Below are 116106 nucleotides of genomic sequence, written 5' to 3'. Positions count from 1 at the left end.
TTTTTTTTTGAGCTCGTGAACTTTTATTAAAAATAAAAAATAAAAAATCCAGCTGTAATAAGGTCATACCCCAATTTATGCAACTAACGTATTTTTCACCTTCTATTTTACACACTTTGGTTGTCAGTAGTTATTTCATAGGATCATGGTGATCTTCTAGACAATTTTTTTGGACGGTTTGGCTATTTTCTTCAAGTGACTAGTTTATTTGTCCACCTTTTTTATAGATTGTTTTTCACATTTCTATGATGTATAGCCGACATCAATTAGTTATACTGTATCAATTACTTCGTATATATATGATTATATGCGTTCATACATGGATTATAAATCGTAATGTTTGATGTATGTACATAAGGCTCGATATAGGTTTGGATATTTAGTAATGTTTTGTAGTTGCAGCGTAAAAAATAATGAAATTAGCATATGTGGTTATAGAATAGTATTAGAAGTTTTTTGTTTTTTTTTTTTTTTTTTAGTGAGTACATGTGGTTATAGAATATAACGATACGCAGGGATTATAACCTATAAGAGCTAAACAAAGCTACAGTACAACCAATTACATCAAACCACACACATAAACTACAATAAGAAAAACTTATGAAGTGTAGCTGAAACAAGACGCTTCATCCAAAACATTGCATGCATGCATGGATCGATGGTGCAGCTTATTAGAGTTACAAGCTTGTCTTGGACATGTTGACCTAATTTATTGCGAGGTTGATGCTATTTGAATTGTGGTGTACTGTTCTTTAATTAATTCATGCAATTCATGAAAAATGTCATTCAATCTAGCTACTTGAATCTTCATTTGTTTGACATTAACACATCTAAATCAAACTTTATTTGTATTATAAAAGTTAAAGACAAAATTATCTATCCACTCACTACAAGTCTTTATAGATTGAGTAAGATGTTGAGGATTAAAACTCTTTACGGAATGAAAGGGAAGAAAATACTAGCTCAGTATCTCCGTATTGACAAGAGATGATATACTATGTATTACAAAAATAACTAATTTCTCTCATTTTTTAATATTTGTAACACTTTCTTAAAAAGGAAATATCACAATATTTACGGCACATTATAATTGAAAAGTTATTCTAAGAAAAAGTTATACTGTATTACTCCGTACTACTTCTCTTATTTAAAGTACATGACCGTTAATAGCTGTTTAAAAAAGAAATACAGTATATACCTCTGTATAAATAAATAAATACAAGGAGGAGTCATAAACCGTATTATTGTAACGTTATTGCATGCTACTCCTACTACGGAGAGTGTGGACCGTCATGGATTCGGAAGTTACGAAAATGCCCTTCTTAGTCACATTGTCTAAAAATAAGAAATAATGGAAATCTAGTAAATTGAAAGCAAGAACCATATTCTTTTTTCAATGGGGACCAATCCAAACACTGCCTTATACGATTTTCCGCGTGCCATAATTTTGAGGGTACTACACGTCTACACCTTTATCTTGGTTACACTTGCTTGAACACGTGCTTTTTTCTCTACCTCTCTTTCTTCTAAATTGGGCTGGGCCACTACACCCCTTTTAACATGACCCCGTGAACCCCGTTTTTTTAACCGTTATACACACTCGATGACCCGAGTGCATAACATAAACTTCTTTCGTTCTCTTATATAATTCAATGAAACATACTTCTTTTTGAAAGGTTGATCATTAGCTAGTAGCAAAACTAGCAATATTACTTTATTTATCTAATGGTAACCTCAAATTCCCTCCTTATCATATGAACCTCTCTTTGTATATCTCACATTTCGTTAAAATCAAGTATTCACTACACCGCATTTAGAATAGTATGAAGGATGTATGTTGATCTATTCTATATTTACCAATTCGTCTGACTCTTAAAGAAAACACACATTAACAATCTCTAATTGTTCCCTAAGCCTTCGATATGATGTGAATAAAGTGTGCATATAAAAAACGTAAATTTAAGGCATATAATAATTAATCAAACTTTATACTTGAAAATAATACAAGTTTCTAGTATCAACTATTTCCTAATATTATACTTCATCCATTCATTTTAACTACAATATGTATATTTTTGAAAGTTACATTTTTACAAAGTCGTCTAATTGTAGAATGATTCTCTCTATATCTCGTCTCATCATACATTCATTCATACTGATCTCTCATTTCATCTCTCCATAAAAAACCTGACCACTTAGCCATTAGGAAAAATGTTTATTGGGCTGGACTTGGTCATCACAATTTAGGTTAAAGCCCAATTAAAGAAAGACCAAATAAAAAATGATCCCAAACAATGACACGTATACAAACTCAAAACCACCAAATTCACAAACCGCCACGTCATCAACTACGATAAACTAAGATAACCGAAACAACTACTCCTCTCAGTCCATCATCTTCCATTTTCATTTCAGGGAGGAGAGAGAAAATATGGCGGGAGGTTCAATGCTACTACACTTCAAAAGCTCAGCACCGCCATTAATGGCGGTTTTTTCGAGCTCGGTTAAGGAGAGAGAAATTTCCAAGCCGAAGACTGATATCGCAGTTTCCAGCGATAAAATTCGGAATTCTAGGGTTTTGGTTTTGGGCGGTACCGGAAGAGTTGGTGGTTCTACTGCCGTCGCTCTTTCGAAGATTTCTCCTGAACTTCGTATCGTTGTCGGCGGTCGAAATCGGTAAATTTTCTCCAGAATTCTAGGGTTTGTGATTGATTTTTTTTTTATTTATTAATTTTTTTTAAGGTTTGATTTGATTTTGAAGGGAGAAAGGAGCAGCAATGGTGAAAAACCTTGGAGAGAAATCTGAGTTTGTTGAGGTTGATATTGATAATGTGGACAAATTGGAAGCTGCTTTACAAGGTAATATTTCTATATTTTCTGGAATTTGAACAAAATGTGGTGGTAGAAATGGAGTTGCTAGATTATTGAATTTTAACTTTTGCAATTTTAATTAGTACAATTGCAGTTTGAAACTTAGCCAAGTAATTCAGTTTACTTTAGTAAATTGCTGCATGTAACTTTAATTGCTGCAAAGTTAAAGTATTTGATTACTGATCATTTCTGCAACTAATCCAACTTTCAAGGCCAATGGCGATTAGGCCTCTAATATTTTATATCTTTGATATCTACGCACCGTTTGTTTAGTGGTAGTAAATGGTGGCGATGGGAATGAATTTGTACATGAAAGAAATCAATGTCCATTCCCGTGGCAATGATTGTTCATGCCAAATTATTCTTTCACAAATCTCCATTGCCATTCAAATTATTTGGGGTGGTATTGGGAAGTAATGGAAATTTATGAAGAAAAACACAAATTTGGGATGAGATTGCATTGCTATGGACATTAGAATGTTGTTTGCTTGTTAATGTACACGTAAATTCATTCCCATTACCGCTATTTATAACCAGCTACCAACTACCTGACGATTTGTTAAGGGGATCATGTCCTTTATAATCATGTTGTATTGTTGTGTGGTCTATGTGTAGTATGCAGTTACGTACTGATATTATTTTATAATATATTTTTAGTTTGGTCGATTATTAATACGTAGTACATTATATATGTTATGAACATTTGCTGCTTTCTTTTCAGATGTAGATCTTGTAGTTCACACCGCAGGGCCTTTCCAGCAGACAGAAAAATGCCCTGTACTTGAAGCTGCTATTCGTACCAAGGTGAGATGAGGTAATTATCTAAGCATTTTTTTAGATGGTTATGTTATGGATTATTGCTTGTGGTTTTTATTCTCATTGTGTTTAAGAGTCAATACTAGTTTGGCTTTTCGTAATTTTTTTGTTTTCTTGACACATACTTACGCAATCTTCTTGCAGACAGCATATGTTGACGTTTGTGATGATACGAGTTATGCATTTCGTGCCAAATCATTTTGCAAAGATGCAATTTCTGCTAATGTTCCAGCAATCACAACTGCCGGGATTTACCCTGGAGTGAGCAATGGTTCTTATATTTGAACATTTTTACTATTCATTTTTCTCCCTATCCATCCATATTCTTAACATTGCATGAACTTATTCACGGCATTTTAGAGTCTAATTTACCTTGTGTTATGGGGGATTTTCGTTACATATGATTAACTAAATCTTACGAGCTTAAGTGTTGCCAATGAGTTTTCTTTCTATTGTTTATATAATTGATTGGTTGACTCCTAAGTCCTAACTCATTATTTTCCTATATCACTGGAATTATGATGACAGTGATGGCTGCAGAACTTGTTCGTGCAGCAAGAGATGAAGGCAAGGGTGAACCTGAAAGGCTAAGGTGACCATTTTTGTTCTTGAGGGTTTGATATCGTGTTTTGTGATCAATCTTAAATACATTTGATATAAAGTTTCATGTAACTCTTGTCATATCTCTGGCATGGACTGTGTTCTGTTCCATACTCTTTTTACTTGATTATGTTAGTTTGCATGCCTTTATGCAAGACGTCTAATGTGAGTTCACTGGGTATTTTTTTGTTTCATGTTATCTTCAGATTCTCTTACTATACAGCAGGTACTGGAGGTGCTGGTCCAACAATATTGTCTACTAGCTTTTTACTATTAGGAGAAGAGGTTGTTGCCTACAATAAAGGTTTTCTTTCTTCCATTTTGTTACGTCATGTTGTTATACGTGCTCACTAGCAATCATATAATTTTTCATCTCATGATGTCTTGTTGGGAATACAGGTGAAAAGGTCAAACTAAAGCCTTATAGTGGGATGCTAAATGTTGATTTTGGAAAAGGGGTCAATAAGAAGGATGTATTTTTGCTGTAAGTTACTAATTTGATTTTTTTTTTTTGTTTGACTAAGGCTTAGTTGTTGCTAGATCACTTCATTGATTATTGTGAATTTCATTCAACTGTTTTTGGCTACCTGGATATGAGATGTGTGCTGGGTTGTTTTTGAACATTTGATCTCCGTATTTGGCAATAAAGTATTTACATTTTCTAAATATTCTATAGGCCTGGAAATGCTATAGCCCTTCAAATAATCTGTCTCCAGGTCCAAAACTTAGTAGATGCAGGGTCATGCAGCTACGATTCTTGAGTGTATTTGATTGTTCTTCCTTATTAATTAACTGAATTGAACTCCGTGCTTACCCTCATGAGTGCAATACACCGATTTGCATCAAGGTGCTGGCTTAGGGGTGAATCCTCTTCTCCTTTTTTGTTATTAAAACATCTAGTTGAACCATGGAAAGGCTGTATCAAACTTTTGCTTGCTTTCTGCTGCCATTAACGATCCTAGTGTATAACTGGAGAATGTCCCTCAAATTTATAAGAAATAGTATATATTCTCCAGGAATCTGCCAGAAGTAAGAAGTACTCATGAAGTTCTGGGAGTACCAACTGTCAGTGCTAGATTCGGAACTGCACCCTTCTTTTGGAACTGGGGAATGGCCATAATGACAAATCTTTTACCACCGGTATAATTTATTCTCTTCAGTTTTTTTGCTAGTTTTGGCTGCTGTAGACAATGGCTCTATTGTTGGGCTAGTGGACAAACTATAAATTGTCTTACAGAGAGATATCCTTAGAAATTGACCTTATTTGCCAGAAAATACAGTAGAAAGCATAAAGGGTTCATTGCTAGATGGACTTTTTGATTTAATTTAATTTTATTTTATTTTTGGGTAAATTATGAAGGCCATTGATAACCTTTTACTAGTCACACTGAACACATGTAGGTATTGACCATTAAAAGGGATTAAAAAAAAAAAAAAAAAAAAAAAACCTGTGCATGTAGGTTGCTGCAGTTGGTTAACCAGACACCATAATATACAACCATGAGCTCATGTGACTGGATTATGCAGGAATTTCTAAGGGACAGAACAAAGGTTCAACAGTTGGTTGAGTTGTTTGACCCTGTAGTTCGTGCAGTTGATGGTATTGCAGGGGAGCGCGTGTCAATGAGGGTAAGGTGCTATAAACTGATTAGTGTTATACAAATTATTCCTAGTATCACTTCTAAAATTCTTAGTTCTAACTAGTCTCCCGAGTAAAGATAGTACAACTGAAGCAGTGCTTTGCTTAATTTGTTACAATCCCCTTGTAATTGTGGTCATCTATACTGCTTTCCCCCAGGTTAGGTAAGTGGCTATTTACGATTTAATATCTATTTGCCAGGTTGATTTGGATTGTTCAAATGGGCGCAGTACAATTGGTGTATTCACTCATAAGAGTTTGTCAGTGTAAGTATCAGGTTTATAGTTTTAGCGCAGTTGTTACTATCTGATAAATTGACATGCTGGTTGTGTGTTTATCGCTTGGGTTGAGCTTGCTGCACTTTATGAAATTTTAAAAGACATCATATTCCCAGAAGCAGCATTGCTTGAATCTTTTGGTTTTTAAAAACAGACCTTTCAGAATATTTAATGGGACTTTTGCAGTGTCTATCTCTGGAATAATGCTTTCTAATAAAGGTGTAGGATACGTTGACGTAAATAAATATGCTGTTAAAGAATATAGAACTATATACCAGGAGTGGAAATTTATTCTGAGACGCAGTCCATGTAAGAAGGTAGGACCCTACTTTTGGTATGAGGGTCTTAGTTTGATGCAGTCATTGGCGGATCCAGGGGGGTACATAGAGTTACAGCTGTACCCCCATTCCGCTGGAAAAAAAAAAAACTGTTAAGCTTAGAGACCGCCTTTATGTAATAGGCGGTCTCTTAGGTACTGTTATGTAACACCAATCAGCCCCGCCTTTTTTTGTTTAATTTAAAGAGACCGCCTTTGTCAAAATTTGGTCTCTTAGGTTATTTTTTATATACCTTCCATGCTAGACGCCTAGGAGTTTCAGAATAGTACTTTTGATCAAAGAGAGCTACTGTTACAAAAACAGGTCTCTTAAGTGATATTGTTTATTTTTCCACAAGAAGATTTGTACATTTTATCAAAGAGACCTACTGTTACAAATAACAGGTCTCTTAGATAAAAAAATTCTCCTCACAATTTTATTAGTTAATTTTAAGTCTTAGTGTCGGAAGATAGGGTGTATAGTACACACAAATATTAATACAAATATACAATAGTAATTTTAATTATTAACTCAAAATTTATTAGTTAGGAAAAAATTATTACGCTCCACATATTACTTTTTATTTTGTAATTTGTTTTTTTTATTAAACATAATTTCGTACCCCCATTCCCCAATTCTTGGATCCGCCACTGGATGCAGTACTACCTGGTGATGAATTTAGCCAAGGACTTGCTGTGCCTCTACCAGGAATCAACTAGCCATCATCTTTTGCTGTTTATTTTTCGGATCTTTTTCACTTAATTTTGCAATATTGTATTGCTGGCTTAAGAGTGCTAATGGCAAGGACGTTTAAGGCACTTTCCTAAAAAAATTTGCTTCACCGTTAGTGTCTTACTTGTTCACAGATCGGTTGGAGTATCTACTGCTGCATTTGTCCTTGCAGTCTTAGAGGGTAGTACGCAGCCTGGGGTATGGTTTCCAGAAGAGGTACATACTTTATTGTCAAATACTTGAGAACTTCAATCGTACACTTTCATGCCCCCCCCCCCCCCCCCCAAATCATTCCTGTTAAACTTGCCGCTGTTATTGAACTTTTTTTTTTTTTTTTTAATTTATTTTTATTTTTGTAGCCTGAAGGAATTGAAGTAGAGGCCAGGAATGCTTTATTGGAGCGTGCTGCCCAAGGGACGATCAATTTCGTGATGAACAAGTACAGATTTTTATTGAACTTGCACTAATTTAATTGTTCTCTTTTCATTCTTGATCTTCGGCAAATTCATGGCCCTCATTTTGCTTATTCAACAGACCTCCTTGGATGGTGGAGACGAACCCCAAAGAACTTGGCTTAGGCATATATGTCTGAGATGCTGCACTGAATTCGAGTGACAGGTTTCAGTTGTTTTATACCACCATACAACAATGAAGTGACAGTTCTAACTTTGCTGCTTCTGTGTAAGAGGTTGATGACAAAGCCTAGCAAACAACGGTTTGAATCATGATCCACAAATTACCTTCAAATGTCTGCAAGATGGACATTCAAGCATCTATAATGTGATGCTTAATCTACTCGCAAATGAATGGTAACGAAAGTGTAAAGTGCCTACTGCCTCTACTATACCATCTGACATCAACTTCGGTCTTATCATTTGGGGGAAGTCTGGAGAAATGTGTAAATGATTCAGGTGACAACATATATTGATTGAAATTGAATTTGTAAATGAATGCTTAGAAGGTCTACCTGTCAAGGAATGATCTCAACTTAAATAAACCATGTTTATGAGATGTGAAGTTACTTTTACAGTTTTACCATTTGTAATCCATAAACTCGTACGAAGTATAGTATGAGTATACTTTCTTCTGTTTAACTAAAAAACTTTCTCAAAGTGAAATCAACATTATTTTTTATATTCCCTGTCTTTTGTTTTTTACATTTAATTTACTTTATTTATATTATACTTATACGCCATATTATATTTATATACTACCTCCGATTTTTATTATTTGCAACTTTGGGATATTATTTTCGGAGGTAGTATTTAATAACTTTTCTTATACACTGATTCTTTTTTAATAAAACGTGCCTAAAAGAAGACTAGATATTACTGGACCCAACATACAGAGTAATGAAATTTGGTAAGGCATTAAAGGTTGAGCTTGAGCCATAAGATCTAACGTACAATTTTGGAAAGTTTAAATTATTGATGTATTTGATATCTCCATCTCATCTCACACATGCATCAAATCACCCAATTACGTTATATTTGCCCAGATGATTGGAACCCAATTTTTAAACAAGTGTATAGATTGACTACGTAATACATGGTCTATTATTTTCTCATATTTGAGAGGAGAGAAAAATTATGGCGGGTTATTCTTTACTCCTTAACTTGAAAACCTCAATGCCACCATTAATGGCGGTTGCGAGCTCGGTTAAGGAAAGAGAATGTACTGCTGGTAGTTATAAGGTTTGGAATCCTAGGGTGTTGGTTTTGGGTGGTACTGGTAGCGTTGGCGGTTCTATCGCCCTTGCTCTTTCTAAGCTTTCTCCTGAACTTCGTGTTGTTGTTGGTGGTAGAAATCGGTATTTGTCTTCCTTTATTTGTTTGATTTTGTGTTTCGATGTACTCCCTTTGTCTCAAAATAAATGATCTCATATTTTTGACTAAGTCATATATATACTCATCAATAAATTAAATAAGTTTACTAATACTAAATATCTCTATCTGTAAATATTATGAAAAGTGACACGTTGAAAATATATATTTAAGATAAATTTTGACATCATATATTAAATTAGAAAAAATTAAGTTAAGGCGAGGTATTAAAAAAGTGCAAATAGTCAAGTGATGCATCTATTTTTGAATCGACGAAGTAAGTTGTTTAGTTGCTAACATATATGGATTATTTTTGGGACTGAGATTTTTTTTTTTTTGAATGTTTGGTTTGATTATGAAGGGAGAAAGGAGCGGCAATGGTGAGAAATCTTGGGGTGGAGTTTGTTGAGGTTGATATAGATAATGCAGAAATATTAGAGGATGCTTTACAAGGTGATTTTTTTTTTTTTTTTTAATAGCATATATACTTAGTATAAGATCTAACAACAATTCTTAATTTTTTGATAGGAAAGTTGAATATGTCAAAAAAAGAAAAAAAAAAAAAAAGAACATAGTTAAAATGAACATTATTAATTTTGTTACATTATTTGTTTTCAGATGTAGATCTTGTAGTTCACACAGCAGGGCCTTTCCAGCAGACAGAAAAATGCTCAGTACTCGAAGCTGCTATTCGTGCAAAGGTGAGATGAGGTCATAATCTAAGCGCGTACTTAGATGATTTTGTTGATGGATGATTGCTTGTAATGTGATTCTCATTATGTATTAATGTGCATTATTGTGTTTAAGAGTCAGTAGTACTAGTTTTCGCTTTTGGAACATTTTGTGTGTTTTCCTAGCTCATACTTTTGTGATCTTCTTATATACAGACAGCATATATTGATGTTTGTGATGATACAAATTATGCATCTCGTGCCAAAATCGTTTTGTAAAGATGCAATTGCTGCTAATGTTCCTGCTATCACAACTGCCGGGATTTGCCCTGGTGTTAGCAATGGTATTTTTTTTTTCTCATTGTCCTTTCCATATTTTTCGTGTTGACATGATCTGTTCATGACATTCTAGAGTCGAATTCATGCTTGGGGTATGAAAATTTTAAGCATGTGCAAGCCTAAGTGTTGCCAAAGAGTCTGCTTCCAATTATATTTTGTTTGATTGATTGACATTCCTTATTTAATTTCCGTTCCACTGGAACTATGATGACAGTGATGGCTGCAGAACTTGTTCGTGCTGCAAGAGATGAAGGCAGGGGTGAACCTGAAAAGCTCAGGTGACCATTTCTGTTAGTTCTTAAAGTTTCGTTGTTTTGTTTTGTTAACCTGTGATCAACCTTCAAAGTTTGTGCTGCGTAGATCTTAATTTCAAGTTTTATGCAGCTCTTTTCTTGACTTGATTAAGACGGTCTTATGTGAGTTCACTGGGAATATTGCTTGTTGAATGTTATTCTCAGATTCTCTTACTACACAGCCGGTACTGGAGGTGCTGGTCCAACAGTATTGTCGACAAGCTTTTTGCTTCTCGGAGAAGAGGTTATTGCCTACAACAAAGGTTACTTGTTTCCATTTTATTACCCTATTTTGTTTTACTTGGTTAATTATTAGCATTCATCAACGGTTTCATCCTATGAAGTCTTGTTGTAAAATCAGGTGAAAAGGTCAAACTAAAGCCTTATAGTGGGATGCTTAATGTCGATTTTGGAAAAGGGATTAACAAGAGGGATGTATATTTGCTGTAAGCTAAAAATTGTTCTCTTCTGTTTTCTGTCAAATATTATACATTTCATTCAACTGCTATCGGCCATCTTAATATGTTCCTTTTATGTTCGTAGTATTCTATGATCTTAATGTATAGTATCTATTACTTTTCACTAGAAGATGTTACTCAATTTTACAAGGAATACTGATTTTTCTTCAGACATCTGCCAGAAGTAAGAAGTGCTCATGAATTTCTGGGAGTACCAACTGTCTGTGCTAGATTAGGGACTGCACCCTTCTTTTGGAACTGGGGAATGTCCGTGATGACAGATCTTCTACCACTGGTATAATTTAGATTGCTGCAGTTGGTTAACCGGAATGTCATACTTCGTATTATACAATACATCCATGAGCTTGTGTCACTGGATTATGCAGGATTATTTAAGGGACAGAACAAAGATTGAGAAATTGGTTGAGTTGTGTAATCCTACAGTTCGCGCAGTTGATGGTATTGTGGGGGAGCATATCTCAATGAGGGTAAAATCTGTTAATAGTCCCTTTGTATCATTAATCAGTTAGTGGTTATTTACAAATAATTTATGTCATTCTTTCTATCTGATAGGTTGATTTGGAATGTTCAAATGGGTAAAGTACAGTTGGCGTATTTACTCATGAGAGATTGTCTGTGTAAGTATCATATCAGGCTTATAGATAGTCCTAATACTTGTACATTTTGTGTTATAAGCTTATATAGAGTACAAATGTGAAGCTCGGTCATGTTTAAGGCTGTACGTACATAATTGTTCACAGATCGGTTGGAAAATCTGTTGCTGCATTTGTCTTAGCAGTCTTAGAGGGTAATACACAACCTGGGGTGTGGTTTCCAGAAGAGGTACATGCTTTAGAATCCTTTAATGTTAGGATTTGAGGACTTACATCGTACATTTTTCATGCCTTTTTTTGGGTTTATCTATTGAATTTTTCTGTTAAACTTGCTGCTGCTAAACAAAAATGTTTTGTATATAGCCTGAAGGAATTGCAGTAGAGGCAAGAAATGTTTTATTGGAGCGTGCTGCTCAAGGAACGATCAATTTTATGATGAACAAGTACAAATTTTAATGAACTGACTTTAATTTAGTTGCTGGACTTTGGTCTGATCTTAGGCAGATTTCATAATGTTCATTTTGCATGATTCAACAGGCCTTCTTGGATGGTGGAGAGTCAAACCCAACAGAGCCTGGCCTAGGCATATACGTCTGAGGACGGTTGAATTCAACTTGACTGACTGATTTGAGCGAGCGATTAATACAAGAATAAAATGCCGCTGTCATAAATACTTTCTCCGTCTTTTTTTTTTTAAAAAAAAAAAAATTGGTACGGAAAAGGTGTTTAAATGAAATGAACAACTTTGAGCTTGTTTGACATTATTTTTTGTTTTTAGTTTTCTATTTTTTTGAAAACAAAAAACCAAAAACAGGAAACAAGAAAAAAGGAGTTTCCACTTTTATGTTGTCAGTTTTCAAAATTATCATGAATTTAACAAGTTTAACTAATTTTTTATTTATTATATGACATATATCACATTATTTTGAAAAACAAAAAACCAAAAAACAGAAAACCACAACGATGCCAAACGAACCCTTAGCTTAGACTTTGAACTTAAACTTTCATTACCAAATATATTAAATCATCTACTAGTAATTGATTGCTTTAGCAAATGACAATTGACAATTAATAATTAATTACATTAATATTTGGCAAAACAAGTATATGATCCAAATAGAAAGAGTGTTTGGCCGCTGAAACAAGGAGAAGGCAAGTGGCCAAAGGTTATGGCTAAACTAAAGGTCATAAAGGTCAATTCACATGGGCCCATTGCATATGGCACTATATAGGTGATTGACAACTACATTTGCAAATAATCCTACTAATCAATCATATTGCTCCATAAACAGCAAATTGGAGAGCCTCTCAAAAGAAGCATATTTCCTTGTTTTCCTCTTTTTTTTTTCATTGTTTGAATATCTATCTTCAAAAAAGCTTATAACCTCTATACATATCTTAATGGCTTATAAGTATACATAAATACTTACGTTAACTAAATATTCATTGATGAGATTGTAAAATTTACATGTATTTCAATACTTCATAATTTTGTATCTACATAAACATGATAAATTGGTCATAAATCATTAAATCTTATATGTAATGTGTATTACACTCTCGACCTCCTTATTCCCTTTTTCTCAACATATCAACTTCATATGAATTGATGTTGCGGATTTACTATTTCATTAGAAAAAAAATTTAGAGGCTATTTCCGTTTAATTAGGCAAATGAAATGTGATAAATAGTCTAAATTTATATTGAAAGATGTACGTTTGTACATGATATATTTGCAAATGAGATAATTAGGCACCTTTTGATTTCATCACAGTTGGCTAATAATTGGTGTTAGTTGTCCTAACACCTTTACTTTTGTATAGTATTTGACACATACAACCATCCATGTCTTTTCATATTTCTTTCCAAAAATAAAGGAGTAAAATAAGCTAGTACTCACAAATCATAAGTCATAAAAGAAGAAGAAAATCTTGCATTGTGAAAAAGTGTTGCTCTGCTCTACTCCATATTACAAATGATCTTGATTTTTAAACATCTTATCCAAACATTAATTGTATGTCCCTTATGTGGCAAAATACATTAGTACTTCAACTATCCAAAAAGATCACTACATTGACTCAAGAATCAAGATTCCAACATTTAAAATGTAACTTGATCTTACTAAATGAATTGATAGGCATATAGCTGAAGCCTACTTAGAGGGTTCAGGGTTAAAACTTTCAACACCGTGTTTAAAACAGGAATAGATAGTAATTTATAATCGGATTATTTTCATTAGGATTAAAGTTTCAATGAAATGAGTTTAATATACAATTGTAATATTGACAATCTCTTTAATGATATATCAAATGGTATTTGCATATATGCAGGGTAAGGAAATATTAAGTGCACTTAACACTTCAAACTTCAGAAAAACAAACTTTTCTGATGCATCTACTATATTTCATTTACAATTTAATAAGTGATTTTATTTGCGCCATCATTTTTCTAAATATGCATGACCTTGATTCTTAATCTTGTTATTACAGAGTATTCAATTAGATGATTAGTTCTGTAAATAAGCGTAGATTATTTTAGAAATTAAGACAACTTTCATCGAACATTTTAAGATCGATGTAAGAATTATGATCGGAATAGTTAAAAATTAAAAGAACAGAGAAAATCGAGAACGGAAAAGAAAAGAAAAAAAAGAAAGGGAAAGAAGCGATCACATGAAGTTTGCACTTTTGCTGACCCAGATCAAGAGACGTAGCTATCTATCTTCACACCCTAAAACAACATAAAATCAAATGTCGTGCCTCACCCTAATCTAAAAACAACAACCCTTTATTTTTCTGATTTTCTCCTTAATTATGTCCTTCATAACCAAGCATAAATAACGGTTGACATCTTTTTGAGGCATTTCGTCGAACACATAGCATGCATCTTGATACAGGGGGATGAAGATTGGTATTCACAGGCTTGTTGATTTGATGAAGCCTTTCTTGACATGTCGTCGGTGTTGCTAGACTCCGGCGCATCGTTTTTCGATACTTCCAATCCTAACAAAGGTCAGATTTTTAGTACTTTGCCTATTTCTTCGTTGGGGTTTTCTGGGTTCGTTTCAAACGATCAAATTGCTTCATCATTCAACATGAATCCATATGGGCAATCTGGGTTTGTGAACTCTAGTCAAATGAATGCGAAATTTGAGTTTAGTTCACCGTCAACTTCGAATTTGGGTTCTGAAAAGCCCCCATTTAGCTCAGTTCCTAGTCTTTCAAGGCCAAGATTGGTGAAGTCTAGGAAATCTCAAAATCCCAGGTCAATGGGCAGCTCAGAAACCCGGAAAATCGATCCGGGTTTTAATCCGTTTCGCCCCGTTTCGGATAATCTAGCAGGGGTTTCATCTAGGTTGGAGGGTAAAGATGATGATGAAGTATATATGAATAGTAATAGTAGTAGGAATTTAAATTTTAAGGTTGCTAGTAAGGTTGAGAAAGTAGGGGATGCACTTATTGATGAAATCAGGAAATTGAGAATTGAGAATCAAAATATTGGTAGACAAAGTGGCAATAATGTGTATGAAAGTGGGAGTTTGAGCTCGATTGGTGTTCAGCAACCTAGCAATATGGCATCTGAGCTTCTTGATGAGATACATAATTTGAACTTGGGAGGTTTAGGTACCAGGAGCTCGAGAGGTTCTGGTGTTGGTGGAAGTCATGGTGTTCATAATGTGAGTAGTCCAATTGGTACTTCATTGGCATCTGAACTTCCTAATGATTTAGAGATGTTGAATCTCAAAGATACTGGTGAATTTGGTAGCCATAATTTTGGTTTTGGTGCTTCTGATAGTAGTAAATTTGTGTTTGGGGGCAATAGGACTGTGGAAGATTCTAATGACCCTAGCATAGCGAGCGCACTTCCTAACAGGATTAAGAACTTGAACATAGCTGATCCTGACAAAAATAGTGGTACTAAGAAAGAAATGAATAGCAACATGAACAATCCGATATTTGGTTCTGTGGATGCTAATAGAACTGAATCTGGTGAAGAGGTGGACGTGGATACGATGATTTTGGATGAGATTGCGAAGTTGAAAATTCTAGGTGATACAAAGGAATCTAGTGATCATGCCAATGCAACTGACTCTTCATTTCCAAGGACTGAACCACTTGGAAGCATGAGCAAGGAAGATAGTAGAATATTATATCCCACGGAGTTCCTAAACCCAATCAAGGAACAAAAAGAGCATTCAGTTGGTCCTCAAGTAGCTGAATACCAATCGAATAAAGGCTCTGTATTTCGTGAAGCATCCTCATCATCAACATCATCTCTTTCATCTGCCGGCCTACACTTTCAGCCGGCGAGGCACAAATTTGAAGTGCCTTGTACTGATGGTACTGTGGAGAAGGAAGGTTTCGTGTTTGGTTACAACCAGGAAGGTTCAAGGATTCCCTTTGTTGAATTTAGAACACCTGATTCAAAAGTGCAAACTGGATACAGCACCAAGGGACTAGTTAGAGATGCTAAATCCAAAGGGAGGAAGGCAAAAGTAAAAGAAACTAAATCAGTCTTGATGTCTATTGGGAATAATTTTACATCACAGGAGAATAACTTCCAACATGAACCTTCTGAGTCTTATTCACCTATGGATGTTTCTCCTTATCGTGAAACTGGGGATGACGAGCAATCAAGTAAAGAGCCTTCATTGACAACTGAGAGCCGGGCATCACTTGAAGCACATGCACCCCTTTCTAATGATGCAACAGATGAGGATTTGATTAGAGCTACAGAAAACATGGACATTAATGAAAACAATGATGTGAAGCATGGTGAAGCAAAAGAGCAAGTTTCAGAGTGCACTGGCAATACATGTGCAGCTATGGCAAACTCTCCAGTGGATTTTGTGTCTGCAGCTGAAAGTGAAAGTTTTATGTCTGCATATGAGAATTTGGATGAAAATGGAGAAAATGAGGTTGAATCAAACAGTGTGGAACAAAATTGTGATCAAACTCGATATTTCTCCACTGCAAGTTCTGCAACCAGTGGAGAATCTTCTTTCACTTTTGCTGCTTCCTCTTCTGCCCAAGGTCAAGCATCAACTGCTACGCGGTTACATAAGAAGAAAATTCGTATGAAAGTTGGCCCAGATATCTACATTCCCGCTAGGAGTACTATGTTATCTGATTCACAGTTTTCTCCCATTTCTAGAGTTTCTGTCCTTCCTTCACAGGTGGTGCAAAGTGATACTGTACCAACTGCTCCCTTAAAAGGAAGTAAAAAGATTACCTCTTCAACAAACATGTCAGTGGGAGGTAGTATTGTGGGGGATGCAAAGAAAGCTATATCATCTCCAACAGCACCAGCTCGTGCAGCACAAGAAGCTTGTGAGAAGTGGCGCCTGAGGTGCTTTTCATATTTGACTATTCTGATTGTTTGCAATATTTTGTTTTCTTTACCATTCTATTTTAGTTGTTGAATATTGCTAAATGCTAACATGGTAGACACCTTTAGGGTGATTTATTCAGTTTCTAATTCGATTACCATTTAGTTTGAGTTATTGAAAATTGCTTAGTGCTAACTATGATGAAGACTTTCAGGGGAAACCAAGCTTATGCAAATGGAGATTTGGAGAAAGCAGAGGCTTATTATAGCCAGGGGCTGAGCTGCATTCCTCAACATGAGACATCTAGGGACTGCCTCCGAGCATTGGTCCTTTGCTACAGTAATCGAGCTGCTGCTCGTATGTCTCGTGGAAGAATTAGAGAAGCATTACGAGACTGTCTGGTTGCCGCTGACATAGATCCCAGCTTCTTCAGAGTTCAACTCAGAGCTGCAAAGTAATGCTCATAAAATACATGCCCTAATGTCTTTTCCCTGTAGTTTAAGCTTGTGTGTTGTGTTACTTTTTTAGCCTTTTGGGGTAGGAAATGTGACTTGTGTAGGGATCTGTTACATTTTATTCCGGAACATAGTTTGTCCTTTATGCCTCTTTATCCCTCTTCATCTGTTTTCTTTTGTTGATCTAGCTGCTACCTTGCTCTTGGTGAAATTGGCGATGCATCACTGCATTTCAAGAGACTGTTGCAGTCGACTGATATCTGTGTGGAGCGGAAAATTATTCTAGAAGCTTCAGATGGCCTACAAAAGGCACAGGTACCCTAGTTAATTTGTCAGTGTTCTTTTAATTGGCCATTCCAAATTACTGCTATTTTCCACCTCCAAATAAAAAACATAAATTAAAAGTTCTCATGCCTCTGTTCCAAGCGGAATAATGACAAAGTATCTTATGCAAAAGGAAAATTCTATTTATTACATATGGCTGAGCATAAAGAGGGGGGGGGGGGGGGGGGGGGTTGGGTTGAAATTTATGCTTTCAATTTCAGCATTTAAGCCTTTTAGGCAGGATTTTCAAGATCAATAATTGACACTTGGGCATTTTGATTAGGGGAATACTAGAAGGAGTTTTACTAATACTAAAGACAATGTATCAGATTTTTGAGGTTGCTCAATACTGTTTCTCTCCTTGAATTGTGATGTTTGCCTACTGCCTTACCCTTGTCTGCCTCTGTGACTTTAGTTACTGGGATAGAAGTAGCTTTTAAGGGAATATTATCCATATAAAGCCGCATAATCTTTTCACTTTTTCAAGGGTTGGGATCTTGGGGATCTGGAGGGTTAATATTTATACTTGCTTATGTATAGTCCATATAAGTATTTGTTCGTGTTGTATTCCTTTTTAGTTTGTATTTAAGCTAATGATACCGTGTCTCTGTGATAACTTGCTAGGATATATGTGGAGGATTTGTTTTTTTCTTGGCCTTATTTTTCTAGCATATGGGGAAGTATGGGACACTAAATTTTGATGTAATCCCCTTCTCTGTCTATAAAAAGTTCTAGCGTTTATTTGTAGATGGTTCATGGTCTTGGATTGATCCATTATGTTGCTGTATAGACTCATTAAAGTTATGTTTTCAAGTTGACCATCTAGACTTTTGCCCATATGCTGCTAGTAACAAGGGCGTTAGTTTTCCCAAAATCCATTCTAAAAAGTAAAACATGTTGACATGTAATTTGGAGGAGTGTTTACCGAGTCATGATTAAGTATGCACTGTAGCATAGGGGTGTAATAATTGCAAATTTTTTAAAACCTGTGATAAGATGGACTTAAAATGTGTTGACTTGCAGAAAGCATCTGAATCCATGGATCATGCTGCTCGACTTTTGTTACAAAGGACGCTGTCTGATGCAGAAACTGCTCTAGGAGTGATTTCTGAGGCCCTAATTATCAGTCCATACTCAGAGAAGTTGCTTGAAAGTAAAGCAGAAGCACTATTTATGGTTTGTAGCTTTGTCAATGCTCTTTTTTGTTTTCCCTTCTAGTCAATGGTTATCTTGACAGCTTTATATAAGACTTTTTCATTTGCAGTTGCGAAGATATGAAGAGGTGGTACAGCTATGCGGGCAGACATTGGAAACTGCTGAAAAGAATTCACCTTTACTGGGTGCTGATGGACAGTCACCATGTTTGGAGGCTTCTGAGCTCTTGGAGAGTTATTCTTTCCGGATTTGGCGATATTGTTACATATTCAAATCAAACTTTTATTTAGGAAAGCTGGAAGAAGCTGTTGATTTTCTGGAGAAGAAAGAGTGTTGGAGGTCTATGGTGGCCAAGTAATGCATCCTCTATTGTAATTTATTTTAACCTTTTTGTGTTAAGCATGACTTTCTCAAATCATGACTCAATGCTAATAAAATATTCTAGGTTTGGAAATGAGACTATTGAATCATTTATACCACAACTTTCGACTGCACATGAGCTGATAAATCATAAGGTACGTCATTGCTTTTTTTTTTCCTTTCCCTTTTCCTGTTTTGTCTGTAGTGGCTTATATATACTGTTGCTCTTCATGTTCTATTTAAAATATCCTCAGGCTCTTTGTTGTCAACCACAGAACAGTTAATCAGTTATAAGTGGCCTACTTTTTCAAACACTCCTGTACCCTTGTCTAGCTGTTGTCAGACTTAAATAGGCTGTTCTACATTAGTGGCGGAATCGAATAGCAAGGATCTCTATTATATAGAGTTGCCATCCTACTTGAGCAAATTCAGCTTAAAAAAATTCTGGAAGAATTCTTGGGTGTCCATGTTTCCATGCTTTAGAAACGATACTTCTCTGAATACTCTTTCCGTCCCACACTCCCACATTATAGTTCCTGTTTGCCTATTTTGGAGACCCTAAATGTTGTTCTTATTTCTATTTTTGAATGGTATGTAAAGACCATTATACCCTCATTTTTTTTTACTTTATTCATTGTACTTCCTAAATTACCCGTGATTTTTCCACTTGCCTTGTATTTTTTCCACATTCTCTCTAACTTTTGTCTATAATTGTACTTTTCACTTTTTTTAAACATACTTCATCCACTTTCCCCTCCCATTTCTTAAATACCGTGAAAAAACACAAACATCTATTCATTCTTAAGTACTATTTTTTATGTCTTGAAAAAATACACAAAAGTTAGAAAGAATTTCCTATTCATTCTGTAATGTCTAGGGGAGAATTTTCTATTCATTCTGTAATGTCTAGGGAGTATATAGGGATATGGATATTGTCCCCTGTTAAGGTAGCATATCATTCTGTTACAATTACAACTAGCAAGCTTTGATGTTAGCATATAGGATGGTTTTTGTTTGTTGGCTTCTTAAGTCTTCAAGTCAAACTTGTACTTCCTTTTTGGTTTCCACTTGCATTTGTTAGCAATTTATGTCTTTGATAGTTATGAGTATGATCTTCCTATGTTATTTTACTTCTCTCCCCTTTCTGTTGTGTTCTTGCTTGTATCTTGTTTGTTTACTGTTGGAAACCAGCTGACATTTTTATGGCTGTGTTATGAGCATAGTGGCATGAATCATACTCCCGTTTAAACCGTTCTTTTGGTTATTCTTGTACCTTTTGGCTTCAAAGATCTTGGCATCTCATAGTCTTGCTTAAAATACAATCCTTGTGTTTAAGTTTTCTTATGTTTTTAAATTGTCATCCAGTAAACCAACTTTATAATTTCACTTTTCTTATAAAGTTTTGTTCCTCAATTTCTTCACGATTGACTCCTTTATGTCTGTTTTTAAGACATTTATCAGTGTTAGAGTGAGACATGGTGGGGGGATACTACTATACTGGGATGGAGGGAGCTGTATGTTTCACATGCATGGTAACTGGTAACAGTCCATTTGTAGTTCAGGGAAAAGAACTTCTGAACATATTCTGTCATCTTTGTTTAAGTATGCTTGTTGCCATAAACTATCCTGCATTTTTCATGTATCTGTGGTGTAAGGTGTTTGCTCCTGTTTGCAGTCCGCAGGAAATGGAGCCTTTCTAGCAGGAAAGCATAAAGAAGCTGTTGAACATTATACTGCTGCTTTGTCATTTAACGTTGAGTCCCGACCTTTCAGTGCAGTATGTTTTGCCAATCGTGCTGCAGCCTACCAAGCATTGGGGCAGATCACTGATGCAATTGCAGACTGCAGTTTGGCTATAGCGTTGGATGAACATTACTTGAAGGTTTGGACCAATTATATCCGCATTTAGTAGTCATCAGAGCACTAAAACTGTTTTTATATAACATTTTATGTGATTTGTTATACTTGAACCCTGTTAAACTGCAACTTCCAACTTAGCTAGTTCCTAATGAAGAAACACACTAAAGTTTATAACTCTACCTAGCCTTTTGGAGGAACACATTTTGAGTTGGTAACATTGTTTATGGCCTTATGGGAACTTTCGGATTGACATCAAAAGTAGTAAAAATTTCAGATCAGATCAATTTTTTTAATGCCTGGACAATGGGCTCCCAATAACACTTACTGGCTTCTGTAAAACAGGGTTTTATACTGTTTGAGCTTTACGTAAATCAACACCATTTTGAAATAAATCATGAAAAAGTCAAAGGCAACAGCATGCTTCTTTAATAAGCTTATTGTTTATGCACTGCTTTTACTGAGCGATCTACCCAAGCTTATTGTAAGTGATGGACATGTATCTATCCAAATAAGTGATAAGTATGAATTTAGTTCTGTACAAATAGGGTTTATTTATTTCTATTTATATATATATATATATATATATATATATATATATATATATATATATATATATATATATTTATATATATTTTTTGTAAGACCACTAGTAATTACTTCTCCATTCAATAAAGTGAATCCGTGACCACGAACTAATTGTGCATGAGTAAAATTTAAAAATTTTAACATTTTGAAACTGTTTATTGAGATGAAACTAACAAGCATGACAATTTATTTCTTATATATTAATGAAAATTTATGGTAAAATTTTTTGAAGTTTGACCTTCAAAAGAGAAATGGTGCAACTATTAGTGAATAAGGGAAGTAATATCTTTAGAAATGGGTTTCTACTTAATATGTAGAAAAGGTAGAGGTGTAGGTTGATGCTCTGGAATTCATTTAGAAAATTTCCCTATTAGATGGCTCATCAGGGCTTTACTGTCATATTATGCATTTTGTTATCGGAAATCTATGATTGAGTGTTCGTGGAGGGAGTTAGCTACATCTTGACAATTATCCCTGTCTACTTAATTAAGCTAACCGTTGAAAGTGATTCAGATAGTTAGTACTATTTACTCTGGCCATTCACTGTATCTAATTAGAGTGTTATCTTAATTATGTTGCAGGCAATATCCAGAAGAGCCACCTTGTTTGAGATGATTAGAGACTATGAACAGGCAGCAAAAGATCTTGAGAGACTTGTGTCTCTTCTTACCAAGCAGGCAGAGGAGAAGTCCACTTATTCAGGAGCATATGTGCCATTGGGCTCTGTAGCTGATCTAAGACAAGCTCGACAACGGCTGTTTCAGATGGAAGAACAGGCTAAGAGAGGGATACCTTTAAATTTTTACCTCATCTTGTAAGTGTTATAAATTTACAGTTTGATTATCTGATTCTGGAAAACTGAATTTGGTACTAACATCAGTCTTTGTCTTTATCCTGATGGCAGGGGAGTAGAGCCATCTGTTACAGCAATAGATCTAAAGAAAGCTTATCGTAAAGCTGCTCTGAGGCATCATCCTGATAAGGTCTGAGCCTTCACATTGCTGTTTTACTTGCCATTTTTTTAATGCTTGCAAAAATTCACACGAATTTTGCTAATACAGGCTGGTCAATCATTGGCAAGAGCCGAAAGTGGAGATGATGGTCTCTGGAAGGAAATAGCGGAGGGGGTCTACAAGGATGCTGATAAGCTATTCAAGATGATTGGCGAGGCATATGCAGTTCTTTCAGACCCTGATAAGGTGATGTGTGAAAACTTATTTCTCTAATGCTCTCTTTATTCATTTCTTTATTTTACCATACCAAGTCTTTTATAAGATGTCATGAATACTACAACATTTGTTAAATGTCTAGGTGGTTGTCTTGGGAGCCTGAATTTTGACATATTTAATTTTTATGGTATTTAGGTGAGCAAGTCTCTGCAAAATTAATGAAACATTATACACCAAGGGGTAAACATAACAGATAATATGAAGAAAACTGGAAATGGAGCAATTTGGAAACAAAATGTTTTCTCAAAATTATATAGGGAACTTGAAAACCAAATAGTAGATACTCTTTCTGTTTCATACTGTTCTTCTCACTTAAAATCTTTTTGTGAGGCAAAATTGGTCAATGTGGAAAGAACGATATGAAACGGAGGAAGGTATTAATTATGTTGCTTGGAATTGTAAACGTTTCTAAATTAATGATGTTTATTATTAACAGAAAAATGTAAATTAATTGGGTAATAAAGTTGTTTGGTTGAGACAACGGAGTATAAGAGTATAAAAGAAAAGATTCATCTTGTCATAATGCTTAATTTGATATTTGTCATAATGCTTAATTTGCTGTGACAGCCACCAGATTATTGTTACCGGAAATTTTCGCAGTTCTTAATTCCAATCCCGTAGCATCTAACCTTTACTATTGAAAAAGAATCATTCTAAATAAATCTAGTTTTCTTATGAAGCTGAACATAATTTTTCTTTGAATTGCAAGGCCAAGAGTTTTCCATTTCTGAAAACAGATGAGAAGTCACCTTGGTTAATTTGGTTTTTTTTTTTATTTTATTTTATTTTATTTTATTTTATTTGTATTATAACTTTTGCATAAAGTTTATAGCTGAGTTACTGCTGGATAACTGTGTTAAATCTGAAGTAGTTAAGGGTTGTGTGACTTGCTCCTTCACTTTGCAACCTATCATAACATACATGATACACTTAAGTCACTACACTAGGGAAGTAGGGAGTCAAGAGATGACATTGAGCTATTAGAATTGATCGAAAATCTTTCCAAACCAACACATTGTTTACTAAAACTATTGGTATTCATTTGCAGCGTTTCCAATATGATATTGACGAGGAGACAAGAAATGGCCAAAGGAAAAGTAGTAGCAATGCTTCAAGAATGTACACTGAAACTTCTTTTAACACTGCAGAAAGAGGTAATAGTGGAAGACAATGGCGAGAGATGTGGAGATCTTCTGCCAACCCTTATTCTCGGGGGTTTGAACCTACAAGACCTGGTAGATTTTATTAACAGAAAGACAGCCAGCTGAATCACGGTTTGAACTATATTGAAGGAAACGACTAGATAAATCACACTATGAATCATGGTTATTACTATATTTAATGCTCTGAAGCTATGACAGAGACTTCCTCAACTAAACCCTGTGATTAACTTGAAGTTCAGAGGCACAATTGTGCAGCACTGTTGTGATTATCTAACGACACACAAGCAAAATGAGATTAAGATGGACTTTCCATCAGAAGTTCGGCAACTAACCCTAAGCCAAAGGTGTCTTGGTTCTCAAGTACATAGACGACGGAAAAAAAATCTTTCTATATTATTTTTTTACTTTTAGAAATTATTTCAATATTCTTTTTCTTTTTCCATTTTCTTTTGGCTTGGAGGGTGTGAAGGGGGTATTTGTATGTGAGAAAGAAATTTGTTTTTCCAGTTGAAGCTATGTAAATACAGGCAACTTGTATAGCACAAAGAATTGCTTTGATTGAAATTAAACTATTATAGTGTTTGTGTTTGCATATGTTTTCTGAAACCGGTCCTCTCGCTGCAGCTGAAACTGAACTGTTAAGACATTCAATGTCTAGCATTACTCTTACAATTCAGGGAAAGCAGAAGGCTTGTGCAAGATTGATATCGATAAGTGCAGGTCTCAGTACTAATCTGAAGATTTTGAAAAGCATGATGTCTGCAACTGTATATTTGAACCTTATTTCTGAAACTGTGAAATCTGAAAGCATATAACGGCAAACACAACCCTTTTTACATAATTTGAAAGTACTCTGTGACTACTTGGAAACTCAGCAGAAACTCATTCTATATGCACACAATTTTGAAAAATTATAAACAAAGAGAGAGCTAGCAGGTTCGGAAAATGTGTCAAACTGACTGTACCCTAGTTAAAAATGTATAATCCAACTGATACTAAAGAAGCAATGTAGCTGTATTCATCATTTCGCCTTTATCAAAAGAAAAACTACAATGCTAATCTTCAAACCACAAATATGAAAATGCTTCTTATGAGTAGAACTTGTAGCTTTTCGCGTCTATTATGATCTGTCTAAGCCCTCCAATAGGTGCTAACACCATCAGCATGACTCCAAGAACAATGCACGCCTGAAATATGAGCAGAAAACATTATGAGAATATATTCAATAACAAAGATTTACACCAATGTGCCAATAAAAACTCGACTTATATCAGCCAGAATTTTCGGGTTGATAATGTTTGTCCTGAGGCCAGATCAGGCCTAAGACCAAAGTGAATAGTTATTCGGCTATAATCAGACCGTACTCAATAAGCTCTACAGCAAATAGAAAAGAAAGACATACCCAATTACACCACCATGATAGGCCAAACTTCCTGGGTTTGTGAATAGCAAGCCACATGATGCAAGGAAGCTGCAAATAGAAGAAAATTATCACATTTGACAAGTGCAACATAAATTAAAATTCAAGATAAAATGTTGATTAATTTAAGATACTTTGTATGTGAAATGGACTTACAAAGTATGTAGTTGGAGCGAAGGCAAATCCTCCGAAGAATCCAAGAAGTCCTCCAAAGAAGGGGAATGTAATGGCTACAAACATTGTAAGTGCTGTGGAAGTAGGAAAAAAAAATCAATGGTTAATCAAATTTCGATCAGTAGATTAACTCCCACCATCTGGAATCAATAGTCACGTTGATAGAATAATTGTAAAGAGATATCAAACACTAGTATAATTGTAATGAGAAAGTATATATAGAATAAGAACATTGACACTTACCCACATAACAGTTGCGACTAATAAACCTAAGGTACCAAGTAGGCTTGAAGTGCAGCTTCTTCACTAGCACAGTCTCAATCATGTCAAACACCGGCATGGCATATATCTAGAGAGGCAAAAAAACAAGTTCTTGATCAGTATCTTGGAAATTCATATGAAAACCATAATGTGAATCATAAAAGTTAGTATATTTCAAGGTCATTTCCTAGGGAATATTGTGCGCGCCCAAGACATATTTGGGTGCACAATTGGTATACACAGTAGATTTTCTCCTGTATGTGTACAATTTCAAATTATGATACGCACCTGATAGCTTCCAATAACATGGACGACCACAAACATGTTGGCCACAGCAATAAGCCAACCAGGTTTCTCCAGGGAAATGAGGATGTTATCTTCAACCTTGTTGCCAAAAACCCAATAGCCGATTAGGGCAACAGGGAAATAGCATATGGCAACAACGATGTAGGCAACGATAACACCCTTCCACATGGGTCCCTTGGAAGGCTTCTCGGGGGTGGAAGGGATGGTTGCTTGAATTTCAAGTACAACGTTGTGTCCTGCATATGCAAAAGCCACATCTCCTAGCGCGTTGAAGAAGCCAAACATCTTCCCTACGTCACTATGGTGCTTAGCCCCGTAAGAAACGTCTGGTTGTACACCTTTCCCTAGTGATGCTGTCCATGCAATTGTAGAATAGCTGCAACATCATATCAAACCAAAAAAAAATCCAACTAGTTAAAAATTAAGGCCTTGGAATATATATTTAATGTAACTCTTAAAAGATCTTTAAAGATGTCTTGCTCGTTCAAGTGTTCACCTAAGGGACATAACAGCAGCAGCCAATGAAACAACGGCGATGGAGTTGAAGTTAGGAAGGTGAGACAGGACGAAGTGGACAGAGGAGAAGATCATGATAAAGTAGGTTGTTTTCATAGGTGCGCAATTAGTCTTGGTAGCACATATGATATCATGGACCTTTTGAAGGGATTTACCCCCGGTAACCATGTAAACAATGTTAACACCAACTTCAACAATAAGCTGTTGAGGCACCACAATCCATAGGCCTAGCTTCTCCCCAAAGGCGTATTGTCCTAGCTCGTGGTACCGGTCAAATCGCTTTCCCGGCACCATCTCATGCATCTCCACCATTTGCCATAGGGTGTACAATGTTATGATCCATGACAGTACTAGAATTACCACTCCTGGTCCCCTGTAAAACACACCAAAATTATATCAACTGTCGATATAAAAAATGCACCCTTTCATCGTCCATAGTATAGAAAAAGTAAATCATTATTGCAATATATACGTGATATTTAGGCAATTTAACATACTTTTCTTTGTAAAAACATATACAAAGACTATTAATTGGTATAGAACTCAAACATTTTAATTAGAAAAATTAGGCGTTGTCTTGATATTTTGTACGGACTAGCTAATTTTCTAGACCACAGACGGAAATGTTGCAATTTTGTGAAAACTTACCATCCTAGATTAGCCATGGCATATGGAAGACTAAGGACTCCGGCACCAACCATAGCCGTGACATTGTGGAAGGCAGAGTACCACCATTTTGCATTCCTTGCCGATGTAATGGGAAGCCAATCATCAATTTCCTTCTGTTTTGCTAACTTTGTTTCAATATCCTGATTAAACATACACCAAAATTACAAATATAATGCGAATTCACTTAAAACATAACAAAATGATATCGTACATAAAAAATAATACAAGGAAAATATTGATCATTAGAGTTCAATAGTTCACAAACATTAACTTTGAACCTATTTTCAAAAATCAAGCATACTTTCATAACGTTTTAATCTTATTGATGTTAGTACTCAAAGTGACAAATTAAGAAAAATGAGTCATTTTCATCTAAGATATCACAAATATGTTAGAATTGTCATGTGAAACAAATCAAGTTGGTAAATTAAAGGTAACGTTGTCACAAGGTATACGTCAAAAAAGGTACTATAATTAAGTATAGAATCATAAAAGAAACATACTATATAAGGAAATCGTAATCAAACTGAAGTCCAAAGAGATAAGATTATAGAAGTATATTTATACAATTATACTCGTGAATTTGATCTTGATCATAAAAGTATTTTTATAACTTTATTTTATCTATAAACGGTGGGTTCACGGAGCTAATTAATAACACTAACATTTAAAATTGGTAAAAATTCATTGATATAAATAAACAAATAATAGGTTTGAATTCATTGTGCACCAAAATTTTCAAAGAAAATTAAAAGAAATTATGAATTGACAGCAAAAATACAGCTTAGCATAAATTGAAGAGTCAAAGTCTTTATTTTAAGTCCATAACACATGGAGTGCAGAATTAGAAATTTGACAAAATTATAGAAAATTGATTTATCAAATGACAACTTGCTCACATGAAAGGGCATGCATGTCTACTACTAATTGTGTGATACATCACTTAAAATTTAGCAGCACCCCACTAAGACAATTTGCAAATGATATACTATTTAGAATTATCATTTCACCCTCACTCTTTCAAAAATCATTGCAAAACTTTAATTTGACTAGAAAAAAATATGAAATTTACCACTATTATATTGAAATTTAAGAAATATCTAGCAAATTTCTTAAAATATTTCAGATAACCTAAATCCGTAAAGACTAATTACCTCAATCTAAGTCTCGATTAGTAGTTTTGACTTTTGAGGTATATTGAAGGTTGACCATATAAAAAATTCATTCTCAAACTAAAAGCTTGGTTATCCCTAAAAAATGGTAACTAGGGGAAGTTGTCATCATAAGACTCATAAGAGATAAGGATAAAAATGCGAGGGTAAAAACTTTACCTTTAATAATAAAAGGGAGGAAAAAGGAAAGATAAGTTTGTTTCAAACAAAAAAAAAAGAAAAGATAAGTAATGGTAATTAAATACAAGTAGTTTTCTTAATCTAATTTCGATCTTATACCAAATAAAGAAAAACAACATTTTTATTCTTATCTTACATACTAAATCCCTATCCTTATCCCACATTTTTATCGTGAATGATTATCACTAAAGTGAAATGAAAAACATGATAATCCAAAACAACAACCCGAATGATGCACATAATCTACTATTCTAAAGATAGAAAAAAGAGATATTTACATTGATACGCCCATACGAAGTGCTGGGGACAGAAGGAGCCATATTTGTACAATTTGTCAATTGTAGAATCAACTCACTTTATTAATTGACCAAAAAGTTTGGAGATTTCCTATTTTTTGCGGAGTTAACAATTCACACCAAACCACGAAAAACACCCCAAAAAAAAGTAGGAAACTGCCAAATTATGAACTTCTAATTTGGAAGACTTCCTAAAGAGTTAAGCTATCATTACTCCACTTTTTATAGGATAAAAGTCAAGTCCACGGCCTTAAACTTCACATTACATTCCTACCATGAACTACTCCTACATACAATTAATTTGATTTTTCTCACTCCATTTAGCAATTATTTATTTAATGTATATATATAATTGTTCAATTAGCTATTAATTTATTATGTCACTTTTCTTAATTCAAATGATCGATTTGAAAGTCGAGTTTTAAGTTTCAAATAAAAAAGTCCAACTATATCAGTCATCATCATATTTATTAAATATTCTAAACAAGCAAGATTTGCTTGAAGATTTAGCTACTAGCTATGGTTGAATATAAATGGTCATCACGCCATGTATACCCTTTTCTTGCGTATATAAACCATTTTAATTTACACTTAAAATTTCCATATGTAAAAAATATATAGTAGATAGAGAACGATTATATTCTCAAATGTATATTGGACCACTAGACCAAACTTTAGCCTTGAGTTACCAATTCAAAAAGTATGTGAGGAGAAGGAATAATCACCAGGCCAACATAATATAGGTTTATTTTAGACATAAAAATTTGGGTTAACAAGTAGAGTTCGAGATTAATTTCAAATAGAGAGTTCAAATAATCTTAATACAAATGTGATAAGTGATGAGTCAAATCAGACTTCACATTGTTTGGGCTCAATTCGGCTTAAGTAGGGTTTGAGGTTTCTCTCAATGTATTTTGGGTAGGGTTCTCAGGTAGGGTTATGGTTTTTCAACATTAACTTCGTTTTGTGTGTGAACTTAAGTATCAGAAATAAATACTGCGTGTATATACTATTAGATGTACTTGAACAATGAGTTTGACCAGGTTCATAGATTAAAATATTTTCTTAAAGTATTATATGTACATTAATATCTTAAAAACTTCCCTAAAAAGAACAATTAAATCATCCTATCCTGTAAACTATGCTTGAATTGGATAAATTAAATTTAAATTTCATTAGAAGACAAATAATGTATGTCACATGGTGAGAAGTTGTGATCCGGAATTCTTGATCATATAATTTAAGGGTTAAAATACCACCTAAGATGCTCTTGAAGATCAAATTACAAGGGGGTTGGATTGAAAAATATAATTAAAAATAAATCAAGGTTAGTTTATCAAAGATTGTGTAAAATACAATTATAATTCAACTATTTTGTCAATACCTATATCAATTTTTTAATCATAAAAAAAATATTCAAATAAATATAACAAGGTACCATTAAACAAATAAAAATTAGGTTAATTCGTTACTCCATTCGTTTCTGAATATTGTTAGTTCAAATTTAAAATCTTGTCACACGCTTTAACTTATATGAAATCAAGAAAAGAACAACATATCGAAAAAATTCTTAAGGCTAGATATAATGATCATATATATGCATACATCCAAATAAGAACAATAAACTAAGTATATTATATGAACCATATAAATTGCAATAAAAGAAATCATAAATAATTAAAGAGAAAAGAAATCATACTGTGAATTTTGAAGGAGGTCGAGTATCCATTTATTTGGCTAGGAAATTAACAGAAGGAGATTAAAAATTCTGGGAATTGAATCTCCTTCTGAAATTGTGCGCAAAATAAAAGTTATGCGTTACACACTTTATATATAAAAATTATTTGTAAACTTGTTATCACCAAATCTCCTCTTTTGGTGAAGTTTTAATCTCTCTCCTACTGTCGATGGGTTGTGGAAATTTACTGCTTTATATAGAAATAAAACGAGTGAATTGAATCTGGAATCAAGATTTTTTATTTATTTATTTATTTTTATGATGCATGTATATGGATTTTATTAAGGATTTAAGGATAAGAGAGTGTAACAAGTATTTGAGTTTTTGACGTATCATAAGTATTCGTATTTTTTTTCAAAAAATTTTTGTTACACTCAATGTATAAGAATTGTATTGTACATTAATTTTAATTTTATAACCAGTTTTATTGAGATAAATTTTTAACCTGACTTTTAATAGGAGTATTACAATGTCAATTTATTAATATATAAAATACCTTAATATAAAAAAGGAGATAGATATATACAACCCTAAAAAGAATAGACTAAGTATATAAGAAGCTAAAAATGGAAAGAATTGACAATTAATAAACATTTATTACACCGATTTACTCGGGAATTGTCAATAAATTCCCAACTTAATACTAAAAAAGGAAGTATATTAAATGCTTATATGCAACCTTTTTAGATAAATTTTAAATTATATCAGGATAACTAAATAACTAATGACAATTTAAAGATAACTTTACATCTTTACCTTATCTTATGTACAATATTTATTTAATATGGCCAATATACCAGCCTTACATATAAAACTACGCACTTTTGAATCAACTAAGATTCATAAGTGTTACCACATATGGACTACGGAGTACTACTTATTGTGATGGTTGCACCTACATAAATGACATTACGGGGTATATTGTATTTCTTTGGAACGCAGCTAGAATAACTCAGTCCAATTTTCATAATTCACTAATTTTTATATGGATCTTGCTAATGAGCGTCTCGGGGCGTTAAATAAGTAGTAATTATATTGGTTGAAATGATATTAAGTTAGGAATGCATGACAAAATCACGCGTCGTTCGGTGTAATTAATGTTAATTTTACTCTAATATTTGCACTTTAATTCTCTTATCTAATGCCCCGGGGCGCTCATTAGCTTTTGCCTTTTTATATTGGCAAATTCGTTAAAAATCACTTTGCAATTTGCATCATAATTACACAGAAAAAGGTTGTTTTATTGCTTAATCTTTGTTAATGACATGATCTTTGCGTAAAATATTGCTTAATATTTGTTAATAACATTTATCTTTATTTCTTTTGTTTTGTTTTTTTTTTTTTTTTTTACCACTATTCAACACTTAAGAGTTGACAGATCGAGTTTATCTAGCCTCTTATTTTGGTGGGCGAAAAACTTGTGGCACCTGTTTCCTTTTTTTATTAAAATTACATAAACCACCAGATCATTTAAATATTTACTGCACTCTAATTTCAGTTTTAACTATAAAGACAAGTGTAAGGCTTTAATAATCTCATACATTTGACATGAAAACTTCAAACCTATAATTTCTACATTCTAAATTATTTCCACTTATTCTCCCTTACTCCCGAAAATGCTCAACTTCCTATCGCGTGATTTTTTGTGTGGGTAAATGTCGACGGAATAACTTGATTAGTTTATATGTTAAGAGGTGATATTCAGAACATAGGATTAATAAATACTATTATAAACAGGTCTTCAAAAAAAAAAAAATGCTATTATAAACGGCTTAGTAAGTCATCATTCATAAAGGAAAAGGATATGCATGTATACACAAAGACAAGTGAGACGATTCTTTTATAAGGGTGATTGGAATTTTTATTTAATTTGCATACGTCAGATTATAAAAATCACTTATGTTAGTTATGTACCACAATATTATGCAATTCAAGTGATCAACACAAAATTTTCAAACATTCAAATTTGTATTCCGTTAACTTGTGGGCACATCCGTCCAAACAAGTCCTAAAAATATACGAAGTATGTAAAGACATGATTACATAATTTTTTTTTTTTTTTTTCTAAAAAAAAGGCTGTCCAATACAGAATTTAGTATATCACATGGTGAGAAGGTTGTTATCCTCATATTTTAAGGGTCAACTATCAACTAACGGCTTAACTTAAGGATTTAAAAGAATACTAAAATATTACAGTATATTGGAAGATTAACTTACATGAATTATGGTGAGTAACTTATACAGCACAAGAAATTATTCCAATTAATCGTTTATAAATTACTATACTGTTTCAGAGGAATATTGCAAGTTACTTGTACTTGTTAAAATGTTAATTATGTTCATGTACATCTCACATACAAAGTATATTGTTTGACGTGTATTCGTTCTTTAATACCATTGTTGAATTGATGAATTATGAGACTAAAAACTCAATTCCATTTTCATAGTTATTATATATAATATTGAATTCTAAATTTTCAAAATTAAATACGAGGTAGCTATCATGTACTTAGTTCATACATAAATTTTCTAAATTACATCATTAAAAATCGAACAAAATAGTCTCATAAAACATGTTCACAATGAACTCACTAGGAAGAATTCTCAACCTATTTTAAGATATCAAAGACATAAACCAAAATTTAAATCATATTACTCACTTTTTTTTTGGTGTTTGTGTAATTTCTAGTACTTTCTGTTTAACTTTCTTGAATTACATAATGTCACATTCCTGGTGACGTACCTAATTGATTCCATTTTAATAGCTTAACTAATCCAAGCAACCAATCTTTGGCTAAAATTTATACCATTGCAAATGAATGTCCATCGTAAACAATGGCACAATCAAGTTCATACATCATATTACAAATTACAATCATATACTAGATGTACAAATACCAAATAAAACAGAGTACAAAAGATTTAATCCAATAATAAAAACATGATCAAACAAAAAACAGAGAAAACTTACTGCGTTATTCTGAGGAGAAGCTTGAGTTACTTGAGTAACCATATTTAACACCTTGATTAATATACAAATCGCCCAAAACCCGAGTTTAACTTGGAATCAAAGATTAACAAACTCAATCTCAAGATAATTGATCTTCTTTTGATACCTTATATACTAATTAGCAATATACAATAAATATGAAGTATATACTATATAGTTTTAATTAATGTATAAATGTGAAGATGGGTTGAGAATGTGATAAAATGGTAGCTTATATGGGCAAAGAATGGTGTGTGTGAAAGATTAATGCAAGTTGAAGTAAACGGAGAGAGAAACAAGACTGACGTATAACCCTTTGACTATTAGACTTCTACCTACGAAAATTCTACGAACTTCCCAGTTTTTTTTTTTTTTTTTTAAAAAATTTTATTACTAGTATATGAATTCTACACTCTTGTTAAGATGTCAATTATTGATTTATGTGTCTATTATACACCCGCGTTTAATGTTATACTCTATGTTTTTATATTTGTGATGTTTTGTTCTGCGAAGATTTGTTTTACACTATAAATATTCTTAAAGTTTAATATAATGGTTAGCGTTTGAGATTTGTATTTGTACCTATCATGGCTCTTTACATGAGAGTCCTATAAGCTTATGTCCAACGCTAAATATTTCACTATTATTAGATCTTAGAATATATCATATTATCAGGTTATTAAGTCATATCAAGAAATATTTAAAGATCATAAAAGTTATGCGACAGTGTTTTTGGAATTTGGGTCCTACGTAGGCTATATGTAAGTCGTGTTTGGATTATGACATACGAGTATTTGTTATGTTCTACATAGGTTTTCTTTTGAAGTCACTTAAGATTAAGCAAGATTCAAAATTTGTTGCTTGTTGGCTTATTATGAAAATTCAATTAGTATTATTCCTACACTCATCTTATTTTTCAATTCAGTTCACACTTTAATACTTTATCTGTTTTTTATTAGTTGGTACGAGTATATTTTATTTAGGCACTTTTGCCAACGCATAGCTTTAAATGTAAATATCTTTAGTTACGTATTAGCAAAAATTATGAAATTTTGATGTTTGGAAAAAACATTGGAATGAATGTAACAAAATCCCACATGACTAGTATTTATTTATCACTAAATCACAAAATAAAGTCAAAATAGATTACATGAATAGCACATAAAATCAAAACGTGTCAATCAAAATATTACCTTATTATTAACACAATAAGACATGAAACTAATTTTGAACTAGCCTATAGTCCTATACTACTAGTTCGGTTTAGGCTAAAACCTGATATGCCCAATTTTGTTGAGATCAACCCTGATTGTGTTTGGCCCAATAGTTGAACCGACCCAAGCCTCGCTTTTTGCGTACATTTTTCTACCATATCTATTTTTTTTAGATTCACATTTTCTTCTATTGGGTCAATAATGGAGGAATTCCGGCAGCTTATTAGATTACTCCCGTGAATCAACGCCAACAAGGCAACAACCATTACCAACTGTTTTTCTATCCAATGTACCCATGATGCGTATTATGATTTCGAAAAATTATGTTGCTCCCTATTTTATTATCTCTATTATATCAAATTGCATAGTAATTAACTTTTAAAATTTGAAATTTAAAGTTTAATTCACTTTACATCTGTCTCTCTACTCTCTAAGAGTTTCATATTTTCAAGATTCATAACAATTTGTATATATGTTATGTACCTTTCTAAAGTTGTATACAATGTTAAGGATTCCTCCAAATGTAGGATTACGATAAGTTGTAGTTATATACGAGCATATTTCAAATAACATCATCATTAATTATATTGTTATATTAATCGCGTCGTTCTCATCTTCTTTTTATTTAACCTAGATAGGATTATTTGGAAAAATCAATACTAATAACATATAATATTATCTCTTAGCACTCTCCTTTTGGGAATAAGTTACTTTCAAGTTTTTATGGTCGAATCTAATTAGGATCAGCATACTTAGAAGATCATGAAAAACGCTAACATTAAAAAAAGAAAAGTTGGTCAACCTTTAATTTTTGTGGTGCCTTCTTTCTGTCATTTTGGCTGCTAAGAGGCTAAAATAGTTGAATTATGTCAATAGAGAAAGAATCCCACATCAAAATTCAAAAAGCTTAAATTTTAATAATGTTGTTCATCACATAATTATACAAATATTATATTAAATTAGCATCATTGATTCATGAGCTACGATACATACTGGATTTACAATTAAGTACAAGTTTGATCAACTTTGCAATACATGCTAAAGTTCTTGAAATATTTTGAACCCGTGTCTCAAACAATCTTGAAACTCAACAAAATCAAATTTCTATCTGAGTTATCTTGAACCCATTTGCTTCATTGTAATTAATACTTGTAGAATGTACAATTTTGAATTTTTCTAAACCCTGTTTCTTCATCATTATAATGATGAATCCAAGGAATTGGATCCACCCAAATTCTTGCTAAAGTGCATGATAAATCATTCCACCTATTGACCTTGGTCAATTGTGTGATTTGAGCCAGTGATTGACCAAGATTTTAACTGGCTTACAGGCCGGCCAACGACTTGTGTATAAGATCACTATTTACATACTATGAAGCTTCAATTCAATTCAGATTCAATAAATTCAGTTTAATTCAAAATTACACGTAAGGGAAACTATAGTTATGTGAAATATTTTCATTAGATTTATTTTGATATATACTTGAACTATTGTTAAATTTACACTTCATATCTATTAGTAGTAAAAACAAAAAACAAAAAACTTCATTTGAAAAGTGTGATATGATGATATATGATGTGGTTAGATAAAGCAAAAATGCAGTATTAATGATGATCAGGAAACTTTAATTACGTCCATTAGATGTTACGTAATGCTGACGTGATTAAGCTAGCCTGGCAGGCTGGGAGTTTTCTCATTGGGCAAGTCAGAATTGAAAGTCTTCGCCGCAACATCTTGGGTCAAAATTTTACAAGTTGCAAAATCCAAAATATCTCTACTCTTATCTTTTTAATGCTAATTAATCTTTTCTCCACGTTGGGATATCACTTAACTTATACGATGAGATTGTGGATTCATATAAATTACAATTTACAACTAGTTTAGCTCCCGTGTCAGATTCTGTGATCTACAGTTATACGAAGTATATGGTTATAAATTATTAATTGATAATTATAATATTCATAAATTAGTCAAAAAATAATAAAAGTATGTGATATGTTGATTTTTTAGTTATAGCTTCTAATACACAACTAAAATAAAAGTAGGCAAAAAAAATCTGAGCATTCTTGTTGTAAAATAGATCACAAAATTATTTTAAGAATATGATTTTTTGTTTATAGCTATTCAAATTTTTTGAGATGATTTTTGAAAGTTTATCATTTTAAATATATTAATTACTACCTATTAATATGGAATATGTATATAAGATTATATTATTATTATTTTGTAAATAATTTATTTCCTTAATCAATAGATTTTTTTATAAGAAAAAAGAAAAAAAGAAAAAAAAAAGTAAAGATACACCAGAAGCTGACATGTGTCATTGGTGGTGTGTCTTAACCGTCTTTTAGTATATAGCTATTGATTGATACATACTTTTAGATAAAGTTCGTTAATCTTTTCTCCTATTTTTACAAGCCTTGACTGTTAATTTGGGCCGGGGGTTGACATATGAGATATAAACTCTTTTTTTTTGCCCTCCATTTTTAGAGGAAAATATAGAGCCGACTAAAATGTTTACTACTCCGTACCCTTATTACATTATTTTTCATACAATTTTGGGGTATTATTTGTGATACATACAAAACTTTCAAAATTACAACTAATATGTATCTGAGTTAGTATTTAAATATTAAATGTACTCCCTAGACCCTATTTTAATTTATTTGAAATTTGTTTTATTAACTAACTTAATTCCTTCACCTAAAAAAAAAAAACTAATTTAATTCAAACCCTACATTGAATTTTCATACCTAATAGCCGTAATAGGCGATATTTATGGTCAACACACTATCAAATGATCATTTGTAACAAAATTAAGAATGATTTTTTTATTTCAAGTACGATAGGGAGAGTACTATTTATACTAATATTAATGAGCTAAAATGTTTGACTAATATAACTCAGCTATTCGTTATTATTTGATATTTTATTTTATTTTACTTGATTGGTCTTAAAATATTTGTCTATTGGAAATTTGGAAGAAGCTATGCTTAATTGCTTATATGGACATTTAAATTATACAAGTAAATAAATTGTGCTGTATGTCCAACTTTTTAATAACTATTATAAAATCTAAAAAAAAAAAAAAAAAAAAAAAAAACCAAAATTACGTATTTTATTTACTACGTAGTATTTCCTTAATTTCCTTTCCTAGACAATTAACACCACGCCATACATAGTAACATAGATGACTACGTAATAGATTCTAATAATGCTTATACCACAAGAAATCTCGTTTCATGGAAATTAACAGCTAGCTATTTGTTTCAATAATTCACAACACTTGCTAATTTACTTGTAATCGAATGGGAATTATGAAGTGCATTATTATGTAGTAGTGTCTTAAAAAAAAAAGTATATTCTTTCAAAAAAAAAAAAAAAAAAAAGTATATTATTATAGCGCTTAATGACATTATTAGGAACTTCAAGTTTGTCCATCATGTATGAGTTTATGACCCATGTTGCAATTATGAAGGTGGAATTTCTTATTATATCAGTATGTACCTTATTGCATATATATATGATCTGGTTGTGTAGATATATACCACCTCTATACTTCTAATCTTTCTAATTTTTTATCCCAGTTTGTATCTGTGGAATTTTTAGAATATTCCTATTTATTAGGTAAATTATTTCCATACGTCTTTGTCGAAATTTTAGTTATTTCAAAGCATCTATATGATTTCTCTCGGAGTAAAAAAAAAAAAAAAAAAAAAAAAAAATCACTTTGATTTTTATTACATATGTTGTAATACGTGTCCATACAAGCATGTGACTATATATGAATTTTAGATGGAGGGAGTCATTTGAATGTGAACAAATTAAAGAACTTCCTCCTTTATGAACAAATTCTATACTAATTGTTTAAGCATGTTCTTTTTCTTTTGTTTGAATGCTTTAATCCTATAAGGAGGGTTACATTATGGTAAATCAGTGACAGTTGTCAACTTTATTACATTGCTTGACATGAGCCATAATGATTGAGAGTAGTAGTAAGATGGGTGATCTCCCAAGAAATCCTAATGTTGATTCATGTAGCCTTAATCCCATAACTCTCAATCACTTAACATGTTCCTTAATAATCAAGAATACATTTTCCTCAACTCATGTCATTATTATATTGTAAAAATAAGTAAAAGTGTGTTTTTTTTTTGTTTTTTATTTGTGACAATGTGCTTTGAATTTAGTTAGAAATCAAGTCTAAATTCACAAGATTCAACGGTTGATTTTATGGGGCTTTTAGTACGTCGGACGTCCACAAGAGCAAGCTATCCAAGAAGGATGGCCTGCTTCTTGAAGCCCAACTTATCCATTTTAAAGTTTAAACAGGCAAAGAATTAATAGTTTAATACTTGTACAAGTTGAAGTAAACGAAGAGAGAAAGAAGACTGAAGTATCAACCCTTTGACTTTCCCCTGCATACCAAAATTGTACCAACTACCCTGCTCTATTTTCTGTCTATTTCCTTATAACTTTATTATACTTACTGTACTGCAACAAAGTACTGCAAAGACAAAAATTATCATAGAGTGTGTATTGCAACAAAGTATTGCTAATATAAGGCATAGTAACAGAATCCATTGTTTAAGATACTTGATGTATATCATCAGAGCTGACACTGTTACAGCTGCTTGATTCAGCATTGAGTTGATGTTCAGCTAGGATTGATGCCCGAATATTCAAATCATAATTCGCTTCTTCTTCTGCCCCTGCATGTACATGAGCTTAACGTGAGTGCTCGTTATGCAGCAAACTAAACTTACAGAATTACAATCAAATTACAACATGAACATTAGCAGACAGAAACAACATATTGCTTAATTGTGATTTGTGATTACACTAGAATCAATCATTCGCATGTACATCAGCTTATCAACTTACAGAATCATTGTTATTACATGATTAGGCATAACAAGGTGGAAATACAATCAATTAATTAATTAATTGATTTGATATGAGAGCTAGTGTATTATATATTCTGAGTACATATTATATGCAACTTTTGATCAAGTATTAATTATTACACGAACGATAGGTAATAAAATTAATTTATACCTTTGATTGAAAGAATAGAGATGAATTTATTGGCATCAACATCTCTCAAGAAGCCGAGAATGCAGACTGAATGTCGTTTTGCCAGTGCAGCTTGGTATGTAGCAATACAGCCGGTATCTTCATCAATGGCAGAAAATGTAATGTAGTAACGAATAAGAAAGGTAAACATAAAATTCACCTTTATCATCCGCACCAACTTGAGCTTTGCTCCCTACAAATCAATAATCATCGACTCAATACTAATAATAATATGATATGATACGGTTGATTGATATAGTTATAAATTAAATATATACAAACCTTGTGATGGTTATACTTATCAATTGCTACACGGGCTAATTCGGCGTGAGATTCCACATTATCAACTGCCCCTATACCACCACAAACTCTTTCACCGTAGTTGTACTTTATCGGATCATCAAAATTCTGACAATTCATTAATTTATATATTGTATATCATCAGATCAATCAATTAAATAAATATATACAGGAATTGCAAGAAATTTAAATTTAAACATACCTTATGATTGCATTTGAGGTGACAATCAACAAAGAAGCCGATGAGATTATAGTAAGCGAAGTGGTCTTTCGATTGTGAAATCAATTCAAGGGCATCAACTTGAATAGAGCAGGCGTCAGAAACATCAATCACAACATCTTTGAACTAGCCTTGTTCATAATTTCAATGTAATTCATGGCGTGCGATTCACGATTCTTGGTAGAGAGATTAATTTTCTGGAACAAATCCTTCAAGATCTTCAACTCCCTCTCATAAACACTCTATTTCGCATTCGACAATTCATCATTATCACACGCGTATTTCCTCAGAAATTCATCGAATCCGTCTTCACTACTAGAAATGATCCATTTACCGATGGCCAGAATCCATCGGTAAAATTGTTAAAAACCATCGGTATCGCATTTACCGATGGCTGCCATCGGTAAAAAACCATCGGATTATAATCCGTCGGAAAAATCGAAAATACCGATGGGAAAACCATCGGTAAACTTAATACCGATGGTTTTATCGATGGCTACAAACTATCGGTGCCTGTTTAAATACCGATGGCTAAAGCCATCGGTTTTTTTTCCGATGGTCAAAACCATCGGTATATTTAGAATACCGATGGCTTTTGGCCATCGGTAATATCAAAAAAAAAATTAAAAAAAAATTAAAACCCCTACCCACCACCTACTTACCCTACCCCCTGCTTAACCCACCCTCTGCCTAGCCCACCCAACACAACCCAACACCGCCACCGTAAGCCACTAAGCATCGCCAACCACCAGTACCACTACCACAACCCTTTTCCACTAACCATCACCGCCGTAAACCACTCAGCACCACCAACCACCACCCGAAACTCCTTTTAAATCAACAAAAAAACAACCCACAAAAATCAACATAAAAAAACCTACAAAAATCAAGCCAAAATAAACCACAAAAATTAACAAAAAATTAAAAATTTATAAAAATTAAAGTTAAAAAACAATAAACATACGAAATTCTCAACAAACACACACCATGAAAATGGTAGAAAATTAAACCCACAAAAATCACACAAATAAACCCACAAAACGAAATTACTTACAAAATTAAACAAAAAATCCACATACCTTTCAAATTTCTTCTTTTTTAGGTTTAAATGGTAAAAATCGACCATGAAAATTCCAGATCTGGAATTTTCATGGTCGAGTTTGACCAAAAAAACCTTAAACTTTGCATAAACCTCGTGATGGTGATGGTAGTACCCCAAAAAATTGTGATGTTTGTGCTGATGGTAGTGGTTTTGATGATGGAGAAGAGGGGGAGAGATAGAAATCAAAATTCAAAAGAGAGGAGGGAGGAAGAATGTAAGAGAAGAGAAGGAGAGAGGAGAGAGAAGAAGAGGAGAGAGGAGAGAGAATGAGAGGAAAGAGATAGAAGAAGAGAGGCGTGAATGAAGGAGGAAGAAATAGAAGGGGAAAGGGGGGCGCTAGTTTACTTTAGGGTTTGGTCGTTTTTTTTTTTATTTTTTAAGAAAAATACCGATGGCTTTCCGATGGGTAAAAGCCATCGGTAAAATACCGATAGTATAAAGCCATCGGTATTTTTATTTTACCGATGGCTTTTATCCATCGGTAAAAAAAAATTATTTTCTTTTAAAAAAAAATATTTTGCCGATGGATGAAAACCATCGGAAATAATATGCCGATGGTAAGGCCATCAGTATTTTAAAAAATACCGATGGCTTGATAAAACCATCGGTAAATTATATTTTTACCGATGGATTTTAGTGGCCATCGGTATTTCCCATCGGTAGACGCGCGTATTCTTGTAGTGCTTCTTTACCTTGAGATCTTTCAAATTCTTGAAGATCAGCATCGTATGTTGTACGCTCAACCTCCATTGATTCAGAATTTCCACGAAACCCTAATTGTTTTTCTCGAATGAAAATTGTATCGAGTCTAAACCTAATTTGTTGTGTTTTTGAAAACGTCTAAACCAAATTTTATTCGCTTTCCTATATTTATAGTAGATGAAAATAGGTCGGTTATAAGGATATACAATTCTACAAGGATTACATCTCTAGGATATGATTTATTATTTATTTATTTATTTTTTAACAAAATTACGGAGTAAGACTCAGGTGGAATACTAGATCTTCAAAAAAAAGATCTCAATTTCTCAAATATTTGGGTTGATTTCGCGGGTATTAAGAAACTTAATTTACAAGTACAAATATATGGGAAAACACAAGTCATCAATAATTTGCAAGTACAAAGGTATTGGAAAACACAAGAAAAATTAATGGTGGCAGGAGAGAGAGAAAAAAAGTTAAGAAATTTAGAAAGGAAATGAGACAAAGATCTGAAAAAAAAAATGAGGGTAAGATAAGGAGAAGAGCTATATGACAAAAATATTTGAGAATATATTGGTAATTTTGTGATTTTAAAAGATGTAAGGAAAAACAAATGGGTCATTCTTTTTGGGACTAAAATTAGGTTAAATGAGTCGTTCTTTCAGAGATATAGGGAGTACTAAAACAAAACATGCTGATATCATTAAGGGATACATGTCAATTTCTTATTAAAATTTTCCCGCCTAAACTATTTTTGACATCATCATTTTATTTTCCAACTATATCCCAAAACTAAATAAATACAGTGCTTCTTTCAAAATTAATTAATGAGATTATATTTTTTTTCAAATATTAAATTGACAACTATTTAAACAAATAATGACTACTTAATCCATGCAACGCACGGGACTAAACTAGTACTATACTAAAGTAACCCCCACCCTTATTCCCAAAGTACACATGTCGCGTTCACAATAAAACTTTTCCCGCCAAAAACCTTTTTCTGATAATAAAAAAAATTAAAAAAAAATATTGTTAAATAAAAAAAAGAAAGAGAATATGCAATAAAAAATAGAATAATAATAATAACTTAAATAAATAAAATATTATTTTAATCGTTAATCTATAAAATGTATATTGTTGTATTCTTGAATCTTTAATCGTTAATATATAAAATGTATTCTTCGTTTTTCACTTTAAAAAAAAAAAAGATTTTAACTCAATTTTAAATTTATAAGAGGTCAGCAAACTACAATTAGCGATAAGTACTCTACATTACCGTATCTAATCTATAATAATTTGATAACATAAATAGTTACTTCATACAAACTTATAGTAATTTATAAAAATAATTTTTTTCATGTGAATATCCAAGCGTCGCTTGGGCAAAGAACTAGTATATAAATAAAGTAGGCATTTTTGGAGAGTATTCGGTGCGCCACATAAGTAAAAGTATTTCGACCAATTAAAAATTAGATTTGCATTTTATTTTTGAATTAAAAAATTCAATCGCCACCTAAGAAAAAAAGACGAATGATAAAAAATTATATCGCCACCTAAGTAAATAAAAAATTATATTTGATATCTAAACGCTAAATAGATTAAAAACCATAAATAAAATTATCTTAATTAAAGATAAGTGCACAAATTTTTAAGATAAAATTTGATAGCGTTGACGATAAAAAAAAATTGTTCCATTAAAATTAAAACTAAAATTAAAATAAATTAAAAAAATGATAAAATTAAAATTTATAATACCTACCATTATAAATTGACGCGTCATACGACACCAACAAAATTTCGTATCAATACAATTCCACATCTTAGTAATATCTGTCAGTTTTACATTATCAATGGATAGGTAATTCTTAGCTTAATTTTTAAAAGGAAAAATTCATTTTATAAATCCCAACTTTGGGTGGTTGACTTTAAAAAATCCCAATTATGCGTTATCCTGGAAAAATCTCAACTTTAATACCCATTTTCTTTTAGAGGACCTAGCAGGTCACCAAACCTGCTACTCTAGGTTTCTAGGCTACGTGTCACACTCTAATTGGTTCAAAAAATAAATTAAATATCAGAAAATTAAAAAAAAAAACAGAAAATTTTTTAAAAAAAAAATCAAAAAAAAAACCAGAAAAAAAATCTAAAAATAATTTTTTTTTTTTTAAAAAAACAACCAGCAGCCCCACCCTTACCGCCCTCCCCCGGAGAAAACCCCTCCCCTGCTGGAATTCCCCTCTCCCGGAACTAAAAAAAAAAATAAAAAAAAAATAAAAAAAAAATTTCCTTAAAAAATAAATTGTTAAAAAAATATTCAAAAAAAAAAAATTAATGTATTCGAATTTAAATGGGATTAGAAAAAGCATTTAATCCTATCAAATACACACGCTGAGATAGTTAAATTTTCCTTCATACGGTTATATATAACATATATTCGTTGAACCAATTCAATTTTTGACGTAACAACATTTGGATCCTATTAGATAGCATTGTAGACACGAAAATTTTATGAGTGTCATACATTAAATTAAATAAATTAATTTGGGTTAAATTCATATGAATGATCCATTTTAATTATGTGGTACAAGAAGTCTACACTAATGGAGCATGCAAAATTGTTGATGCTGAGGGATTGCGTGTAGGTCCAATTAATGGCAAGTTTTTAAAGCGCTACTATTCATGAAGTGAAAGCCTTGTAAACTCCTAAGTAAGAGGATAAACTGCTTACCAAAAAAGTACATTGTTTGAACTACGTTGGCTTGATCTTGCAAGATAACCTGTTTATTTAGCAAGTACATAGGCAGCTTGAAAAAAAAAAAAATCAAGTGCAGCCACATCAAGAAAAAAAAAATCATCATCATTGTACTATTCCTGGCCCGCAAGAGTATAAACTGTGTACGGCTAAACAAACAAAAAAAAATTTACTCCTGGCCCGCAATAGTATAAATTGTGTACGGCTACAAAAACAAAAAAAAAATTTACTCTTGGCCCGCAAGAGTTTAAACTGTGTACGGCTAAACAAAAAAAAAAAAATTACTCTTAGCTCACAAGAGTATAAACCGTGAACGTCAAGGCAAAACAAAAAAAAAGAAAATCGTTAGAGTGTTTGACATGGCACATGTATAATGAGTATGTCATGAAGTCAATCTCGTATTGGAATTTCGAATAGGCCAGTCTTGAGATGTCAAGTTCATAACGAATGACATACATGACTTGACGTCTCCGATGAGTTCATAACAAAGGGTCCTGACTCATCGCGACAAGGGCGACTTCAAATCTTCAAGTTATCCGGTCAGTCTTAAGATGTCAAGTTCATAACGACTAGCATACATGACTTGACATCCCCGATGGGTTCATAACAAAGAGTCTTGATCCATCGCGACATGGGCGGCAACGTATGGTTACCTTGTGAATCTGTTATATGCATAAACGGTACAAAGAACAAATACATATGCATATACACATAAAATAAATAAATAAAAAAAAAGTAAAAAAAAAAAAAAAAAAATAAAATAAAATAAAATAAAAATAAAAATTTGCGTATGATATTTATGTGCAACACCATACAAATCATAAAATAAAGTAGCACAAAATAAACATAATTCATTCGTGTACTCTGAAATATTGAATGACAATTGCTACACTAGGATAATCGGATCAAATTGCAACAGGTCATCTAGTATTTAGTGGCAGGGTATAATTAGTATATCAAGAAGTCAAGATTCCTGATCATAATATACAAAGTGGCACATCACATTGTAGTGACTACTACTTGGATCGTCGGCAGTGTCACAAACTCAAAATAGGAGATAAAGTTGCAATTAAAAAATAAAAGCAAGCAAACTTACTGATGTGATCGTGTTTGGTTTCTTGAAAACCCAATTAATGCAAAGTCAGAAAGCTCCAAATTATTATGCTTTTATTGCTGCAAATTCATGGACTATTATTCATGGTTGATCCAAATTAATGGGAATTGATTAATTAAAAAAGGTGAAGTAAAGGTTGGGTATCAATTACACGTACCCTTCGTTACTTGCTGCAGTGATAATCCGAAGCAATTACAGTCAAGATTAAGAGACGTCGACGATAGACAAAATTGACTCCAATTAAAGGCTGGAAATTGACAAAGCAAAGAGGTCAGATGGGCAATGTCTTAATATGATTAAGATTATATAAAAAAAAAAAAAAGAAAAGAGGAAAAGTTCGGTATTAATTGCCTTTGCGGCTGCAAATTCAAGAAGAACAAATCTATAATATAATTTAAGAGTCGCTTTTCACGAGAATCCTCCAAACCCCCAATTCTAAGCTCTCATTCACTCCCGCCTTTTCCACCTAATCTCTCTAAACAGCCTATCCTACTGAGTATTAGATTTGAATTTCGAAAAAAAAAAAAAGAAGGAAAAACCCCAAATCGTGGTAGGCAGTTATCTTAACTCCACCACACTACTCCATAACTGCACACACTACAACAGAGTAATAGAGTATGGATTATATACTACATACTTTGCAATACTCATTTCACTCACACACAAAAAAAAATCACAAATCTGATTGCTTGGGGTTTCAATCAAGTAACCAATATTTAGCTCACACAATTCCGGCAAAGTCATACATCTACGCCGTCGACCGTTGTTTTCTTCGTCGTCTTCGCTGTCGCCTTCTTTTTCTTCGTGGATTCACTTGAGATAGGTGCTTTTTGGTGTTACTAATTCATCTTCTTCTTCCCTAATTTCAAGGTAAAAACAAATTTTGTGTTAATTATTTGATTGGATTTATCAGTGGGAATGCATTTTACACATTTCATGTCCTTTCATTTTTTTTTTACTCCGTTTTTGCTTACACACGGATGCGACTTTACTTTCTTCAACCTACGCCGTCTTCACAACCTACTTTATTTATTATGATGAATTTTGTGTTTGGAGTATTAATTTTTGATGATAATTTCGTAGCTCTAATAATAACAATACAGGTTGATTTTGGTCTCTGCCTAATTGCGCTATATTAATTCCGGGTTTGGTGATATCTTCTCTTCAATGGTTGGAGCTGAAAGGTGAGATTTTTCCTCTTAAAACATAATTTGAATTGTGTAATTGATTATTGAATATGTGGGTTATTTTGGGATGTGGTTGAATTTGAGTTTCTGCAAATTTGATTGTCAGTATTTTTAGTATGATTTGATATTTGAAATGGGCACTTTTCAATTTGACAAGAGATAAATTCTTAAAAATAGAATTGGGGTTTTTTAGCAGATTAAACAAGAGTCTTTTAGGAACAAAATTGGAGCTTAATTATGGAGAAAGTGGGGATTTTGGGAGGTAAAACAATGGAGAAGCAATCGCGTATGATCTGAGACGGGTTAAACATTCGACGTGTTGGTGAGAAACTTGAGAGTTCCGGCAAACCTATGGAGAAAAATGAGAGTTTTCAACACGGTATAATGGAGAAACAGGAGTTTTCGTGGGTTGTTGGAGAAACAGAAGAGTTTTCATGGAGATGGACACGCAATCTACCTTGAATATGTAATTTGTTTGCTAGATAAATACTGTAATTTGGAAAGTGAATAGATAATGTGCCATCATGCTAAACTCATGTTTGTTAAGAAGAGTAAAACCTTTTAATAATGTTATGTGAACTCAATGGGGTTGGATTCCCACTCAAGTCGTTGGATCCAATTTACTCCATCCATAACATTTTTTTTTTCCTTTTTTTTTTATTGTACTTGGTATGTAATACTTCGTATATGTATAACTAATGGTGGCATTAAAAATCAAATGATGTATATAAAAAATGATAAGATGTGTACAATATGATTATGATAAATATAATTACGCATGTAGTGCCACTATCATGGTATCGCGGCATATGCCCTGCTCGAGTGTTTGGACAATGACTTTTGTGTCAATATCTCAATATGGACTCGAATTGGTTATTATTTGTTATGTATCAATATTAAATTCTTCATATGTAAATGTAAATGGATTGAAAGATGTTGATCAAGATAAAAACATTGATTAAAAAAAACTGAACATTTCAAGGTTTTAGATAGTTTTCATTATCGGTTATGGATGATTATTTGATTGTATTTGTTCACTGTATAAATATTATGAATGCATTACAAATTAATCTTAATCAATCATTCCAATTCTCTCAATTATATCTTATTAAGTTCTAATTTCATCTCTTTTTTCTTTTGACAAGATAATTTTATCCCTTTTACTAATCTTATATTATTAAAATCCAATTTTCTCTCTGCTAATCAATAGTTTTTACAGTGCACTCAATTTTAACGTAAATTGCAATTGATATCTTTTTCAAAAAATTCCTCTGTTTTGCCACCTAAATTTTTTTTGTAAAAAAATAAAAAATAAAACACACACACAGAATATATATTGCATTTTTTTTTTCTTCCAAAAAAAAAAAAATCATTTCCTCTTTTATGCCACTTAAATTTTTTTTTTCTTTTTTAAAAAAAAATACAAAATAACTTATATGAACAACTTTTTTTATACAAGTCTATAACAACATTTATCATTAATTGAGGATTAGCAATAACAATGTTGATCCCTTGACCACGATTCTACTACTATTTCATACCTGTAAGGTAGAATTCAATAATAGGTTTGACCATTTTTTAAATGAAATGGAAACGAAGTTAATTAGAGTTAGACATGATTCATTATTAATTTTTTTTTTTTGATGTAAGTAGAAATGGAGTTGGTATTGGAGATTGTTCATTAATTCAAATTATTATTCCATTTTTTTACAGTATATAAAATACTCCGTTGACTGCGTTTCACCTTTAGCTTAAATTTCTATGCCCTACAGGTATGAACAATTTATTTTACTTTAATTTTGTTAATGTGAATGAGCATGTATATTTAGGTAAATTTAAGATTTTATCTGCTCATAGAGGGACATGCTATTAATTTGCCACTACACTACATTACATACATATATATTAATTTACCTCTATTAGGATTATAAAATTGTAAATTGTTACAACTTACCTTTATTAATTGATGTTGTTCAAACTATGATATCGATTCTTATATATTTATCTCTTGATTATTGTATATATAATAGATTAGAATGGACATACATACAAGTAATTATCGATTCAGAGAGAATTTGCAACACAAACATGCTAGATTAGCTGTTAGGCGAAGGTTACTATTCAAACTCACTACAAACCATGAAGATCCTATTTTCAAGCAACGTCTTTACTTATTAGAGAAAGAAGCACGATCCTTGCGACTATTAATGATGCAATTACGTCGATCAACACATCAATATCAGGACGTGACACGTGAAGTGGAGCAATTTCCTAATGAGATCAATATAAATGGTACTTATAAGAACCATTAATATTTACTTTATAGCAGTAATAATACTACCTTGCATTAAGGATTCTATTAAATTTTTAAAAACTTTCATTCCAGAAAGCTCACTTAATGAGGGGATAGACAATGATGCTAGACCTGATGAGCGAATTGTCGGAAGGAGAGGTAACCACTTTGCCAAGCTACTTAACCACACACATAAGTGATGTCGACATTGTTAATTGATATTCACTAAAATAAATCATTTGCATGCAGAAGTGACTCATCAATGTCGTCGTACCGATGGGTTTGATAGACGTTGGGAGTTTGGACCTAGAACAGTTGTGTGTTCTAATTGCAAGGCCCTTATGTGGATAGAAGAAATGGTAAAGAGTAGCAATAAAACACACCCAAGGTTCAATCACTGCTGTCAAAGTGGGCAAGTTATATTGCCGCTTTTACCTTTGACACCGCCATTTTTACGGTCACTTTTGCCACATCAGCAATTCCGAAACAATATTAGAGCTTTCAACTCTATGTTAGCTTTCACCTCTATGGGTGGTCGGATTGATAACACTGTTAATGATGGTAGAGGCCCCTATGTCTATCGCATAAGTGGTAGTAATTACCATCGAATTGGAACTTTACTCCCTGAGCCGGGAACAGGTCCGAAGTTTGCACAGTTGTACATCTATGATACTGACAATGAAACATCCAACCGACTACATCACATGGGGGGCGCGGAAGCTTCTTCCATAGATCCAGGAATTTTACAAGGACTAAAAATGATGCTTGATGATATAAATCCTTATGTCACAGTATTCAGAAATGCTGGCAATATGTTGCGCGATCAAGGTGAGCATCAAAATTTGAGAATTAAGCTTATTTGCGCAAGAGAAGGCAGACAATATATCCAACCAACCGCAAGTGAAGTGGCTGCATTGATGGTAGGTGATGGAACTGAAGACATAGGTAATCGAGATATCATATTGCAAAAAATAGATGGTGGGTTACAAAGGATTGATGAAACTCATCCAAGTTATATGCCTTTACAATACCCACTACTGTTTCCATATGGTACCGATGGATGGAGAGTTGGGATACCTAAGGCGTCAAGTACAAGTACCAGTCGAAGTATTGTGACAATGCGACAATTCTACGCATTTAGGATCCATGATAGGGAAGAGGAGGGTGACACCTTGATAGATTCCGGGCGCTTATTGCAACAATTTGATGTTGATGCATACGCTGCAATGGAACAATATCGATTATCATGGATAAGGAGAAATCAAGGCAGGCTTCGCTCTGATTTATACAGTGGACTCTAAGATGCAATCAGGGCTGGAGATGTCAATGCTACTGATGTAGGTCGATTATTCATATTACCATCATCCTTCACACGAAGCCCCCGTAATATGGCCCATCATTATCAAGATGCTGTGGCAATTGTTCGTGTTTTGGGTCCGCCTGATTTATTTATAACTTTCACTTGCAATCCAAACTGGCCTGAGATTGTAAATGAGATATCTACATGTGGAAGTCGTCGCACTGAAGATAGACCAGACATTGTAGCACGTGTTTTCAAGATCAAATTGAAACAAATGCTTCGCGATTTGAAGGATAACAGGAAGTTTGGAAAAGTCATTGCTGGTGAGTTGTGTTGATTAATTATATAATCGTACTATATTTTTGACTTATCAAATTAATTAACATGGGACATATTTCATGTTACAGATTTTTATGTCATTGAATTTCAAAAGCACGGACTTCCACATGCGCATATTCTCATAACATTGGCTCCAGAAGATAAGCCTAAGTGTCCAGAGGATATCGATGTAATTATCTCTGCGGAAATCCCTGACAAGGATGTAGATCCTTTGGCATTTGAAACAGTTACCAAGAACATGCTCCATGGACCATGTGGGCCATGTTTAATCGATGGAAAGTGTTCAAAGCATTTCCCGAAGAAATTTTGTACTGAAACCACCTTTGATGATAATGGCTTTGTGCAGTATAGACGTAGACAACATAGAGAGCCCATCATTGTTAATGGAAGGGAAGTAGATAATCGTTGCGTAGTACCATATAACAGAGATCTATGTGTTAAGTACAATGCACACAAAAATGTTGAGCGTGTTGCTGCGAGAAGTGTGGTAAAGTATCTATACAAGTATGTTACTAAAGGTCAAGATCGAGCAACAGTTGTCATTGAAAACAATTCAACCACACGACGTGGTCAAGAGGTACGACAAGGAAACAGAGTGGATGAGATAAAACAATACTTAGATTGTCGATATGTATCGGCCATTGAAGCATGCTGGAGAATATTTGAGTTTGATTTGCAACATCAATATCCTTCAACGGAACTACTTCAGTTTCATCTACCTGGTGAACAATTTGTAGTTTTCAATGATAATGATGATCTGCACACAGTCCTTGAACGACCGAGATTGCAACAAACCATGTTAACTATGTGGTTTCAAGCTAACAAGGATTTTCCAGAAGCAAATCAATACACTTACCAAAATTTTCCTATGGGATTTACATGGAATCGTTCTACAAAAAGGTGGGCACAACGGCAAGAAAGACCTTGCATTGGTAGATTGCCTTTTGTTCATCCAAATTCCGGGGAACGATATTACTTACGGATGCTTTTAACTAAGGTTTGTGGAGCGGAATCTTTTGAAGATATACGAACTGTTGATGGTGTCATCCACCCTACCTTTAGATCTGCATGTCATGCCTTTGGGTTGCTTGATGACGATAATGAGTGGCATGAAACTCTGTCAGAAGCCTCTAACTGGGCATCGGGTTCACAGTTGAGAAACATGTTTTGCTCCATATTGATGTTTTCGGAAGTAAGTGATCCGAAACAGTTGTGGGAACAACATTGAGGTGAACTTACGGATGACCTAGAGAGAATGATGCAACGTCAAACTAGAAATCCTAACTTGCGATTAACTCTCGAAGAGATGCAGAATCAAGGGTTACAAGAGATTGAGCATATATTGAATAAACTTGGAAGGTCATTGATAGATTTCCCTGACATGCCACAACCTTCTTCAGAGTTAGCACGCAATGCCTTAAATCGGTTGATAAGAGATGAACTTGAATATGACACACATGATGAAGCCAACAGATTTGATACCTTAGTTAGAGGGTTAAACACGGATCAATATAGAGTATATGCTGCAATACTTGATGCTCATTCTCGAGATGCAGGTGGCCTATTTTTTGTCTACGGTAGTGGTGGGACAGGAAAGACATACCTATGGAACACTCTGATTGCGAAATTCAGATCTGAAATAAAGATCGTGCTCTCTGCGGCTTCATCGGGAATTTCTGCTTTATTATTGCCTGGGGGTAAAACCGCACATTCGACTTTCAAGATTCCTTTTGATCCTGATCAACATTCCGTTTGTAACTTCAAAAAAGACTCAACCCGTGCTGATTTGATCCGTGAAGCATCATTGATTATATGGGATGAGGCTCCAATGACCCATCGATTAGCATTTGAGGCGGTAGATCGACATTTCAAGGATATTTGTAGTGACAATAGAGTTTTTGGAGGTAAATTGGTTGTTCTTGGTGGAGACTTTAGACAGATACTTCCCGTGGTGCCAGATGAAGGACGAGAATCTATTGTTGCAGCTACCTTGCATCGAGCGTCCTTTTGGAAAGACTGCCAAGTTATGTGCCTAAGGATAAATATGCGTTTATGTCGAAGTGACGTTACCTCCGATACCCTTGAACAAATTTGAGAATTTGCTGATTGGATAATAAAAGTTGGAGAAGGAGTTATAGCAGGAGTGCCCATTACAGAGGAAGGTGAACCAAATTGGATTAAAATACCACGTGATTTTTTGATAGCCAATGATGAACATGGTTTGCAAAATCTCATTAACTTTGTCTACCCCAACTTGCCTTCAAATTACACGGACTGGGAGTACCTCAAGGATCGCGGAATTCTAGCACCAACAAACAATGATGTAGATGAGTTAAATTCGAAGATTTTATCAATGCTACCAGAAAACGTGCATAGGTATATAGTTCGGATACTTTGGGTCATACAGGAGATGGTGGGATCCTTGATAACATGGAGCCTATGGAATTATTAAACTCATTAAATTTGTCGGGTCTTCCTAATCATTGCTTAGAGCTGAAAGTTGGTGCCCCGGTAATATTGATGCGAAATATGAACCAATCCATAGGGTTGTGCAATGGAACACGCCTTATAATCAAGAAATTGGGTTACAGAGTGATTGAGGCACAAGTGATCACAGGTCCTAGAGCTACAGAATTAGTTCTAATTCCGTGAATTGATTTAACACCTTCCAACAAGAAGATAGATCTCCCTCTTAAAAGAAGGCAATTTCCATTAAAATTGGCCTTTGCCATGACAATAAATAAGAGCCAAGGACAGACGTTGAGCAAAGTTGGCATTTTTCTCCCTAGGCCCGTGTTTAGTCATGGCCAATTATATGTTGCAATGTCACGAGTTACATCTCCTTCCGGGCTAAAAATCTTAGTACAAAATAAGAAGGATATTTCTCACAGTGTGACTAAAAATATTGTGTATAAGGAAGTATTAAACAGTGTAAATTAGCTATGTATGTAATTTTGTTATAACATTTATTTAGTAACTCTTAGTAATGTTTGTTTTAGTGTAATTTTAGAGCTATACTATTTTATTTTTATATATTAGATTTTCTTTGTCATGTTAATGCTTATATTTTACTTTATTAATGATTTATTTCATTATCTATACTATTTATGTAACCTTTATACATGTGCGAGGTTGGATCAATAATGAAATATTATGTAAATTATTTTTTATGCCCACTTCAATGATGTTAAAGTGCAGGAAATGAACACAAGATACACACCATGTCGTTGTATTACCCTTACGACATTGAATGTGAATATGAGAGTGCGTTTATTATGGGTGGTCAATGAACAAAGTAGAGCTAGAGGTACAAATTACGTCCATCATTCGTGGAGTATGGTATTCATTGACTCGGAGGTTTGAACTATATTTTTACTTAGTGCTTACTTTTTTTTTCAATATATTCATTTATTTGACACTTATGTATGTATGAAATTTTCAATTTCTAGGGGGACGAAGTTCAAATCACACTATTTAATGCTGACATTGATAAATATAAAGAGATCTTCAAACAAGGAAAGGTTTATTCAATTGCTCAGCTAGATCTTATGCCTCTAGATACATCTTAAAAATATTCCAATAACCAAATGAGGTTAAAATTTGGCAACAAGACCATGATAACAGAAATTCTTGATGATTGTGATGATATCCCAAGGTACAATTTCAAGTTTATTGAATTTTTCCACATTCCACAGTACCTTCACCTGCGCAATAGTCCTCTCATCGGTATGTGTCTTTTAGTAATTAAAATAAATAATACTAATTTCTTTGCATTTTTAAAATTATTTAGTTTTGAAGGTCATATCCGATCTTTTTTTCTTGATGATGAATGAACACAGATGTTATTGGATTGGTTATATATGTGTCTGAATCATATAGAGTCTCGGGTGGGAGACATCAATTCAAAAGAGATGTGTTACTCTGCAACACAAAGTAAGAGCATATTACAAAAGTTACAATATGTTTATGTAATTCTAACAACTTATGCAATGTTAAGTGAAAAAAAGAAAAAAAAAAATCTAATGACATATTTTGATTTACAACATGGAAACAATGAGGCTAACTTTATGGGAAGGGTTTGCTCATGATCAAGGTCGTTTCTTATTCAATGAGCTTAATCAGGACCATGTGTTGGGTGCATCCATGGTATCAGTTGGCTCATATTATGGTAAAATAAGTTTTATAAAATTAGATAACCATGGAAAGACTATGGTGTCATTTTTATTATTATCATTGCTTTGAATATTTTTACTAACCTTCCAATAGGTACATGTCTTTCGACTGTTAGACGTACTAGACTTTTTATTGATCCTGATATTGATGAAACTGATGATCTACATGGCTGGTAAGCCTAAAAACATCATAATATACAATGTAAGTTTTTATTGGATACTAATGTACTTATATAACTCATATAGGTATGCGGATGATGGATATGTCCAAAAACATATCAGCTGGAGTCAGATATTAGCCAATAGTATCTCTGAAATGGAAATGGTGTTTAATGCAAAAAGGATCAAATTAAATCAGTTTTCAACGGCTCATAATGTATGTATATCAACAATTATTGATTTCATTTTCTTATACATGAGGTATTAAATATTTGATGTGTGTTTTCAGGTAAAATACTTTCGAGTACTAGCAAAGGTGTTATCTATTGATTCTTCTATGCCTATTTGGTATGAATCATGTGCTCGACACTTAAGGAGAGCTGATATGTGTGAGGAGTGTGACCCCTCTTTTAGTAGGCCAAGGTATTTTCACTTTATTCTTTTATATAAAAAATATAATTATAACCTGCTTTACTTATCACTATACCTAATTATATCATATCAATAATAACAGATATAGAATCAATGTAAAAATTGGTGACGCTACAAATACAATGTTTGTTACACTCTTTGGCCAATATGCTGAGATGATTATCGGTTGTCCAATATCAAGTATTCAAGCGATGACAGATAATGTGAGTATATCCTTTTATCAAATATATTAAGTAATTACTCATCGGCATAATGGCTACATTTGTTATTTATGAACAGGAATTTGGAGACTACTTTCTAGAGGAGTATCTGAGTGAACGATTGATGAATACATTCACTTTCATACTACATGTTCCTGAGATAGGAAATGATGATATCATAGTTGCATGTGTTTTACAAGTAAAATGGGAGGAAGAATTCTATTATCTGAAACGAGAGATGCGTGGACAATCCAATTGAAGACTTAGATTCATTTAGCATAATATTTCAAGACTTTAATTTTTTTAAAATATGAATTCAACACTTGGTTTATTTTTTTTTTTTTAATTTGTAATCAATTTTTTTTTTGTTTTTTCATTTTTTTGGTTTTTGTTGTTATTATATTTGGTTTTATTAAATACCATTTGCATCTCTATACTTTGTATTTTTTTAATCCTATCCTTAATTATAACCCGTGCATTAGCACGAGCACATTCTAGTCTATAATATAATTTAAGAGTCGCTTTTCACGAGAATCCTCCAAACCCCCAATTCTAAGCTCTCATTCACTCCCGCCTTTTCCACCTAATCTCTCTAAACAGCCTATCCTACTGAGTATTAGATTTGAATTTCGAAAAAAAAAAAAAGAAGGAAAAACCCCAAATCGTGGTAGGCAGTTATCTTAACTCCACCACACTACTCCATAACTGCACACACTACAACAGAGTAATAGAGTATGGATTATATACTACATACTTTGCAATACTCATTTCACTCACACACAAAAAAAAATCACAAATCTGATTGCTTGGGGTTTCAATCAAGTAACCAATATTTAGCTCACACAATTCCGGCAAAGTCATACATCTACGCCGTCGACCGTTGTTTTCTTCGTCGTCTTCGCTGTCGCCTTCTTTTTCTTCGTGGATTCACTTGAGATAGGTGCTTTTTGGTGTTACTAATTCATCTTCTTCTTCCCTAATTTCAAGGTAAAAACAAATTTTGTGTTAATTATTTGATTGGATTTATCAGTGGGAATGCATTTTACACATTTCATGTCCTTTCATTTTTTTTTTACTCCGTTTTTGCTTACACACGGATGCGACTTTACTTTCTTCAACCTACGCCGTCTTCACAACCTACTTTATTTATTATGATGAATTTTGTGTTTGGAGTATTAATTTTTGATGATAATTTCGTAGCTCTAATAATAACAATACAGGTTGATTTTGGTCTCTGCCTAATTGCGCTATATTAATTCCGGGTTTGGTGATATCTTCTCTTCAATGGTTGGAGCTGAAAGGTGAGATTTTTCCTCTTAAAACATAATTTGAATTGTGTAATTGATTATTGAATATGTGGGTTATTTTGGGATGTGGTTGAATTTGAGTTTCTGCAAATTTGATTGTCAGTATTTTTAGTATGATTTGATATTTGAAATGGGCACTTTTCAATTTGACAAGAGATAAATTCTTAAAAATAGAATTGGGGTTTTTTAGCAGATTAAACAAGAGTCTTTTAGGAACAAAATTGGAGCTTAATTATGGAGAAAGTGGGGATTTTGGGAGGTAAAACAATGGAGAAGCAATCGCGTATGATCTGAGACGGGTTAAACATTCGACGTGTTGGTGAGAAACTTGAGAGTTCCGGCAAACCTATGGAGAAAAATGAGAGTTTTCAACACGGTATAATGGAGAAACAGGAGTTTTCGTGGGTTGTTGGAGAAACAGAAGAGTTTTCATGGAGATGGACACGCAATCTACCTTGAATATGTAATTTGTTTGCTAGATAAATACTGTAATTTGGAAAGTGAATAGATAATGTGCCATCATGCTAAACTCATGTTTGTTAAGAAGAGTAAAACCTTTTAATAATGTTATGTGAACTCAATGGGGTTGGATTCCCACTCAAGTCGTTGGATCCAATTTACTCCATCCATAACATTTTTTTTTTCCTTTTTTTTTTATTGTACTTGGTATGTAATACTTCGTATATGTATAACTAATGGTGGCATTAAAAATCAAATGATGTATATAAAAAATGATAAGATGTGTACAATATGATTATGATAAATATAATTACGCATGTAGTGCCACTATCATGGTATCGCGGCATATGCCCTGCTCGAGTGTTTGGACAATGACTTTTGTGTCAATATCTCAATATGGACTCGAATTGGTTATTATTTGTTATGTATCAATATTAAATTCTTCATATGTAAATGTAAATGGATTGAAAGATGTTGATCAAGATAAAAACATTGATTAAAAAAAACTGAACATTTCAAGGTTTTAGATAGTTTTCATTATCGGTTATGGATGATTATTTGATTGTATTTGTTCACTGTATAAATATTATGAATGCATTACAAATTAATCTTAATCAATCATTCCAATCCTCTCAATTATATCTTATTAAGTTCTAATTTCATCTCTTTTTTCTTTTGACAAGATAATTTTATCCCTTTTACTAATCTTATATTATTAAAATCCAATTTTCTCTCTGCTAATCAATAGTTTTTACAGTGCACTCAATTTTAACGTAAATTGCAATTGATATCTTTTTCAAAAAATTCCTCTGTTTTGCCACCTAAATTTTTTTTGTAAAAAAATAAAAAATAAAACACACACACAGAATATATATTGCATTTTTTTTTTCTTCCAAAAAAAAAAAAAATCATTTCCTCTTTTATGCCACTTAAATTTTTTTTTTCTTTTTTAAAAAAAAATACAAAATAACTTATATGAACAACTTTTTTTATACAAGTCTATAACAACATTTATCATTAATTGAGGATTAGCAATAACAATGTTGATCCCTTGACCACGATTCTACTACTATTTCATACCTGTAAGGTAGAATTCAATAATAGGTTTGACCATTTTTTAAATGAAATGGAAACGAAGTTAATTAGAGTTAGACATGATTCATTATTAATTTTTTTTTTTTTGATGTAAGTAGAAATGGAGTTGGTATTGGAGATTGTTCATTAATTCAAATTATTATTCCATTTTTTTACAGTATATAAAATACTCCGTTGACTGCGTTTCACCTTTAGCTTAAATTTCTATGCCCTACAGGTATGAACAATTTATTTTACTTTAATTTTGTTAATGTGAATGAGCATGTATATTTAGGTAAATTTAAGATTTTATCTGCTCATAGAGGGACATGCTATTAATTTGCCACTACACTACATTACATACATATATATTAATTTACCTCTATTAGGATTATAAAATTGTAAATTGTTACAACTTACCTTTATTAATTGATGTTGTTCAAACTATGATATCGATTCTTATATATTTATCTCTTGATTATTGTATATATAATAGATTAGAATGGACATACATACAAGTAATTATCGATTCAGAGAGAATTTGCAACACAAACATGCTAGATTAGCTGTTAGGCGAAGGTTACTATTCAAACTCACTACAAACCATGAAGATCCTATTTTCAAGCAACGTCTTTACTTATTAGAGAAAGAAGCACGATCCTTGCGACTATTAATGATGCAATTACGTCGATCAACACATCAATATCAGGACGTGACACGTGAAGTGGAGCAATTTCCTAATGAGATCAATATAAATGGTACTTATAAGAACCATTAATATTTACTTTATAGCAGTAATAATACTACCTTGCATTAAGGATTCTATTAAATTTTTAAAAACTTTCATTCCAGAAAGCTCACTTAATGAGGGGATAGACAATGATGCTAGACCTGATGAGCGAATTGTCGGAAGGAGAGGTAACCACTTTGCCAAGCTACTTAACCACACACATAAGTGATGTCGACATTGTTAATTGATATTCACTAAAATAAATCATTTGCATGCAGAAGTGACTCATCAATGTCGTCGTACCGATGGGTTTGATAGACGTTGGGAGTTTGGACCTAGAACAGTTGTGTGTTCTAATTGCAAGGCCCTTATGTGGATAGAAGAAATGGTAAAGAGTAGCAATAAAACACACCCAAGGTTCAATCACTGCTGTCAAAGTGGGCAAGTTATATTGCCGCTTTTACCTTTGACACCGCCATTTTTACGGTCACTTTTGCCACATCAGCAATTCCGAAACAATATTAGAGCTTTCAACTCTATGTTAGCTTTCACCTCTATGGGTGGTCGGATTGATAACACTGTTAATGATGGTAGAGGCCCCTATGTCTATCGCATAAGTGGTAGTAATTACCATCGAATTGGAACTTTACTCCCTGAGCCGGGAACAGGTCCGAAGTTTGCACAGTTGTACATCTATGATACTGACAATGAAACATCCAACCGACTACATCACATGGGGGGCGCGGAAGCTTCTTCCATAGATCCAGGAATTTTACAAGGACTAAAAATGATGCTTGATGATATAAATCCTTATGTCACAGTATTCAGAAATGCTGGCAATATGTTGCGCGATCAAGGTGAGCATCAAAATTTGAGAATTAAGCTTATTTGCGCAAGAGAAGGCAGACAATATATCCAACCAACCGCAAGTGAAGTGGCTGCATTGATGGTAGGTGATGGAACTGAAGACATAGGTAATCGAGATATCATATTGCAAAAAATAGATGGTGGGTTACAAAGGATTGATGAAACTCATCCAAGTTATATGCCTTTACAATACCCACTACTGTTTCCATATGGTACCGATGGATGGAGAGTTGGGATACCTAAGGCGTCAAGTACAAGTACCAGTCGAAGTATTGTGACAATGCGACAATTCTACGCATTTAGGATACATGATAGGGAAGAGGAGGGTGACACCTTGATAGATTCCGGGCGCTTATTGCAACAATTTGATGTTGATGCATACGCTGCAATGGAACAATATCGATTATCATGGATAAGGAGAAATCAAGGCAGGCTTCGCTCTGATTTATACAGTGGACTCTAAGATGCAATCAGGGCTGGAGATGTCAATGCTACTGATGTAGGTCGATTATTCATATTACCATCATCCTTCACACGAAGCCCCCGTAATATGGCCCATCATTATCAAGATGCTGTGGCAATTGTTCGTGTTTTGGGTCCGCCTGATTTATTTATAACTTTCACTTGCAATCCAAACTGGCCTGAGATTGTAAATGAGATATCTACATGTGGAAGTCGTCGCACTGAAGATAGACCAGACATTGTAGCACGTGTTTTCAAGATCAAATTGAAACAAATGCTTCGCGATTTGAAGGATAACAGGAAGTTTGGAAAAGTCATTGCTGGTGAGTTGTGTTGATTAATTATATAATCGTACTATATTTTTGACTTATCAAATTAATTAACATGGGACATATTTCATGTTACAGATTTTTATGTCATTGAATTTCAAAAGCGCGGACTTCCACATGCGCATATTCTCATAACATTGGCTCCAGAAGATAAGCCTAAGTGTCCAGAGGATATCGATGTAATTATCTCTGCGGAAATCCCTGACAAGGATGTAGATCCTTTGGCATTTGAAACAGTTACCAAGAACATGCTCCATGGACCATGTGGGCCATGTTTAATCGATGGAAAGTGTTCAAAGCATTTCCCGAAGAAATTTTGTACTGAAACCACCTTTGATGATAATGGCTTTGTGCAGTATAGACGTAGACAACATAGAGAGCCCATCATTGTTAATGGAAGGGAAGTAGATAATCGTTGCGTAGTACCATATAACAGAGATCTATGTGTTAAGTACAATGCACACAAAAATGTTGAGCGTGTTGCTGCGAGAAGTGTGGTAAAGTATCTATACAAGTATGTTACTAAAGGTCAAGATCGAGCAACAGTTGTCATTGAAAACAATTCAACCACACGACGTGGTCAAGAGGTACGACAAGGAAACAGAGTGGATGAGATAAAACAATACTTAGATTGTCGATATGTATCGGCCATTGAAGCATGCTGGAGAATATTTGAGTTTGATTTGCAACATCAATATCCTTCAACGGAACTACTTCAGTTTCATCTACCTGGTGAACAATTTGTAGTTTTCAATGATAATGATGATCTGCACACAGTCCTTGAACGACCGAGATTGCAACAAACCATGTTAACTATGTGGTTTCAAGCTAACAAGGATTTTCCAGAAGCAAATCAATACACTTACCAAAATTTTCCTATGGGATTTACATGGAATCGTTCTACAAAAAGGTGGGCACAACGGCAAGAAAGACCTTGCATTGGTAGATTGCCTTTTGTTCATCCAAATTCCGGGGAACGATATTACTTACGGATGCTTTTAACTAAGGTTTGTGGAGCGGAATCTTTTGAAGATATACGAACTGTTGATGGTGTCATCCACCCTACCTTTAGATCTGCATGTCATGCCTTTGGGTTGCTTGATGACGATAATGAGTGGCATGAAACTCTGTCAGAAGCCTCTAACTGGGCATCGGGTTCACAGTTGAGAAACATGTTTTGCTCCATATTGATGTTTTCGGAAGTAAGTGATCCGAAACAGTTGTGGGAACAACATTGAGGTGAACTTACGGATGACCTAGAGAGAATGATGCAACGTCAAACTAGAAATCCTAACTTGCGATTAACTCTCGAAGAGATGCAGAATCAAGGGTTACAAGAGATTGAGCATATATTGAATAAACTTGGAAGGTCATTGATAGATTTCCCTGACATGCCACAACCTTCTTCAGAGTTAGCACGCAATGCCTTAAATCGGTTGATAAGAGATGAACTTGAATATGACACACATGATGAAGCCAACAGATTTGATACCTTAGTTAGAGGGTTAAACACGGATCAATATAGAGTATATGCTGCAATACTTGATGCTCATTCTCGAGATGCAGGTGGCCTATTTTTTGTCTACGGTAGTGGTGGGACAGGAAAGACATACCTATGGAACACTCTGATTGCGAAATTCAGATCTGAAATAAAGATCGTGCTCTCTGCGGCTTCATCGGGAATTTCTGCTTTATTATTGCCTGGGGGTAAAACCGCACATTCGACTTTCAAGATTCCTTTTGATCCTGATCAACATTCCGTTTGTAACTTCAAAAAAGACTCAACCCGTGCTGATTTGATCCGTGAAGCATCATTGATTATATGGGATGAGGCTCCAATGACCCATCGATTAGCATTTGAGGCGGTAGATCGACATTTCAAGGATATTTGTAGTGACAATAGAGTTTTTGGAGGTAAATTGGTTGTTCTTGGTGGAGACTTTAGACAGATACTTCCCGTGGTGCCAGATGAAGGACGAGAATCTATTGTTGCAGCTACCTTGCATCGAGCGTCCTTTTGGAAAGACTGCCAAGTTATGTGCCTAAGGATAAATATGCGTTTATGTCGAAGTGACGTTACCTCCGATACCCTTGAACAAATTTGAGAATTTGCTGATTGGATAATAAAAGTTGGAGAAGGAGTTATAGCAGGAGTGCCCATTACAGAGGAAGGTGAACCAAATTGGATTGAAATACCACGTGATTTTTTGATAGCCAATGATGAACATGGTTTGCAAAATCTCATTAACTTTGTCTACCCCAACTTGCCTTCAAATTACACGGACTGGGAGTACCTCAAGGATCGCGGAATTCTAGCACCAACAAACAATGATGTAGATGAGTTAAATTCGAAGATTTTATCAATGCTACCAGGAAACGTGCATAGGTATATAGTTCGGATACTTTGGGTCATACAGGAGATGGTGGGATCCTTGATAACATGGAGCCTATGGAATTATTAAACTCATTAAATTTGTCGGGTCTTCCTAATCATTGCTTAGAGCTGAAAGTTGGTGCCCCGGTAATATTGATGCGAAATATGAACCAATCCATAGGGTTGTGCAATGGAACACGCCTTATAATCAAGAAATTGGGTTACAGAGTGATTGAGGCACAAGTGATCACAGGTCCTAGAGCTACAGAATTAGTTCTAATTCCGTGAATTGATTTAACACCTTCCAACAAGAAGATAGATCTCCCTCTTAAAAGAAGGCAATTTCCATTAAAATTGGCCTTTGCCATGACAATAAATAAGAGCCAAGGACAGACGTTGAGCAAAGTTGGCATTTTTCTCCCTAGGCCCGTGTTTAGTCATGGCCAATTATATGTTGCAATGTCACGAGTTACATCTCCTTCCGGGCTAAAAATCTTAGTACAAAATAAGAAGGATATTTCTCACAGTGTGACTAAAAATATTGTGTATAAGGAAGTATTAAACAGTGTAAATTAGCTATGTATGTAATTTTGTTATAACATTTATTTAGTAACTCTTAGTAATGTTTGTTTTAGTGTAATTTTAGAGCTATACTATTTTATTTTTATATATTAGATTTTCTTTGTCATGTTAATGCTTATATTTTACTTTATTAATGATTTATTTCATTATCTATACTATTTATGTAACCTTTATACATGTGCGAGGTTGGATCAATAATGAAATATTATGTAAATTATTTTTTATGCCCACTTCAATGATGTTAAAGTGCAGGAAATGAACACAAGATACACACCATGTCGTTGTATTACCCTTACGACATTGAATGTGAATATGAGAGTGCGTTTATTATGGGTGGTCAATGAACAAAGTAGAGCTAGAGGTACAAATTACGTCCATCATTCGTGGAGTATGGTATTCATTGACTCGGAGGTTTGAACTATATTTTTACTTAGTGCTTACTTTTTTTTTCAATATATTCATTTATTTGACACTTATGTATGTATGAAATTTTCAATTTCTAGGGGGACGAAGTTCAAATCACACTATTTAATGCTGACATTGATAAATATAAAGAGATCTTCAAACAAGGAAAGGTTTATTCAATTGCTCAGCTAGATCTTATGCCTCTAGATACATCTTAAAAATATTCCAATAACCAAATGAGGTTAAAATTTGGCAACAAGACCATGATAACAGAAATTCTTGATGATTGTGATGATATCCCAAGGTACAATTTCAAGTTTATTGAATTTTTCCACATTCCACAGTACCTTCACCTGCGCAATAGTCCTCTCATCGGTATGTGTCTTTTAGTAATTAAAATAAATAATACTAATTTCTTTGCATTTTTAAAATTATTTAGTTTTGAAGGTCATATCCGATCTTTTTTTCTTGATGATGAATGAACACAGATGTTATTGGATTGGTTATATATGTGTCTGAATCATATAGAGTCTCGGGTGGGAGACATCAATTCAAAAGAGATGTGTTACTCTGCAACACAAAGTAAGAGCATATTACAAAAGTTACAATATGTTTATGTAATTCTAACAACTTATGCAATGTTAAGTGAAAAAAAGAAAAAAAAAAATCTAATGACATATTTTGATTTACAACATGGAAACAATGAGGCTAACTTTATGGGAAGGGTTTGCTCATGATCAAGGTCGTTTCTTATTCAATGAGCTTAATCAGGACCATGTGTTGGGTGCATCCATGGTATCAGTTGGCTCATATTATGGTAAAATAAGTTTTATAAAATTAGATAACCATGGAAAGACTATGGTGTCATTTTTATTATTATCATTGCTTTGAATATTTTTACTAACCTTCCAATAGGTACATGTCTTTCGACTGTTAGACGTACTAGACTTTTTATTGATCCTGATATTGATGAAACTGATGATCTACATGGCTGGTAAGCCTAAAAACATCATAATATACAATGTAAGTTTTTATTGGATACTAATGTACTTATATAACTCATATAGGTATGCGGATGATGGATATGTCCAAAAACATATCAGCTGGAGTCAGATATTAGCCAATAGTATCTCTGAAATGGAAATGGTGTTTAATGCAAAAAGGATCAAATTAAATCAGTTTTCAACGGCTCATAATGTATGTATATCAACAATTATTGATTTCATTTTCTTATACATGAGGTATTAAATATTTGATGTGTGTTTTCAGGTAAAATACTTTCGAGTACTAGCAAAGGTGTTATCTATTGATTCTTCTATGCCTATTTGGTATGAATCATGTGCTCGACACTTAAGGAGAGCTGATATGTGTGAGGAGTGTGACCCCTCTTTTAGTAGGCCAAGGTATTTTCACTTTATTCTTTTATATAAAAAATATAATTATAACCTGCTTTACTTATCACTATACCTAATTATATCATATCAATAATAACAGATATAGAATCAATGTAAAAATTGGTGACGCTACAAATACAATGTTTGTTACACTCTTTGGCCAATATGCTGAGATGATTATCGGTTGTCCAATATCAAGTATTCAAGCGATGACAGATAATGTGAGTATATCCTTTTATCAAATATATTAAGTAATTACTCATCGGCATAATGGCTACATTTGTTATTTATGAACAGGAATTTGGAGACTACTTTCTAGAGGAGTATCTGAGTGAACGATTGATGAATACATTCACTTTCATACTACATGTTCCTGAGATAGGAAATGATGATATCATAGTTGCATGTGTTTTACAAGTAAAATGGGAGGAAGAATTCTATTATCTGAAACGAGAGATGCGTGGACAATCCAATTGAAGACTTAGATTCATTTAGCATAATATTTCAAGACTTTAATTTTTTTAAAATATGAATTCAACACTTGGTTTATTTTTTTTTTTTTAATTTGTAATCAATTTTTTTTTTTGTTTTTTCATTTTTTTGGTTTTTGTTGTTATTATATTTGGTTTTATTAAATACCATTTGCATCTCTATACTTTGTATTTTTTTAATCCTATCCTTAATTATAACCCGTGCATTAGCACGAGCACATTCTAGTCTATAATATAATTTAAGAGTCGCTTTTCACGAGAATCCTCCAAACCCCCAATTCTAAGCTCTCATTCACTCCCGCCTTTTCCACCTAATCTCTCTAAACAGCCTATCCTACTGAGTATTAGATTTGAATTTCGAAAAAAAAAAAAGAAGGAAAAACCCCAAATCGTGGTAGGCAGTTATCTTAACTCCACCACACTACTCCATAACTGCACACACTACAACAGAGTAATAGAGTATGGATTATATACTACATACTTTGCAATACTCATTTCACTCACACACAAAAAAAAATCACAAATCTGATTGCTTGGGGTTTCAATCAAGTAACCAATATTTAGCTCACACAATTCCGGCAAAGTCATACATCTACGCCGTCGACCGTTGTTTTCTTCGTCGTCTTCGCTGTCGCCTTCTTTTTCTTCGTGGATTCACTTGAGATAGGTGCTTTTTGGTGTTACTAATTCATCTTCTTCTTCCCTAATTTCAAGGTAAAAACAAATTTTGTGTTAATTATTTGATTGGATTTATCAGTGGGAATGCATTTTACACATTTCATGTCCTTTCATTTTTTTTTTACTCCGTTTTTGCTTACACACGGATGCGACTTTACTTTCTTCAACCTACGCCGTCTTCACAACCTACTTTATTTATTATGATGAATTTTGTGTTTGGAGTATTAATTTTTGATGATAATTTCGTAGCTCTAATAATAACAATACAGGTTGATTTTGGTCTCTGCCTAATTGCGCTATATTAATTCCGGGTTTGGTGATATCTTCTCTTCAATGGTTGGAGCTGAAAGGTGAGATTTTTCCTCTTAAAACATAATTTGAATTGTGTAATTGATTATTGAATATGTGGGTTATTTTGGGATGTGGTTGAATTTGAGTTTCTGCAAATTTGATTGTCAGTATTTTTAGTATGATTTGATATTTGAAATGGGCACTTTTCAATTTGACAAGAGATAAATTCTTAAAAATAGAATTGGGGTTTTTTATCAGATTAAACAAGAGTCTTTTAGGAACAAAATTGGAGCTTAATTATGGAGAAAGTGGGGATTTTGGGAGGTAAAACAATGGAGAAGCAATCGCGTATGATCTGAGACGGGTTAAACATTCGACGTGTTGGTGAGAAACTTGAGAGTTCCGGCAAACCTATGGAGAAAAATGAGAGTTTTCAACACGGTATAATGGAGAAACAGGAGTTTTCGTGGGTTGTTGGAGAAACAGAAGAGTTTTCATGGAGATGGACACGCAATCTACCTTGAATATGTAATTTGTTTGCTAGATAAATACTGTAATTTGGAAAGTGAATAGATAATGTGCCATCATGCTAAACTCATGTTTGTTAAGAAGAGTAAAACCTTTTAATAATGTTATGTGAACTCAATGGGGTTGGATTCCCACTCAAGTCGTTGGATCCAATTTACTCCATCCATAACATTTTTTTTTTCCTTTTTTTTTTATTGTACTTGGTATGTAATACTTCGTATATGTATAACTAATGGTGGCATTAAAAATCAAATGATGTATATAAAAAATGATAAGATGTGTACAATATGATTATGATAAATATAATTACGCATGTAGTGCCACTATCATGGTATCGCGGCATATGCCCTGCTCGAGTGTTTGGACAATGACTTTTGTGTCAATATCTCAATATGGACTCGAATTGGTTATTATTTGTTATGTATCAATATTAAATTCTTCATATGTAAATGTAAATGGATTGAAAGATGTTGATCAAGATAAAAACATTGATTAAAAAAAACTGAACATTTCAAGGTTTTAGATAGTTTTCATTATCGGTTATGGATGATTATTTGATTGTATTTGTTCACTGTATAAATATTATGAATGCATTACAAATTAATCTTAATCAATCATTCCAATCCTCTCAATTATATCTTATTAAGTTCTAATTTCATCTCTTTTTTCTTTTGACAAGATAATTTTATCCCTTTTACTAATCTTATATTATTAAAATCCAATTTTCTCTCTGCTAATCAATAGTTTTTACAGTGCACTCAATTTTAACGTAAATTGCAATTGATATCTTTTTCAAAAAATTCCTCTGTTTTGCCACCTAAATTTTTTTTGTAAAAAAATAAAAAATAAAACACACACACAGAATATATATTGCATTTTTTTTTTCTTCCAAAAAAAAAAAAAATCATTTCCTCTTTTATGCCACTTAAATTTTTTTTTTCTTTTTTAAAAAAAAATACAAAATAACTTATATGAACAACTTTTTTTATACAAGTCTATAACAACATTTATCATTAATTGAGGATTAGCAATAACAATGTTGATCCCTTGACCACGATTCTACTACTATTTCATACCTGTAAGGTAGAATTCAATAATAGGTTTGACCATTTTTTAAATGAAATGGAAACGAAGTTAATTAGAGTTAGACATGATTCATTATTAATTTTTTTTTTTTTGATGTAAGTAGAAATGGAGTTGGTATTGGAGATTGTTCATTAATTCAAATTATTATTCCATTTTTTTACAGTATATAAAATACTCCGTTGACTGCGTTTCACCTTTAGCTTAAATTTCTATGCCCTACAGGTATGAACAATTTATTTTACTTTAATTTTGTTAATGTGAATGAGCATGTATATTTAGGTAAATTTAAGATTTTATCTGCTCATAGAGGGACATGCTATTAATTTGCCACTACACTACATTACATACATATATATTAATTTACCTCTATTAGGATTATAAAATTGTAAATTGTTACAACTTACCTTTATTAATTGATGTTGTTCAAACTATGATATCGATTCTTATATATTTATCTCTTGATTATTGTATATATAATAGATTAGAATGGACATACATACAAGTAATTATCGATTCAGAGAGAATTTGCAACACAAACATGCTAGATTAGCTGTTAGGCGAAGGTTACTATTCAAACTCACTACAAACCATGAAGATCCTATTTTCAAGCAACGTCTTTACTTATTAGAGAAAGAAGCACGATCCTTGCGACTATTAATGATGCAATTACGTCGATCAACACATCAATATCAGGACGTGACACGTGAAGTGGAGCAATTTCCTAATGAGATCAATATAAATGGTACTTATAAGAACCATTAATATTTACTTTATAGCAGTAATAATACTACCTTGCATTAAGGATTCTATTAAATTTTTAAAAACTTTCATTCCAGAAAGCTCACTTAATGAGGGGATAGACAATGATGCTAGACCTGATGAGCGAATTGTCGGAAGGAGAGGTAACCACTTTGCCAAGCTACTTAACCACACACATAAGTGATGTCGACATTGTTAATTGATATTCACTAAAATAAATCATTTGCATGCAGAAGTGACTCATCAATGTCGTCGTACCGATGGGTTTGATAGACGTTGGGAGTTTGGACCTAGAACAGTTGTGTGTTCTAATTGCAAGGCCCTTATGTGGATAGAAGAAATGGTAAAGAGTAGCAATAAAACACACCCAAGGTTCAATCACTGCTGTCAAAGTGGGCAAGTTATATTGCCGCTTTTACCTTTGACACCGCCATTTTTACGGTCACTTTTGCCACATCAGCAATTCCGAAACAATATTAGAGCTTTCAACTCTATGTTAGCTTTCACCTCTATGGGTGGTCGGATTGATAACACTGTTAATGATGGTAGAGGCCCCTATGTCTATCGCATAAGTGGTAGTAATTACCATCGAATTGGAACTTTACTCCCTGAGCCGGGAACAGGTCCGAAGTTTGCACAGTTGTACATCTATGATACTGACAATGAAACATCCAACCGACTACATCACATGGGGGGCGCGGAAGCTTCTTCCATAGATCCAGGAATTTTACAAGGACTAAAAATGATGCTTGATGATATAAATCCTTATGTCACAGTATTCAGAAATGCTGGCAATATGTTGCGCGATCAAGGTGAGCATCAAAATTTGAGAATTAAGCTTATTTGCGCAAGAGAAGGCAGACAATATATCCAACCAACCGCAAGTGAAGTGGCTGCATTGATGGTAGGTGATGGAACTGAAGACATAGGTAATCGAGATATCATATTGCAAAAAATAGATGGTGGGTTACAAAGGATTGATGAAACTCATCCAAGTTATATGCCTTTACAATACCCACTACTGTTTCCATATGGTACCGATGGATGGAGAGTTGGGATACCTAAGGCGTCAAGTACAAGTACCAGTCGAAGTATTGTGACAATGCGACAATTCTACGCATTTAGGATCCATGATAGGGAAGAGGAGGGTGACACCTTGATAGATTCCGGGCGCTTATTGCAACAATTTGATGTTGATGCATACGCTGCAATGGAACAATATCGATTATCATGGATAAGGAGAAATCAAGGCAGGCTTCGCTCTGATTTATACAGTGGACTCTAAGATGCAATCAGGGCTGGAGATGTCAATGCTACTGATGTAGGTCGATTATTCATATTACCATCATCCTTCACACGAAGCCCCCGTAATATGGCCCATCATTATCAAGATGCTGTGGCAATTGTTCGTGTTTTGGGTCCGCCTGATTTATTTATAACTTTCACTTGCAATCCAAACTGGCCTGAGATTGTAAATGAGATATCTACATGTGGAAGTCGTCGCACTGAAGATAGACCAGACATTGTAGCACGTGTTTTCAAGATCAAATTGAAACAAATGCTTCGCGATTTGAAGGATAACAGGAAGTTTGGAAAAGTCATTGCTGGTGAGTTGTGTTGATTAATTATATAATCGTACTATATTTTTGACTTATCAAATTAATTAACATGGGACATATTTCATGTTACAGATTTTTATGTCATTGAATTTCAAAAGCACGGACTTCCACATGCGCATATTCTCATAACATTGGCTCCAGAAGATAAGCCTAAGTGTCCAGAGGATATCGATGTAATTATCTCTGCGGAAATCCCTGACAAGGATGTAGATCCTTTGGCATTTGAAACAGTTACCAAGAACATGCTCCATGGACCATGTGGGCCATGTTTAATCGATGGAAAGTGTTCAAAGCATTTCCCGAAGAAATTTTGTACTGAAACCACCTTTGATGATAATGGCTTTGTGCAGTATAGACGTAGACAACATAGAGAGCCCATCATTGTTAATGGAAGGGAAGTAGATAATCGTTGCGTAGTACCATATAACAGAGATCTATGTGTTAAGTACAATGCACACAAAAATGTTGAGCGTGTTGCTGCGAGAAGTGTGGTAAAGTATCTATACAAGTATGTTACTAAAGGTCAAGATCGAGCAACAGTTGTCATTGAAAACAATTCAACCACACGACGTGGTCAAGAGGTACGACAAGGAAACAGAGTGGATGAGATAAAACAATACTTAGATTGTCGATATGTATCGGCCATTGAAGCATGCTGGAGAATATTTGAGTTTGATTTGCAACATCAATATCCTTCAACGGAACTACTTCAGTTTCATCTACCTGGTGAACAATTTGTAGTTTTCAATGATAATGATGATCTGCACACAGTCCTTGAACGACCGAGATTGCAACAAACCATGTTAACTATGTGGTTTCAAGCTAACAAGGATTTTCCAGAAGCAAATCAATACACTTACCAAAATTTTCCTATGGGATTTACATGGAATCGTTCTACAAAAAGGTGGGCACAACGGCAAGAAAGACCTTGCATTGGTAGATTGCCTTTTGTTCATCCAAATTCCGGGGAACGATATTACTTACGGATGCTTTTAACTAAGGTTTGTGGAGCGGAATCTTTTGAAGATATACGAACTGTTGATGGTGTCATCCACCCTACCTTTAGATCTGCATGTCATGCCTTTGGGTTGCTTGATGACGATAATGAGTGGCATGAAACTCTGTCAGAAGCCTCTAACTGGGCATCGGGTTCACAGTTGAGAAACATGTTTTGCTCCATATTGATGTTTTCGGAAGTAAGTGATCCGAAACAGTTGTGGGAACAACATTGAGGTGAACTTACGGATGACCTAGAGAGAATGATGCAACGTCAAACTAGAAATCCTAACTTGCGATTAACTCTCGAAGAGATGCAGAATCAAGGGTTACAAGAGATTGAGCATATATTGAATAAACTTGGAAGGTCATTGATAGATTTCCCTGACATGCCACAACCTTCTTCAGAGTTAGCACGCAATGCCTTAAATCGGTTGATAAGAGATGAACTTGAATATGACACACATGATGAAGCCAACAGATTTGATACCTTAGTTAGAGGGTTAAACACGGATCAATATAGAGTATATGCTGCAATACTTGATGCTCATTCTCGAGATGCAGGTGGCCTATTTTTTGTCTACGGTAGTGGTGGGACAGGAAAGACATACCTATGGAACACTCTGATTGCGAAATTCAGATCTGAAATAAAGATCGTGCTCTCTGCGGCTTCATCGGGAATTTCTGCTTTATTATTGCCTGGGGGTAAAACCGCACATTCGACTTTCAAGATTCCTTTTGATCCTGATCAACATTCCGTTTGTAACTTCAAAAAAGACTCAACCCGTGCTGATTTGATCCGTGAAGCATCATTGATTATATGGGATGAGGCTCCAATGACCCATCGATTAGCATTTGAGGCGGTAGATCGACATTTCAAGGATATTTGTAGTGACAATAGAGTTTTTGGAGGTAAATTGGTTGTTCTTGGTGGAGACTTTAGACAGATACTTCCCGTGGTGCCAGATGAAGGACGAGAATCTATTGTTGCAGCTACCTTGCATCGAGCGTCCTTTTGGAAAGACTGCCAAGTTATGTGCCTAAGGATAAATATGCGTTTATGTCGAAGTGACGTTACCTCCGATACCCTTGAACAAATTTGAGAATTTGCTGATTGGATAATAAAAGTTGGAGAAGGAGTTATAGCAGGAGTGCCCATTACAGAGGAAGGTGAACCAAATTGGATTGAAATACCACGTGATTTTTTGATAGCCAATGATGAACATGGTTTGCAAAATCTCATTAACTTTGTCTACCCCAACTTGCCTTCAAATTACACGGACTGGGAGTACCTCAAGGATCGCGGAATTCTAGCACCAACAAACAATGATGTAGATGAGTTAAATTCGAAGATTTTATCAATGCTACCAGGAAACGTGCATAGGTATATAGTTCGGATACTTTGGGTCATACAGGAGATGGTGGGATCCTTGATAACATGGAGCCTATGGAATTATTAAACTCATTAAATTTGTCGGGTCTTCCTAATCATTGCTTAGAGCTGAAAGTTGGTGCCCCGGTAATATTGATGCGAAATATGAACCAATCCATAGGGTTGTGCAATGGAACACGCCTTATAATCAAGAAATTGGGTTACAGAGTGATTGAGGCACAAGTGATCACAGGTCCTAGAGCTACAGAATTAGTTCTAATTCCGTGAATTGATTTAACACCTTCCAACAAGAAGATAGATCTCCCTCTTAAAAGAAGGCAATTTCCATTAAAATTGGCCTTTGCCATGACAATAAATAAGAGCCAAGGACAGACGTTGAGCAAAGTTGGCATTTTTCTCCCTAGGCCCGTGTTTAGTCATGGCCAATTATATGTTGCAATGTCACGAGTTACATCTCCTTCCGGGCTAAAAATCTTAGTACAAAATAAGAAGGATATTTCTCACAGTGTGACTAAAAATATTGTGTATAAGGAAGTATTAAACAGTGTAAATTAGCTATGTATGTAATTTTGTTATAACATTTATTTAGTAACTCTTAGTAATGTTTGTTTTAGTGTAATTTTAGAGCTATACTATTTTATTTTTATATATTAGATTTTCTTTGTCATGTTAATGCTTATATTTTACTTTATTAATGATTTATTTCATTATCTATACTATTTATGTAACCTTTATACATGTGCGAGGTTGGATCAATAATGAAATATTATGTAAATTATTTTTTATGCCCACTTCAATGATGTTAAAGTGCAGGAAATGAACACAAGATACACACCATGTCGTTGTATTACCCTTACGACATTGAATGTGAATATGAGAGTGCGTTTATTATGGGTGGTCAATGAACAAAGTAGAGCTAGAGGTACAAATTACGTCCATCATTCGTGGAGTATGGTATTCATTGACTCGGAGGTTTGAACTATATTTTTACTTAGTGCTTACTTTTTTTTTCAATATATTCATTTATTTGACACTTATGTATGTATGAAATTTTCAATTTCTAGGGGGACGAAGTTCAAATCACACTATTTAATGCTGACATTGATAAATATAAAGAGATCTTCAAACAAGGAAAGGTTTATTCAATTGCTCAGCTAGATCTTATGCCTCTAGATACATCTTAAAAATATTCCAATAACCAAATGAGGTTAAAATTTGGCAACAAGACCATGATAACAGAAATTCTTGATGATTGTGATGATATCCCAAGGTACAATTTCAAGTTTATTGAATTTTTCCACATTCCACAGTACCTTCACCTGCGCAATAGTCCTCTCATCGGTATGTGTCTTTTAGTAATTAAAATAAATAATACTAATTTCTTTGCATTTTTAAAATTATTTAGTTTTGAAGGTCATATCCGATCTTTTTTTCTTGATGATGAATGAACACAGATGTTATTGGATTGGTTATATATGTGTCTGAATCATATAGAGTCTCGGGTGGGAGACATCAATTCAAAAGAGATGTGTTACTCTGCAACACAAAGTAAGAGCATATTACAAAAGTTACAATATGTTTATGTAATTCTAACAACTTATGCAATGTTAAGTGAAAAAAAGAAAAAAAAAAATCTAATGACATATTTTGATTTACAACATGGAAACAATGAGGCTAACTTTATGGGAAGGGTTTGCTCATGATCAAGGTCGTTTCTTATTCAATGAGCTTAATCAGGACCATGTGTTGGGTGCATCCATGGTATCAGTTGGCTCATATTATGGTAAAATAAGTTTTATAAAATTAGATAACCATGGAAAGACTATGGTGTCATTTTTATTATTATCATTGCTTTGAATATTTTTACTAACCTTCCAATAGGTACATGTCTTTCGACTGTTAGACGTACTAGACTTTTTATTGATCCTGATATTGATGAAACTGATGATCTACATGGCTGGTAAGCCTAAAAACATCATAATATACAATGTAAGTTTTTATTGGATACTAATGTACTTATATAACTCATATAGGTATGCGGATGATGGATATGTCCAAAAACATATCAGCTGGAGTCAGATATTAGCCAATAGTATCTCTGAAATGGAAATGGTGTTTAATGCAAAAAGGATCAAATTAAATCAGTTTTCAACGGCTCATAATGTATGTATATCAACAATTATTGATTTCATTTTCTTATACATGAGGTATTAAATATTTGATGTGTGTTTTCAGGTAAAATACTTTCGAGTACTAGCAAAGGTGTTATCTATTGATTCTTCTATGCCTATTTGGTATGAATCATGTGCTCGACACTTAAGGAGAGCTGATATGTGTGAGGAGTGTGACCCCTCTTTTAGTAGGCCAAGGTATTTTCACTTTATTCTTTTATATAAAAAATATAATTATAACCTGCTTTACTTATCACTATACCTAATTATATCATATCAATAATAACAGATATAGAATCAATGTAAAAATTGGTGACGCTACAAATACAATGTTTGTTACACTCTTTGGCCAATATGCTGAGATGATTATCGGTTGTCCAATATCAAGTATTCAAGCGATGACAGATAATGTGAGTATATCCTTTTATCAAATATATTAAGTAATTACTCATCGGCATAATGGCTACATTTGTTATTTATGAACAGGAATTTGGAGACTACTTTCTAGAGGAGTATCTGAGTGAACGATTGATGAATACATTCACTTTCATACTACATGTTCCTGAGATAGGAAATGATGATATCATAGTTGCATGTGTTTTACAAGTAAAATGGGAGGAAGAATTCTATTATCTGAAACGAGAGATGCGTGGACAATCCAATTGAAGACTTAGATTCATTTAGCATAATATTTCAAGACTTTAATTTTTTTAAAATATGAATTCAACACTTGGTTTATTTTTTTTTTTTTAATTTGTAATCAATTTTTTTTTTGTTTTTTCATTTTTTTGGTTTTTGTTGTTATTATATTTGGTTTTATTAAATACCATTTGCATCTCTATACTTTGTATTTTTTTAATCCTATCCTTAATTATAACCCGTGCATTAGCACGAGCACATTCTAGTAAAAAGCAATTGCAGGGGAAAGTCGGCTACCTTGTTCGTCAAAGTATGTCTATCGTAAGTCCGTAATAATGTAATATAGAGGGGTCAAATTCCTTGTTTTTATAGGTTTAGGTTGACAATTATCTTTTAGGAGACTAAAATCTAGTGTAATTGGGAATTTAACCTTGGGGTTCAAGAATTCCCATAAATCAAACCCAGTACTTAAAAAAAAATAAAAATAAAAAAATACTAAGTACTAATGACTTCCAAGTCAGATAAAAGGGTCGAGACCTTATCACGCTAAACACTTCAAATCGTGTATGTGACACAGTCTCGAGGGGGCAATTTGTGGACACGGAAATTTTATGAGTGTCATACATTAAATTAAATAAATTAATTTGGGTTAAAATCATATGAATGATCCATTTTAATTATTTTTGGGCCCACCCAAATAAATAATCTGAATTAATCAAATACAATTCGGGTTATAAAATAAATTAAACGGACCAGGTTAAAAGACTTCTAAGTCATAAAATGGGTCAGGCCCAAACCTACTAAGTCCACTCAAGGGGTTTCATCTCCTATAAATACACCATTCCTCCATCAGTTGAAGAGATCCAGAAATCATTATTCCAAGAGCTCATAAAACTCAAACGGAATTCTCTCTGAAGTAAGTCAACAAGCACATCAAAGTCGTGCTGACTTGTTCAGATACACTCAAACACATTTGAACGGGATTAAGCTTCATAAGCCCTCGTTAAGGTGTATTCAAACAAAACCCTTGAATACAGGTTGACATCATCAAACGTCACCCTGCGTTCAAACTTAAGTCGACGTCATCAAACGTCACCCTGCAGGTGTCACACACGTGTCATCGTCAAGCTACAAAACAGAATCAGAGGACTTATTTTATTTTATTATAAACTTTTATACAGAGATTGTACCCAAAATTCATATATTAATATAAATTCATTTGTTACTTTATTTTCCGTCTTTATTTATTTAGACTCGAAATTTGTGTAAACAAGCATCTTTTAAACCGTTAAATGTTAATGTTCTAGGAGGTTAATAATAAATAATCGAATTTCATTCAAGAATTTTTTTTATTTAATTAGATGATTAGTTATTGGCCCGGACGATACCCCGGGACATCGTAAATTTATAAGTTTGATCAAAATTAATAAAAATGGTTAATGTTTAACAATATAATAAGTGTGTGAAAAATATAATAATCTATACTTTCTCCGTTCTTTTTTTATTGCACCATAAGGGATTTCACGCTTGCCAATGCATTACTTTAGCTATCAATATCTTCAATTATACTTTTGTAAAAATTATAAAAATTTGATATTTGAAAAGTAGAGTTCGATACGAATCTAAGTAGATCGCACATGACTATATTTTTCCTAATGTATAAATCACAAATGATGGTCAAAGAAGATTAAGTGAATAGTGTAAAAGTCCTAATGGTGCAATAAAATAAAAACGGAGGAAGTATTATCTTTCACTAATTATATACTTGTATAAAATATATCAAATTTAAATATGAAGGTTATATATATGAAAAGTTTTTCAAGTAAATTAAACATTATTATAGATTATTAAAGTTACACTAATGAATAATTTTTAAAATTAATTACACATTACCACAATTCAATGCAGTGAGAGAAGAATGATATACATAGGATGACACGTGGCGCACATGTGACACCAAATCATAAATAAAAGTGACACATGGGGTTATTATGTTGTCCCTTTGAGTTTTAATAATAATACATTATTATGTTGTGTCACACACATTCATCATTAGTCAATCACATAGAGGCGTGTGGTGGCCTTAACTAATGAAAGAAAACTTAAAATAAAATTGGTCGTATTGACTATTTAAAGGTAAATTGGAGGGTTTTAAGTAGAGGGTTCCAACCAGTCAACTGGCCAACCCAAGTGTTATGAGATCCATGGAAAGCATCCCGGTCTCTAATTGTTTTGGGTCCAAAACTGCCCTAAATAATGCTATATCCATGCTTTTAACCAATTTTGTACGTTTCAGAAACTAATGTCGAAAAACCATGCACGGAACTGTTATGGCAAAGGGATAGTCTTCTAATCTTAGACACCCAAAAATAAAGGACTACTTCTTTCAGGTCCAAAGTACAACTTTAGATAGATTTAGGGCCTGTTCTGTTTGATTGAAGTGAACTGAATATTTTATGAGAGAAGGAAATTAAGAACTAACTGAACTAAATTTATTAGAGGTGAACTGAAATGAAAATAATTTATTAGGGACTGTTCTAATTGACTGAACTGAGCTGAACTGAACTGAACTTATTGGAATTGAACTAAGCTGAAAATTTTATAAGAGAAGGACATTAAGAACTGAACTGAACTGAACTTGTTAGAGCTAAAGTGAACTGAACTGAAAATAATCCGAAGAGAACAGACCCTTAATACTTACGCGGATATAGATAAAATATATCCATTTAGGGTCTGTTCTCTTCAGATTATTTTCAATTCAGTTCAATTACGTTCAGTTCAGTTCTTAATTTCCTACTCTCATAAAATATTCAGTTCAGCTCTAATAAGTTCAGTTCATTTCAGTTTAGTTCATCTAAGTTCAGTCAATTAGAACATGCTCATAATACTTACTATGCAATAAAATTATGGATTGAAAATTACGGAGTAAGTCTTGACCATAATTACCGTCCTTATGAAAGCAAAAAGAGGAATCCTTCTCAAAGGTCCAAAAAAGTGCCGATATTAAAGGTCAGTGGGTTCACCGTCTATCAAATGATGAAAATATTATTTTAGAGAAGTTAAAAGAGCATCCTATGTTAGGTTCGATAAAAGTCAATGTAAAAGATATGAAGCAAAACATTAAAACCGGTTATCCTTATTCTTTATATGAAAAGACACGTTGTCTAGGTTGCATGGAAACGAGAAATGGAAATAGAAATGAGAAAACGGGGAATCGGGAAAACGAAAATTTACAAATTACATGAAACAAGAACATGAAAAATAATGTTAAAATCATTTTTAAAAGACAATATTATAGGTACATTTTTTTAATGAAAAAGAGAAACAAAGAATGAATGCTAGGTAACATAATAATTTATACTATACTTAAGATATTTAGTATTTGAAAAAATCGATTATTATTGTGGATAATGTTTTATCATGTATAAACCCATGTTTCTAAGCCCTTATTTTTTTAATGTAAGTTAGTAAAAAAAATCTTCACAACACGACGTATTGGACACGCTATAATTTTACACGAGCTAAGTGTATGTTATCTCATTAGAGATTCAAATAAAGTACTCACAAAAGTAAAAAGAGAATCGTTTCAGAGAGGCGAAACAAATCCAATAAGATATTGTTCTTACGTGAATAGAGTTTACCTTAATAATATACACGGTATAGGCAACTCAAAAGAGATTGTGCATTTGAATGTAAAATATTTTTATGTTACTTGAAATATAAGCATCCGATCTCTAACTGTTCTATATGTGTCAAAACTATCCTAAATTAAAGGCTATATCCACGTTTTTAATTTTGGACACCCAGAAAGAAATACGAGTACATGTTTTCAATTAAAGGACGGTGGGACTAAGTAATTTCATTACAAATAGTCCAAAACTTACGAGTAATAGTATATTATCACTACATTATGCGTATAATGAAATTATACAAGTTTCCATACTCATACAGACAAGTTTCTATTAGCAATGTATTTTCTGTGTGGCATTGTGGCATGCCACACCAAGCTAACATACCCCAAACACTGACGGAGTAACCTTTAACTGACCGAATAACTCCTAATCGATTGGATAACCTATGTTGAGTAATCCCTGACTGATCGAGTAACCTTGATCGACCATATAACTCTTGAATAAGTAATCTCGGCCACAATTTTGTGTTATATTAGATACTTAAACTTTTTGTTTTTTTTTTAAATCTCAATATTAGATTAAACCCTTAACTAAAAATTTAGAAAATAAAATAATAAATTAAGACAATACAATTCATGAAAAAGATAACATAATAAATTACAAAATCCATATCTATCAATTCCAAAAATAGATTAATAGTAATACAAGGCGATAACTTTAGTGGGCAATTAACATTAATTTGTTTTCAATGTTTAGTTTGTTTACCTCTAATAAATTATGTTGCTCCCTATTTTATTATCTCTATTATATTAAGTGGCGTAGTAATTAACTTTCAAATTATAAAATTTAAAATTTGATTCACTTTACATTTGTCTCTCTACTCTCTAAGAGTTTTATATTTTCAAGATTCATAACAATTTGTATACATGTTACGTACTTTTTAAAAATTGTACACAATGTTTAAGGATTTCTCCAAAGTTAGGATTACGATAAATTGTAGTCATATACCCGGAGTTAAGTATACCAAAGGTCCTTAATGTTAGCAGTTTGTTTGATTTTAGTCCCTAAAGTTACAAATAGCTGATTTTAGTCCCTCAACCACCAATAAGGGTGGTTTGAAAGGTGAATGGGAAGAACTTCAGGGAAACGTTTGGTGAGTAGGATTGAAAACATCAAACATGAGGGACCTGGAATTGATGACTAAGCAAAACATGAAGGACCTTAACTCATTTGGATGATTTAATTGCTCACTAAACTTTTTTGGTTGATATCATCGGCAAAATCTAACAAAATAGGATGCTATTAAAACTTTAAGGAATACAATAAATGCCCAAAAAAAAATTTGACAGCCAAAATAATTTAATTTCACTGTGTTTTCAAAAAACTAGCCGTTACACTTGAAAATGGATAATTCATCAAAACAGGACATCACAATTCCAAAAACATGCTGTTGCTGCTTCAATTAGTCCATCCTCTGTAGAATTATTTGAAGTTTCAGCCTACTGGAAAAAAAAATCTATCAGTTTTGTGATAATGCTTAGCAACAACAAGGGTTCTTTTGGCAGTGCAACCACTTGCCACTATGGTCTACCATTGTCAAGGACTAGATCATGCACAAAGGACAATCCTGGAAGGAGATTCATGGCATGTCTAGATTACGATGCAAACACAAATAGAAGGGGATGCAGGGTTTTCAAGTGGTTTGATGAAGGGCAGACTGATTGGTAGAGAGATGTGATATTAGGGTTAATGGAAGAGAAGAAGTTGTTAATTGCTGATGTTGAGAACTTCAGGGTGAAAATGAATGAAGCTAAGGCCCATGCAACGAAGATGCAGACTGAGTATTTGATGCTAAAGATGAAAAGGGAAAAGGGGAGGGTTTATGTAGGGTTTAAGTGTGAAACATGGGTGTTAATTGCATTAGTAGTAGTTGTTGTTTGTGTTTATGTGCTTAGCAACATTTTCACTTAATCAGTAGTTTTAATAATAATGGTACTATTTGTACTTAGTTTGTATGATTGAATGAATGGAAAATTGTTTAATGCAATGTACCTTATTATTTCTTCTTTGCTATGTCCATTTGTTTGGCCCTAGCTTGATTCTACAATGCTTGTGTAGAGATAGTTTGGTGATGTTGAGAGTTCTGTTCAGGCTGAGACTATGACAGTGGGTACTCTTGAGAAAAAGAGTAAATGGTTTGTTCCCCTTCAAAGTCAGAATAGAAAGCTGCTGGTCTTTGTGTATTGGGGTTAGTATTGGTGCTTGGCTGCAAACTATTAGTACAAAATTATTAATAACTGTTATGAACAGGTAAAATATGTAGGTCTAGAATCAATTAGGATCAGAACACTCACAGTAGCAATCCTCTGAAATCCATTGGGATAAGTGTACACTCCAACACCTCTGTTGTGCATAGGGATAGAGGAGTTGTTGCTTTTATTTGCAGCAACTTCATTTTGAACTGGTTTGGTGCAAGACCTTTTGTTATGGCATGGCAGTCCACATGATGTGCATTGTTGTTGTTGCCCTTTCTTGCTGGGCTTCCCAGTTGCTGTGGTTGCTTCACTGTGAACTGTGTTTTCCCTTGAAGAAGGAACATCACAGTGTTGTTCTGGTGGTGCATTCTTGCAAGACCTTTTGTTATGGCCTACAAGTCCACATGTTGTGCACTGTTGTGGTAACCTTGTCTTTCTAACCTTCCCTTTGGCAGTGACTTCTCCTACCCCTTGCCTTCTATTCTTCTTAGGTCTGTTGTTTACCTTTTTGAGGGGCGGTGCAGAGATTGTCTGATCTGAATGGGGCCATTCTTGTGGGCCATTGGATGGCTCCAACAAGTACTGGTATGCCAATGCATAAGTTGATTTTCTAAAGTAGTCATTCACATAGGCTTCAGGCTGCTCCCCTTTGTTCCATATGGCAACAATAGAATGCTTGCATAGTATACCACTCACCTGCCATGCATTGCAGCTGCATGTCCTATGGGCTAAGTTCACAACATACTTAGTTTGTGTTACCCCTTCCCTAACACCATAACAGAATCCACCATCCAAAAATGCATACCATCCTCTAGCCCAAACCTTGTGTTTCTCTAATTGTTGGTGTATTCTTGGACAAAGTGACATGTCAGCTTCTTTCATCATATCCCTCTTTTTGTGAAGTCTTTCCATTAAACTCTCCCTAATGTCTTCCAACATTGTTATGATTGGTTTGTGTCTGAATTTCAAGATGAAGGCATTAAACACTTCACTCATATTGTTGTCCACACTGTCACAACAAGACATAGGTGTGTAAAAAGCTCTGCACCATTTTTTGTAATTTCTCTTCATAAGGTCTTCAACAGCATCATCTGAGAGTTCTTTAATTCGCTCAATCCTAGTATGGAAATCATTCTCAGTGTTGCTTTTAGCTATCATCCAGAATTGTTTCCTAAGTTCAAGGCTTCCCTCAAACACACCTCTAAAATTGCAGTACACATGTCTTGCACACACCCTTGTTTCTACTTGAGGGAAAACTTCAGCTACTGCCCCAATTAAACCTTTTTGCTGATCAGACATAATTGTATACCCTGCACCTTCAGCACTCCCCAAGTTTGATTTTAAAAGGGTCAGGAACCAACTTCAAGTGTCTGCACTCTCTACCCCCACCATTGCCCAAGCTAATGGAAACATTTGGTTGTTCCCATCTCTCCCAAATGCAACCAAAAGCTGACCCCCATAAGGGCCTTTCAAAAAACACCCATCAAGTGAGATAAAAGGTCTACAACCACTTAAAAAACCCTTCCTTAAAGCTTCAAAGCAAATGTAGATCCTATCAAACACCTTACCATTCAACTTCAACTTCACAGTGTTTCCCCTGTTACTTCTCAACATCTCTTGTGCATACCTAGGTAGCAGACCATAATGTTCCTTATACTCACCAAGTATAAGCCCTTGTCCTCTTTTCCTAGCTCTGAAAGCCATGTATTTAGTTATTCTGATACCCTAATCCAACCAAACAGACTCTATTATATCATGTAGTCTCATGTATGGGTTTACTTTAAACGGATTCTGGTAGGTCTTAGCTAGCCAAGTAGCTGACATTGACTTCACCTTGTGAGTTCTACCACATGTGTGTTCACTGACATATGTTTTCACAGAGAAAGAGTGTTTGTCTTTAGTCCATGAAGCCCAAATCCTCCATGGACAACCTTTACTACTGTGCTCACACTCAGCCCCCACTCTAGTTTTGTCATTCTTAGTGAACGGCATGTTCCTACCTTGAGAGACACAGTAGTGCCTCAATGCCATTTTAAATTCAGATGGGTTCATAAACTTTTGCCCAGGGTAAAAATAAGATTTACTTTGTTCAGTTTGGTTGGCTTTTACTCCACTATACTTATTACTGCTTGGTGGAACTAGATATCCACACTCTCCTTCCTCATCTGATTCCACAGGGCTGTCAAGGTCACTAAATCCCTTAAAATCACTGCCAATATCAACTACACCCTTTGATGCAGCAACCTTTTTCAACATCTCAACCTCCTCTTCATAAGATACTTCATGTTTCACATTGTTAGCAATTTTAGCCCTGGCTTTCACAACTTCTTCATCCTCTTCATCTGTACCTTCTGTGTCATAGTCTATAAATGGGCCACTGTGTCTAGGACTATGGTAACCAACACTCAATGGATCAAATCAGACTCTCCTTGAAGTAACCCCAGCAGACCACTCCTAAACCCCATGTTATGAGTCACTGGTATATTTGTTTCAAGATGTTCAGTGTATATGTGTATTAGTTTGTGTTCCATAAGTAAAGCTAAGAAAGGATCACATATGTTGCTTTCAAATCCCAAGTATCTTATGCCACTATCAAAATCCTTCCTAGGATCCAAGAAGTGAACCTTAACAATGTCATCATACCCCAGCCCAACTATTAATTGCTTCACATAGGCTCCATCAACATTTTTAGGTATATTATCAAACACATTAATTCTCCCACCTAAGTATGAAGCATTACTACCAATTTGCCAGCACCCACCATGATGAACAACCAAATATGCAGTCAACTCCATGTTCAATCTAAGATAATTAGCATTATTCCACACAATTAACATAAATCACTACTAAAAGAGATCAAAATAAATACTCAAAGACAATAAGTAAGCACAAACTGCAATTTCATATATGTCATCATTTTAATTCTTTACAAAAGTATTGTGATTGATATGACAATGTGTTACAACTTACACTCACATTGTCATCTACAATCACAATCATTGCAGATCAAAAGTAATGTTCAATGCATTTCATCATAATCATAAAAACTACACAAATAGATTGATAAGGCCAGCAAGCAAAAAACAACATGGCCATACACCTACAACTTCTCCCAAAAAACTACAAATACTTCTACCCCAACCCCTGATCAACAGTCATCTTCCCCAAACAACATGGGAAACCCATCACAGTAAACCCACCACTCCCAAGACATGCCTTTCCAAAACTCAGACCCATCACTATCCATCAGAGACTCCAAAGCCCAGTTCTTGGTGGTTGGCTCAAGGTTGACTGTCTCAGGCTCCCAAGGTCTCTTGTACCACATCCTCCTCCAGTCCTTGCAAACCAGCTTCGCCATCTTACCATTCCAGCTATCAAGTCTTGGAAACACATTCCTGCACATAATGTCCTCCATGGAAAACAGAGGGTGGGTGTGTTCAAGGCCATGATGAGCTATCTTCCTCCAACCCCTGCAAACACTTGTAATACACTCACTGTTTGCAGGGTCTCTCAGATGAGAGAATACATGCACAGTCAACACGTCTGCCATTGACAACACTGGGTGAAGTTCATCAAGGTCGGCCATGTTTATCCTAGGTAATAAAAACCAACATTGAGCGACCATAAAAACAATTGCAGAGTTTATTCACAACATCCCCTGTTGTTTACACTACTTAAAACGATTTTCTAGTGTTTCAATTCAACAAGAAAGTGATAATTCAGTTTAAATTTTATCATCTAACCATTAAAAACAAACTAGCATGTTCTTTAACAACCAAAATCAATTAATTTCACAACATAAATCAGCTGATCATCAACCACAAGTAAACCCTAACAATACCCATAAAAATTTTCACCACAATTTGGAAAAAAAAAAAAAAACACAATAACAGAGTAAGCAATGTACCTTACAAATTTGGAGAATTCGAGTCGAAAAGGACCTTGCAAATGCTTAATCGCCTCCTTTGAAGCTTCGACAATGGAGTGCTTTTGTTGAAGAACAGGGGAAATGAAGGGGGCCAAGCTTTTTTGGGAGAAATGATGTTTTTTTATTACAGACTTAACTTAAATCAATCACGTTGCGCGCTTCCCTACGTTATTTAACCTAAGTTAACCTTAACCAAGGTTAATACTTAAAGAATTTACCAGAATTACCTTTCAGCTGCACTCCATTGGTCCACGTGTCCAAACGTTTCCCTGATGTTTGGTTTTTTACTGAAGCGTACTGAGGAAGCTTCCCAATTAATGATGAATAGTGCCACGTCATTTTTTCAGGTCCCTAATATTTAAAGTTTTTGTTCCAAGTAAGCAAACGTTTCCCTTAAGTTTGGTTTTTTCAATCCTAATTACCAAACGTTTCCCTTATGTTTGTCCATGTCAGCATATTCACCACCCTTATTAGTGGTTGAGGGACTAAAATCAGCCATTTGTAACTTTAGGGACTAAATCAAATAAATTGCAAACATTAAGGACTAATGGTTTACTTAACTCCATATACCCGTATATTTCAAATAACATCATCATTAATTATATTGTTATATTAATCGTGTCATTCTCATCTTCTTTTTACTTAACCTAAATAGTATTATTTGGAAAAATCAATACTCATAACATATAATATTATATCTTAGCACTCTCCTCCTTCTAAGTTACTTTCAAGTTTTTGTGGTTAAATCTAATTAAATTAGTAAAAGCATGCTTAGAAGATCATGAAAAACGCTAACACTAAAATAAGAAAAGTTCGTCAACCTTTAATTTTTGTGGTGCCTTCTTTCTGTCATTTTGGCTGTTAAGAGGCTAGAGTAGTTGAATTATACCAATTGAGAAAGAATCTCACATCAAAATTCAAAAGGCTTAAATTTAAAAATCAAGCAGCTGTAACAGTGTCAGCTCTGATGTACATGCAGGGGCAGAAGAAGAAATGAATCATAACTTGATTAATGGGGCACCTTCCTTGGATAATACATGTCTAGTGAAAGATGAATCAAGAAGGAATGAATCTGTAAGTTGAAACTAGAATGAAGACTCGAAACTGATGAGAATAACGCGAGTAAAAGAAATAGCTTACCGCAATGAATCTGTAATTCTTTACCTTAATTGTTGATTATGATTATATTGTGCTAAATATGTGTTGCTACAAGTATCTCAAACTCTTATGTCCTATTATTAGTTAAACAAGGGATTCTGTTACTCTGCCTTGTGATACTTTGTTGCAGCACACAGTACACTTTATGATACCAAGTAAATATGTATTTTTATATCATCATTTTTTCTCTGGTATAATTGAATGAGATAGCATGTTGGACCCTGATTATTGGTATCAATGATAGGAAAACAAGTGTAGCATTCATATTTAGACAACGATAAACGAAATGTAAGGGAAGTAAACTCCCAAATGAAGAACAATTTCGTGGAAATTACTTACAATTTACAATTATTTAATATCACGGTTCTTGTATTGATGGATATTTTGTTGAGTACTTGACTTGGTAGTTGACCTCGTAATTGTATTTTTGTGCTCTTTCTTTGCTATTGCCTCTATATAAAGACACATATTGAGTAGATTAACTTACATTATCAAAGTAATTAATACTTTTAAATTAAAACTTCATTTCTAGAAGAATTGATTTAAACAAATATATATATTTCATTACTTTCTTTTCGATATTTTCTGATGAATATCCCAAATAATCCTCCCGTTGTTGTTGCTACTACTCTGTTCATTGTGGCATTTTTATCTCTTTGCCTGCACTTTACAGGTATCTCTTGCTCTATCTCGACTTCTTCGCTTCTAATTCATATTAATTATTGTTTAAAGTCACATAAACACATATTTTACTAATATAGAATACGTGTGTTACTATGTATGTACTAATTTCTAATGACAATTTAATGTAGAGGCACAAATTGGAGTATGTAATGGAATGATCGGAGACAACTTACCTACCAAGAAAGACGTGGTGAACCTGTATAAATCTAATGGCATAGGGGCTATGAGACTCTATAGTCCCGATTTAGCATCTCTCCAAGTCCTACAAGGCTCGGGCATTAAACTCATGCTAGACGTCCCTAACGAAGATGTTCAGTCCCTTGCATTTGATCAATCAGCGGCAATGCAATGGGTCAAGACTAACGTTGTGCCCTTTGCATCGACGGTCAAATACGTTGTTGTAGGGAATGAGATTCATCCCTCCGATATGCTAGCCTCATCAGTCTTACCCGCTATGCAAAATGTTCTCATTGCATTAAAATCCAAACAATTAGAAAACAAAATTATGGTTTCTACATCCATTGATACTAGCCTAATCATAAACTCATATCCGCCATCAAATGGTCAATTTAATAACACGGCATACATTACCCCAATAATCAAATTTTTAACAAGTAATGGCTCACCTTTGTTGGTTAACATCTACACTTACTTTGCCTACATTAGTAATGAACAAAGTATTAGTCTTAACTATGCATTATTCACATCCAATGGGACTGTGGTGACCGATCCGAATAATGGGAAAAAATACCAAAACATGTTTGATGCAATGGTGGACTCAGTGTATGCGGCTCTAGCAAAGGTGGGTGCACCTAACACGGCGATTGTGGTGTCTGAAACCGGATGGCCATCTGCCGGGGGAGATGCGGCCTCGATGAACAACGCCGGAACATATTATAGGAATTTGATCAATCATGTGAAACAAGGGACTCCCTTAAAACCAGGGCAGACAATTGAGACTTATTTGTTTGCAATGTTTGATGAGGATAACAAGCCTGGGCCAAACACTGAGCGCAATTTTGGTCTGTTTACCCCTACTAAGCATCCTAAATATGGCCAACTTAATTTCAGTTGATAATTTAAGTTTTTGTTTCCTCGTCATTTCAACTTCATGTTTTTCAATTATTTGTACTACAATAGATTTTTCAGTTACTCGGAATAAAACGGGATTGGAAATTAAATGTGATACTCTTATCAAATAGACAAGCTGAAATGGTTAAGTTTTCTATTTATGTTGTCATACATAACATATATGTGTTGAACCAATTCAATTTTCGACAATATTTGGACCCTATTAGATAGCATCTTTAATCTTTTAAACCATTAAATGTTAATATTCTCGGAGGTTAATAATTAATAATCGAAATTCTAAGAAAATTTTATTTTAATTAGAATAATTTCACGTGGCTATTACTTATTAACCCAATATTCCATAATTTTTGAAATGTTTGATTAATCTATGGTTGATTGATTGAGCATCAAACGGGACTTTCTTATAAATTTCCCCAATAATCATGTGTTTGAGACTTTGGGTAAGTGGTTACAATAAATGGCCAATACTTGCATATCGATCCTAGCTACAATATAATCCAGGATAAGATTTTAGTTGGTTTATTTCTCTTTATCGATCTTAGTATAGAGTCATTCTATGATTCTAGCATATTTAAACTGTGTAACATTATTCAAAGTCAAATTATAATACTCCCTTTGCTTCATAGTTAGTTAAACAGTCAAATTTGACACACATATCATTTATAAAGTTGCAATTCGATTTCTACATATAATATATGATAATCGCGTTTACTTTCTCTTTTTTTTCTTCTTTCTTTTGCTTTTACTAATTCAAAAAAATCGAAAAATAGAGGATTTATTATAAATTCAATTTCCAAAGCAGTCGTTAGAGTCCGATTCAAGATCACTATTATACTTTACATTAATAATATATGTATCTAAAAACATTTTTACATAATACTAATTGTTTTTTTAATTTCATACATTACTACTTACAAAGCCAAAGTTATTAGTAGATCAATTCATAGTAAAAAAAAAATCAAAATGTGTCAATTATTATTTTTGAAAAAGTATTCATATTTAACAATGCAACTTTAAAAAGTATCACAATATAATCACAAAGTCTTATATGTGGCTAGCCACATGGTGTGAGTGCGACCACTTCATGTAATCATGTATAAGACTTAATTAAGTAATAGGAGGTTACGATGATGAGCAAATGGGATTATTTTAACGTATGTAGGTTGCTTAAATGAGAAAAAGGGGATAGTCTTTTAAAAAAGTGGAATTATTATTTCATTTTTAAAACAAAAGAATAAGGGTTACTCGAATGAACAAATGGGGTTACTTAATTCTAAATTACCTGATTTCATTTGTATAATGAATTTAAGTTACTTTTATGGACAACTGTAACACCCCCAAATCTCCCTCTACGGAAATACTAATATAATACGTATAATTATACCGTAGAGATAGACTTGGGCGTGTTACCGCCGCGTGATTACGCAAGGCTACTCATCTTACTAAAAATAACAATACTTTGCAGCGGAAACTTCAATACTCTTCTTTATTAATAATAACCATAAATAGTAACCAAAGTCATGAGTACTTAAAATAGATACAAGACCAAATTCCTAATTTAGTGAAAACCAATCCCGGGACTCCAATGCATCATTTATTGACTCCAACCTGAAAATAAGCAACACTGCTTACCATTACGGTAAACAGGGCGAACCAAAACAAATAAGAAGTACGGGTTAGCAAAATATGCTAAGTACGATAAGTGCAAGATAATTAAACTCAATTTATTCGCAAACATGCTTTAAAAACCAATTCCAATAAATAATCCAATAATTCAAAAACTCATGATTCAAAACCAATTCCAATGATTCAACATTCAAAATAATTGATAAACCAATTCCTTTAAAAATCCAATTCCTTTTTGAACCAATATCTTTAAATCCAATTCCTCACCCAAGTGTGCACACCCCCCAAGCTAGTCTCCTTATATTACAAGGCTATTCTTGAGGAAAGACTAGGTCATACAAAGTCCATAGTCTTATCAATAAACCAAATCCGCATAGTGGGATTACCAATCAACATGCTTATAAAGCATTAATAATAATATTTCAATGGTTCAATAAATCCAATATAATTCAAACTCCTTTTTAATAATTCCACATACTTTCAAAATCAAAACCTCTTAAATAAATAATTGAGAATAAAATCTCATATTAATAACATTTCAAAATCAATAACTCTTCCTTGAGAAACCTTTTATTTAATTCAATAAACTTTTCAAATCAATTCCTTTAAACATGATAAGTAATTCGATCAAACCATTCAAAACATGATTTAAAAATCAATCATTCAAAATACTTTTATCAATACCTCAAAACATAATTTATTTCAAAATCACAATTCAAATCAATTTAATTCAATCACCAATCAAATCATAAAAAAACATGTTATTCAATCCAATCACTTTCAAAGGTATCTAGCCACCTAACGTACCTTGATCCTTGCTTAGCAAACACACCAAAAGAACTTCAAGAATCTTGATAGAACACACCCTACAAATAATGGAGGGCATCAAGGACAGGTGGAAGGGGTACTTCGATGAATTATTTAATGGAAGTAATGGAGTTGTGATAGGAGATACCTCTATGAGTGATGAAGAAATCAACATGGAGTATGTGCGAAGGATTAGGAGAGTAGAGGTGGAGATTGCACTGAGGAAGATGAAACCTAAGAAGGCGGTTGGCCCTGATGGGGTACCGATAGAGGTGTGGAGGTGTTTGGGTAAGATTGGTATTGATTGGTTAACAAACCTTTTCAACAAGATATGGACGGCTACAAGGATCCCACAAGATTGGAGGAAGAGCACCTTGGTCCCGGTTTATAAAAACAAAGGAGACGCTCAAGATTGTTCTAACTATCGAGGAATTAAGCTTATGAGCCATACTATGAAGTTGTGGGAAAGGGTGATTGAACAAAGGTTGAGGGCATGCACAAGCATTTCAGATAACCAATTTGGTTTTATGCCTGGGAGATCTACTATGGAGGCAATCCATTTGATAAGACAAATGATGGAGTTTTATAGGGTAAAGAAGAAAGATCTTCATATGGTCTTTATTGATTTAGAGAAGGCATATGACAAGGTGCCAAGAGAGATACTTTGGTGGGCAATGTTGAAGAAAGGTATCCCACGAAGGTATGTAGACCTAGTTAAGGATATGTATCGGGATGTGTCAACAAATGTGAGGACATGCGGAGGGTTGACAAAAGATTTCCCTATTACAATCGGATTGCATCAAGGGTCTGCATTAAGCCCTTTTCTTTTTGCAACGGTTCTAGACGAATTAACTAGACCAATTCAAGATGAGGTTCCATGGTGTATGCTGTTCGCAGATGATATCGTTTTGGTGGATGAGACTAAGGATGGGGTTAATGTCAAGTTGGAGCAATGGAGGCAAAGGTTGGAATCTAGAGGGTTTAAGCTAAGTCGGAGTAAGACTGAATATTTGGTATGTCGTTTTGGCACTCAGAGGGGGACAAGCAATGAAGTGGTGAGTTTGGATGGAAAGGATTTGACCATGAGTGAATGTTTTAAGTACCTAGGGTCGATCATCCAGAAGAATGGTGACATTGATCAAGACGTGACCCACAGGATTAAGTCAGGGTGGCTTAAATGGAGAGCGGCCACGGGAGTGCTATGCGACCGCAGCATTCCCTTAAAGTTGAAGGGAAAATTCTACAGGACTGCCATAAGACCAGTGTTGCTCTATGGTACAGAATGTTGGGCTTCTAAGAAAGAGCATATTAAAAAGATGGAGGTTACGGAAATGCGCATGTTAAGGTGGATGTGTGGAAACACTTTAAGAGATAGAATCAGAAATGAGGTTATTCGCAAGAAAGTAGGTGTGGCGGGCATTGTAGATAAATTAAGGGAAAATCGTCTGCGTTGGTTTGGACATGTAAGACGGAGACCCGAGGGTGCACCGGTGCGAAGAGTGGAAGAGTGGGACCATGGAGGGATTAAACGAGGAAGAGGGAGACCAAAGATGACTTGGTTGGAAGGAGTGAGGAAGGATATGAAGTGCATGGATTTACGTGAGGATGAAGTTTTGGATCGTAAGGGATGGAGGAGAAAGATTTATGTTGATGACTACACGGAATAATCAAATTTGGTTCATGTTAGCCGACCCCACTTTTGGGATTAAGGCTTTGATTGATTGATTGATTGATTGAATCAAATAATTAAAAACTCCCAACTATATGTACATGAACCTTTTAATTAATTTTTCATAAACATCATTAAAATATGATTTTATATAATTAAAAATACTCATAATAATAATTTTATATTAATCTCCCATAATAATAATAACAATAATTGAATAAAAGAAGAGAAGAAGAAAAGATAAGAAACCAAGGAAAAGAGAAGAATTGGAATTTCGTAGGAAATAATAGGCAGAACTTGCAGAGGCTATAACTCCTTTGATATAACTCCGAATTGGGTGATTCTTGAGCCTAACCTCAAGGATTTTTCGAGAGGAACAATCTTCTGTGAAACGTCAATACCCCAAAAACTGACCAGAAGTGCCCGAAAATTGGCTTCAAAGATAAACGGGATGATTTGTGTAAAATTGAGAAGAAGAAAAGAAGAGAATTGGTGTGAAGAATGTGAGAGGTATGAAGGGGTATTTATAGGCTAGTATGAGCATGAATTATGGTAGGAAAATGTAGGAAGAATTATGGTAATTAGGGTTTAAGAGATAACTTGGAGAAGTGAATAAAGAATTAAGGAAAGTTTGGATATTAAGGTGATTGTGTATACTTGAATATGGAAGGTATGTATGTCATGAAAAATAATAAGGAAATTAGAATTACTTGGGGAATAATCATAAGGAACAAAAGGCAAGAGAATATGATGATTGGATACTAAAAAGATGGAGAATTAGAATTAAGGAAAATAGGAGATTCCCTTACTAGTATTTAGGAAGATTTTGCTCGGTTTAAGGAATAAAAATAATTGTGTAAATAATATAGAATAATTAAATAATTAATTAATTAATTAAAATACCAATTATTCACCAATAATTAACTAAGAAAATCATATTTTCTATACATAGAAAATCCAAATTTCCTAGCTAAATAAATGGGAATTTTCGGCCATAATAATTAATTTATAAAACATTATTTTTCTTAAATTAAAATATCCGAAATATGTAAATAATCCGGTTTTTAAAATAAGATAAATGGATAATAAATCTTATCCAAAATAATGATTAGTTTTCAAAATGCTTTTGGCGCCAAAATTCAAATATTATTTTGGCTCCAAATAATAAATTTACTAAAATACCCTTTTTATAAAATAATTCCTAATTAATAATTAGGAAAATACGTATGAAAATACGGGGTATTACAGTCTACCCCCCTTAAAATAAGTTTCGACCCGAAACTTGGTCAAAAGAAACGAAAATCATTTTGAAATTATTGGTTCATGCACATCCTAACTTGACTCAAGACTCCAACTCAACTCAAATAAGACTTGAAATCACTCAAAAATGACTCGAAAAGTAGACGCGCGAAACTCTATCGCCCTCTACCCCCCTTCAAAGGAGTTACGCCCCGTAACTCGACCAACACCTTAATAAATCAACTATATTCTCAATTCATCAACAATCATCAAGTCAAGTAAGGAAACCAGAAAGTTTCAAACATTCGAAACTCAAACATCTTTTCTCATAACTTCAAATTCCTCAATCTAGTTGTTATAGTCCATAACTCATCTTTTAGGCAATTCATTAATAACTCTATGCAATCATTGATTATTCCATTGTTAACAACTTCTCCATATCAATTAACTTTGTCGTCAATCCCTTAGAGTAAAATCCTTTAAGTAACAATCCAAACAATCATCTCTTTAACTAACTTCAATAGATCCTTTCACAAGGTATTATTTCTTCAAAATAAAGTTCGATTTAAAACAAATTCAATTATCTTAAATACATCATTTCACTTGAATTGACTCAAAATCCTCTAACTTTTGTATTAAGTTTCTTCAAAGATTCAACCATCAACAATTTTGCTTTAAATAATCACCACAATACTTATCCTCACACAATATGAATACTCCCCACCTTTAGATACAAACGATCATAAATCAATGCTAATATCCAAGTTGTATCTCCCAAAAATAAACACCTTACTCCCACACTTATATAGAAATAATTCAACTCATTAATACCACGAATAATATTTCTTTGCTCAACATAAATCATAAATTAGTAAAGACTTGATAGCACAAATCCTCAAAATATTCATGATAACAATCCAAAAAAACTCTTCATTTATCCATGGTAATCACCAACAACAACTCAACCATATTGACCATATGTAAAACTCGTATGATCCAAATACTTGCCACCTATCACATAGTTATTTGGAAACTTATTTCCCATTCTTGAAGACATAATTCCTGGTTATTCACACCATTCTTAAAAAAAATTAAAAGGATTACACCATGAAAACACTTAATTCATTCCAAAACATAGAAAAAAAAAATTGAAACAAGAATCACTTCACTTAAAACATTTATTGAAAGCATATAAATTAATTCAACCACTTAATCTGAATTCTCATAATCAAAGTCTTTATTGGAAAGATCATAATCTTGATCATCATAGTTTACCTTACCATTAACTCAATAATATTTAATAACTGGGCCAAGTGTAGTAGGATTTGAAGTTGGGTAAATTGGGTTGTAATCACTATAATTTGGAGTATGGCTTGAGCTTTGAATTGGGTTATAAATTGGTCTATAGTGTGGGCTAGCACATCCACAAATTGGCTTAGAAGAAACAACATTGGACCTTTGGAGAAGGTGAGTGATACTTTAGACTTGATAATCTTTATATATGAATATGAACATTGGGCCTTTAGAATGTGAAAATTGGCTTTTGGGCTTGGACGCCTACATGAGGTAGGAGTCTCATAACTTGGAGTAAGGGAAGGAGAAGGATAATTCTTATGCTTTAAAAAAAAGTGGTATGGATTCATCAATAGAGGAAACAAGCTCTTTGTGAAGTCTTGGATAAACAAAAGAGTAGTTGGAAGTTCAAGTAATTGAAGTTGGTCAAATTCTTTCAAGGTTTGGTTCTCCCCAACTTTGGTGGTTCCACAACTCTCCTCTTAGATTCATATATAGTCATGTTTAAGATAGTACAGATCACTTTTGAATCGAGTCAAGGTTGCTAGCCACTTTCCCTCATGATGGTGCTTCTCATTCTCAAAGAAAGGTTTATACTTTTTAGCTCTAGGTAAATGGGTTAGAAATAATAGAAATAGCCATGGTGGTTGAGTAACACTTCAAGGTCAAACTTCTCAATAAGAGGTAGAACAAGGGTGGTTAATTAACATATATTAATCCCTTCACCTTTCCAGAAATAAATATTAAAGAATCTACTTCTTTACTTCATCCAACATCTATTTAAACATACAAATAAATTAATTCAATAAACGCATTAATGTTATTCCCCATAAGCTATTTAAATCAAGACTCAATGTATTCCTTGTATATGAAGTAATACGTATAAATCAACAAGTACAACTTAAGATGACTCAACTATGAGCATAAAAAAAAAACATAATTTTCGAACCTCCCATCACCTTTCAAATAATAAAAATCAAAGAATTCCTTCCTCATATTATCAATCATTTTTATCTTGTTTACACATATAAATTATCAATTCTATGGTATTTCACATAACTCAACTCATAAATTCCATTTGCATTAAGCAATTCATAACTCAATGATAAACCAAGCATACTCAAAATCATCCAACCATGGGTAATAACTCAAAAATTCGGACCTCTAGACCATACTCTAAGGTGTTTTAACACCAACTTTAATGCACACATATTCGCATACTCAAGTTCAAATAATTTCAATTCTTTTTATTTTCGAAAATAATAAATATGTACTTAAATCAAGATTAAAGGACGGTCAAGCCCGCGTCTCCCAGGAAAGTTACCTACGACGTTGAGGAGAGCCTTTCCTAGACAGAGAGACGTACCCATTATAGGCCTCCGTAGAGAACTCGAGCATCCTTTTCTCCCTCATCTTTCCACAAATAGGAAAATAGTTTTTAAGTAAAATAAAGCTTTTGACTCATGCACAAATGCGAAACTCTATCTATCCTATATGCCCCTTAAATCTACCCACAATTTTTTTTTTATTATTACTATTCCCATTTTAATCTTTTTAGGACCTTGAAAACTGATACCACTTTGTAACACCCCCAAATCTCCCTCTACGGAAATACTAATATAATACGTATAATTATACCGTAGAGATAGACTTGGGCGTGTTACCGCCGCGTGATTACGCAAGGCTACTCATCTTACTAAAAATAACAATACTTTGCAGCGGAAACTTCAATACTCTTCTTTATTAATAATAACCATAAATAGTAACCAAAGTCATGAGTACTTAAAATAGATACAAGACCAAATTCCTAATTTAGTGAAAACCAATCCCGGGACTCCAATGCATCATTTATTGACTCCAACCTGAAAATAAGCAACACTGCTTACCATTACGGTAAACAGGGCGAACCAAAACAAATAAGAAGTACGGGTTAGCAAAATATGCTAAGTACGATAAGTGCAAGATAATTAAACTCAATTTATTCGCAAACATGCTTTAAAAACCAATTCCAATAAATAATCCAATAATTCAAAAACTCATGATTCAAAACCAATTCCAATGATTCAACATTCAAAATAATTGATAAACCAATTCCTTTAAAAATCCAATTCCTTTTTGAACCAATATCTTTAAATCCAATTCCTCACCCAAGTGTGCACACCCCCCAAGCTAGTCTCCTTATATTACAAGGCTATTCTTGAGGAAAGACTAGGTCATACAAAGTCCATAGTCTTATCAATAAACCAAATCCGCATAGTGGGATTACCAATCAACATGCTTATAAAGCATTAATAATAATATTTCAATGGTTCAATAAATCCAATATAATTCAAACTCCTTTTTAATAATTCCACATACTTTCAAAATCAAAACCTCTTAAATAAATAATTGAGAATAAAATCTCATATTAATAACATTTCAAAATCAATAACTCTTCCTTGAGAAACCTTTTATTTAATTCAATAAACTTTTCAAATCAATTCCTTTAAACATGATAAGTAATTCGATCAAACCATTCAAAACATGATTTAAAAATCAATCATTCAAAATACTTTTATCAATACCTCAAAACATAATTTATTTCAAAATCACAATTCAAATCAATTTAATTCAATCACCAATCAAATCATAAAAAAACATGTTATTCAATCCAATCACTTTCAAAGGTATCTAGCCACCTAACGTACCTTGATCCTTGCTTAGCAAACACACCAAAAGAACTTCAAGAATCTTGATAGAACACACCCTACAAATAAATATATAACCTTAATCAAATAATTAAAAACTCCCAACTATATGTACATGAACCTTTTAATTAATTTTTCATAAACATCATTAAAATATGATTTTATATAATTAAAAATACTCATAATAATAATTTTATATTAATCTCCCATAATAATAATAACAATAATTGAATAAAAGAAGAGAAGAAGAAAAGATAAGAAACCAAGGAAAAGAGAAGAATTGGAATTTCGTAGGAAATAATAGGCAGAACTTGCAGAGGCTATAACTCCTTTGATATAACTCCGAATTGGGTGATTCTTGAGCCTAACCTCAAGGATTTTTCGAGAGGAACAATCTTCTGTGAAACGTCAATACCCCAAAAACTGACCAGAAGTGCCCGAAAATTGGCTTCAAAGATAAACGGGATGATTTGTGTAAAATTGAGAAGAAGAAAAGAAGAGAATTGGTGTGAAGAATGTGAGAGGTATGAAGGGGTATTTATAGGCTAGTATGAGCATGAATTATGGTAGGAAAATGTAGGAAGAATTATGGTAATTAGGGTTTAAGAGATAACTTGGAGAAGTGAATAAAGAATTAAGGAAAGTTTGGATATTAAGGTGATTGTGTATACTTGAATATGGAAGGTATGTATGTCATGAAAAATAATAAGGAAATTAGAATTACTTGGGGAATAATCATAAGGAACAAAAGGCAAGAGAATATGATGATTGGATACTAAAAAGATGGAGAATTAGAATTAAGGAAAATAGGAGATTCCCTTACTAGTATTTAGGAAGATTTTGCTCGGTTTAAGGAATAAAAATAATTGTGTAAATAATATAGAATAATTAAATAATTAATTAATTAATTAAAATACCAATTATTCACCAATAATTAACTAAGAAAATCATATTTTCTATACATAGAAAATCCAAATTTCCTAGCTAAATAAATGGGAATTTTCGGCCATAATAATTAATTTATAAAACATTATTTTTCTTAAATTAAAATATCCGAAATATGTAAATAATCCGGTTTTTAAAATAAGATAAATGGATAATAAATCTTATCCAAAATAATGATTAGTTTTCAAAATGCTTTTGGCGCCAAAATTCAAATATTATTTTGGCTCCAAATAATAAATTTACTAAAATACCCTTTTTATAAAATAATTCCTAATTAATAATTAGGAAAATACGTATGAAAATACGGGGTATTACAGTCTACCCCCCTTAAAATAAGTTTCGACCCGAAACTTGGTCAAAAGAAACGAAAATCATTTTGAAATTATTGGTTCATGCACATCCTAACTTGACTCAAGACTCCAACTCAACTCAAATAAGACTTGAAATCACTCAAAAATGACTCGAAAAGTAGACGCGCGAAACTCTATCGCCCTCTACCCCCCTTCAAAGGAGTTACGCCCCGTAACTCGACCAACACCTTAATAAATCAACTATATTCTCAATTCATCAACAATCATCAAGTCAAGTAAGGAAACCAGAAAGTTTCAAACATTCGAAACTCAAACATCTTTTCTCATAACTTCAAATTCCTCAATCTAGTTGTTATAGTCCATAACTCATCTTTTAGGCAATTCATTAATAACTCTATGCAATCATTGATTATTCCATTGTTAACAACTTCTCCATATCAATTAACTTTGTCGTCAATCCCTTAGAGTAAAATCCTTTAAGTAACAATCCAAACAATCATCTCTTTAACTAACTTCAATAGATCCTTTCACAAGGTATTATTTCTTCAAAATAAAGTTCGATTTAAAACAAATTCAATTATCTTAAATACATCATTTCACTTGAATTGACTCAAAATCCTCTAACTTTTGTATTAAGTTTCTTCAAAGATTCAACCATCAACAATTTTGCTTTAAATAATCACCACAATACTTATCCTCACACAATATGAATACTCCCCACCTTTAGATACAAACGATCATAAATCAATGCTAATATCCAAGTTGTATCTCCCAAAAATAAACACCTTACTCCCACACTTATATAGAAATAATTCAACTCATTAATACCACGAATAATATTTCTTTGCTCAACATAAATCATAAATTAGTAAAGACTTGATAGCACAAATCCTCAAAATATTCATGATAACAATCCAAAAAAACTCTTCATTTATCCATGGTAATCACCAACAACAACTCAACCATATTGACCATATGTAAAACTCGTATGATCCAAATACTTGCCACCTATCACATAGTTATTTGGAAACTTATTTCCCATTCTTGAAGACATAATTCCTGGTTATTCACACCATTCTTAAAAAAAATTAAAAGGATTACACCATGAAAACACTTAATTCATTCCAAAACATAGAAAAAAAAAATTGAAACAAGAATCACTTCACTTAAAACATTTATTGAAAGCATATAAATTAATTCAACCACTTAATCTGAATTCTCATAATCAAAGTCTTTATTGGAAAGATCATAATCTTGATCATCATAGTTTACCTTACCATTAACTCAATAATATTTAATAACTGGGCCAAGTGTAGTAGGATTTGAAGTTGGGTAAATTGGGTTGTAATCACTATAATTTGGAGTATGGCTTGAGCTTTGAATTGGGTTATAAATTGGTCTATAGTGTGGGCTAGCACATCCACAAATTGGCTTAGAAGAAACAACATTGGACCTTTGGAGAAGGTGAGTGATACTTTAGACTTGATAATCTTTATATATGAATATGAACATTGGGCCTTTAGAATGTGAAAATTGGCTTTTGGGCTTGGACGCCTACATGAGGTAGGAGTCTCATAACTTGGAGTAAGGGAAGGAGAAGGATAATTCTTATGCTTTAAAAAAAAGTGGTATGGATTCATCAATAGAGGAAACAAGCTCTTTGTGAAGTCTTGGATAAACAAAAGAGTAGTTGGAAGTTCAAGTAATTGAAGTTGGTCAAATTCTTTCAAGGTTTGGTTCTCCCCAACTTTGGTGGTTCCACAACTCTCCTCTTAGATTCATATATAGTCATGTTTAAGATAGTACAGATCACTTTTGAATCGAGTCAAGGTTGCTAGCCACTTTCCCTCATGATGGTGCTTCTCATTCTCAAAGAAAGGTTTATACTTTTTAGCTCTAGGTAAATGGGTTAGAAATAATAGAAATAGCCATGGTGGTTGAGTAACACTTCAAGGTCAAACTTCTCAATAAGAGGTAGAACAAGGGTGGTTAATTAACATATATTAATCCCTTCACCTTTCCAGAAATAAATATTAAAGAATCTACTTCTTTACTTCATCCAACATCTATTTAAACATACGAATAAATTAATTCAATAAACGCATTAATGTTATTCCCCATAAGCTATTTAAATCAAGACTCAATGTATTCCTTGTATATGAAGTAATACGTATAAATCAACAAGTACAACTTAAGATGACTCAACTATGAGCATAAAAAAAAAACATAATTTTCGAACCTCCCATCACCTTTCAAATAATAAAAATCAAAGAATTCCTTCCTCATATTATCAATCATTTTTATCTTGTTTACACATATAAATTATCAATTCTATGGTATTTCACATAACTCAACTCATAAATTCCATTTGCATTAAGCAATTCATAACTCAATGATAAACCAAGCATACTCAAAATCATCCAACCATGGGTAATAACTCAAAAATTCGGACCTCTAGACCATACTCTAAGGTGTTTTAACACCAACTTTAATGCACACATATTCGCATACTCAAGTTCAAATAATTTCAATTCTTTTTATTTTCGAAAATAATAAATATGTACTTAAATCAAGATTAAAGGACGGTCAAGCCCGCGTCTCCCAGGAAAGTTACCTACGACGTTGAGGAGAGCCTTTCCTAGACAGAGAGACGTACCCATTATAGGCCTCCGTAGAGAACTCGAGCATCCTTTTCTCCCTCATCTTTCCACAAATAGGAAAATAGTTTTTAAGTAAAATAAAGCTTTTGACTCATGCACAAATGCGAAACTCTATCTATCCTATATGCCCCTTAAATCTACCCACAATTTTTTTTTTATTATTACTATTCCCATTTTAATCTTTTTAGGACCTTGAAAACTGATACCACTTTGTAACACCCCCAAATCTCCCTCTACGGAAATACTAATATAATACGTATAATTATACCGTAGAGATAGACTTGGGCGTGTTACCGCCGCGTGATTACGCAAGGCTACTCATCTTACTAAAAATAACAATACTTTGCAGCGGAAACTTCAATACTCTTCTTTATTAATAATAACCATAAATAGTAACCAAAGTCATGAGTACTTAAAATAGATACAAGACCAAATTCCTAATTTAGTGAAAACCAATCCCGGGACTCCAATGCATCATTTATTGACTCCAACCTGAAAATAAGCAACACTGCTTACCATTACGGTAAACAGGGCGAACCAAAACAAATAAGAAGTACGGGTTAGCAAAATATGCTAAGTACGATAAGTGCAAGATAATTAAACTCAATTTATTCGCAAACATGCTTTAAAAACCAATTCCAATAAATAATCCAATAATTCAAAAACTCATGATTCAAAACCAATTCCAATGATTCAACATTCAAAATAATTGATAAACCAATTCCTTTAAAAATCCAATTCCTTTTTGAACCAATATCTTTAAATCCAATTCCTCACCCAAGTGTGCACACCCCCCAAGCTAGTCTCCTTATATTACAAGGCTATTCTTGAGGAAAGACTAGGTCATACAAAGTCCATAGTCTTATCAATAAACCAAATCCGCATAGTGGGATTACCAATCAACATGCTTATAAAGCATTAATAATAATATTTCAATGGTTCAATAAATCCAATATAATTCAAACTCCTTTTTAATAATTCCACATACTTTCAAAATCAAAACCTCTTAAATAAATAATTGAGAATAAAATCTCATATTAATAACATTTCAAAATCAATAACTCTTCCTTGAGAAACCTTTTATTTAATTCAATAAACTTTTCAAATCAATTCCTTTAAACATGATAAGTAATTCGATCAAACCATTCAAAACATGATTTAAAAATCAATCATTCAAAATACTTTTATCAATACCTCAAAACATAATTTATTTCAAAATCACAATTCAAATCAATTTAATTCAATCACCAATCAAATCATAAAAAAACATGTTATTCAATCCAATCACTTTCAAAGGTATCTAGCCACCTAACGTACCTTGATCCTTGCTTAGCAAACACACCAAAAGAACTTCAAGAATCTTGATAGAACACACCCTACAAATAAATATATAACCTTAATCAAATAATTAAAAACTCCCAACTATATGTACATGAACCTTTTAATTAATTTTTCATAAACATCATTAAAATATGATTTTATATAATTAAAAATACTCATAATAATAATTTTATATTAATCTCCCATAATAATAATAACAATAATTGAATAAAAGAAGAGAAGAAGAAAAGATAAGAAACCAAGGAAAAGAGAAGAATTGGAATTTCGTAGGAAATAATAGGCAGAACTTGCAGAGGCTATAACTCCTTTGATATAACTCCGAATTGGGTGATTCTTGAGCCTAACCTCAAGGATTTTTCGAGAGGAACAATCTTCTGTGAAACGTCAATACCCCAAAAACTGACCAGAAGTGCCCGAAAATTGGCTTCAAAGATAAACGGGATGATTTGTGTAAAATTGAGAAGAAGAAAAGAAGAGAATTGGTGTGAAGAATGTGAGAGGTATGAAGGGGTATTTATAGGCTAGTATGAGCATGAATTATGGTAGGAAAATGTAGGAAGAATTATGGTAATTAGGGTTTAAGAGATAACTTGGAGAAGTGAATAAAGAATTAAGGAAAGTTTGGATATTAAGGTGATTGTGTATACTTGAATATGGAAGGTATGTATGTCATGAAAAATAATAAGGAAATTAGAATTACTTGGGGAATAATCATAAGGAACAAAAGGCAAGAGAATATGATGATTGGATACTAAAAAGATGGAGAATTAGAATTAAGGAAAATAGGAGATTCCCTTACTAGTATTTAGGAAGATTTTGCTCGGTTTAAGGAATAAAAATAATTGTGTAAATAATATAGAATAATTAAATAATTAATTAATTAATTAAAATACCAATTATTCACCAATAATTAACTAAGAAAATCATATTTTCTATACATAGAAAATCCAAATTTCCTAGCTAAATAAATGGGAATTTTCGGCCATAATAATTAATTTATAAAACATTATTTTTCTTAAATTAAAATATCCGAAATATGTAAATAATCCGGTTTTTAAAATAAGATAAATGGATAATAAATCTTATCCAAAATAATGATTAGTTTTCAAAATGCTTTTGGCGCCAAAATTCAAATATTATTTTGGCTCCAAATAATAAATTTACTAAAATACCCTTTTTATAAAATAATTCCTAATTAATAATTAGGAAAATACGTATGAAAATACGGGGTATTACAGTCTACCCCCCTTAAAATAAGTTTCGACCCGAAACTTGGTCAAAAGAAACGAAAATCATTTTGAAATTATTGGTTCATGCACATCCTAACTTGACTCAAGACTCCAACTCAACTCAAATAAGACTTGAAATCACTCAAAAATGACTCGAAAAGTAGACGCGCGAAACTCTATCGCCCTCTACCCCCCTTCAAAGGAGTTACGCCCCGTAACTCGACCAACACCTTAATAAATCAACTATATTCTCAATTCATCAACAATCATCAAGTCAAGTAAGGAAACCAGAAAGTTTCAAACATTCGAAACTCAAACATCTTTTCTCATAACTTCAAATTCCTCAATCTAGTTGTTATAGTCCATAACTCATCTTTTAGGCAATTCATTAATAACTCTATGCAATCATTGATTATTCCATTGTTAACAACTTCTCCATATCAATTAACTTTGTCGTCAATCCCTTAGAGTAAAATCCTTTAAGTAACAATCCAAACAATCATCTCTTTAACTAACTTCAATAGATCCTTTCACAAGGTATTATTTCTTCAAAATAAAGTTCGATTTAAAACAAATTCAATTATCTTAAATACATCATTTCACTTGAATTGACTCAAAATCCTCTAACTTTTGTATTAAGTTTCTTCAAAGATTCAACCATCAACAATTTTGCTTTAAATAATCACCACAATACTTATCCTCACACAATATGAATACTCCCCACCTTTAGATACAAACGATCATAAATCAATGCTAATATCCAAGTTGTATCTCCCAAAAATAAACACCTTACTCCCACACTTATATAGAAATAATTCAACTCATTAATACCACGAATAATATTTCTTTGCTCAACATAAATCATAAATTAGTAAAGACTTGATAGCACAAATCCTCAAAATATTCATGATAACAATCCAAAAAAACTCTTCATTTATCCATGGTAATCACCAACAACAACTCAACCATATTGACCATATGTAAAACTCGTATGATCCAAATACTTGCCACCTATCACATAGTTATTTGGAAACTTATTTCCCATTCTTGAAGACATAATTCCTGGTTATTCACACCATTCTTAAAAAAAATTAAAAGGATTACACCATGAAAACACTTAATTCATTCCAAAACATAGAAAAAAAAAATTGAAACAAGAATCACTTCACTTAAAACATTTATTGAAAGCATATAAATTAATTCAACCACTTAATCTGAATTCTCATAATCAAAGTCTTTATTGGAAAGATCATAATCTTGATCATCATAGTTTACCTTACCATTAACTCAATAATATTTAATAACTGGGCCAAGTGTAGTAGGATTTGAAGTTGGGTAAATTGGGTTGTAATCACTATAATTTGGAGTATGGCTTGAGCTTTGAATTGGGTTATAAATTGGTCTATAGTGTGGGCTAGCACATCCACAAATTGGCTTAGAAGAAACAACATTGGACCTTTGGAGAAGGTGAGTGATACTTTAGACTTGATAATCTTTATATATGAATATGAACATTGGGCCTTTAGAATGTGAAAATTGGCTTTTGGGCTTGGACGCCTACATGAGGTAGGAGTCTCATAACTTGGAGTAAGGGAAGGAGAAGGATAATTCTTATGCTTTAAAAAAAAGTGGTATGGATTCATCAATAGAGGAAACAAGCTCTTTGTGAAGTCTTGGATAAACAAAAGAGTAGTTGGAAGTTCAAGTAATTGAAGTTGGTCAAATTCTTTCAAGGTTTGGTTCTCCCCAACTTTGGTGGTTCCACAACTCTCCTCTTAGATTCATATATAGTCATGTTTAAGATAGTACAGATCACTTTTGAATCGAGTCAAGGTTGCTAGCCACTTTCCCTCATGATGGTGCTTCTCATTCTCAAAGAAAGGTTTATACTTTTTAGCTCTAGGTAAATGGGTTAGAAATAATAGAAATAGCCATGGTGGTTGAGTAACACTTCAAGGTCAAACTTCTCAATAAGAGGTAGAACAAGGGTGGTTAATTAACATATATTAATCCCTTCACCTTTCCAGAAATAAATATTAAAGAATCTACTTCTTTACTTCATCCAACATCTATTTAAACATACGAATAAATTAATTCAATAAACGCATTAATGTTATTCCCCATAAGCTATTTAAATCAAGACTCAATGTATTCCTTGTATATGAAGTAATACGTATAAATCAACAAGTACAACTTAAGATGACTCAACTATGAGCATAAAAAAAAAACATAATTTTCGAACCTCCCATCACCTTTCAAATAATAAAAATCAAAGAATTCCTTCCTCATATTATCAATCATTTTTATCTTGTTTACACATATAAATTATCAATTCTATGGTATTTCACATAACTCAACTCATAAATTCCATTTGCATTAAGCAATTCATAACTCAATGATAAACCAAGCATACTCAAAATCATCCAACCATGGGTAATAACTCAAAAATTCGGACCTCTAGACCATACTCTAAGGTGTTTTAACACCAACTTTAATGCACACATATTCGCATACTCAAGTTCAAATAATTTCAATTCTTTTTATTTTCGAAAATAATAAATATGTACTTAAATCAAGATTAAAGGACGGTCAAGCCCGCGTCTCCCAGGAAAGTTACCTACGACGTTGAGGAGAGCCTTTCCTAGACAGAGAGACGTACCCATTATAGGCCTCCGTAGAGAACTCGAGCATCCTTTTCTCCCTCATCTTTCCACAAATAGGAAAATAGTTTTTAAGTAAAATAAAGCTTTTGACTCATGCACAAATGCGAAACTCTATCTATCCTATATGCCCCTTAAATCTACCCACAATTTTTTTTTTATTATTACTATTCCCATTTTAATCTTTTTAGGACCTTGAAAACTGATACCACTTTGTAACACCCCCAAATCTCCCTCTACGGAAATACTAATATAATACGTATAATTATACCGTAGAGATAGACTTGGGCGTGTTACCGCCGCGTGATTACGCAAGGCTACTCATCTTACTAAAAATAACAATACTTTGCAGCGGAAACTTCAATACTCTTCTTTATTAATAATAACCATAAATAGTAACCAAAGTCATGAGTACTTAAAATAGATACAAGACCAAATTCCTAATTTAGTGAAAACCAATCCCGGGACTCCAATGCATCATTTATTGACTCCAACCTGAAAATAAGCAACACTGCTTACCATTACGGTAAACAGGGCGAACCAAAACAAATAAGAAGTACGGGTTAGCAAAATATGCTAAGTACGATAAGTGCAAGATAATTAAACTCAATTTATTCGCAAACATGCTTTAAAAACCAATTCCAATAAATAATCCAATAATTCAAAAACTCATGATTCAAAACCAATTCCAATGATTCAACATTCAAAATAATTGATAAACCAATTCCTTTAAAAATCCAATTCCTTTTTGAACCAATATCTTTAAATCCAATTCCTCACCCAAGTGTGCACACCCCCCAAGCTAGTCTCCTTATATTACAAGGCTATTCTTGAGGAAAGACTAGGTCATACAAAGTCCATAGTCTTATCAATAAACCAAATCCGCATAGTGGGATTACCAATCAACATGCTTATAAAGCATTAATAATAATATTTCAATGGTTCAATAAATCCAATATAATTCAAACTCCTTTTTAATAATTCCACATACTTTCAAAATCAAAACCTCTTAAATAAATAATTGAGAATAAAATCTCATATTAATAACATTTCAAAATCAATAACTCTTCCTTGAGAAACCTTTTATTTAATTCAATAAACTTTTCAAATCAATTCCTTTAAACATGATAAGTAATTCGATCAAACCATTCAAAACATGATTTAAAAATCAATCATTCAAAATACTTTTATCAATACCTCAAAACATAATTTATTTCAAAATCACAATTCAAATCAATTTAATTCAATCACCAATCAAATCATAAAAAAACATGTTATTCAATCCAATCACTTTCAAAGGTATCTAGCCACCTAACGTACCTTGATCCTTGCTTAGCAAACACACCAAAAGAACTTCAAGAATCTTGATAGAACACACCCTACAAATAAATATATAACCTTAATCAAATAATTAAAAACTCCCAACTATATGTACATGAACCTTTTAATTAATTTTTCATAAACATCATTAAAATATGATTTTATATAATTAAAAATACTCATAATAATAATTTTATATTAATCTCCCATAATAATAATAACAATAATTGAATAAAAGAAGAGAAGAAGAAAAGATAAGAAACCAAGGAAAAGAGAAGAATTGGAATTTCGTAGGAAATAATAGGCAGAACTTGCAGAGGCTATAACTCCTTTGATATAACTCCGAATTGGGTGATTCTTGAGCCTAACCTCAAGGATTTTTCGAGAGGAACAATCTTCTGTGAAACGTCAATACCCCAAAAACTGACCAGAAGTGCCCGAAAATTGGCTTCAAAGATAAACGGGATGATTTGTGTAAAATTGAGAAGAAGAAAAGAAGAGAATTGGTGTGAAGAATGTGAGAGGTATGAAGGGGTATTTATAGGCTAGTATGAGCATGAATTATGGTAGGAAAATGTAGGAAGAATTATGGTAATTAGGGTTTAAGAGATAACTTGGAGAAGTGAATAAAGAATTAAGGAAAGTTTGGATATTAAGGTGATTGTGTATACTTGAATATGGAAGGTATGTATGTCATGAAAAATAATAAGGAAATTAGAATTACTTGGGGAATAATCATAAGGAACAAAAGGCAAGAGAATATGATGATTGGATACTAAAAAGATGGAGAATTAGAATTAAGGAAAATAGGAGATTCCCTTACTAGTATTTAGGAAGATTTTGCTCGGTTTAAGGAATAAAAATAATTGTGTAAATAATATAGAATAATTAAATAATTAATTAATTAATTAAAATACCAATTATTCACCAATAATTAACTAAGAAAATCATATTTTCTATACATAGAAAATCCAAATTTCCTAGCTAAATAAATGGGAATTTTCGGCCATAATAATTAATTTATAAAACATTATTTTTCTTAAATTAAAATATCCGAAATATGTAAATAATCCGGTTTTTAAAATAAGATAAATGGATAATAAATCTTATCCAAAATAATGATTAGTTTTCAAAATGCTTTTGGCGCCAAAATTCAAATATTATTTTGGCTCCAAATAATAAATTTACTAAAATACCCTTTTTATAAAATAATTCCTAATTAATAATTAGGAAAATACGTATGAAAATACGGGGTATTACAACAACATGGGGTTACTCTTATGAAAAAATGAGATTACTTATACATATAAATAAAGATTACTCTTATAAACTAATGTGGCCATTCCATGTGGCTAGCCACATACAAGACTTACCCCAATATAATAATGTAATTCTAACTAAGTTAAGCAATTATTAATTATATAGATGTAAATTGCTATAAATGAAGTAATGGTGGGCACAGCATTTTGGGTAAGGGATAAACATGGGCACGGGCCGTGCCCGTGCCGCCGCGGGCCGTGCCGGGGTGGGGACCGTGCCGTGCCGGCTCCGAGGCGTGTCGTGCCGTGCTGTGCCTGAAATTGGCACACCCCAGCCCACGTGCACTTGCGGGCCGTGCCGTGCCGGGCCGCGGGCCAAACCGTGCCACCCTTATTTTTTTTTTAAATAAATGATAACAAAAACGAATTAAAAACAACAATGCATATAATAAAAAAAAAATACGAGTGCGATAATCCGAAAACACAAAAAATTGAAGAATAACTTATTTTATTATATGACGGTAGCCGGTACGAATGTACGATAATTCAATAATACAAAATTACAAAATAAGTAATGATAATTAAAAATCGTACAATAGTGTATGAATATTGTATAACTTCATTTATTATACGGAATACGAAGTTCGATAATACAAAAAGAATACAATAGTGTGTAATGTAAATATGTAATCATGTAATTATTATTGGTTGTCTTCGTCTTCGCCTTCGTCTTCATATTCGTCTTCGTCTTCGTCTCCTAGAGGTTCAAGTTCATCCGCCAATTGAGTGGATTGAGAAGTATGAGAACTAAAAGAAGTCGACGTTCCTTCATCGTCGTCGTTTTGTGCATAAGTACGATCTTGAGAACGAGTTTCGGCATCCAACCAATCCTTGAAGCAAACACACATTTCAAGTGTTTCGGGTTTTAGTCTTGTTCTTCTATCGTCTAAAACTCTTCCCGACGCACTAAAAGCTCTTTCGGAGGCAACGGAGGAGACTTGGATAGCAAAAATATCACGAGCCATTGCCGACAAAATTGGATGTTTCACGGCTTGTGATTTCCACCAATCGATGATGTCGAAGCCAAACTTCTCTTCATCGTCCATGCCTTTCATGAAGTCGTAACTTAAGTACATTTGCAACTCCGAAACATCGCTTTGTGTTCTCCTAGATGATGACGATTCTGTACCTGAATACTTAGACATCAAGTTAGCAGCTTGTGCAAATAAACCTTTGGCCCGTTTACTTACATTTTTGGATGTTTGAGAAGGGGCAAATCGAGACACGGTTCCATATTTACTTTCATAAACTCTATATAAAGAAAAAAACTCATCCGTCACCTTATTTTTAAAAGTTTCAACATCATCTTCAAAATTCATGTTACTATAATAAATATCAATTAATAAAAAGGTGCCATCATATTTTTGTTTAGGATCTAAAATAGAAGCAAAAATATAAATCATAGGAATATCGGTGTAATATTTACGCCATTTTTCCTCCATGGATGGAAGATATCCACGATAAACATGTTGTGATCGGTGTTCCGCAAAAAGTTGTGCAAGTAAACATGCATTGCTAAGAAAAGAATGAGAACAAGGATTATATACAGAAGAAAAACAATGTGTCATACCATATAGTAATTGTAAAAACTGCATATATTTTTCACAATTAACCCAATCATCTTCTAGTAAAGCACATTGTGGAAATTTCATATTATAAAAAAGTGTTAAATGAACCTTGTACTCGATTGCCCGACTCAACATTTTATAGGTGGAGTTCCACCTAGTTGGACAATCCGGTGCTATTTTTATGGTTTTTATCCGTTGTTGCCTGCAAAAACCTTTCCATTCTTGATATCTCATGTTAGAGCTATTAATAGACATAATAGCATTCCTTATTTTGTGATAAAATGGACCAATTGCTTGTGTTCCATCCTTCACACACAAGTTAAGAACATGACAAATGCATCTAACATGAAGTGCATCTCCATCTAATATAACATCGGTCAATTGGGATTTGACCAAATTCGCACTATATGTCATAGAAGTTGCATTATCGAAAGTCATATACATGATTTTATCCCTAAGACTATATGCATCAATGGCTTCCATTAAATGATGTGAAATGTTAAGATCGGTATGAGGGTATTCAAGCATTTTGAAATGAATGATGCGTTTTTGTAACAACCACTCATTATCTAACCAATGACAAGTAACACATTAATAGTGAAGTCCGTACCCACCATCCCATGCATCGGTGGTTAAAGAAACTCTACTAGGAAGATTAGCTAATTCATTTACTAATTTCAATTTGTACTCTAAATAAGTCTTCATGGCAGCAGATCGAACGGTTTTTCGGGAGATTTTTTTGTGTTTTGGTTGTAGTGCTCGGTTAATATAGTTGTTGAAGGCATCATTTTCGGCGAAAAGAAAAGGTTGTTCTGCATGTACAATCATTCTCCCAAGTTCATCCCTATCTCTCTCGTAATTGTAAATGAAACCTTGTGGATGGAATTGAGAAATTTTGGGTTGGGTTGGATCACTAGATGGTAGTAGTTTTTATATAATTAAGTAGTTCCAAGAATACAATAATAATAATAATAATAATAATAATAATAACACTACAAGAAAAATGTCTTTTTGTAGCGATTATTTCGTAGCGATTGTACATTCGCTACAATATGCAAGTATGTTTGTGAAATCATTAAGGAAGTCGTATCATTTTACAATCACCATGGTTTTCCCATATAAAATCGATACGGAAACCATAATAATACATATCCACACTATTTTTACACATTTATATAATTTTGAGAAATCATATCATTTACAATCGCCACTAAATTCCAAAAATCGATACGAAAAGCCTTTTCAACACTAGATATATAAATATTGTTTGACAAAGAATACATAAAATATGTCATAGCTTATTGGTGAAACATTTGCTATAAGAGTTTGAGGTTGCATGTTCGAATCTTATAAAGATCATATCCATGTTTTTTTTTTGAAGAAAATGAGTTCAACATTAATATCGATTGTAATCGCTACAATAATCACCACGATTGGATGTATTTTTCATATCGATTATTGAGGCCAACCCCAGCGATATTGAAAACCACTACTAAAGGCTAAGGCAACGGGGGATATTGTATCGAATGACCATTCGTTGGGAAAGCTTTTTGTTGCACTTACAATCGATACTAAAGGTTAAAATAATCGCTACGAAAAGGTTATTTTCTTGTAGTGTAATAATAATAACAAGATTAACAACTAACAATAACAATAACAATAACAAATTAAAATAAAGTTGAGTTAGATCTTACAATGACGCTTCAATGCTTTCCCAAATTTATAATTTCTCGAACTTATAATTTCCCGAATTTTTAATTTCCCGAATGTAAATATAACAATTTTTTTTTTTTTTTTGGTAGTAGACTAATAAAAGTAATAATAGTAAAAATGTAAAATTTATAAGAGAGTAGGAATTTTTTTTTTCTTTTCACAAAAGAGAGCAAGATTGTATGATTTGTAGGAATTTGAGAATTGAGAATTTATGAGTAAGAATATTAGAGAATAAGAGAGAAGAGATGATTTGATGAATTGTGAAATTTTTGGAGGAAAATATGAGGTATTTATAGGGAATTTGGGTGGGAAAAGGAAGGAAAAACTAGCCGTTTTAGAGCTGTTGGAAAACGGCCATAAACGGCTAGTTTTCCAACGGTACTCAAGGCACGGGTCGTGCCGTGCCGGCGGGTCGTGCCAGCGTGCCGGCCCACGTGCCGGCCACCGTGCCACCCGCCGTGCCACGTGCCGTGCCCGTGCCAAATTCCAGAAATTTGTTCACGGCACGGCCCACGGCCTACAGGTGGGCCGCCGTGTCGTGCCGGGCCCATGCCGCCCGCGTGCCGGCACGGCCCGTGCCCATGTTTAGTAAGGGAGAAACATCCGAGTCCCATTATAATGTATGTCAATATTAGAAACGTCAATTGCATACATAGTACATCAACATATGCCGCGTTGTTTCTTGCTGGCCAATAAGCTAAGTCAGTCAACTCCTCAAGACATAAGGCAAAGACAAGCTCTTTGTCCTGCGGTCATCCTGATCAGTACGTTGATTAGGGTAGGCTAGGCACCACATCAGTACAATTATTACCTCGTGAACTTGCAAGTTGGAATTATAAAAAGCAATTTATTTTTTTAATATCGGAGGTCGGACCTACATAAAGCTAGCTAGTTTTCCAACCCTAATCATCTAGCTAGTTGGAGTAAATTAGATTGATGAACATATGACCTTTTAGATTATTGAAATATACTTAATAAACATTGATCATCGTGAGTATTCACCAATACACATTAGATCATAAGAAATGTAAGTATAATATGCACATAATATACTTTATATTGTTGTAGAATATAGTTAGTATAGATTTGTAATTATGTTTACTTTTCTTTATTTTATAATGTTAGACCCTCTGTATTCCTTTTCTCGAAGTTTTTTTTATACTAAAATATCTAACAAATTTCTATCATATTCCTACAATTTTATTCGTTAACCAGGGTAACAAATAAATTAAAAATGTATCTATCAATCAACTCATCACAAATCACAATACAAATGACCACTATAAAATTTTCAACTATGTTTATTTTTCTTTATTTTATAATGTTAGACCCTCTGTATTCCTTTTCTCAAAGTTTCTTTTGTTAATATACTAAAATATCTAACAAGTTTCTATCACATTCGTACAAGTTTATTCGATAACAAGAAAAACAAATAAATTAAAAATATGTCTATCAATCAACTCATCACAAAACAAATCACAACATATATGACCACTATAGAATTTTCAATACCACTCACAACATTCTTATTAATAGGAATGTCCCTACTCCTTTTTTCTATTATATAGTCGCTTAAATAAATATTACTCCGTAGTAACTAGGTAACATAATGGATTTATCTTAATTTAACAAGAATACCTAAATATCTATTGATTAGTGCATGCATGTGATGCTACTATGAATCTATGATAGTGGGAGGAACCGTACCCACTCCTTAATTAGAGGACGACATTAATAAGTATTTTTGTTTTTTTTTTTGAAAGGGACATTAATAAGTATTTACTGGCTTTTCTAGTGAAACTTTGTCCAATAATTTAAAAAATGATCTATTTGATATTTTGATGGGCATACATCCAAATCCAAATCCAGTGAATGGTCATTTCGAAAAGATATAATTGGGCATACAACCAATGATATGAAATGATATTTTCATTATCTACCTATGAAGTTGTAATTTTATTTTCATCTTAAGCACATGCTTAGTATTACTATGGTTGTACATGGAGTATAATGGACATATATAACAAATTGCCGAATATTATACTTCCTTCTTTTTTTAAATAATCTAATTTTTGTCGTGAACTAAATCTCTTACCGATGCTCAAATGAATAATTTACAATACAATAGAAAAAAAAAA

The 116106-nt window shown here is 33.3% G+C and overlaps 10 protein-coding genes, 3 long non-coding RNA genes and 1 pseudogene across 14 annotated transcripts; 13 read left to right on the top strand and 1 right to left on the bottom strand.

Annotated features, from left to right (window-relative positions):
• Positions 1 to 2403: 2403 nt before the first annotated feature.
• Positions 2404 to 8387, top strand: LOC145574203 (uncharacterized). Its single transcript, XM_081631945.1, has 13 exons — positions 2404 to 2676; positions 2762 to 2859; positions 3593 to 3675; positions 3832 to 3958; positions 4216 to 4279; positions 4494 to 4591; positions 4687 to 4771; positions 5304 to 5427; positions 5815 to 5916; positions 6128 to 6192; positions 7388 to 7469; positions 7613 to 7692; positions 7788 to 8387. The coding sequence occupies exons 1-13, from the start codon at positions 2432 to 2434 to the stop codon at positions 7843 to 7845; spliced, it is 1311 nt and encodes a 436-aa protein (XP_081488071.1). The 5' UTR covers positions 2404 to 2431; the 3' UTR covers positions 7846 to 8387.
• A 455-nt stretch (positions 8388 to 8842) lies between these two features.
• LOC145577061 (uncharacterized) lies at positions 8843 to 12048 on the top strand (annotated as a pseudogene).
• A 2081-nt stretch (positions 12049 to 14129) lies between these two features.
• LOC145574202 (uncharacterized) lies at positions 14130 to 24474 on the top strand. Its single transcript, XM_081631944.1, has 11 exons — positions 14130 to 16800; positions 16995 to 17234; positions 17424 to 17550; positions 18583 to 18735; positions 18824 to 19068; positions 19160 to 19229; positions 20750 to 20956; positions 22101 to 22333; positions 22424 to 22502; positions 22581 to 22718; positions 23797 to 24474. The coding sequence occupies exons 1-11, from the start codon at positions 14402 to 14404 to the stop codon at positions 23995 to 23997; spliced, it is 4092 nt and encodes a 1363-aa protein (XP_081488070.1). The 5' UTR covers positions 14130 to 14401; the 3' UTR covers positions 23998 to 24474.
• A 308-nt stretch (positions 24475 to 24782) lies between these two features.
• On the bottom strand, positions 24783 to 33863 carry LOC145575914 (lysine histidine transporter 1-like). Of its 2 annotated transcripts, none has more exons than XM_081633702.1 (8): positions 33615 to 33863; positions 27237 to 27397; positions 26569 to 26961; positions 26055 to 26448; positions 25749 to 25854; positions 25488 to 25579; positions 25314 to 25382; positions 24783 to 25098 (listed from the first exon to the last, which is right to left on the bottom strand). In XM_081633702.1, exons 1-8 carry the CDS (start codon positions 33654 to 33656, stop codon positions 25000 to 25002), a joined length of 1356 nt encoding a protein of 451 aa, XP_081489828.1. In that variant the 5' UTR covers positions 33657 to 33863; the 3' UTR covers positions 24783 to 24999. The 2 variants fall into 2 exon arrangements, with proteins under 2 accessions (XP_081489828.1, XP_081489829.1); XM_081633703.1 differs by lacking the exon at positions 33615 to 33863 and adding an exon at positions 27559 to 27626.
• Positions 33864 to 46973: 13110 nt separating this feature from the next.
• LOC145575913 (uncharacterized) lies at positions 46974 to 48095 on the top strand. The gene is made up of 2 exons (XR_014098292.1): positions 46974 to 47300; positions 47500 to 48095. It is a non-coding gene; the product is annotated as an uncharacterized LOC145575913 (long non-coding RNA).
• A 2889-nt stretch (positions 48096 to 50984) lies between these two features.
• On the top strand, positions 50985 to 52463 carry LOC145577060 (uncharacterized). Its single transcript, XM_081634746.1, has 2 exons — positions 50985 to 51219; positions 51304 to 52463. Exons 1-2 carry the CDS (start codon positions 50985 to 50987, stop codon positions 52461 to 52463), a joined length of 1395 nt encoding a protein of 464 aa, XP_081490872.1.
• Positions 52464 to 52490: 27 nt separating this feature from the next.
• Positions 52491 to 53887, top strand: LOC145577059 (uncharacterized). Its single transcript, XM_081634745.1, has 3 exons — positions 52491 to 53283; positions 53365 to 53558; positions 53612 to 53887. Exons 1-3 carry the CDS (start codon positions 52491 to 52493, stop codon positions 53885 to 53887), a joined length of 1263 nt encoding a protein of 420 aa, XP_081490871.1.
• A 3285-nt stretch (positions 53888 to 57172) lies between these two features.
• On the top strand, positions 57173 to 58294 carry LOC145575912 (uncharacterized). Its single transcript, XR_014098291.1, has 2 exons — positions 57173 to 57499; positions 57699 to 58294. It is a non-coding gene; the product is annotated as an uncharacterized LOC145575912 (long non-coding RNA).
• A 2891-nt stretch (positions 58295 to 61185) lies between these two features.
• LOC145577058 (uncharacterized) lies at positions 61186 to 62664 on the top strand. Its single transcript, XM_081634744.1, has 2 exons — positions 61186 to 61420; positions 61505 to 62664. Exons 1-2 carry the CDS (start codon positions 61186 to 61188, stop codon positions 62662 to 62664), a joined length of 1395 nt encoding a protein of 464 aa, XP_081490870.1.
• Positions 62665 to 62691: 27 nt separating this feature from the next.
• On the top strand, positions 62692 to 64088 carry LOC145577057 (uncharacterized). Its single transcript, XM_081634743.1, has 3 exons — positions 62692 to 63484; positions 63566 to 63759; positions 63813 to 64088. The coding sequence occupies exons 1-3, from the start codon at positions 62692 to 62694 to the stop codon at positions 64086 to 64088; spliced, it is 1263 nt and encodes a 420-aa protein (XP_081490869.1).
• Positions 64089 to 66611: 2523 nt separating this feature from the next.
• On the top strand, positions 66612 to 68495 carry LOC145575911 (uncharacterized). The gene is made up of 2 exons (XR_014098290.1): positions 66612 to 67700; positions 67900 to 68495. It is a non-coding gene; the product is annotated as an uncharacterized LOC145575911 (long non-coding RNA).
• A 2891-nt stretch (positions 68496 to 71386) lies between these two features.
• Positions 71387 to 72865, top strand: LOC145577056 (uncharacterized). The gene is made up of 2 exons (XM_081634742.1): positions 71387 to 71621; positions 71706 to 72865. Exons 1-2 carry the CDS (start codon positions 71387 to 71389, stop codon positions 72863 to 72865), a joined length of 1395 nt encoding a protein of 464 aa, XP_081490868.1.
• Positions 72866 to 72892: 27 nt separating this feature from the next.
• LOC145577055 (uncharacterized) lies at positions 72893 to 74289 on the top strand. The gene is made up of 3 exons (XM_081634741.1): positions 72893 to 73685; positions 73767 to 73960; positions 74014 to 74289. The coding sequence occupies exons 1-3, from the start codon at positions 72893 to 72895 to the stop codon at positions 74287 to 74289; spliced, it is 1263 nt and encodes a 420-aa protein (XP_081490867.1).
• Positions 74290 to 88307: 14018 nt separating this feature from the next.
• LOC145575910 (glucan endo-1,3-beta-glucosidase-like) lies at positions 88308 to 89677 on the top strand. The gene is made up of 2 exons (XM_081633701.1): positions 88308 to 88478; positions 88618 to 89677. Exons 1-2 carry the CDS (start codon positions 88394 to 88396, stop codon positions 89562 to 89564), a joined length of 1032 nt encoding a protein of 343 aa, XP_081489827.1. The 5' UTR covers positions 88308 to 88393; the 3' UTR covers positions 89565 to 89677.
• Positions 89678 to 116106: the final 26429 nt, after the last annotated feature.

Source organism: Chenopodium album, chromosome 13 (genome assembly GCF_948465745.1).
Source record: "Chenopodium album chromosome 13, dcCheAlbu1.1, whole genome shotgun sequence".
In the NCBI taxonomy this organism is placed as follows: Eukaryota; Viridiplantae; Streptophyta; class Magnoliopsida; order Caryophyllales; family Amaranthaceae; genus Chenopodium; species Chenopodium album.
Note: the sequence above shows the minus strand (reverse complement) of the source record. Positions and strands in the feature narration are given on the sequence as shown.

Coding starts and splice junctions, on each gene's coding strand:
- LOC145577056 (XM_081634742.1), top strand. CDS start 71,387: ATGGCCCATCATTATCAAGATGCTGTGGCAATTGTTCGTGTTTTGGGT. Junction 71,622..71,705: donor GTTTGGAAAAGTCATTGCTG/GTGAGTTGTGTT, acceptor TTCATGTTACAG/ATTTTTATGTCATTGAATTT.
- LOC145574203 (XM_081631945.1), top strand. CDS start 2,432: ATGGCGGGAGGTTCAATGCTACTACACTTCAAAAGCTCAGCACCGCCA. Junction 4,592..4,686: donor GGTTGTTGCCTACAATAAAG/GTTTTCTTTCTT, acceptor TTGGGAATACAG/GTGAAAAGGTCAAACTAAAG. Junction 5,428..5,814: donor TGACAAATCTTTTACCACCG/GTATAATTTATT, acceptor TGGATTATGCAG/GAATTTCTAAGGGACAGAAC.
- LOC145575914 (XM_081633702.1), bottom strand. CDS start 33,656: ATGGTTACTCAAGTAACTCAAGCTTCTCCTCAGAATAACGCA. Junction 25,383..25,487: donor TCGCTCCAACTACATACTTT/GTAAGTCCATTT, acceptor TTCTATTTGCAG/CTTCCTTGCATCATGTGGCT. Junction 25,099..25,313: donor TATCATGGTGGTGTAATTGG/GTATGTCTTTCT, acceptor CTCATATTTCAG/GCGTGCATTGTTCTTGGAGT.
- LOC145577059 (XM_081634745.1), top strand. CDS start 52,491: ATGATGCAACGTCAAACTAGAAATCCTAACTTGCGATTAACTCTCGAA. Junction 53,284..53,364: donor GTGCCTAAGGATAAATATGC/GTTTATGTCGAA, acceptor AAGTTGGAGAAG/GAGTTATAGCAGGAGTGCCC. Junction 53,559..53,611: donor TAGCACCAACAAACAATGAT/GTAGATGAGTTA, acceptor AAACGTGCATAG/GTATATAGTTCGGATACTTT.
- LOC145577055 (XM_081634741.1), top strand. CDS start 72,893: ATGATGCAACGTCAAACTAGAAATCCTAACTTGCGATTAACTCTCGAA. Junction 73,686..73,766: donor GTGCCTAAGGATAAATATGC/GTTTATGTCGAA, acceptor AAGTTGGAGAAG/GAGTTATAGCAGGAGTGCCC. Junction 73,961..74,013: donor TAGCACCAACAAACAATGAT/GTAGATGAGTTA, acceptor AAACGTGCATAG/GTATATAGTTCGGATACTTT.
- LOC145577060 (XM_081634746.1), top strand. CDS start 50,985: ATGGCCCATCATTATCAAGATGCTGTGGCAATTGTTCGTGTTTTGGGT. Junction 51,220..51,303: donor GTTTGGAAAAGTCATTGCTG/GTGAGTTGTGTT, acceptor TTCATGTTACAG/ATTTTTATGTCATTGAATTT.
- LOC145577057 (XM_081634743.1), top strand. CDS start 62,692: ATGATGCAACGTCAAACTAGAAATCCTAACTTGCGATTAACTCTCGAA. Junction 63,485..63,565: donor GTGCCTAAGGATAAATATGC/GTTTATGTCGAA, acceptor AAGTTGGAGAAG/GAGTTATAGCAGGAGTGCCC. Junction 63,760..63,812: donor TAGCACCAACAAACAATGAT/GTAGATGAGTTA, acceptor AAACGTGCATAG/GTATATAGTTCGGATACTTT.
- LOC145574202 (XM_081631944.1), top strand. CDS start 14,402: ATGTCGTCGGTGTTGCTAGACTCCGGCGCATCGTTTTTCGATACTTCC. Junction 18,736..18,823: donor AAGCAGAAGCACTATTTATG/GTTTGTAGCTTT, acceptor TTTCATTTGCAG/TTGCGAAGATATGAAGAGGT. Junction 20,957..22,100: donor TGGATGAACATTACTTGAAG/GTTTGGACCAAT, acceptor ATTATGTTGCAG/GCAATATCCAGAAGAGCCAC.
- LOC145577058 (XM_081634744.1), top strand. CDS start 61,186: ATGGCCCATCATTATCAAGATGCTGTGGCAATTGTTCGTGTTTTGGGT. Junction 61,421..61,504: donor GTTTGGAAAAGTCATTGCTG/GTGAGTTGTGTT, acceptor TTCATGTTACAG/ATTTTTATGTCATTGAATTT.
- LOC145575910 (XM_081633701.1), top strand. CDS start 88,394: ATGAATATCCCAAATAATCCTCCCGTTGTTGTTGCTACTACTCTGTTC. Junction 88,479..88,617: donor TCTTTGCCTGCACTTTACAG/GTATCTCTTGCT, acceptor AATTTAATGTAG/AGGCACAAATTGGAGTATGT.